This window comes from Copadichromis virginalis, linkage group LG3, assembly GCF_057382275.1.
Source record: "Copadichromis virginalis isolate Kocher_CV1m ecotype Utaka linkage group LG3, C_Virginalis_male_GT1.1, whole genome shotgun sequence".
NCBI lineage: Eukaryota > Metazoa > Chordata > Actinopteri > Cichliformes > Cichlidae > Copadichromis > Copadichromis virginalis.
In genome coordinates this window covers 11,205,147-11,347,347 of record NC_140620.1, presented here as the reverse complement: position 1 = coordinate 11,347,347, position 142,201 = coordinate 11,205,147, and the positions used below count along the sequence as shown (strand labels likewise).

At 40.7% G+C, this 142,201-nt stretch overlaps 10 protein-coding genes, 2 long non-coding RNA genes and 1 pseudogene across 25 annotated transcripts; 5 read left to right on the top strand and 8 right to left on the bottom strand.

Annotated features, from left to right (window-relative positions):
• Window positions 1–7,483: 7,483 nt before the first annotated feature.
• LOC146712760 (uncharacterized) lies at window positions 7,484–8,086 on the top strand. The gene is made up of 3 exons (XR_014917261.1): window positions 7,484–7,660; window positions 7,734–7,823; window positions 7,901–8,086. It is a non-coding gene; the product is annotated as an uncharacterized LOC146712760 (long non-coding RNA).
• Window positions 8,087–12,705: 4,619 nt separating this feature from the next.
• Window positions 12,706–14,350, top strand: LOC146712759 (nuclear factor 7, ovary-like; annotated as a pseudogene). Its single transcript, XR_014916029.1, has 2 exons — window positions 12,706–12,869; window positions 12,971–14,350. The product of XR_014916029.1 is annotated as a nuclear factor 7, ovary-like (transcript).
• A 7,583-nt stretch (window positions 14,351–21,933) lies between these two features.
• Window positions 21,934–24,384, bottom strand: LOC146712758 (uncharacterized). Its single transcript, XM_085444384.1, has 3 exons — window positions 23,487–24,384; window positions 22,621–22,785; window positions 21,934–22,545 (listed from the first exon to the last, which is right to left on the bottom strand). Exons 1-3 carry the CDS (start codon window positions 23,535–23,537, stop codon window positions 22,375–22,377), a joined length of 387 nt encoding a protein of 128 aa, XP_085300510.1. The 5' UTR covers window positions 23,538–24,384; the 3' UTR covers window positions 21,934–22,374.
• A 14,477-nt stretch (window positions 24,385–38,861) lies between these two features.
• On the bottom strand, window positions 38,862–47,197 carry LOC146712757 (uncharacterized). Of its 2 annotated transcripts, XM_085443744.1 has the most exons (22): window positions 47,055–47,191; window positions 45,970–46,138; window positions 44,341–45,633; window positions 44,102–44,241; window positions 43,762–43,966; window positions 43,583–43,684; window positions 43,307–43,497; window positions 43,084–43,225; window positions 42,349–42,999; window positions 42,172–42,249; window positions 41,800–41,963; window positions 41,581–41,700; window positions 41,458–41,505; window positions 41,285–41,368; window positions 41,111–41,176; window positions 40,863–40,954; window positions 39,978–40,038; window positions 39,830–39,880; window positions 39,695–39,739; window positions 39,546–39,610; window positions 39,361–39,469; window positions 38,862–39,241 (listed from the first exon to the last, which is right to left on the bottom strand). In XM_085443744.1, the coding sequence occupies exons 2-22, from the start codon at window positions 46,136–46,138 to the stop codon at window positions 38,972–38,974; spliced, it is 4,146 nt and encodes a 1,381-aa protein (XP_085299870.1). In that variant the 5' UTR covers window positions 47,055–47,191; the 3' UTR covers window positions 38,862–38,971. The 2 variants fall into 2 exon arrangements, with proteins under 2 accessions (XP_085299870.1, XP_085299878.1); XM_085443752.1 differs by lacking the exons at window positions 38,862–39,241; window positions 39,361–39,469; window positions 39,546–39,610; ... (1 more) ...; window positions 39,830–39,880; window positions 40,863–40,954 and having other exon boundaries at window positions 47,055–47,197.
• Window positions 47,198–47,336: 139 nt separating this feature from the next.
• Window positions 47,337–53,205, top strand: LOC146712756 (nuclear factor 7, brain-like). The gene is made up of 2 exons (XM_085444054.1): window positions 47,337–47,491; window positions 47,593–53,205. Exon 2 carries the CDS (start codon window positions 47,610–47,612, stop codon window positions 48,993–48,995), a length of 1,386 nt encoding a protein of 461 aa, XP_085300180.1. The 5' UTR covers window positions 47,337–47,491; window positions 47,593–47,609; the 3' UTR covers window positions 48,996–53,205.
• A 3,120-nt stretch (window positions 53,206–56,325) lies between these two features.
• Window positions 56,326–61,905, bottom strand: LOC146712755 (uncharacterized). Of its 11 annotated transcripts, none has more exons than XR_014917249.1 (6): window positions 61,845–61,905; window positions 60,453–61,726; window positions 57,877–60,387; window positions 57,657–57,792; window positions 57,456–57,554; window positions 56,326–57,232 (listed from the first exon to the last, which is right to left on the bottom strand). It is a non-coding gene; the product is annotated as an uncharacterized LOC146712755 (long non-coding RNA). The 11 variants fall into 11 exon arrangements; XR_014917232.1 differs by having other exon boundaries at window positions 57,456–57,792; window positions 57,877–58,048; window positions 58,141–60,387; XR_014917248.1 differs by having other exon boundaries at window positions 57,456–57,792; window positions 57,877–58,750; window positions 58,856–60,387.
• A 1,514-nt stretch (window positions 61,906–63,419) lies between these two features.
• LOC146712754 (nuclear factor 7, brain-like) lies at window positions 63,420–67,592 on the top strand. The gene is made up of 2 exons (XM_085444138.1): window positions 63,420–63,568; window positions 63,673–67,592. The coding sequence occupies exon 2, from the start codon at window positions 63,690–63,692 to the stop codon at window positions 65,061–65,063; it is 1,374 nt and encodes a 457-aa protein (XP_085300264.1). The 5' UTR covers window positions 63,420–63,568; window positions 63,673–63,689; the 3' UTR covers window positions 65,064–67,592.
• A 3,630-nt stretch (window positions 67,593–71,222) lies between these two features.
• Window positions 71,223–80,298, bottom strand: LOC146712753 (stress-associated endoplasmic reticulum protein 1). Its single transcript, XM_085444418.1, has 3 exons — window positions 80,112–80,298; window positions 77,878–77,953; window positions 71,223–72,918 (listed from the first exon to the last, which is right to left on the bottom strand). The coding sequence occupies exons 1-3, from the start codon at window positions 80,193–80,195 to the stop codon at window positions 72,878–72,880; spliced, it is 201 nt and encodes a 66-aa protein (XP_085300544.1). The 5' UTR covers window positions 80,196–80,298; the 3' UTR covers window positions 71,223–72,877.
• Window positions 80,299–82,861: 2,563 nt separating this feature from the next.
• On the bottom strand, window positions 82,862–83,855 carry LOC146712752 (C-type natriuretic peptide 2-like). Of its 2 annotated transcripts, XM_085444405.1 has the most exons (3): window positions 83,757–83,855; window positions 83,092–83,218; window positions 82,862–83,052 (listed from the first exon to the last, which is right to left on the bottom strand). In XM_085444405.1, the coding sequence occupies exons 1-3, from the start codon at window positions 83,853–83,855 to the stop codon at window positions 82,913–82,915; spliced, it is 366 nt and encodes a 121-aa protein (XP_085300531.1). In that variant the 3' UTR covers window positions 82,862–82,912. The 2 variants fall into 2 exon arrangements, with proteins under 2 accessions (XP_085300531.1, XP_085300521.1); XM_085444395.1 differs by having other exon boundaries at window positions 82,862–83,218.
• A 5,550-nt stretch (window positions 83,856–89,405) lies between these two features.
• eno3 (enolase 3, (beta, muscle)) lies at window positions 89,406–96,985 on the bottom strand. The gene is made up of 14 exons (XM_085444150.1): window positions 96,902–96,985; window positions 94,142–94,231; window positions 93,966–94,061; window positions 93,824–93,882; window positions 93,652–93,721; window positions 92,678–92,811; window positions 92,277–92,393; window positions 92,092–92,197; window positions 91,669–91,866; window positions 90,899–90,975; window positions 90,547–90,671; window positions 90,362–90,470; window positions 89,749–89,807; window positions 89,406–89,661 (listed from the first exon to the last, which is right to left on the bottom strand). The coding sequence occupies exons 2-14, from the start codon at window positions 94,224–94,226 to the stop codon at window positions 89,592–89,594; spliced, it is 1,305 nt and encodes a 434-aa protein (XP_085300276.1). The 5' UTR covers window positions 94,227–94,231; window positions 96,902–96,985; the 3' UTR covers window positions 89,406–89,591.
• Window positions 96,986–101,149: 4,164 nt separating this feature from the next.
• Window positions 101,150–105,464, bottom strand: pfn1 (profilin 1). The gene is made up of 4 exons (XM_085444363.1): window positions 105,384–105,464; window positions 105,127–105,265; window positions 101,684–101,876; window positions 101,150–101,587 (listed from the first exon to the last, which is right to left on the bottom strand). The coding sequence occupies exons 2-4, from the start codon at window positions 105,262–105,264 to the stop codon at window positions 101,490–101,492; spliced, it is 429 nt and encodes a 142-aa protein (XP_085300489.1). The 5' UTR covers window position 105,265; window positions 105,384–105,464; the 3' UTR covers window positions 101,150–101,489.
• Window positions 105,465–119,019: 13,555 nt separating this feature from the next.
• On the top strand, window positions 119,020–121,047 carry LOC146712749 (nuclear factor 7, brain-like). The gene is made up of 2 exons (XM_085444066.1): window positions 119,020–119,150; window positions 119,252–121,047. The coding sequence occupies exon 2, from the start codon at window positions 119,269–119,271 to the stop codon at window positions 120,652–120,654; it is 1,386 nt and encodes a 461-aa protein (XP_085300192.1). The 5' UTR covers window positions 119,020–119,150; window positions 119,252–119,268; the 3' UTR covers window positions 120,655–121,047.
• A 5,252-nt stretch (window positions 121,048–126,299) lies between these two features.
• On the bottom strand, window positions 126,300–140,307 carry LOC146712748 (uncharacterized). Its single transcript, XM_085443993.1, has 3 exons — window positions 139,895–140,307; window positions 136,733–136,912; window positions 126,300–127,943 (listed from the first exon to the last, which is right to left on the bottom strand). The coding sequence occupies exons 1-3, from the start codon at window positions 140,064–140,066 to the stop codon at window positions 126,874–126,876; spliced, it is 1,422 nt and encodes a 473-aa protein (XP_085300119.1). The 5' UTR covers window positions 140,067–140,307; the 3' UTR covers window positions 126,300–126,873.
• Between the last annotated feature and the right edge of the window lie 1,894 nt (window positions 140,308–142,201).

Genomic DNA, 142,201 nt, shown 5'->3' with positions numbered 1-142,201 from the left:
TGTTTTTACTTATAATTCCCAAATAACATGAATTTTGTTTTATTTAAATTTAATGACAATTTGTTTTTATCAAACTATTTCTTTAATATCTTTAACTCCTGTGCCATCACGTCCAAAATCTGTTGGAATTTCACACCTGAACAAAGTATATTGGTATCATCTGCAAAAATTACAAACTTTAGTATCGTAGATACTTTACAAATATCATTTATATACATAATAAAAATTTCTGGACTAGAGGTACTCCACATTCAATATCCATCAATTTAGATTTAAAGTCATTTATTTGTACATACTGCTGTCGATTCATCACATAGCTTTTTATACAATCCAATACCACACCCCTAAACTCATATTTTTCCAGTTTGATTTTTAGAATTTCATGGTCAACAGTATCAAATGCTTTTTTTTTAGATCTAGAAAGACTCCAAGTGCATACTGTACATCTTGTTATCCATACATTCTGTTATTTCTTCCATTAAATCCATTAATGGCAAAACTGTTGATCTATTATTTCAAAACTCATATTGCCGATTTGTCAACAAATCATGTTTATCCACAAAGTTATCAAATCTTTTTCATAAATTGTTTTTCCAGTATCTTAGAAAGCTGGGAGAGTACACTGGTCTATAATTTGTAAAACAATGCTTTTCAACTGATTTGTAAATGGGAATAACATTCGCAACTTTCATTTCTTGTGGAAAAACCCCTTCCTGGAAAGACAAATTAAAAATATATTGTAGCGGTTTTACAATAACACCAATTACTCTCTTTACCATTACCATATCAATATGATGACAGTCAGTACCCATTTTGTTCTTAAGTCCACTGCAATATCATATATCTCCTTCTCTTCCACTGCTCTTAAAACATGGAACTTGCATCCCTTTCAATATTTCCACCCGTCTCCCTTTCTATCATATCAACCTTTATTTCCACTGCCAGATTTGGCCCTATGTTTACAAATAATTAATTAAATCCATCTACTACTTCATTCATTTTACTAATAGTGTTTGTCCCTTCCATAAAATACCCAGGGTAGTCATTGTTCCTTGGTCCATTTTTTATTCAACTATTTAATACCTTCCATATCCCTTTCATGTTATCTTTCTTATCTTCCAACTTTTTGATGAAGTATTCTCTTTTATAAGTTCTCATTATGTTAGTTAATTTATTGTTATACTTTTTATATTTCTTTTCAGATTCTATACTTCTGTTTTTTGTTTTGTTTGTTTGTTTACAGGCATTTTGCAGTCCCTTTGTCATCTATGTCATCCTATTGTTTACATACAATACTCCAATCTTGTTTTATTAACTCACTTTTGAGAGTTAATAATGTCTTTTCTGTTCTAATTCTTTTATATATTCTCTTACGTTCATTTCTATGAGCTTTATAACAACAGTCATAAGTTACAAAAACTGGTAAGTGGTCACTTATATCATTAATCAATATCCCCCCTTTTATATTTTCTTCCATTACAAAAATGGAAATAATATTATCTAGTAGAGTTGCACCACGAGTGGTTATTCTCCTCGGTCTCATTATAAGGGAAAATAATCCCATACAATACATGGGTTCAATAAATCAATATTAAAGTCTTCACAAATAACAATTCTTTTCTGATTCAGATTTGTAAATACGTCCTCCACAATGTCCTTAAAAGTATCAGTCTATACTGATCTGTTCTATATATGCAACTGACAATTATATTTTTCTGTTTTTTCATATTTATTTCCACTGTTATACATTCCATCACTCCATCTACCACCCTCATCATTCTTCTCATTTTTTCAAACCTTAGATTTTCATCAACATAGAGTGCCACCCCACCTCCTTTTTAATTAGTCCGATCTAAGTGGAGGAATTCATATCCCTCTATCTCAAAATCTTCTTTTCCAGTGTTTATCCAAGTCTCTGATATTGATATCACGTCAAATGGTTGATTCAATTGTGCCATATATTCTTTAATAAATTGAAAGTTTGCCTATAGACTTCTACTATTAAAATGAACCATCGTTATATTCTTACCCCGCTCTATGTTCCTATTAAATTGTTCCATTGCATAATAATTACAGTCTTTTAACATTTTGGTAAAAAAACAAAAAAAACATTACAGTCAGGATCTATATTGCTATCATACCTCAGTGTGCCACTTTCAACATCCATTTGATTTGTTATGTTGTGGGATTTCTCTTTAGCGTATTGTCCTTCGATGTATTGTCTTGATGAAATGCTTTCATGTTCCTTAGTTTAGTACGTCTGGTTCACACCTCATTCACGCTGGGAAACAGACGGTGAGAAACTGGTGAATGTCTCCCAGGAGACGGAAGCCAGGAGACGGAAGCTCACCCAGGAGGGCTTGCAGGGCTCTAGAGTGCGACCAATTTGGTCGCAAATGCGACCAAATTTCTCCATGGTGCGACTAATAAAAAATACTTGGTTGCACCGGTACGACCAAGTAAAAAAAATACTTGGTTGCACCGATGCAACCAAGTATTTTCTCGGAAAAAAAGTTTCAGCAACCCTGAAAGTCTCCGTGTGTTCAACAACAGACACACATTATGCCCATGTCGTGTTCTAAACCAATCAGAGATACTCAGAGGCGGGGACCTCTGTGATTGGCCGTGGTCCAGATATTCCTGCAGACCTACTTGTGTTTACGTTTGAAAGTGCGGGCAGATAGAGAAGGGTGAGTAGCCCAGGTCAGAAGTGTATGAAGTTGGTATTGAGAAAATATGAAAAGAACAATTGATAACTTTTTCGTTAAGTTAAGACCTGATCAGTCCAAAATTCTCAGCCAGCGCTCTGACACGGAGCCATCAACCTCTCTGTTTTTGTCAAACACTGGTCCGGAGACGGCATCAGAAAATGAGCCACATACGATCGACTCCCAGCCGGAGTCCACTGAAAGTAAAAGTGAGAAAATGTATAAATTTCGAATCGAGTGGCTTGACCAGTTTCCCTGGCTAAGATACAGCCAAGCTGACAATATGATGCACTGCATTTACTGCGGTGTTAAGTAATGCAGTTAAAAGATTTGGGTACGCCTAACTTTTGTGCTTGTACGCCTAAATTTTGTGCTGGTGCGCCTAAATTTTATTTTTAGGCGCACCAGTGCAACCATGGCAAAAAGTTAGTCTAGAGCCCTGGCTTGACCCCAGAGTGGGGGAGATTCATATTAGTGATAGAGAGTCTTTCTGTTTAGAGCCAAGGCGTGAACTGCAACTGTAAAAGCCTTTTGTTCTACGACTGTGTATAAAAGGGACCTGAATTGTTCATTGTCAGAGATGACTTTCAGTGCCCCCTGACTGACGTCCCTCATTATGCATGAGAGAGCTGAAATAAAGGTGTTGTTACAACTCATCGTGTCTGCAGGCTTTGGTAATTAAAATTTCCACAACAGTTACTTGAAATTCATCAGACATCTGACTTCATTATACATCTTATCCACACACCATCACCTTTAACAATACTTTGTCTTAGTCAAGAACCACCAAGTTGACAGTGCATTGAAAGTGCCATTGACCAATGCCTTTCCTTACATTTTATCAGCCGTATTTTTCTAATTCTGTCAGCTCTTTAATGACTAAGACCTTTGCCTGCTCCGGTATTCCATTTAACTTAATGAACACCTTACAATCTGTTGTCCAGCTTAACTGTATTTTCTTCTGTTTTCTTGATTAGGTGTTCATTAACATACACATCCGTTCCTTTCAACTTTCTTCCTTGCTTCAGTAGCTCTTTCTTCTGCTTCCTATTAACAAATCTTATAATAATGGCAGGTTTTTAATTCTTGTTTTTCCTTGGAAGAGTATGGCATCCCTCAATGTCCTTAATATCCATTTCAATGCCTTTACTATTGTTGAGAATAGATTCCTTAATGTACATGAAAGTTAAAGAGAATATAGTTTGTGATTGCTTGCAACATTATAATATTGCGGTTAATGAGTGTAAGAATACAAAATAGAAAAAAAAGGCCTGGGATGGGAACAAAGAACTGAGGTACAGGGCAGGAGGACAATCAACCCCCACCCCCAGGACAGTAGCAAGAGTTACTGAGGGTGAGGAGCAGACAAAGGGCAAACGGGCACTACAATAAAAGGAGATGGGGGTCAGGGTGTCAGCACCCTTGGCCACTGTACTAGTGTATTTCCATTGCGGGGGTGTTTACTGTAGAGGGGAGGAGACCAGAGGTTATAACTGTAACTGTTGTGTGGAGTTCTTTAGATCAGCCTTTAGCATAGGACTGCATAGGAATGCAGTGTGATGATCTCCAGATGCATCTGTAAGAATAATGGGTAATAAAAGAATTGTGTAAAACATGGAAACATCTCAGCGTGATCTCTACCGGGACCAAAAAAATCGCAGAGACCGGCGTTGTCTCAACTATTGAAAAAGGCCATTACCTGTTCTTCCAGGCAGCGCAACTCTTGCTCAGGTGGCTGCCCTCTCTCTTCTCCTGCTGCCCATGCATATGTCTGGTGCTTGGTTTCCAGACCCGTTTCTATCACATCGGTTATTCTTGAATATTGTTCCAACTCTGCCACTCATCCTTCCAACATAGCAATTTTCTTGTCCTTTTTTTGTTGTTTTGCAATGATTGTTATTTCTTCTGACATGAAGTTCAAAGATTTCTTCCTTTCTCATTGACATTGCTTCTTTTAGGCAGCATCTTCTCAATACTTGTGCCCCTTTTTTACTGCAGCCTCAATCAATCCTTAGGCTTTTTAACTCTGGGCCTGCCTTTTCCTGTAGCTTCACTAGCTCTTGATGGACCCTGGCTGTGGCCTGCTGGCTGATGGCGGAGCCTGGTTGTGGTCTTAACTCTGACTCTCACATATTTAAACAGACTGGGATGCAGCTAACAGTTCAGCATCATCACCTGGTCACAATGAAGGATCACACCTGGGGGTACTTGTCAGCCGTTGCTAAACAATACAGTTTATTGTGAGTACCTTGATTTATAACATACAAATTGTATTTGCCAAAACACACCAGAAAATAACACATGCACACTTTGACAAGATTATTCACATAGCACTATCTTTAACCAAATCATTTACTACCCTGTTCTGCTGTCTGTCCTGCTCCAGAGCACTTACTTGTTCCTTGTTGCATATATATTTTCTGAACCTTGTGATGTGGGTCACCGGTGTGTTCAACCACCTCTTCACAGAACTGTGTGCCCTCTGAATGCTTATCACTGTACTTCTCAGGTCTGTCCTTTTGGCTGCTGTACTCATAGATGCACCCATAAATGTTGGCCTTGAGGACTACGGAGATTCGAGGGAAACTTTCCACACCCCCACCTGCAGCAGAGGGATAGGCCGTTTCAGCCAGCTGCTCAGCCTTAACACCTGACTTTCCTCCGCCTGTGTCACATCTGGGTTTTATTAACAATTTTGATGCTTTCTGGGAGAGGAGGCATCTTTTTGGGGAAGACGGGCTCCACCTCAACGCCTGGGGACGCCGTTTGCTGTCCGCCAATTTGACATTTGGCGTACAGCACTCCCACACACCGCCCTGTCACTACCCCAAACCGACATTACCTGCTGATCTGTCCGCCACTGACTGATGTCCCCCTGGTCCCAGCTCCTATATCTGTTCCACTTTTAACAGTAATACACTAAACTCTGGAATCGGTCCTCTCTCTCCCACAGTCAACACAATACCCGTCATAATCACAAACAGAGAGCAACAGAATTATCATAAATCCAGTAACTCCAAAAACATTAATAACCTCTGGCCTCTTCAAAAATGTCAGCATTCATTGAACTCTGTCAAAAATCCACCAGTCTCAATCAGCATGGCACTTTTAAATGTCCGCTCTCTGTCGAACAAGTCTTTTATTATTAATGATTTAATTTTAGATAATAAACTTGACTGTTTATTTTTAACTGAAACATGGCTGGGTTCGGATGCACCAGTTGTTCTCACTGAGGCCTCCCCACCAAATTTTAATTTCTCTTTTTCTATTAGAAGTGGTGAGAGAGGTGGTGGGACTGCATCTTTAGCCAACAACACACTCACCTCCAAACAAATTTTACTTGATCATTTTACCACTTTTGAATTCCATGCTATTGTTTTTTGCAGCCCTCCAGTTTTATCTGTCACAATTTATAGACCACCTAAAGACAGCGCTGCTTTTATCAAGGAATTCTCAGAATCTTTAACAAACATTCACTCAAAATATAATATGATAATTTTAACCGGTGATTTTAACCTGCACATAAATAATCCTTCTGACCCTGCAACAAAAGAATTCTTAAACATTCTTCACTGTTTGGATTTTACCCAGCACGTCACACAGCCGACTCACAACAGAGGACACACTCTGGATCTCGTCACCCATGGGCTGTCCACCAGCGTGTCCTCTGTTGTTGACTTGGCTGTCTCTGACCACTACTGTGTGTTTTTAACATCACCAGTTTTATTCAGCGGGAGACCTCGGTGCGAACTGTGAGCAGGCGCTATCTAACCTCTGAAGAGGCTGCAAATCTTACCAGGGTTTTAGACGAATGCCCCCCTGTGATTTGATTTTTAATCATTTCAACAGCAAACTGAAGAAAAGCCTTGACTCCGTTGCTCCACTCACCACCAAAAAGATTAATGTAAAACGTGCATCACCCTGGAGAAACGAAGAAGTCAAAACACTCAAAAGAAATTGCAGGGCAGCAGAAAGGAGATGGAGGAAAAATAAAAATGTAATTAACCATCAAATATTTTCCGAGCAACTTAAAATGTACAATAATACATTAAGGAATTCAAGAAATTCATACTTTGCCAAAATAATCAGTAATAACAAAAATAATACCAAGGTCCTCTTTTCCACCATAGATCATTTATTTAACCCTGATTTTAACAGCTCCCAAAGAACCCCCACAGACTCGCTCTGTGAGCAGTTTGCAGACCACTTCAGGGGAAAGATCAGCGCCATCAGATCTGATATTTTATCTTCTTGTGATATGATTTTAAACACATCTGAGGGCTCGATTGTACCTGAGGAGACACTGGACAGCTTTGTCCTGGTTAATGCTGAGAACCTTCAGAAAGTGAGGCCCCTTCTGAAGAAGAGCAATTTGGATTGTAATGATTTTAATAATTACAGACCTGTATCCAACTTACCATTTTTAAGTAAAATCTTAGAAAAACTTGTTTTTACTCAGATTAATGATTTTCTGAATGATAGACAGATCCTGGAGATATTCCAGTCTGGATTTAGGGTGAACCACAGCACAGAGACTGCTCTCCTAAAGGTTTTAAATGATCTTAGATGTAACTGGGACTCCCAAAAGCTCTCAGTCCTGGTGCTACTGGATCTAAGCGCAGCCTTTGATACAGTAGACCACGCTATTCTTTTAAACAGGCTGAAACACATGGTGGGCCTCTCTGGTGCTGTACACAACTGGTTCACTTCATATCTCTCAGACAGAACTTTTATGGTGAGTATGTGTGACAGGTGAGACCTGGAGACTTGGGACCGCCCCTGGTGGGCGGAGCTGGTCTTTGCTCCTTTCATAAGCACAGGTGTGGGCAATTGGGTATTCCTCTGCAAACCTGAAGCTGCGAGTGCTTGGTCCGAGTTGGGCAAGTTGGTGTTTCTTAACTCCTGTCTATGAAAGTCTGATACGGGTCATCCCCTAAACTTCTGTTAGAACGGTAGGTTACACAAAAATGTACCACGTGAGCTCTGGCTGTTGGCAGAGGTTTACAGTTATTTCCACCTTTGTAGGTGGGAAACATTGCTCCCGTGAGAACGGTATAGTGGACTTCATCGCCACTGACCCACATTTATTAGGGTGTGACACGAACGTGTGGACAGGTAACAAAACCAATTCAGTGGAGGAATATTCCTGTGTTTTATTGTCCAGCTAGTGATCTCCTGCCTTTTATTCACAGAGTACCGAGCTGCTGCTTTGCCAGGTGGATTTCTGGCTGCGGCCAAAGGACCCGACACATCAGTGTGTTTTAATTTGTTTTAAACTGGTGTAAGTCGACAGACTGACTGTTGCGGCTGTCGATGGTTTTGTTTTTTGTTTTAATTTTTTTCTGTATCAGTAGGCACCACAGATATTGATCCTTTTAGTATTTATTTATTTATATATATATATATATATATATATATATATATATATATATATATATATATATATATATATATATATATATATATATATATATATATATATATATATATATATATATATAAAATTGCCGAAAGGAAGTTGCCTAATAATTATGCACACCTGATATAGGGTGTTGATGTCATTAGACCACACCCCTTCTCATTACAGAGATGCACATCACCTAATATGCTTAATGGGTAGCAGGCTTTCGAGCCTATACAGCTTGGAGTAAGACAACATGCATGAAGAGGATGATGTGGACAAAATACTCATCTGACTAATAATTCTGCACTCCCTGTACTCCTGGTTCTACCCAGAGCTCTTTTTTAGTTCTCCAATAGAAAAGGGACAACTCATTACATCTTCAGTACTCTCCTTCCTCCCTAAAGCTTCAAAATTGTATCCTTTAGTCCTCTCTCTTCCTCGTTTACTCTCATCTGATAAATTTCTCCCACTATGTATATCAACAAAAGTAATTGCCAATAAATCAGCTTTTCCCCTATCAGTTACAGCTACTTGATTATTCTTATCAACTATTGGATAACTCCATTCTCTTTTGTCTCCCCCCATTTTCCTGATCATCCCCCAAACCTCCCCTATTTGAATATTAGGCCTACTGCCAATTGTATTAAAGAAATCTCTCCAATACGTTCTTTGTTCTTCTTACTGTACTTCTGACTTTTGGCTGTGCTTTTTTGTAGTCAATTAAATGTTGAAAATTATGATCCCGCTTGACCAACTTAAATGCGCCATTTCTTTTTCTAACTACTAGGTTACATTCATCATTCCACCGTGGAACTGATCTCCCCCTAACTTTTCCTGATGTCTTTGAAAAAGCCTCCTCAGCAGAGCTTAAAATACTTTGACTAATTTCTTGATTCATTCTTTCAACACTCAAATGATTACGAACCTCTAAAAGCTTCCTCTCACGCAACCTACTAAATTTCCCCCAATTTGCCTTCCCAAACACCCACTTCCCTCCAAATGCTTCAGGTACCTGTATTTGACCAATCCTTACTACCAGATAATGATCACTACCAAAAAGCTTATTCTTTACTTGCCACTCACATAATGGTGCTAAAGAACTAGAAGCAAAAGTTAAATCTAATATGGAATCCTTGCCAGAGCTAATATAAATTCTTGTCTTCTTCCCGTCGTTTAAATATATAAGATTTTAAACATAAACATATAATAAACATACAAGCAGAAATTCTAACACTTTCATTATTATATCTGGAGACTTTAATCATGCCACACTGCATTCCTACGGTGGCCCTGAGAGGCAAACGGACTGCAACTTCAGAAAACACTTGCAAAAAGAAAAACGCTGCAAAAAGAAAAACACCTGCAAAAAGAAAAACACTTTTTTTTTTTTTTTGCCTGTCCCGTTTGGCTCTTTTGCCATCAGAATTATTGTCTAAAGGCAAAGAAAGATGCCCAACGGATTTTCTTTACCAAATTGACCATCCCAGCCTTGCCATAATGGTCCATTTGATTCACCTTTTATTGTTTATTTTATTTTCACTTGCTGAATACGGGACAGACTTGACTGGGGGAAAGAAAGAGGGAAAGAGAAACAGCTGAGAAGAGGGACGGGGGAGAAGGGCAAAAAACAAAAACCAACAGAATGGGCAGAGAAAAAAAATGCATATATCAATCACCTGGATCACCTGCTGAGAAAGAAAAAAGAAAACAAGCAGAAGAGAACAAGAGTAATAGAATAAACAACATCACAATGATATATGGGAATATGACAGTAAATACTAAATATTAAACATTATTGTGCAGCACATAAGATCAACAGAACACAGTGTGCTTTGAGGTAGGAGCCAAAAAGGGTGTAGTTTGTGGGTGTGATCACCCGTGTGTACACCTGTGAGCATGGACGCGCTTGTTTTTAAAAGGTTCCTTCATGTAATGATCTGCTAGAGGGTGTGTGTGGGTGGGGGGGGGGGCCACAGCCCCGTCCTCCAGGGTATGAAGCAGGTATGGAGGAGATCAAAACTCCAGACATCCAGAGGCCCCCAGAACACAAGAGACCAAGGAAGACCAACAGAGGGGCAGCCGCGCCACTGTCCCAGTAAGAGCTGAGGAGAGTCCCAGATGAGGGCTCACTCAGCAGCCGCGGAGCAGAAGCCAGGGGGAGTTGTAGTGACGCGCCCGTGAGCTCCGCCGGCAGCCAGCTGTGCCTGAGTGACTGAGCCCCAGAAAAAGAAAAACACTTGCAAAAGAAAAACGCTGCAAAAAGGAAAATGCTGCAAAAGCACACAAGACACAATGGAAATGTTTCTGGGGAGAAAATAACCCGACGGACCAGTTGCATGAACCAAAACATGCTAACAAGTGCACTGGGACTGGGAGACACTTCAAAGAAGTGGAAGCGGGGCGGCCAAAGAGTAAACTTTCAAAAGTAAGTACTAGGGATGGGTATTGATAAGATTTTCACAATTCAGATTCCATTTTCGATTCTGTTTAACGATTCGATTCTTTATTGATTCTTTTGAAAAAGGAGAACACTAAGGTTGATTAGCTTAGAACTTTGTTTTATATCTTCTCTTTGAACGAGATAGAAATTTAGGAGTAACATGGCCTTACAAACCCAACAGTGAGATCTTAAGAGATCCACAGCCTACGGCTCTTCAATGGGGTGTCACAGGGTCCCCAGGAAAAAAAATGTATATGTAAAATAATAAAATAAATATTCTTCTGTAGCAATAACAAAGTATAACATAAATTATTCTGTAGCAATTACACAAGAATATCCAGTAATCTCCCTGCCTACAATTAAACACATTCACTTACCGGAAATCGGGGGCATCTGCTGTGGCAACCTTTTACCACAAACTTAGTCACTGCTCGGTGACATCCTGGCCTGAAAGGAGACTCTACCGGTAGACTGCAGCGAAAACTGCCAGCATCTGAGCCAGACTCTGTCTGTCTCTCTCATCATGGTCACCTAAATGCACAGTAATGGCAGGTTGTGTAATAAGGCAGGTCGCGCTAACATAATACTGCCCCTTATTATTATTATTATTAGTATTATTAGCACTATCAGTTGATTATTTATCTGCCGCATTAACGGGAAAGGACGTGCAAACGTTACCGCTGCTGCTGGGTTGAGATTCACGAGTCCGGAGCAGAATTAAAAAGACGGCATTCATTTAAGGTCACTTAATCGCAAATGTTTAATAATGCAAGCTTTCCAGCAGTGCACTAGTCTTTGCCTTGGTGGCACCAGCCATTTTAGCCAACCTGGTTTTCCATTTTAGGATGACACCTCTTCTCACCCACACTCTGTTATTCATCTCCTTTTTTTTATGTTGCGGCTTTTGAGCCGGGTCGTAACAAGAACATTAAAACATTACTGTTGGCCACATGCCGGCAAAGTTATGTGACATTAGCGATGTTTGTACTTTCAGCGTTTACTTTGTTTTAAAGCCTTTACTTTATACGCAGTTCAGTGGTTGCTGGAGTACTTTTCTATGCATTATGAACAATGCTGGGCATCCTCTGCACACGGCCATAAACAACCAGAAGAGTCTGTTCAGTGACAGGTTGCTTCTCCCAAAGATAAGAACTAACAGACTTAAAAACTCCTTTGTCCCACACGCCATCAGACTGTTTAACTCCTCTCTGGAGGGGAGAGGGAGGGGAGACAGGAGGACAAAGGAGGGGGGAACAACTAAGCTGTAGTTCCTCTTCACTTCACTGTGCAATAATTTTTGTGCAATACTTTTGTTAATAATCAACGGTGCAATAGACCTCAATACTTGAAATGTGCAATTCACTTGTATTCTTATTCCTATTTATTCTGTTTATCCTCTTTGTATATTTTATTTATATATGTCTCTGTATTTATATATGTGTATATATATATAATATTCTGCTCACGCTCTGTAACTTCTGTCGGTGCTGTGCTTTTGGAAACCAAATTTCCCAGAGGAACCCAACCGAGGGATTAATAAAGTTTTATCTTATCTTATCTTCCTTTACCATTGTAGTCTGTTTTCTCACTCATCCATAACGAATGGTGTGCATTAAAATGCCCACACCATATAATATTTTCTTTCATGTCTATTTCCTCCAGCTTATATCTTAAAGTCGATAACTTACTGTAAAGATAAAAGAAAAGCGACTTTTCAAACATAGCGGAGGTGCCGTTGTTGTTTTCTGGTGACGCAACTTCCGTCGACAGACGATAGGTAGTCTACAGTTTGCCAGCTCTCCTATTGGTCCACAGTCTGCGGGCGGGGCGAGCCCTTCTAATAATCAGAAGAAAGTTTGAAAGAAAAACTTCAAACAGCTGCAACACTGAGTCATATTTTATTTTCTGAACTTCATAAAAATGTTTACTTTTTGACCTGCGGTGACAGTCTGCGCTCTGCTGTCACACTCACACATTTATAAGAGGAAGTTGAATGAAGCTCCGCCCCCCCACGTGTTTAACACGCAACAAACCAGGAAACTGGCTTTTTTTTTTTCGAGCGTCGTTCCAGACCATACTCCATACCACTTGGTGGCGGTAATGCACCTTTCAATTGTTTGCCAACCGCTAGTACAACTGTAAGAAAGAAGAAGAAGAAACTGGCTGTTTTTCTTCTTCAGTGCAGAGAGACGCACAGACGATCAGACTGAGCTCAGACCAAACTAGCAGCTTCCTCTGAGTGAGTCCAGCTACAGGAGAGAAAAGTGGAAAACTCCAACACTGCTGCTTCAAGCTGCTGACGCTCCACACACTGAATGTGAGTTTGAGCAAAAACACGACTCAAAGGAAGTTTCAGTGAAGGTGGTAGAGGAGGGAGGGGAGCCAGGACTGACTGTACTGCCTGTCTGCTGTTTTCAGCTTCACTCACAGACTCAATGGCTTCCAGATCAGAGGAGGATCTCTGCTGTCCGGTCTGTCAGCAGGTCTTCAGAGATCCTGTTCTTCTGTCATGTAGCCACAGCTTCTGTAAAGACTGTCTGAAGAGATGGTGGAGAGAGAAAGGGGAACGTGAGTGTCCAGTTTGTAAGGAAATATCTTCAAAGAAGCATCCACCTTTAAACCGAGCTTTAAAGAACCTGTGTGAGTCGTTCTTACAGGAGAGAGCTTCAGAGGATCTCTGCAGTCTGCACTCTGAGAAACTCAAACTCTTCTGTCTGGACCATCAGCAGCCAGTGTGTGTCGTCTGCAGAGACTCAGAAAAACACACCAATCACAGATTCAGACCCATCGATGAAGCTGCACAAGAAGGAACTTCAGGAAACTCTGGAGCCCTTAAAGGAGAAGTTAAAGGTTTGCAAACGAGTTCAAGTGAAGTTTGATCAAACAGCAGAACACATTAAGGTCCAGGCCCGACACACAGAGAGGCAGATTAAGGAGCAGTTTAAGAAGCTTCACCAGTTTCTAGCAGAGGAAGAGGAGGCCAGGCTGGCTGCACTGAGGGAGGAAGAGGAGCAGAAGAGTGCGATGATGGAGGCTCTGAGCAGAGAGATAGCAGCTCTTTCAGACACAGTCAGAGCCACAGAGGAGGAGCTGAGAGCTGAAGACGTCTCATTCCTGCACAACTACAAGGCTGCAGTGGAAAGAGTCCAGCGCTGCCCCCTGCTGGATGATCCACAGCTGCCCTCAGGAGCTCTGATAGACCAGGCCAAACACCTGGGCAACCTGACCTTCAACATCTGGAACAAGATGAAGGACATGGTCTCCTACACTCCTCTCATTCTGGACCCAAACACTGCTGATCCAAACCTCATCCTGTCTGAAGATCTGACCAGTGTGAGACGAGGAGGAGAGAGGCAGCAGCTTCCTGATAATCAAGAGAGATTTGATTTGTTCTGCTCTGTCCTGGGCTCTGAGGGCTTTAACTCAGGGACTCACAGCTGGGATGTTGATCTAGGAGACAGTAAAGGGTGGGAACTGGGTGTGTTAGCAGAGTCTGTGCAGAGGAAGGGACGCATACAGTCTGGATTATGGGGAATAGTGTGCAGTTTAGGTATGTACTACACACTCTCACCATCAACTCCTTTCACTGTTCTCTCAGTCCAGAAGAAGCTCCAGAGGATCAGAGTGAATCTGGACTGGAACAGAGGAAAGCTGTCGTTCTCTGATCCTGATACTAACACACACATACACACCTTCACACACACTTTCACTCACAGGATGTTTCCAATCATTAACACTTATAATAAACTGAAGGTGTGTCCGTTGAAGGTGTCAGTGTCAGTGCAGCAGATGAGTTGAGGATGATGATGTTTCTAATGTTGTTTCCTGTCAGTGAGTTGAAGCTGTTAAACTGCAGCTGTCCTCCTGCTGCCTCGTTGTTCCAAAGCTCTTTGTTTCTCTTTTAGTTTCACTCTTTCTTTCTGTTTCTGCTGTCCACCTTTTCACATGGAAAATCATTTCACTGTTTCTCACTGAATGACTCCCCAAACTAGATTTGAAATTCTATCAAGTTTCTAATCATTACAAGTGATTCATGTTTCTATTTGATGTGTAAATGGAGATGATTTAGTTTGCTGGGATATGGACTGACATGTGTTGAATGGGAGGAGCAGTTTGTTGTTGTCTTCTTGTCTGTTTATGACAACAATAAATATGTTGTTGAAACAATGATTCATGTTTAACTCCATATATGAAATGTTTCTGATCTTTGAATTCTGTTTGATTAAAGACTTTCTTCATGACACAAATGAGATTTCAGTGTATTAATAGAACTAAATAAGCTCAGAGTTGAAAGGCTGGAGTATTATGTACGTGCTTCACTGTCAGGATCTTCAGGGGGATTCAAAGGGAAACATCAAACTGCTGTAATGAGATAAACTAGTTGGGCTGAACACACTTATCTGTAGTTTAGAATAGAATAGTCTTTATTGTCATTGTACAGAGTGCAATGAAATTGGAGTGCCACTCCCTTGGTGCAAGTTTCAATAATAAATATAAATGTAAAATATAAAAAGTACAAAAAAACAATCGTAAGTACTCAAACAATAGTATGTACAATATATACAGGATAGCAGCATTAATATAATGACAGTGACAGTATGGAATAGGTTCAATTGTTTTTGTGCTTATTTACTACGGTGGTAGCTCTGGGAAAGAAGCTATCCCTGAATCTGTTTGTCCTGGTTTTATGTGACCTGTACCGTCGGCCTGACGGTAATAGTTCAAACAGTTGGTTACTGGGGTGAGAGTGGTCCTTGATGATATTGCCAGCTCTGCTGAGGTACCGAGAGTTTGCAGTGACCTCCAGGCTGGGCAGAGAGCAGCCAGTGATCTTCTGGGCTGTGTTGATGACCCTCTGCAGTACTTTCCTGTCTGCAGCTGAGCACCCTGCATACCATGTTGTTATGCCGTACGTTAGGATGCTCTCTATGGTGGCTCTGTAAAATGTCACCAGCAGCCTCTCCTCCAGGTTGTTCCTCCTGAGCACTCTCAGAAAGTGGAGACGCTGCTGGGCCTTTTTTACCACCGCCGGGGTATTTGCAGTCCAGGAGAGGTCATCAGAGACTGCCAAAATGAAATAAATAAATATATCATTAAATAATCAATTAAATGTGTCAATAATTAATTAATTGCATGTGTCATAACTACATATTTAATTAATTAATTCCAATTTTAATTAATTATTGACACATTTAATTAATTATTGACACATTTAATTAATTATTTAATGGTATATTTAATTAATTCATTATGGCAGTCCTGGCGTTCCATAAAAATCATCCATGCTTTATTTTGTTTCAAAAGCTGTCTTCCACCTGAAGGAACATCAATTGTTGTACTGAGTGCCAGAAGAAAAGAAGACATTTTTAGAATTTATAGAGTTTAGTTCTTTTATTTTCTTTGTGTAATGTTTAGATTTTCTTTTCTTCTCTTCTGTTTTAAGTCTTCATTTGAGGCTAATTAGTGTGATTTACATCTGGCTCTGCATTTAGATTATGTAATTATTATATATTTTATATTGTGATTTTCATGGTTTTACTGGAAAGCACTTTGGTGTACTTCGGTCTTTAAATGTGCTATATAAATATTTTTGATTTGATTTTGATTTGATCTGTGCTCGAGCTCTTTTGACCTTCAGTTTGTTTGACTGGTGTGTTCACTGCATGTTGGGCCCAGCTACACATCAATAATCACAATCCACACACACAGGTGTAGATCTACAACACTTCCTCACACAGAGCTCTTCCCAGAAAAATCACTGTAAGTCAGACATTACTGTGCAAAAGTCTTGAGTCACCTGGTATTTCTCTCTAATCAGTTTGTTTATTACAGTTTTTATCGATTGTTTAACCAGTGTTGTGAACCGAATTTCGAAACCATAATGCCACTTTCCAAAATGAACACCCATTTCCATGAACTATAAACGCTATGCTCCTGCTTTACCACATGAGTCAGATGTGATGAATTGTTACTGCAAATTTCTACACACAAATATCTAAATTTTTCAGTGCTGACGCCATGTGGTCACTTAGAAAGCACTAGCAGTTAATAATGTTAACTCACATCAGCACAGCTTCAGCTAAATTAGCACAATTAATGAAGTGGAAACACTGGGAGTCAAATCGTATCACACACCAATCTGAAACTTTGATGGAGAGACAAAACAGCCAAAGTCAGCTTTGAAATAATGGTTCCAAAGACATGCAAAGGAAGAGGTGGAGGGAGAGGAAGGAGGTCTAGGACACCAGCGTGGAGGAGGTGGAGGAACATAAATGGACATTGAGGTTTTCTAAATCCAATCCAATTTTATTTATAAAGCCCTTTAAAATACCCAGTACAGGACCAAAGAGCTGTGCAGAAAATAATTTAAAAACAATAGAATAACAGAAAACAGCAAAATAAATAAATAAAACACATAATACATAAAGATTAAAACAGCCCATTATTACAGTTTTTCCCAGTTGTTTACACACAATTACTTGTACTTCAGACACAATGACTACAACATGTAACTGATCCACCGACTCCCTGAACCAATTCTGCTAAACCAGAAGCACAATTCCTGCTTTACACTCAAATTGCAGTTTTAAAACACTATTTTCAAAACACTACACACAATTTTTGGGAAATGTATTCCTACTTTGTATTCCCGCACAGGATTTCTATTCACAGTATTTTACAATATACTATATGTATTGCAGAGCTGAAAGTTTACCAACACGAGGTTGTCGGGAACATCTTTCATATTTCAACATATTTCAAAATATTGATAGGGTCAGCTAATCAACAGTGGATCATTTCTTGTACAGAAATAATCTGAGGATGAAGCAGCTCTAGAGGGCGCCATTAGAATGCAATTCAGAAAGAGTCAAAGAATTACAAAACAACTATGTGCACGTAAGTCCCACACAATCCCACAATTGATGCAAACTCTCAACACTGTATAAATTACAGTACTGTACAGTAATCGTACTCTGATTATGCTTCACAATAGAGACCACTCCAAGTCTGTATTACTTATCATGTGTGTTTCAGAGTCCGTCACTCGTTCACTGTCCAGCCACGCTTTTTAGTTGTTTATCTCCCCCCATATTCTCCATTCCTCAATCCTATTATAAAGAATCTTTTTTTGTCTGGAGATGGAAAGTGTATGACCAAAATCCACACACACATATACCCCTGCCCCAAAATATGGAAGACACATGTGGAGATTTAGCAGTTGATGCTATTCATGGCTGGATTTGTCCTGCTAGGCAACATTTGCCCTGCTGATCAGTTGCTTGTATGCTGTGGCCAGATGGAAACAGAAGAGAGGATGCAGTCTTTTTGTTTTGTTTTGACTGTAACTGTAGTCAGTAAATTCTTTTGTTGTTTGTATATGTAGACCATGGTATGTGCAACTTTGTGTTGGTTGAGATGAACATTGTGTACATTGATTTAGTGGGAAAAATATAGTAAAATATATTTGGTACCGTGTATTTGTCTGTTTTGTATACAAACATTCTGAAATCTTTCACAATGCACTTATGTAGGCCTATGTCCTGTCTTCATAAGTGTAACATTGAACAGAAAAGGTTTCCAGTAACTCATTAGGATGACTGGAGAAGAAGTGGCCACAGTGTTTTACATTACGTTTTTTTTTATTTGTGTGTAGAGTTCTGACAATATGAAGGATGCTTTCAGGAAAATTGTGTAAACAATTGGGGAAAACTGTAAAAAAAAAAAAGAAAAGAAAACAAGATAAAACAGCATAGAAACAACTAAAACAACTGAAATAAAACTAAAAAAAAAATAAAAACCAACATGTCACGTGGTGTCAAAGGTCAGGGTAATGAGGTGAGTTTTCAGGAGTGACTTAAAAACAGGAAGGGAAGAGGCCTGTCTAAATGTCCCTGGTCAGCGTGGAGGGAATGTCACTCTGTGTGCAGCCATCAGCCAACGAGGGATGCTCCACCTCCATGCCATTCTAGGACTCTATAACACTATGCTTCTCCTTGCTTTTATTGATGGTCTGAGACAACATATGATCCAGCGGGACTATAGGGAACCAGCACAGCCAGACAGCCTCACTACGTTGTTGTGTGGGATAACGTCAGCTTCCATCGCGCTGCTGTGGTTCATGACTGGATTACCAATAACCCAAGGTTTTCTAATATCTTTCTGCCTGCATATTCGGCCTTTCTAAACCCGATAGAGGAGTTATTTTTGACTTGGCGGTGGAAGGTGTACGATAGAGAACCTTATGTCCGTGTGCACCTCCTCCAGGTCATGGAAGAAGCCTGCATAGACATATCAGTAGATGCATGTCAGGGGTGGATCAGGCATGCAAGAGGATTTTAACCCCGCTGCCTGGCCAGGACCAATACAGCCTGTGATGTGGATGAGATTCTCTAGCCTGACTCAGATCACAGACGGGATGCTGAGGTGGAATAATGTTTTTGATGTGTGTTGTACTGTATGGTACATGAATAAAAACGTGCCACTGTATGTACATTGGTTACATGATTTGTGTTCATCATGTGAAAAGGTTATTGAAGGGAAGAACCACAAGCAACATAACTTGCCAGTTTTGGGAATATTGTTTAATATTTGTTGCAGCGATGTGTAGGACTATGTTGTAGTGTGTGTGTTTTTGAGGCCTTGTGTGTGATGTCTGTGGGCAAAGTTTGGTTTTTCAGCAAGAGTGAATGGTTTTGAGTGTAGAGCTTCATTTTGACCTAACATGATGTTTGGAAAATTGGGTGACACGTTATGGATTTGTGTTTACTGTTTTGGGAATATGAGGCATAGTTCCAAGAAATGTGTTCAAGCAATCGAGAAAAACTGTAAAATCAAAGATATGTGAGCAGCTCTGTTACACCAAAGGAACATCATCTCTTAGTAAACCTTATTAAACACAAGAATTTGAGGTATACAGAAACAGCAGAGTCTGTGTGTGTGTGTGTGTGTGTGTGTGTGTGTGTGTGTGTGTGTGTGTGTGTGTGTGTGTGTGTGAGAGATATTCAGGTAACATACTGGGTTACTGCACATGCTCACACCTTTTCAGCACAACAGGTGCAGTTTAGTGTATCACTGCCTCCTGCTGGAACAATGATGTCATTGTTAGTGTATCACTAAACTATTACTTAAAATTGCTCCATGTTACTGTTGTCGTGACACCTGGTGTAGAAAGAGATTGCATTCCCTCAGGTGTCCTTTAAATCACAGCTGAAGGTCTTAATATCTCGCCTTCTGTGAGGAAAAATGGCTAAAACAGAGCTTTTCTCTATTTTGTAAAAATCATTTATTATTAATCAAAGATAAATAAAAAAATAAGTAATCAGTGTATTGATGAGACATGTAGTGGTGTGTGTGGTGCAGGATGGGATGTTTGATATATAAAATGTTTAATTTAATAAAAGACATTAAAAAATTCTAAAGTTTCTACATTTTATTTCTAATTTTATTTTTACAACGTTTTCTGGTGACGTTAAACTCCTTGTTAACTCTTTTAATGAACTCAGCCTTCCAATTGTCAATCAAGTCGCTCTGTACAAAACCAGCTTTGCTTTGTCAGCTCCTGCAAACTCTTTATGGTTAAATAATTAAACTTGTGGTCTTTGATGTTCCTGTCAAAAAGCAGAACATCTATGGAAGTCCACGGGTCTGGAAGGGCAAGGCAAACTGAAGTAAACTAACATCAACCTAAACTGGGAGCACTAAATAAACAATGAGGAAAAACCTTGGACATGAAACTTGGAAACAAAGCATGGAAAACGTGGTGTGAAGAACAGACAACCTGACAAGGAATGAACAGAAACACACAGACTAAATACACATAAGGGTGATTAGGGGAAGTGGAAACACATGGGGAAACAGCTGACACTAATCTGACATTACGAGACACAGGAAGCAAAGCTGACTATGCTGAACTAGGACACAGACTTTCACAAGGAAACAGGAAACATGAGGTGCAGACATATAAACTTGATAATACAAACTTGACAAAATAAGACATGCAGCTTGAACACATGAAGGGCAAAGGGAGACTAAAACACAGGGGTAGAAGACGCAAGGGGAATCGAAATAGACAAATGAGCTTAGATAATCTAATGAACTTAAAAATAAACCATGAACATCAAACATAAACTAAAACTTAAAACGCTGGGTCAAAAGACCCAGGATCATGAGTTACTCTCTGATGATGAGTGCGATACATTTCTCAAACTACTTTTACACAAGCTGATTGACTTGAGATCCCAAATCTCCTCCAGTGGCTCCCCTTATGGAGGTGATGACCCTCAGTGTCCTGGGTCATTTACTTTTTCTGGAATTACACTTTCTGCTTTCTGGTTCTGGTGGCTGTAGCTCCAGAGGTGGAGCAGGTCATCTACTGATTGGAAGGTTGCTGGTTTGATCCCTGGCTCCCCCTAGTCTGCATGGGCAAGATTTTAACACCAATTTTCTCTGACTTGTGTGTATGTATGTATCCCCCTCTGCTAGGCGGCAGGATGGGAGTAACATACACGAGCCGCCACACAAAAACTGAGTAAAATAGAAGGTTTTATTGCAACTTTTAAACAGAAAACCGACAGGGCTGCTCAGCAGACTGGGAAACGAATTAACACATGTAAAGCAATAACACAAGCAAACGTAAAAGCTAAGGGATAACTAAGGCAAGGTAGCCTCACAAAATTCTAATCAAAGCAAGCTAGCATCTCAAAACTCTAGTCAGGTTTAAGTTCAAGCATGCATCAAGGTTAACACACAAAGTTCAGCATTATGAACAACTCAACACCGTTCAAAGAGGGAGGCACGAAGGGCAAACTGCATGTTCAGTCCTAACCATTGAGACTGCTCTCTTCAAGGTCTGTAATGATCTTTTAATGGCTTCTAATGCAGGGATTTTTATCTGTAATCATTTTCTGTAATATTGACCATAAAATCCTACTTAATAGACTTCAGGTTTTGGCTGGTGTATCTGGCTCTGTGTTTTAATGGCTTTTACTTATTTCATAGGACTCTGTTAATAGAAACAACACTCAGAAAAATAAAGGTGCCAACTGGAACCAAAAGTGGTTCTTTAGACTGATGCCATAGAAGAACCTTTTTTGGTGCCACAAAGAACCTTTCAAACAATGGTTCTTTGAAGAACCATTTCTTTCAGTGGTTCATTGAAGAACCTTTAAAGGTGGGGCACCTTTAATGGTTTTTCAAAGGACCTGTTTAAAAATGGTTCTTTAAAGAACCATTTTTAAAAAGGTTCTTTAAAATGGTTCTTTAAAAGAACCATTTTAAAGAACCTTTTTTGAGTGGTTCTTTAAAAAACCATTTTAAATCTTTCAAAATAAAATGCATCATAAATTGAATTTGAGTAGGGCAAAATAAATACTAGCACAGCATAGACATATATTAATGGTTTATTGTCATTTTGTAGTTACCAAAAGACAAAAAGGCATTTTAACCCTCAGCACAACATCACTACTAATACATGTCACATATTAGTGTTTTAAACAGTAATAATTAAATATATTTGCTATACTATAAATAAATATATATAAATACTATAGCTACAGATAACACAACAAATAATACATGTATTGTTTAATTAATAAAACATCAGAAAGTGATAAAACACATTAGAAATAGCAATAGCTTCATAACAGACCAATAAATCAACACATTTTCATCAGCAGATGTTTGCATGTTCAGTAAAAATATTTCAACAAGTTTATGATTAAAATGATCAATGAACTTCAGCCTTACGCTATGTAATGTACGTTTCATGTTGTACTCATGGTCCTTTGTTAGTCCAGTTTAGGATAATGTCTCTGACGTATGTATCATATCAAATATGTCATATCAAAACAAGCCCACACCTGCAGTTGTTTCAGTTTTTCACTGGTGTTTCCTGTCAGCTGGTCAACCTCACTCAGGCAGACATCCATATCAGCCAACCAAACGACAAGTTCCTCCCTTTGTGCTTCAAACCCCTCCCACTCTGAGACAAGGAGCTGAAAGAGAGAAAAGAGTCAATTATAAAGAAGAGAGAGAAGTGAAACCCTCCTCAGAAGGTCTGACTCGCATACCTGCAGTTGACCTGTGATGGACTCCTGTTTGGCGTTCACGTCATCCCTCATTGTTGCCAACAGCCGAGTCTGCAGGGTGCCCTGGAAGAGCTGAGTTAATGTTCGACTCGTCCTGGTCAGGCTCTCCAGCTGGATGAGCCGAGGTCTCCCCTCTCGCCGCTGCCTCTGAACACAGAAACACAAATTGCATCTGAAGCAGGAGGTGCAGATTTTTTGTGCTATTCTTTTCTAAATCCAGGCTAGATCACGTGGAGGTATTTGGAAAACTTTTTTGGCCAGTGGACGACTGTTGTCTTGCAGAAAGTCAAATCAAACATATGCGATACACAATTAATTCACAAGAACACATTATAAAAAATAAGTCCAGTTCTTGCCTGATTTCAAGTGAAATCTGCATCAAAACAGGGTGACAGAAGTAAAACGAGTGCACAAAGCCTCACTTTGTACAAGCCTGCTATTACAGTTCTCCTCTATGCAGACGACTTTCCTGTTTTCAAGGTACAACTTGGATCTGCTGTACGAATCTTATGGATACACACTAAATGAAACAATAGTGTGCATGACTCCAGATTCTGATCCCTCATCCTAATATGGTCCCAACATAGCAACAGCAATAATGCAAATGTTGAGGCTTCAAAATACAAAGTCCATAAACCAATGGCTGACGTGGGTTTTATCATAAGGGTGATAAATATACAAATTTCAGTCTGTCTTAGAGATTTGATGTTCATTTACCTGCAGATGCACTATACATACCTGCTCCATGGTTTTTCACAACATTTTGCACATCACTATTTAATACAGGAAGTAGGTGAACTAAAACAAGTCATCTTTCTTTGTGAGAGGACCATATTAATGAAACAAACCTCATCATAGGGATCCCTAAAGATGCTCCTGCTGCTTCTCTTCCTCCTCATCCTAAGCTTCCTTCTCCTTGTCCTCGCCTTCCATCCAATTGTAATTCAACCTAATTGTTAGTGATGGCCCGCTTGAAGCTGACGCTCCGGAGCGTGTGTCGAAAAAAACAACACACTGGTTCAGAAGCACTGTGTCGAGGCTTGCTTCGTTTGGCAAAAGTCACGTGACCAGTGACGTCCGAAGCTTCATTACGCACGTAACTGCTTCGGTACCTGATTCAAACGGATATAAGGAAGTGAATCATCCACGGGATTCGTGGAGTGTGTTGATGGTGACAGAGAGCGAAGAGGTGATCATTCCACTGACAGATATGGAGCCAGCGAGGAAGAGAGGACGTTCTGGCATGTGGAGATATTTTGAGTTGATTTTGCTCAATTCATTTTATCTGCCGAAGTGAAAAACTTGAAATGTCCAAAATCATGTTTTCATAATGTAAATATCATTACAGCATATGACTTTAGGAACACTTCCATGTGAATTAAAGCTAATGAAGACTACAAAAATGTATTTGACACTATACGTACATTACATTGCTACAGTTTAGAAAATCATTTTGTTTATTGTTTTTAGGTGATAGTCTGCAGGACCCAGGAATACCTGCATATCTACCAGCTTGCAGTGTAGTTCCTGCACTCCACAGCCTCTTCTGTTCCATGCAAGTGGATTTTCTCCAGGGCAGGAGAAACTATTTCTAAGAAAAGAAACAGACTCAGCCAGCGCACAGTAACACTAATCCTCTTTTTAACTGTAAATAACAAAAGGGCTACCTGACATAGATCATGTTTTTACTTTGCAAGTTCTTGATTAGGGGTGGGTTTTGATTATCGCTTTTCTGATTACAATCCATGCTAAATTGAATAAAGTAATATTGATTCATTACAATCCCGTGTCGATTTGTAAATTAACGTTATTATGCCTGAAACGCCAGCATATCAGGTTAAACCTCACAACATGTCGTCAAACACCATGCAGCTAAAACAGTACCTGGGAGCAGGTTTACGGATTCTGCATACAAGCGTGAACACAGAGCGCGGACCCGACGCGTCAGAGTCAGATTTTGGTGTGTCGTCAGGTCCGCGCTGTGTTTGCCTCTTTTTTTTCCCGCTGGCTTCTGCAGCTGCAGGTTTCATAACTCTCTGTTTACATCTCTAATTAAGTCTCACATGTGTCAGCTTTCTTTTAATAGATACGAAATTATGGATATATACTGATACATGACCAGAATTGTAATATTTCTGACTGAGGCAAAACTTTCCAGATTCCAATCAAATTGAATCGGATCCTGTATCGAATCAAAATGATTCTACAAATCAGTAACGATGCAGCCGTACTCAGCCCCCTAAGCATTTTCCCTTTCCAGTTCACAATCAATCCCACCCCTAGGTCAAAAATATGTATAGGACAATTGGCCTCATCTAATATTTTGTATGAACCTGTCCAGCTGTCCAGTGATTAAATGACAAGTAGATGGAGGCAGGACTCCACAGCAGGGGCATACTCCATAATGTGCTGTGCATTCTCATATGTATATTATATATATTGCTCACTTATTGTATTTACCAACATCAAGGAGTTATGAGCAAAGAAAGGCCACACCATAGTGCATGTTTAAATAGGGAAAGTTTATTGATCAAAATGTATTACGAAGATACGCATTACATTTTTTCAGCTCCCCAATCGAGAAAACAAAACCAATTACATGTTCAAAGCAACGGAACGGTGGCCCAATATCAGAGAGAACTCCACTCTTGAGTGAGCAGTGATGATTGAGCAGTCCGTTTTATTTTGCAGATTCAAGCTGCTCTTCAAAATATTCGCCACCAGATGTCACCGGAGAGGACTGTGTTGAAAAGCTTCGAGTAATGAACCATTTTTCAATACAAGCTTCAGTGCTTTGGAAAGCTTCATTTGGCCATCACTACTAATTGTGTTTCTCCCCCTCCTCTTCCTCATTTTGTTGGAGCTGTGAACACAATTAATGTGAATCTGGATTAATTTGTGCAAACAAGAAAAATCTACAGCTTTTTGGTCAGAGGTGCTCTTGTGATTTAAGCCGGGTAGAGTAGATTTATCTGTTGATGCTACCTGCTTCAGCTCTGGCTGCTGAGTGATATTTATACCCTGGCTGGATTACAAACTTTAACTATGTGCTGAACTTTGGCCCACCGTTGATACCTCTTGTTAGTATAACGACCTCTTCTTAGCTTGTATGTATGATGTATGATGGTGGATAAATGAAATATACAAAAAAAATTTAACTATATTACAAAAGAACATCTATCTTGGAAACATCAAATGACCGGAGCATAACTTGTCAACTAGTCCGAAACTAAGTTATGCAGGAACAGTCAAAGACACACCTTCTCATGTCACATTTCTATTCATTTCTATATAATTAGATTAGACAATAAAGAGTTATCTAATCTAATTATTCATTCAAAACTCTTATGCATAGCTGCATTTTATACAGCTCATACAGAATTCAAAGTACAGGTTCATGTGAGTATTTAATGTACGGCTCAGATCTACAGAAGTTCAGAGTTTCTAGAGCAGACACAGAGCTCACATCACAACAGGCTTCAGGCGCCATTTTAGTGACTTTAACAATATATTAAATTTTAATTTCGGTCTAGCTGACATTAGGTTATGTACGCAGCACGCAATTGAACCACATATTTTAGAAGCCAAAGGTTCAAATTAGCTGGGAGCAGCTTCACTTAATTATAACAGTGGTTTTGTTAGGAAAACAGTTGGATACTAAATTGCGCTGACCTCAACGGCTAACGTATCTAGCTAATCGCTACTGTTAGCACAACATTAACAGCAAGCTACAATGACGAGTAACAAAAACAAAACCGTAATAAGGTTTTAATGAAAATGTTTTACCTTTTCCAACAGTCCCAGAATCCACAGCTTCAAAGTCCAGCAGGTACTGAAGACTGCTATCCGTTTCGCTGTCACCGTCAGTGAGTTTTTTTTTCCCGAAAGGTCAAGGCCCGCCGCTCGCACACTCTGTCTGCGCATGCGCATCCCAACGACGGACCCCTCCGTCCGCTCCCGGGAGGTTATAGTATGACTTGTTCTGACGTCACTCTCTCTCTCCCTGTCATTTATTTGGCTCGAAACACATATTAACAAATTGCTCAGTGATGAACAACTACTCAGATCATTTACCTAAGCTGTGCGCTTTGTCAAAACGAAGTGTGTTCATTACACTGACATTCTGTTCTGCAATTGTTATTTACTTGTATTTTATAATTTGACTTTACATACTGCTGGGTGGTTTGTAAAGTTTACAATAACTAGTATTATCATTATGCTATATTTTCAAAAATATATAATAATCTCAAAAGCAATGCCTTGGAGTAGAAAATAGTAATGCTTTATTAAAATTTAAAACTAAAGTACAGTATTTGAATGTGTGTATTGTGTCTACTGTTTGCAAATATTTCTAACTTTTATTTGAATATTCAGCTTCCTACCATCTTCTCTTAAAGGGTAATTGCCAGGTATCCCGCCCTCCCCCTTCGCACACACATGCACACAAAGAAAACACACAGTATAATTCACAGCCTCATTATAGTGAATAAATATTTATGCCATTTACACCATCAAACTTAGATTGCTAAGGATGAAGAACCTTTTGTTCTTTAAAGAACCATTTGTAATAGCTGAAGAACCATCCACAAAATAAAAAGGTTCTTTGACGTATGATGGTTCTTTAAAGAACCATGAAGACATCTGAAGAACCATTTAAGAACCATAATTTTTCTGAGTGAAGTTCACCTCTAACATTGCCTCCCTAACCTGCAGGAATCTTCCTGTAAAATGAATCCCATACAAACTTGGTCGGTAAATATATAAACAATTGTCTTTGTTTTCAGACAAGCAGTGTGTGTTTTAATCCTTACTTTAATGTACAAACTTTGTCCCTAATGTGAAAAGTAAACCTAGCTACTAACAAAGGCTGGAGGGTGAACCATGGAGGTTATCATTGGTGAGTGTAATGTGGGGAAGGAAAGCATCCAGCACAGGGTGCCACGAAAAGACTTTAACACACCAGTAGTGTCCTTGTATGTCTGAACAGGGGTGAACAGCCCTCTGTCAGTTAAATTAAATTTAATTTAATTTAATTTAATTAAATTCTTTATTGTCCCACAAGAGGAAATTAGTTTAGTAGACAAAACAATAATATAAAATAATAATGACAATAATAGTAATAGAAAGTCACAGGATGGTTATTTGCCATTAAGAAGACGGGATGCAGTAAGGATAAAAGAAACCTGGAGTCTTTTGGTCTTCCTCACAGGTACGCGGCCGGAAGGCAACAACTTAAACTCACTATGAAGTGGCTCATACAATTAGCATCTGGGCCGATACTGTAAAATATGTGTGTACTCATACTCGTAAAAGTTAACTGATACCAAAAAGCTACAACAGAAATGACAAACCACCCTCTGATTAATGAAGTAAGTTGGTATCGGTTCATGGATTGGCCACTAGGGGGACATCCCACGCTAAACAGGCACAGGGTTAGGTGAGTGAGACTGGCGACTCCAGATAAAAAAGAGAAACTGGAGGCTGCTGTAGCTAGACTAAACAAAATGTCAGCAGTGTGGACCGGAACAGCCAACTTTAACTCAGGTTTTGGAAAAGCGATGAAAAATGTCAAGAGAGAATCCACGGGCAGTTTAAATAACAGAGGCTCTGACTCATTTTATCGCTCTGGATGACCAGCCAATGCCGGTCATGGAAAACATAGGATTGCACCGTCTTCTCAGCATACTCGAGATGCCATATGAAATTCCCAACTGCCCACACATCAGGGAGATAGTGGTGCCAAAACTTTCTGAAGAGGTAAAGACAAGCAGTGTGTGCGCGATGTCAGTCCTCAGTTTAACGGCACAGTGGACTGATGAGGAGTTTGCCAAATACTTTCGTTATTTTGTTTGTTTGTTTACAATATGGACACTCTGCAATAATTTAAAAGTTTATTTTATTCTCAAACCTTATTTGTATTTATTTTATTCCAAACATAAGTGTTTATTTATTATTCTGAAAGCTTGAGACAGTGCCAATAATTCAGTGATATTTTGTAAAATTACAATGTGGAGACTCTGCAATAATTTAACAGAAGTGCTTATTTTTCACTTGAAATTTTTTTGTGGTCATTTTTATTAAGATTTTATTTTTTATCGGCAGGGAATATAATAAAACCTGTCTTCCAATTAATTGTATTTGTGTGTGTGTGTGTGTGTGTGTGTGTGTGTGTGTGGTAGAAGTATCGATTTTTGTACTCTGTATCGGCAAGTATTCAGATCCAAGTATCGGTATCGTATTGGTTTGAAACAATTGGTATCGTTGCATCCTTGATAAACATATAATAAACATATAAGAGGAAATTCCTCTAACACTTTACCATTGTAGTCTGTTTTCTCACTCACCCATAACCAATGGTGTGCATTAGAATGCCCACACCATATAATATTTCCTTTCATGTCTATTTCATCCAGCTTATATCTTAAAGTGGATAACTTACTGTAAAGATAAAAGAAAAGCGACTTTTCAAACATAGCGGAGGTGAAAATACATGCGGGCCGGGAGGGCGCAAGATGGCGTGTTGAGCAGTCGTACAAATTAGGAGCTCGTTGAACTTGTCCCAGAATTTACTTTGTGTTCGTTATTGTTTCCACTCGAAAGTAGTAAAATGACTGCCCCAAGTATAGTTAAACCTGCTAAATTCAAACTCGACCTCAAAAAACAAGAAACAACATCGCCATGTGATGGAAAGGAAGACAGCAGAGAAGGAACGGATCATGACTACGTAGCAATGGACGTAGCAGTGATGAGCAAAAGGGAACGGGGCAACGATTCGGTTCCATCTACACCTTGTAAGAAGCCTGCAGAAAAGAAAGCTAAGTCAGCAGAGATAAGTGAAAGTGACGAAGTCTCCAATGCTACTATATTGAAAGCGATTCTAAACCTTGAAAAAAGAGTGGACGAGCAGCTAGCTGACCTGAGTGTGCAATGCAAGCAAGCTAGTACGATGCTAGCCAGCCTAGCCAAAGCGGTTCAGTTCAACTCGGAGGAGGTGAAAGAATGTAAACAAAAGGTTAAAGAGTTGGAGAGACGAAACGAGCAGTTGACCAAAGATAACTACGATCTCAAGGAGAGAGTGAGAGAGCAAGAAAGGTACAAAATGAGGTGGTGCCTCCGGATTAAAGGATTAGAAGAGAAAAGAGATGAAGATGTCAGATCGCTGGTTATTGGAATTCTTGGCAAGATCGCACCTGATATGATATCAAAGCTTGAAGAATCTGTGGATGTGGTGCATAGAGTTGGGAAGAAGATTGAGAACAAGGTCCGACATATCATCATTCTGTTTGCTCTGAGACACGTGAAAGAGGAGATTTGGCGTCGCACCAAAGATTCGGCTGTCTGTAAGAACGGGGGTTTCCACTTCGCTGAGGTACTGCCGCGGGAGGACTGGGAAGAGAGGAGGCGGCTGTGGCCGCAAATTGAACAAGCCAGACGGGCTGGGAAACGGGCCTTTTTCCGGGGTCCTCATGGATACATCGAAGGACGGAGGATCATCGACGTTGAATGAAAGACTTGATGTAAGACTGTATACAGTGGAATATTATTAATGGGACAAAAGAGTTCTACTTAAAGTTAAAGGTTATTAGTCACTGAGTTGGTGACAAGTGTTACAATTTAAACTCATATTTATATATTTTTCTTTTCTTTTTTAAAAAAAAGTTATTTTCTTAGCATACTCTTATTATGGTTCACTCAAAAATTTCTTTTGGTTCATTAAACGTTCGGGGTTTGAAGGAAATTGTTAAGAGAAAGGCACTTTTTTTATTTTGCAAGGGGCAAAAATGTCACTGTCTGTTTTTACAAGAGACTCACTCTGTGGATGCCGATGTTACCTTTTGGGCTAATCAGTGGGGAGACAAGATTCTTTTCAGTCGTGGATCTAACAGATCTGGAGGTGTGGCGATTTGTTTTAATAAGTTCCCAGGGGAGATTATAACATATAAAGCTGATAGTGAGGGTCATTGGTTAACTGCAGTCTTGAAGAGCAAAGGTATATTTCTAATTGTTACAAATCTTTATGGACATAATAATGAGGGTCAAAATAAAAGTCTATTGGAAAATCTAACAAATGTTATTTCAGAGTTTAAAGTTATGTACCCCACAGATTACATCCTAGTAGGAGGAGACTGGAACATGACACCAGATGAATGGATGGACAGATGGCCTCCTCGCTTAGGAAGGAGGCAACAGAATAACATTATTGAGAACTTTTCTAGTGATAATAATTTTACAGACATTTGGAGAAGTTTGAATCCTGGAGTTAAGAATTATTCTTGGTTTAAACCTAATGGAGAAAGCAGGTCAAGACTTGATTATTGGTTAGTGAGCGATGACATTTTGAGGTGTACTTCACAATCTAAAATCTCCAAAGCACCCCTTTCTGATCACTGTTTCATTGATCTTGTCTTAGAACCAACAAGGACGAAACGTAGTAGCAGAGGATATTGGAAATTTAATGCCAGCCTTTTAAATAAGGACAAGTTTTGTGATAAAATTAGACATATAATTATAGATATAAAAAATGATGACTCAGTAGTGGGTAATATACAGAAATGGGAATTTGTTAAATTCAAAATCAGAGAATTCACTATAAAATTCTGCAAAGAACTGAACAGGGAAAAACGGGAATATGAAAGTAATTTACTTCGTGAAATAACTCAGTGCTGTAGTAAAGAAAAACTAAACGTGCAAGAGAAGAATAAATTGATGGAGTTACAATCTAAATTGGACGATCTTTACCTAGAGAAAGCCCACGGTGCCTTTATAAGATCGAGAGCCAAGTGGATTGAGGCAGGTGAAAAGAACTCTTCATATTTTAGTAAGCTGGAAAAGTGTAGACAGCAGAGAAATCTAATCTCAAGCTTGTTGATAAATGGGACTGAATGTAAAGATTTCAGAAAGATTGAAAAGGAAGTCTTCACTTTTTATTCCAAATTGTACTCCTCAGAATATTCAGCAGCTGATTCTGATAGTTTCTTTGATAAGATTCATAATCTCATCCCATGTATTGACAAGCCTTTCAAAGATCTGTGTGATTCAGAGTTTAAAATTGAGGAACTGGATTTGGTGGTCATGAAAATGGCATTAAACAAGTCCCCAGGGACAGATGGACTCACTACTAATTTTTATCAATTCTTCTGGAAGGACCTAAGAACTTTATTGTTTGATGCATTAAAGGAATCGATAGAGAAAAGAGAACTGATGCCGAGCATGAAACAAGCGCTGATAACCCTGATTCCCAAATCGGGCAAGGATAAAAGAATTTTAGACAATTTAAGACCCATCACCTTACTAAACACTGACTATAAGATCCTGTCTGGAGCTGTAGCTGAGGCTAAAGAAAGGCATCTCAAACATTATCAGTGAAACACAATCAGGTTTTTTGAAAGGAAGACTAATTCATAACAATATTAGGCTGGTCTTGGATCTCCTTGAATACAGTGAATTAATCCAAGAGAGAGGATACATCCTGTTCTTGGATTTTTACAAAGCTTTTGACTCAGTTGAACATACGTTCATATTAAAAACTCTGCAGTCTTTTGGTTTTGGAGAGGAATTTGTCAATGTTATAGAGATGCTATATAATGACATTAACAGCTCTGTTTTGCTAGAACATGGTACATGTTCAAGGTTTGAGGTTAATAGAGGGATAAGGCAGGGATGTAGCAGCTCACCACTTCTGTTCATCATGGTTGCTGAGCTGTTGTCTATTTTGATTAAAAACAGTCACATTGAGGGGTTAACTGTGATGGGTGAACAGATAATAATCAGTCAGCTCGCAGATGATACCACCCTGTTTCTAAAAAATGAAGACCAGATTCCTTTAGCCTTACAGGCGATCAACCATTTCTCCAAAGCTTCTGGCCTACAGCTGAATATTAATAAATGCGAAATTCTAGCTCTGCATGAGTGTACCCTGCAAGCAATAGATAATATACAGATTAAAAAAGAGGTTAAGTATCTGGGCATTGTAATTTGCAAGGATAAGACATCAACTGAAAATAAGAATATCTGTACCAATATAGAAAAGTGTAAGTCTATTTTAAACAGGTGGCTGCAAAGGGACATAACTCTGTTTGGGAGAATTTTGCTAACCAAAATGGACAGTCTATCCAGACTAATCTATCCAGCCTTTTCTCTGCCCATATCTCCAAAACTAATTAAATCTATAAATAATCTTAATTTTAGGTTCATATGGAGGAACAAATGTCATTATATAAAGAAAAATGATATGATTAAGAATTATGAAGAGGGTGGGGCTAATGCCATTGACTTTGATGTTATGAATGGTGTACTAAAATTGAAATGGTTAAGATCTTTCATTAGGAACAAAAATTCCTTTTGGAACATTATTCCCAGTGTGATTTTTGGCAAAATGGGTGGAATAGACTTTTTGTTACGTTGTGACTTTGATTGCAGTTCGTTACCTGTTAAACTCTCAGCTTTCCATCAGCAGGTCCTTCTCTACTGGAAATTAATCTACAAACTAGAGCAGGGCGATATGGCCAAAAATATTTATCACGATATATATTTGAAAATTTGCGATAACGATATAACCGACGATATAATTGATGCGAGACAAAATACAACTCCACAACATTACTAGCGCAAAAAGACAACCTTCCATTTATATTCACTTAAACAAGAAGCTGGTTTTTATGTACATTAAAGCTTTATAAAAATGTAACAGTACAAATGCAAATTCCTTGCTGAAAGTTTAACCAAAAGGCATTTCCAGTAGAAATGGGCTGACATATCCTGAGCATAACCATGTATAATATCCACTGAAGTTAAAAAGAGGTGCTTTGCAACATTAAACTGCAGTGTGCAGTACGCATTTTTCGGACCATAAGGTGCACGGGATTATAAGGCACATTAAGCGAAACAAAGCAGTCAGATAAATCAAACTTTATTAAACTCATTCTTCTTGCTTCCTCCACTTCTGTACCATTGATTCATTAATGTTGAATTCTCTGGCAGCTGCTCTATTCCCATGTTGTTGCAGTATATTAATGACTAACCTCGTATTGTGGATGGATTATCTCAGTTGTTCTCCTGACTGAAGTTTGGTCCGTTTACAGCATCCTGCCATGCGATTGCATTTGTCTCTAACCATGAAGAACCTTCACGTTAACTTTTATAAGTGGAAAAGTGTTAGTGTTCGTCCTCCAGCTTCACTGTTTATGTTATGCTAACATAGCTGTGTCGCTAGCGATCACGTAGCACATCATTATATACCAGCTAGCCCAACTTCAGTAACCCTACAAACGTCACTGCTGTTTAGTTTCCTGTCTTCATTTATGTTGCAAGTGATAGCAGAGCTGTACGTTTGATTTTTTTCAGAAATCTCTCAGTCAGAACATGCAATATCATGCTTAGGTAACTAGCGAAACTAGCGAGCTAACTTCCGCTAGCTTCCTGCTAACTTCTAACTCCGTTAAATGTAATAACTTTTGTTTTCATGGATGCCTGGAAGTTAAACTTTATAGTTACACCTGGTAAAGCAGCAATGCTGATCGTTTTATTAAAGATGAAAGAATTTAGACAGTTTTTAACTCTAAGTGATGCTGCAGTGTTGTTTGACCTGAAACATACGGAGTTTAGGACCCAGATTACTCCCAGATTTAAGAGCATCTTAGTCCGACAAATACGACAATAACAACGGCCGCTTGCATGTTCTGCAAAAAAATGTGCTTTGTTGTGTATCTGATGGACAAACACCAAACCAGTTCCACATCACGGAAGTTGCACCATTTTTACAAACCAATTCTGGTTCATCTGTTTCACTCAACAATCGGCCATGTGCGTATGAAAACAAAGGCACTGCGCATGCGCGTTTTACTCCCATTCTATCGCGATATTTCATTTTCCTATCGTTGCCTAACATTATACCGGTATTACCGTGAACGGTATAATATGGCCCAGCCCTACTACAAACATAACTTTACTCCTCACAATACCCCTATATGGAACAACAGGTATATCCGTTTGTGTAGGAAATCTGTGTACGTGGATGAATGGAGATCTAAAGGGATTTGGGCTGTAGCTCATTTTATGGATGATAATGGGGTCTTATTAAAGCATGAGACGTTTTGTGAGAAATTTGATGTAAGATGTACTGTTAAGAGATATAAATCCCTAGTTGTTAGAGGAAAAATGATTCTATGTAACTTTACCTTCTTTTAAATGTACAAGCTGTGTTTAAGATAAGTAGTTTAGAAGTGTCTTTCAGATTTTCCCAGCAAGGACATATTGTTTTAGATTGTTTTATCTCTCACAGCTTTCTCCCAGCTCTCTGCTGACGAGACTAGCGCCACATATGGAGTTGTTTATTTTATCTGTTTATTATTTTCTTATCCTGTTCTCACTGTCTTTCCTATAAAAAGTGCCAAGCCTCTGTTCACGACGTGAGTTGTTCTCAGCAGCTCACCCGTGTACACGTTTAGCAAAGAAAGTAACTTTGTCTCATTGTGTCTTTATTTCTCCTGGGTTTTTTACAGAGTTTTCCCCCAACACTAGTGAAAGCCATTCCAGTCCCTTTGAGATCAATGATAAAAGAAGATATTGTGCACTCTAAAATTTCTCCTGGACTGAGGCAGCTCTGCATAGCTGGAGTTGAATTTGGTGACAGCAGGTTTACAAACAAAGTGATCAGGAATATTTTGATCAACGACATTTGCCCTAATCCGGTTAAAAGAAATTATATCCTTAAAGAATTTGAGACCATGGAGATTAAGGCGATAAGAAAAAAGTATATTTCACTTCCTCTTTCCCCTAAAGCAAAAGAGGTTCACTTTAAAATCATTAATGAGGTTTATCCAACCAATGAATTCTTAAGACGGAAATTTAATTTAGATGTGAACGCCTGCACATTTTGTGAAAATGATATTGAAAGTCTGGATCACTTGTTTTTCAACTGTGAATCAGTGCACTCCTTCTGGACTGACATGTGGAGCTGGCTACAGTCCAGGAGAATTCAGTTACCACATTTGACGGTGACAGTAATAAAATTTGGAATACTTGCTGAGAATGCAGATTTTGACCTGTTGATTAGGACGATTTTGTTAATGGGAAAATTTTTTATTCACAAATGCAGATACTTTAAAGCTAAACCATGTATAAACAGATGGCTGAATGACTTTAGACTCTGGGCTAAATCGCTGAAACTTGTGAATAACAAGAAAGCCCATAAACTTGTTGTTTTATTTAAAGAGTTTAACCTATGTTAAAAAAAACAAAAAACTCCCTATTTTATAATCACGACTGCCCTTTTTTTGCACGTTAGTTTTTGCCTTTGGTTCGAATCCTTCAATGACTGTTCTTTATTTTTGTGCTAACTCTTTTAACTTTGTGCTTATTGTTGTTGTTTTTGGGTTTTTTTTTTTTTTGTTCATATTGTTTGTTTGTTTGTTTTGCTATAATGCTCAACCGAGGATGTAACATAATCGGATTAATGATGGTGCCTTGTATGTTAAACTGTTGTTTGTAAATAAAGTTTAATTTAAAAAAAACCATAGCGGAGGTGCCATTGTTGTTTTCTGGTGACGCAACTTCCGTCGACAGCCGATTGGTAGTCTACAGTGGGCCAGCTCTCCTATTGGTCCACAGTCTGCGGGCGGGGCGAGCCCTTCTAATAATCAGAAGAAAGTTTGAAAGAAAAACTGCCAAACAGCTGCAACACTGAGTCATGCTTTATTTTCTGAACTTCACAAAATGTTTACTTTTTGACCTGCGGTGACCGTCTGCGCTCTGCTGTCACACTCACACATTTATAAGAGGAAGTTAAATGAAGCTCCGCCCCCGCCCCCACGTGTTTAACACGCAACAAACCAGGAAACTGGCTTTTTTTTTCAAGAGCACCTGGCTGCAGCCACTGTGGAGCTCCACAGTAACCGGAAACACGTGACCTCCACACTAACCGGAAACACGTGACCTCCACACTAACCGGAAACACGTGACCTCCACATTAACCGGAAACACGTGACCTCCACACTAGCCGTAAACACGTAACTTCGGTTAAATCTACTTTGACAGCGAAAACTAAATTGCGTTTTTGTCACTATTGATGCTGCTGAGAAATAAAAATGGTTTTAAGTGGGGGGTTTTAACACTCTGGGTTTGTTCAAAAAAATTCACCATCCCCTAAATTGTTCGTGGCCAAAAGTGACACTTGCTGTTTCGCTGATTTATTTATTTTTTTTACAGTACATCGCGTTGTGCGTTCTGATTGCTGTAGACCATTGTCAATCAATCTAGTCCAGTGTCTCCTGTACAGGAGCGGTCCCTAATAGGCCCACGGACCGGTCCAGGTCCGTGAGTCTTTTGGTACCGTTCCGCGAGAGTTGATCCTCCGGTGTGAAATGTATGGTTGTAGTTGTGTGTCTTATTTTGAAAGAACTATTTACGCGTTACCATAGCGACCAGAGAGCGCTAAGAAGCAGAGAGGAGGATGTCTCTGTCATTGTTGTTGGCGCACAGCTCAAGTCACGTTTATCATTATATTTACAAAATACCACAGTTTCTTTTTTTAATTCTTTTGTTGTATTTCTCCGCGACACCTTAAAGGTCGTTCCCTGAAAATATTGTCTGACATTAAAGTGGTCTGTGGTGCAAAAAGGTTGGGGACTCCTGCTGTACAGTACAGAATGCGTTTAGCTTGTCGAATTTACATAAATCTTCGATCGCTAGCAGTGTAACTCTGAAGTGCTGTACTGTATGTTTGGAAGTTTTCTCCCAAACAAACACAACAATGCCGACGAAACGTTTTGCACCCTCAAATGCACCTTTTGTTTTCATTCCATAATACTGGACTTGTGTTTCTACGAAGGTTTGAACTCTAACAGTGTTTAAACAAAAGAGAAAAGTGTGAAAATGTTCATGCCTGTCTGAGAAAAGTGTATAAAGCATGTAGTGAGTGGTTTTACAGTCTTAACATCTGTAATAATTGTAAAAAATAAAGTTGGCTACTTCATGGATTTCACCTACCGCGGGTTATTTTTAGAACGTAACACCAGCGATAAACGAGGGGCTGCTGTATTATTAATAGTAGAGTCTGGGACATCTAATTGATTAATATCAACATTGATTATTATTCACTATTATTTTTGTTCAAGGAGAACCAAAAATATAAAACTCTTTCAGCTTGTTTGTTGCCAAAAATGGCCACTTTTTGTGTATGTTCACAAAATGCTATAAAATGTAGATTTCTTAAAACATTTATCTACTTTTACCGACGTGACTCTTTAAAATAGCACCAGTCCTTTTCATCAAAATCAAAATTGTATCTAAATTTTTTACTCTTTATAGCCAGTTAGGTTATATATTACCATTAACTTTTCAGATAAAACGGTGATAAAGTCCTAATGTTTTCATGAAACTTCCTTTTTTTCCCCATCTGAGCATCGGGGAAAAGGCTGTCTTGCAATTGTTGAGGTCACTAGTGTGTGCCCCATTTCTTCCAGGATCACTCTCGTTATAGGTTTTAGTGGACTCCTAGTACTGCGAAGTGGTTTCATGGTACAAAGGGATTGCATTCCAAGATCTGTGATTCTGTAGAAATGAGCAGTGATGCCCTTCCTACCATCTTTCCAGAAAAATAAGTGATCTGGAAGCTGTTAGGCTGACTTACAGCAGCAGCACTTTCTGCACCTGCATAAACTCCAGGACACATTTACTAACGATGTTTGTTGCTGTATGTGCTGCAGCTTTGAATTTTTTAATAATATATATTTTGTTAATATTTTGGCTATGGTGTCTTGTTATGAAATGTAAAAGAGTAAAAGTGTTGTTAGCAGGTGCTTCAAAGCTAAGTTTGACTGGGAAACTCAAAGCTCAATAGTCTGTATCAACAGAAATTCACTGCAGCCTATGTAATATTTCATGCGTCATAATTTATTCTACTCTATCTTGCAAATAGATATTTGTGTGGCAATGTCATGCACAACACACACAACTATTAGATCCTTAAGATCAAACCCGTGTCATTCCACTGCAGTGCAGTAGTCAAAAAAAAGAATAAGTGAAGTGTCCACAAATGGCCAGGATAGAGCCCAGAGTGTTAATTTTTAAAATGTATGAAAATATTATTGTTTACAATTATTTACTGTTAATATCAACAATAAGCTTTTTATTTTGAAATTACAAGTTTAAAAAAAATGCTTTTACATTTAATGCTGTTACACTGTAATCCTTTATTATAAGTATGGACACAGAATCAAGTGAACAACATTTTGAAATAAGTTTAATAGGAATTTTGTACTACGCAAAAACAACAACAACAACAACATATTAAACAAACAAACAAACAAACACAGCCAGTGCCTTCATTTGTCCATCACATGTCAAACATAGCACTGACCCTTAGCCCCTGCTCATCAGCACATGCATTCAAAAAGAGCTCCATGTCCTCTGCAAACTGAAAAACAAAGAGGAACAAGTCCCTTGCTCCAGTGTCTTCTTCCTCTGACATGTCTCTTAAGACCCTCTGCTGGTCTCCTTGATTTAAGGACACATATTTGGGCATTGTTACGTGTCCACGGAAAAGTGCCTTATTTTGGACAACCCACTGCACAGCAGGACGCAGATCTGCAACAACTGCTGGCTCCTGTGTCAGGCAAATGGGGATAAAAACATAGTTATTTCTCTGCTGCAGAACAGTTTTTTAACAGTTATTCAAATGTCACTAAACATGTAATTACACTACTGTTTAAAGTGATTACTGACCTGACTGACTTCCTGTAACTTGCGCTTTTTCACTCTGAAAATGGGCACGTGTTGTCCTTCAAGCACAGCTTTGGCTTCCTCTCTCCAGTGTGCAAATAGCTTGCCAGAGCTTAACAGAAAATGTTGATATTGTTAAGGTGTGTAAACTTTGACACAACATAGAACAGAAGTCAAAGTATAAATACCTCCTGAGATCAAAGTTCTCCATCAACAGCAAGCACCACCATTTACGCAAGTAGGGCATGTCTGACTGTAAAATATTAATATGAAACATATTTAACAACTTTCAAAAGATTCAAGACTCCATTGCTGTGAAAGTAAATAGAATACTTACTATAGTATAGTCAAATGAAGCATCCAGTGCCACGTACAGAGCAGACTATTTGTAAGAAAAAATAAAAATGTCATTTTTCTTTAGAAGCTTAAATTAGCTTCTGTATGAATCTCAAGAAGAGAAGAGACAAATTACCATCAGCATGAAGATCCCACAGTCAACTCCATAGTCTTGGCTTGGAAAACCCTGTATTACATTGAAAATAAAGGCTCTTTAATAAAATCCCTTAAAAGAAGACTAGTGTAATTCATATTATTCACCATACACTTAAACTAGCACATACCTTCAAGTCACAGCTCTTTTTTTCTGACCACTGCCCGGGAATGATCTTCACTGCAAGATTCCTTTTTTTTTTAAAAAAAACAGTTACATTCACAAGTTAACAGATGATGATCATGATGGGTGTGAAATGTTTATTGCTAATAGCACCAACTGTAACTACAGGCCTTAGGAACACGACCTCAAAAAAACAGCATAACAAAATGAAAAAGTACAGTCACATGCTCACAGTTGGTCAAAATAAAGCATTTACAGCTTTAAGTTAATGTTGGCATATTTTATAAAATAATTTTTAATGGTGTTTTATGTTAAAATAGAACACTGGAAGACCCAATTTATGTCTGAAACTCATCTACAGACAGTATCACTGACTTGATCATAATTTGAAGATGAGAATAAAATGTTGAAGCATCATGCTGATATATCCATCCATCCATCCATCCATCCATTCGCTTCCGCTTATCCTTTTCAGGGTCACGGGGGGCGCTGGAGCCTATCCCAGCTGTCATAGGGCGACAGACTGGACAGGTCGCCAGTCTGTCGCAGGGCTAACACACAGGGACAGACAACCATTCACACTCACATTCACTCCCACATTCACACCTAGTGGCAATTTGGATTATCCAATTAACCTATCCCCACAAGCTGCATGTCTTTAGACGGTGGGAGGAAGCCGGAGTACCCGGAGGGAACTCACGCAAACATGGGGAGAACATGCAAACTCCACACAGAAACTTGCTGATATAGTTTATAGAAAAAGCATGTGAGTGTACTGTATGTGTGAACACTCAAGATCAGCAGAACATGATCTGGGATGCACTTAACCTGGAACACTGAACAGGTTCCTGAAAACTCCGGAACAAACCAAAAATGCTTATAAAAATGTGACCTCAAAAGTGAAACATATTGTTGGCCACCAAATCCTGCCTTGGTGTATAATGGGTCAAGAAAGAGGATTTCTCTTTTAGGTGGCTTCAGTACCTAAAAGACAGTTAGCCATGACTTCAAACCTGAAAACAATGTCATTGCAAGCGATCACAGTCAAAGACTTTTGAAACTGCGTCATAAAAGCTTGAATACATCTCAGACACATAGCAAAATTCTAACAGTTTGTACGTGTCAAAAAACAAGACTTACACACAACTGGAAATGACCAGGTGTCCAGAGAGGGAGAACTATGATGTCCATCCTCTGAGCATCAGTCTGAAACAGAATTGTATTTTTAAGTATCCTGTATATGAACTCGCACCAAAGTTATAAAAAAAATCATTTGGATTACTTGCTTGTTTCTTTAAAGGACGGTACACTTACAGGAAAGGACCGCAATGGATCACAGCCATAGGGTGCAAGCCAAGTCCGGGTGACATACAGATTTTCGATGTAAATGCTTATCCCCTAGAATGTAAAAAAAAAAACAAAAAAACATTTAAAACAACAGCTCTTTAAATTAAAGCTTGACAATCATCATATACAACATACAGTACCTTTGACTGAACAATTTTAGTGATAAGCTCAAAACAGCCATTTCCAATCTGAAACAGAAAAAAATCATGATAACAATGAATGTACACTTTATTTTTTCATATTCGTAGAAAAAAAATACTTACAGTCGATTCCATTTCTTTGTTTAAACCCAGTGTCCAAAAATCTGACCGCGTGAGGCATCCAGAAGACGTTTCAACAATCAGCTCATCTTTGGGTCTGCTGATGTCCAGAACATAGTTGAGCTAAAAAAAAAAAAACAGATAGGTGTCATAGACTGTGGATGACAAAATCAGATAAGCACTAAAAGTTGCACTTTGCGACATCTGAAAACTTTAACATACAAGCTGTTGTTGGCCAGGGTGCGGTACAAAACACCATGATGAACGGCTGGCCAAAATGTTCTCAGGCTTTGTCAGAGCTTCGCACGGTGGTCCACACGGGTCAGGAAAAGTTGCATCTGTTGACCTTCGATTGGCTTTCTTGTTGTCAACTCTTTTCTGAGGTTCTATAGGGATTTTAACAGGTTTCAGACAAAACACTACATAGAATGCATATTAAATGCAAGAAAAATAAGCACTATCTATAGAAGGAAATTCATTTTAAACAGCATGTAACAAATTCTTTTATGAGCCATCAACTACAACAAGATAATGAATGCAAGATTATTATTTCACGTACATATGTCAATCACTATTCAAAATAAGAAATTTTACCAGTGTCACCAGACGTTGAAGGTGCTGGGTTCAACACCGTTTCTGTGATTTCTCTGGGTTTATTGCACACCTGTGGGGCTAGGTACACAAAGAAAAGAATATACACACACAGATAGGAACAAATATAACATGTAAACAATGGTAGCGTTCTGGTCATGACACAATGCATGTACTTACCTACGACAGCTTGACCCAGTGCCGACAATGAGATATTGATCTTTCCAAGTCGACCATGTCTTAGCTGCCTCTCCAGAAGTTTCTTGTTGGTGACAGTGTTATAATGATGATTTATATTTCTCATCAGAAACACATGTGTGGATGGACTCATATTACTTAAAAAGTAATTGCTTTTCCTCATGTTTGCAAAGAACTGTTCAACAACTTGACTGTTCAGCCAGCCTTTCAGCTCCGGGACAAGTTGAATTCTGCGTAATATGTCCTTGGGATCTTTTGTATTTCCCTCATGAAATCTGTCATACAGGACATAATGGTCAGATGATCCAGTGACAGGATGAGGATTTTCATTTACACTATCCATCCTTTCATGTAGCCATGGAAGATTCACTTTCAGGCTTCCATCCTGTGCAGCCTTGACATTTTCCTCAGTGGGCTCAGCAAGTCGACCTTCATGTGGATGAAATGGCAGTTTATCAGGAACCCGCAAATTGGTGTGTGCTGCCAAACCCCTCGCAAAATCGTAAACACAGACGTTTGGCATGTGCTTCCAGGACAGGAGAAGGTCAGCAAAATCCCGGGGACTTTCAGCACGAAGATTAAATTTAACACTGTATACAATGCCATGTGGACATAGTATTACAGACCATCCTCCTGCAAGCAAAGATTTAAAAAGTTGTTTGTAATTGTAATTACATTTTTTAATGCTACTTCTAATAATCGCTAAGTGATGCTTACCAGAGGCACCCCATATGCTTTGAAAGACCTTATCATATGTCTGCCTGCTCTTCATCTTCTCCCTCAGTCTGGTGATGAGATCAAAGCGGGAGCCTTTGGAGTCGATGTTGCATGCTTTACACAATTTTCTTACCACTCCAACCTGACAGCAATTAGGGAAAACTGTAAATGGAACAACCCCAGAACTTTATGTCATATTCTGAAAACTTCAAAGCAATGTTACCTTTTGTTTGGCAAGTTCATCCAACAGACGGTCTTCTGTGACACTGCTAAGCTTTGCTTCATGTGAAGAGCTTGTTCCTACTTTTTTAAACTCTGTGTTAAGCACAATGTCACTTGTTCGAGTTTCACTCCCGATCCATGGTGCCCAGTGCGTGTAACTTGGTGGAACGGAAAATGGATTCTTCACACCGCCTACAGAAAATGGCATGTTTTTAATTACAATCTAAATTACTTTAAAACACTGAATGACTTTCAAAAAGTTTTTGCCATCACTCACTTGGAAAAAAACCACGGCTTATCATTTCCAGGTGAATAGAGTTCCAAAAACCTTCAATGTCATGTTCACCATTGAAGTCTTCCGGGGCTTTGAGGTCACTCACTATAATAAATTGACTCATGAAAACATGCACATAATGTACACAATGAAATATATACACAAATGTACATTAAACTTACCTGCTAACTTGAACACCCCTTTTCTGTGTAAGTCCATAACTACCACAGGGGGGTGAAACCCACAGTTTATGCAGGAGTACATGTATTCTGCGTCAGTCAAAGCCTCAAAATGGCAATAAGCATGAAAAATGGTATCCCGAGAAGGAAACTTCACTCTTCTTAAGCCCTCCAATGAGTCAATGACCCTTGAAGCAGATACATGGTTCTGTAATATGACAAAAGGGTGAAGAAGACTATGATTACACAGATATTTAAATTTGGTCACCAAAATATCATAATGACACAAACACATTTTTAAAGCAATCTTCAGATGAGTATATTTTATTTTTGTGATCCTCACCTGCAGATTTTCTCTCAAAAAAAGGCAAAGTTCAAGAGACAAAACAACATGGTTGTCAAAGTTGTGAAGCCCATCTGTCCACTCCTGGTACCTGTAGACCATGTGGCACCGAGGACACGATCTATGGTGTGTTGAAACATCTGTTAAAGACAAATCACATTAATGTCAAAACATTAGTATAGGAACAATTATAACTAATTATTTCACACTGATGTTTAATCTTATTCATTAAAACTTACTCTCAATCACTCCCATCATGCTGACAATCCTCGCTTTATTGGTAACTAGAACAGCCTCATCAAGTTTTGGGTGCTCTGGGCACACCTGGCACAACGTTTCACATGGAAAGAGCTGTTTCTGATGATCCATTTTCTGTGAGATGACATTTTCTGGAAGAGATCCAGGTATTTTTTTCTCTTTAAAAATATAGCGTATACTCCTTTCGACGGCAGCATTGTCCTCAAAGGAAGAACTCTCCTGAGTCATCTGTGATGGGGTGCCTGATGATAGTGGTACAGTTGATTTGAAGATGTCTCTCTGTGTCTGGAAGAGATGCCATTTAGCTATGTTTTTATGAGGACATGATATTCGAGGCTTTGCACAAGCACAATGCCAGGTGTTCCTCAGAGCATTGTAAGTCACAAATATTCTGCCAAGACGGCAGAAACTGTGTATTTCCGGCTCAAATACAGACAAACAGATCTGTGTTGAGGATCCACCAAAATCCACCCTCACACAAAGTGGAGCATGTGCCATCTGGGCAGCTTTCTGTCTCTTTATGCATGTAGCAGCTTTGGCCTCTCCAAAAAATTTAAGGTCCACCATTTCCATCACGATGTGCTCTTGAAGAAAAACCTCCTTTACAGTTTCTCGGCAGTAATCTAGTGAGCGAAGGTGCTCACATAAACTGAAGCCTAGTCCGCTCCGCTGGGCCAGCAACTGGTATTGCTGACATTCCTCCAGCTCACATCTGATATTGTGAGACACCCCCCATGTTTTCCTCTGAACGTGAACTGGCACAGAAAACCCATGGCCAGTTCTCTGCACAGCAAATAACCCTGTAGTTTCATCTACACAAACACACTGCAGATGACTGGCCAGGCAAACATCTATTGATTGGTTGGAGTGCTTCCTCATCATGTGAGCCTTGTAGTTTTTGGTACGAAGAGTAAGGCCACAGTGAGGGCATGTCAAATTCATGGACTTTCCATCAGCTGCAGTTTTATTGAACGCAGAGGGTAGAGCATATGAATGTTCTAACAAAGAGTCAGAAAATGGTTCCGATCCCAAAGACAAAACCTTGGGGGGGAGACGGGGCTCCTCGAAGAGTACTGCCGGAGGAATACGGGGCTCCTCGGAGAGTTCAGCGGGGAGCAGTCCTGATAGTGGTGGCTGACTTGGTATTGAAGAATGCTGACAAGACAATAAATGCCTTGCCATATCCCCACGCCGTATGATTGTAAGATTACAGACAGGGCAGTGAAAGTGTCCTGTTGTCCTACAAGGCAGCCTGCACCGGCATATCATTTTATCTGTAAGAGAAAAAAACAAACAAACAAACAGATGTAATTTAAATGTAGTTGTATAGAATGCAATCAATTTGTCTAACAATCAGATTGTACATGTTAACAAAAACATCCAAGCCAACCTCAATAATGAAAGTTAAATGGTATGGATCACAAATGTTATGTCAAGAAAAGTGGTGAAAAGTAAATAAAAATATATTTTATAAAAACACTATTTTTGTTGCAGATGAATGCACTGAACTGTACAATATCAACAGCAACTTTTAAGTCAACAAAGATACTGCAGAAGTGCTTAAAAAAGTGCATATTTATAACTATAAAGTATATTTAATACAAACATACCTTTGAAAGGCAAAGCATTTTTTATATGCACACTGAGATGCTCCTCAATCTTTGCCCTGACAGCAGGGCTGAAAGTGGGGCACAGAGGGCAGTGAAAAAGTCCTCTGCAACACGTGTTGCATTCCTGCAATTCCGGCTTCAAGCCCGAATTCCAGATTGATAAGTGCATCTAAAACAGAGAGAGAAACAGATAAACACCATATACACATTTAAGTTAAGGTTTTAGCAGAAATAACAATTTACAGTTGGCATGTAATAGATTTGGGAAGAAAATCCTTGAAAAAAACCCCACAAATATATTACAAGACACTTTAACTTGTGAGACATGTTTCTATTGACATGTAACAGTCAATTGAACAGGGGCTAACTAAAATCTGGCCAATAAAAAAGCTGTACAGAAAAGAATGACAAATAGAAGTATTGATAAATATATAAATCTGTTTGTAACGAAATTTACAGTGTTGACGCTAACCAAAGGTGTCACAAGTACACACGTTCCTTACTACAGTTTAGATACCTCTGTTTAAAAAGCACTGACTCAACTTTTTAGTTAAGTCGAAGTAAGAAGTACAGGGTCTAAAATATAATTTATGTACAAAATTTTGAAGTAATCTTGCGTCCAAAGCACGCGTGCAGGGGGCTGATTTACAAATGTACGCATTACAAAGTACAGATACGCGTGCTAAAATGTGAGAAGTAGAAGTATAAAGAAGTATACAGTAGGCACAAAAAAGTACAGCAGTAAAGTAAAGATACCAGAAAATTCTACTTAAGTACAGTATTGAAGTATTCATTATTTCGCATCTCTGACGCCAACAATAAATCATACTCTAATGCAAAATGTGGTTTTTGCTTCTTCTCGCCCACAGAAGAAGTTAATCCAGCTCTCTTACTGAAACCAGGCCCAGGAAAAAGCATATCTGTGCGTTTCTCTGCCATGGAGCACGATGAAAAAACATTAAAATAAGGAGGAATGTTGTTGTAACGCAAAAAAAGTGGCAACATGATCATTGTAAGAAAACTAGACGATTCCTAGAATTATGAAATCACTAACGGCAAACTTATTTAAGAAAGACTTAACCAACCTTTGCGATCAACTTGCAAAACTTCCACGGTTTCCATGCGTGTTTACGGCTACTGTGGAGGTCACGTGTTTCCGGCTACTGTGTAGGTCACGTGTTTCCGGTTAGTGTGGAGGTCACGTGTATCCGGTTACTGTGGAGCTCCACAGTGGCTGCAGCCAGACCCTTCTCTTTTTTTTCGAGCGTCGTTCCAGACCATACTCCATACCACTTGGTGGCGGTAATGCACCTTTCAATTGTTTGCCAACCGCTAGTACAACTGTAAGAAAGAAGAAGAAGAAACTGGCTGTTCTTCGTCCTCAGTGCAGAGAGACGCACAGACGATCAGACTGAGCTCAGACCAAACTAGCAGCTTCCTCTGAGTGAGTCCAGCTACAGGAGAGAAAAGTGGAAAACTCCAACACTGCTGCTTCAAGCTGCTGACGCTCCACACACTGAATGTGAGTTTGAGCAAAAACACGACTCAAAGCAAGTTTCAGTGAAGGTGGTAGAGGAGGGAGGGGAGCCAGGACTGACTGTACTTCCTGTCTGCTGTTTTCAGCTTCACTCACAGACTCAATGGCTTCCAGCTCAGAGGAGGCTCTCTGCTGTCCGGTCTGTCAGCAGGTCTTCAGAGATCCTGTTCTTCTGTCATGTAGCCACAGCTTCTGTAAAGACTGTCTGAAGAGATGGTGGAGAGAGAAAGGGGAACGTGAGTGTCCAGTTTGTAAGGAAATATCTTCAAAGAAGCATCCACCTTTAAACCGAGCTTTAAAGAACCTGTGTGAGTCGTTCTTACAGGAGAGAGCTTCAGAGGATCTCTGCAGTCTGCACTCTGAGAAACTCAAACTCTTCTGTCTGGACCATCAGCAGCCAGTGTGTGTCGTCTGCAGAGACTCAGAAAAACACACCAATCACAGATTCAGACCCATCGATGAAGCTGCACAACAACACAAGAAGGAACTTCAGGAAACTCTGGAGCCCTTAAAGAAGAAGTTAAAGGTTTGTGAAGAAGTTCAAGTGAAGTTTGATCAAACAGCAGAACACATTAAGGTCCAGGCCCGACACACAGAGAGGCAGATTAAGGAGCAGTTTAAGAAGCTTCACCAGTTTCTAGCAGAGGAAGAGGAGGCCAGGCTGGCTGCACTGAGGGAGGAAGAGGAGCAGAAGAGTGGGATGATGAAGGAGAAGATGGAGGCTCTGAGCAGAGAGATAGCAGCTCTTTCAGACACAGTCAGAGCCACAGAGGAGGAGCTGAGAGCTGAAGACATCTCATTCCTGCACAACTACAAGGCTGCAGTGGAAAGAGTCCAGCGCTGCCCCCTGCTGGATGATCCACAGCTGCCCTCAGGAGCTCTGATAGACCAGGCCAAACACCTGGGCAACCTGACCTTCAACATCTGGAACAAGATGAAGGACATGGTCTCCTACACTCCTCTCATTCTGGACCCAAACACTGCTCATCCAAAACTCATCCTGTCTGAAGATCTGACCAGTGTGAGACGAGGAGGAGAGAAGCAGCAGCTTCCTGATAATCCAGAGAGGTTTGATTATTACATCTCTGTCCTGGGCTCTGAGGGCTTTAACTCAGGGAGTCACAGCTGGGATGTTGATGTTGGAGACAGTATACGGTGGGCACTGGGTGTATTTGCAGAGTCTATGCAGAGGAAGGGAAGCATACTGTCTGGATTTTGGGGAATAGTGTTCAATACAAGTAAATATTTTGCATTCTCACCATCCGCTAAAACTGTTCTCTCAGTCCAGAAGAAGCTCCAGAGGATCAGAGTGAATCTGGACTGGAACAGAGGAAAGCTGTCGTTCTCTGATCCTGATACTAACACACACATACACACCTTCACACACACTTTCACTCACAGGATGTTTCCATACATTAGCACTTTTGATGGTGGTAAAGTGAAGGTGTGTCCGTTGAAGGTGTCAGTGTCAGTGCAGCAGATGAGTTGAGGATGATGATGTTTCTAATGTTGTTTCCTGTCAGTGAGTTGAAGCTGTTAAACTGCAGCTGTCCTCCTGCTGCCTCGTTGTTCCAAAGCTCTTTGTTTCTCTTTTAGTTTCACTGTTTCTTTCTGTTTCTGCTGTCCACCTTTTCACATGGAAAATCATTTCACTGTTTCTCACTGAATGACTCCCCAAACTAGATTTGAAATTCTATCAAGTTTCTAATCATTACAAGTGATTCATGTTTTTTATCTGTCTGTCTATTGAGATATATGGAGCTTAATTAAAACATATGAGCTCCAAGCTTGTGTGTTAATAAATGTTTTATATACTCTTCTTTATATATTCTTTATACTAATTTTATATCTTTTTTTAATTCATTGTTTTCGACAGTTAGAAGTTATTAAGTACATAAACTGTTTTTATATTAATTAAAATAAAAGTAGCTCATGACTCAAAAAAGTCTCACATATCTTCACTAAATGTCACAAAGCACAAAGAGATGCAAAACATTCAAATATTCTTTTGCCAGATTGAAACAAAGCCCACCTGAGGTTTGCAGGAGCAGAGTCTGAGTTTGTAGGAGGAGTTTAAGAGCGAAAGATGCACTGAGCCTCAGGATAGCCCAGCTTAAAGATAAAATATGAATAATGTTATAACGAAACAATATTTCACAAATAAGTGTAAACACCATGAACAAATGATCCATCGTGGCATTTGATTGACTTTGTCTGATTATAATGAATTTGAGATCCTCCTACTGTGGAAGTAATGAGTCAGCAAAATGAAAATGAAATCATGTTTAGGCAAAACCTGTTTAAAAAACAAAAAGATCATGGTCTCAAAAGTTGAAGGAAAAACAAATGAAAAAACATTTTGTAAATTATCATGGATTTGAGACCAATACTGGCGAATATCTTTACAGTCCCAAAAGATGTGGAAATGGTTAGCTCCATCTCCCCCACATCTCCAACATTTATCACCTATTCCTCGATATCTTTGTTGAGCAGGGGTAATGAAAAATCTCATAATGCTTTTCCAGCAAAATTCACGTCAAACGTTAGACCCAGTGGTAGCCCACTGTATCTTGCATGCGTGAGCCCAACACTTCTCTGTAATTGTCAAATTACCCTCCTTTTCCCACTTCGCTTTAATATACAGAGTGCTGTCGTTTTTACACCGCCGGATGCTGTTATATAATTTAGAAATAATTTTGCTTTGCACTTCAGATTTGGTTAGTAATAAGAATGTTTCTACAAATTGTAATTCGTTTAGGTTCACTTTTAAGTTTTGATTAAAATAATTTCTGATCTGTAGATATCTAAAAAAATCATCAGATCCCAAGTCATGTTTACTCCTTAAAGATTCAAAGCTTTGAAATGCACCCTTATGGACAAATGAATAATAATTGGTTATACCTTTTGAAATCCAGTTTTTGAATCTATTATCATATTGATTTGGAGTAAAATCTGAATAATATGCACACCATCTTAAAACCTTAGAGGCATTTTCCAAACCACCAATTTTTATTACTTCTTTCCAAGCTGATATCATTATTTGTAGTATAGGTTTATCTGCCATATGTATTTTATTCTGCAATTTTATGTCCGATATTAAAGCTGAAACTGGTATTTCTTTTACTATTGTTCCTTCAACATCTTTCCATCCGGCGGTGTAGTTTGGACAACAGAGACAAATCAGCGGTCTTAACTGAGCTGCACAATAATATTCTCGTAGACAGGGAAGCCCACGACCTCCCTTTTCTTTCTTTAATTGAAGCATTTTATATTTAACTCTAGCTTTTTTCCCATTCCAGATATATTTTGACAATGTTCTATCCCATACCACAAACTGTTTTTGTGGTATGGTAATCTGTAGAGACTGAAACAAATACAGCAGTCGGGGAAGAATATTTAATCTGATTGATTCAATCCTGGAGTGTAGGTCCAGAAATGGAATAGTGTTCCATCTTTGTATATCTGATTTTATGGATTCATTTTGAGGGGCATAGTTGGCATTGAACATTTTGGTGAAGTCACGATGTATTACCACCCCTAAATACCTAATGCTATCTGCATCCCATTTCCATTCATAACGATTCTTAATTTCGACTGGTGGTTCATAATTTAAAGTTAATACCTGCGTTTTATTTATATTGACCTTATATCCCGATAAAGAACCATACTTTGATAGTGCTTCCATGAGATGGGGGAGTGCCTGTGAGGGACAGGTTAATGTTAAAAGTAAGTCGTCAGCAAATAATGCTAATTTCTGTTCCCCTCCTGGCGTTTGTACTCCTGTTATATCCTGTCTCTGCCTGATCCACTGACTAAGTGGTTCTATAAACAAAGCAAAAAGCAGCGGTGAAATGCAGCAACCCTGTCGTGTCCCTCCTTCCAGTATAAATGATTCGGTGAGGTCCCCATTGATTTTGATTTTAGCTGTTGGTTTGTTGTATAGCTCTGAGATAATATCAATTATAGATTTATCAAAATTAAACTTCTCAAGCACTTTGTATAAAAAGGACCATCTCACTGAGTCAAACGCCTTCTCGGCATCTAAGCTTAACACTAAGGTCTCTAATTTTTGTTTGTCAACTTGCCGCAATATGTGCAAAACCTTTCTGATGTTGTCCTGGGCCTGTCTATGTTTAATAAAACCCGTTTGGTCATTATGTATTAACCTAGGTAATATCATTTCTAGTCTCTTACAGATAATAGATGTGAACAACTTGTAGTCAATATTCAATACACTGATTGGGCGATAGTTGCTACATTCTAATTTATCTTTTCCTTCTTTTGGTATAATGGAAATTATTGCTTCCCTCCATGAAGGAGGGATAATTTTCTTTTCCATTACCCAATTAAATGTCTTTATCATGGTGGGGATCAAATGATCCTGCATTATTTTATACCATTCAGGGCCGAACCCATCTGGCCCCGCCATTTTCCCTCCCTTTAATCTTTTAATTGCCAAGTAAATTTCTTCTTTAGTTATTGTGGACAACAGCATTTTATTTTGTTCCTCTGTCACACCTTGCAACTTTAGACCTGACAAGAAAATATTGACACTAGAGTTGTTATCTACAGGAGATTGGGAGTAAAGTTTTCTGTAGTAATTCTGGAAGCATAGTTTAATTTTCCCCAGTTCAGTTTCTATTTGTCCATTAAAAGGATTCTTTATTCTATGTATAGTCCTCTCTGCTTGTTGCTTCCTAAGTTTAAGAGACAGAAGTCTTAGTGATTTCCTCCCTACGTCGCATTGCTGTTGTTTAATAAAAACGATTTTCTTTTGTATATCCATCATATTTAAATCATCTATTTTTTTCTTAAGTTTTATTATGTCAGATTTGATATCATCATCCAGCGTCACAGAATGTAGATGTTGTAGCTCTAACAATTTGTCTTCTAATTGACAACGGTTTTCCCACCTAGATTTTTTCAGGTAAGAGGATATACTAATTATTTTTCCTCTAATTACTGCCTTCAATGCATCCCATAATATTCCTGGAGATACCTCCTCATTTTCATTATACTCTAAATAAGTTTCTATTTCCTCTTTCAAACTCTCTTTAATATTTGGATAATTTAAAATGTTTGTATTCAGCCTCCATAAGGTTGATCTATTTTTGCTATTCGGGCAGATCTCAAGATAAACCGGGTTATGATCTGAGATGGTACAAGCGCCTATTTCACAGCTTTTAATTCTAAATAGGTCATTCTTAAACATGACAATATAATCTAGCCTAGAATATACGTTGTGTGGAATTGAGAAGTGGGTATACTTTCTGTCATTTGGGTGTAAATCTCTCCACACATCTAGTAGTCCAAAATCGTCCATAAAATGCACCATTCTTCTTCCAATACTCCTCTGATCGTTTTTTGTGCAATGCACCAGTGGATAAACTGAATTCCAACGACAGAAGACTCCTGTATATCCTTCTGGTCGCAAGTAAAAAGCCTCTTACGAGAAGATGGCTTAAGCCTGAACCACCAACGATAGAAGACTGGATACATTCTGTACAAGGGATCTATACAATGGAAAAAGTGTAATTTTCTCTTAAACTTCAGAGGGATACCTTCTACGGAATATGGTCTAAATGGACAGACTATGTTAAGCATATGAGGTGTGATTTTGTGTATGATGTTACAACCCTGAGTACTACGTAAACCTACCTGCCCTGCTGCCTCCTAACCCTAGTTTTTTTTTTTGTTTGTTTGTTTGTTGTTGTGTTTTTTTTTTGGGGGGGGGGGGGGGGGGATTGTTTTTGTTCTTTTCTTCTTTTCTTTTCTCTTCTTTTTCTGTCTTCTTTATTTTTCAATTATAAGTTAAAATCTGACAGCAAAGAAAATGTAAAAAGGCAAACTACTGTTATGTTCAACAGCTGTCCCAATAAAAGAGATAATAATAAAAAAATTTAAAAAATCAAGTGCTTTTTTTGAACCTTCAGGCGTTTTCTTTTTTGTCCTCTATATTAGAAGTGTTAACATTACAACAATATGAATTGGGACCAATTTAAGAACGCATACATACAGAAACCCATGAAAGTTTAACAGTGTTTAAGAGAGCTCACGAACACTTGATGGACTGACAGTACAAGCTCTTATGAACTTAATAGGAAGACTTCAAAGTGTAAGAAGCAGTGTGTAGATCACTGGTGCTTACACACTTATCTGTAGTTTGTCACTCATCAAGGATTACGAGAGTTACCAATTCTGAGAGAACTGGGTGAGGCAAGGAGAGGGAAGTGACGGGAAATGCCGTAGGTCACATTAGATGCTGGAGAGTTGACAAGAAAAAAAACTCTAAATGTTAGCTCACAAAGCTTCAGTTATAGTATACAATCAATTGACAAATAATAAACCAAATTTGTATAATCATCTCCATCAGCCTGGAGCACAGGGAGGAGAAATTAGACGCTCTCCAAGAATACAACGACTTTACTGACATCCTGGAATCAGTTGATAGGCGATGGTCCAGCTTGGATGCGATGTTGTCCCTGCTGAAGATTTTACACCAGGAATTTAAATCCCCGCGGGAATCTCTGGAATTCAGCCAGAATAAGGTGGAAATGGTCACTGCTAAAAAGTCCTCGCTACAAGACTGAGTTAAGTCTGTAAATGAGAATGTGACCCATCATAATACAGAAAATAAATGCAGGCCTGTAGTATGAGAGAAAACTATGTGTTTTCTGGTATCTCGAGGTCTACTGAAGAGGATGCAGAAGCAACTAATTAAAAGCTGCGCTCGAGTCCATCGTCTCAGACCTAAGAGGGTGCCGGGAGACAGCATCCTGTTGTGGAAAGACCAGCGAAAAGTTGCATCAAGGAGGTGAAAGGATTGGACTTCAGCATAAACCACCATTTCCCTAAAGAGATCCTGGAGCAACGCAATGTCCTGTTCCTAAGTCTTCATTAATAAGGGCTCTACGTGGACGGACAGCTCTATCGTGACCCTGCATCACTCCCTGGTTATATTAACATCACTGCAGATAAGAATCTGAGATGTTGCTTCAGACACCAACTACACTTAAAGAAAATAGTTCTGTAAAAATGAATTCTTGCTGTAGAAAAAGTTGAAAAATATTCAATATTCACAGCTTCACTAAAAGGATATTTGATTAAATATGAAGATTTTGTAACGCTGTTGTACTTTGTATAAAATCAAAGTGAAAAACATGGACGTATTATTATTATTTATAGGTAATTATTAGAGGTGGGAATCACCATACGTCCCACGATACGATATTATCACGATACTTACGCACGTTACGATATTATTGCAATTTTTAAAAATATTTTGCGATATTCAGATTCTGTACATAAAGGTAAACTTTATCAAAATTCATTTATCTAATATCAAAGTCTCACACTCAGTCTTTCTCTCATTTCAGTCAGTTTTATTGTTGACAAACTGAACGGTTTGTATTACAGTCTAGTCCAACTTTACTGAATGCAACCATCTGGTACAATTATAGCTATTCTGAACTATGCAATTTATGAAAACTATGCAGCCCATTCAGCAACTGAAGAATTTGAAAGTAAATTAAAACAAAATATAATTTTACATTAAATAAATTTTTTTTAAACGTAATTAAAATAAAACGTGTCTTAAATTAAAATAAGTAAACTGTGACATTTGGACAGTGAAGGAATGTCAGGATCCTTGCTCAGAAAAAGGATCAACACGCTCTGAAGTCAGAGCACAAAAACCTTTTTTGTAACAAAATATCGATTTCTGCTGTCCCTGTATCGATACATTATTAGCAAACAAAATATCACAATACTACACAGTATCGATTTTTCCCCCCACATAGCATAACATAGTAATTATGTTATGATTGTACTGCTTTGGCCCACTTTACATCTAATTAGGCTGCATGTTGCCCCGTAAACTAAAACGACTTTGACACCCCTGATATACACTATAATAACCTGACTGGAAGATCAGCATCTGTCCTCTGGGAAGCAGGGAAAGCTGCGATGAGGTAAAATTATTTCTTTCTTCTTTTTTTAATGAAAAAAAGAACAAAAACATTCCTGAATTGGGAAAAAAAAAAAAAAAATCACCAGTGGTGTTAGTTACGTTCATAGGAGGAGATCGAGATAGAGAAGGATCCAGGGGCAACAACAAGAGACAACATCGACACATTAGAAAGGTATAATAAAGAAAATAAGTGACACCAAGAAAAGAAGCAAAATCTGAAACCACTTCAATTTTATTGACAATACAAAGGCAGAGTGTAGAGTGTGCCAGAAAAGGATATCACATAGAGTCAAAGGAGCTTGCAAAGAAAAGCGTCTGGACTTCTTTAAGTTACTTGAAGAAGTTTCATCCGAGAAGCTTCTTCAGTTCTAAGGTCAAATGGTGGAGAGTCCCAGATATAAACCTAGTGGGAGTATCCCCCCACAGAGGGACAAAAGGACCCCCTGATGATCCTCTAATCGCCTGAGCCAAGGTGTGAAACTGGGTGTGGGTCCCAATCAGAGTTTCGGGTGAGTTCATTGTGAAACTTGGCCCCACGTTATCATGCGAATTCCTGAGATCAGATGGCCCAGGATGTGAGTGGGCGTTAAGGCGTCTGGGAAGGGATCTCAAAACTGGATTATAGATGGCAGAGAGTTGGTGTCGTAAACCCCCGCCTCTGTTCAAAGATGGTCGCTCACAGTGGACATAGATGGCTTCTTTCACTCCTCTTTCAAACCATCTGTCCTCTCTGTCCAAAATGTGAACATTGGCATCCTCGAAAGAGTGTCCTTTATCCTTCTGACCTTAGAACTGAAGAAGCTTCTCGGATGAGAGGTGAAACGTCTTCAAGTAACTTAAAGAAGTCCAGATGCTTTTCTTTGCAAGCTCCTTTGACTACGATGACTGAGAACCTTCACAGAGATATCACAGAACTCAAACAACCTGCACAGAGACCTGAGAACAGTCCACCCATCAGTGCACTGGGAAGATAAAACACAGTCAAATGAGAGTGATATTAATGAAGGTGCCAGTGTGTCTACTGCAACTGTAGCTGCTGCAGTATCTACAGCATCATGCAGTATACCACCACAACCACCTAAACCAACCCAGAGCTCTATAAGAAAGTTTTTGCAGAGGTCTGTGACCCCAGCAAGACAGAACTTAATTGATAAAGACCTGTCCAAAATGATTGCACTTGATTTCCAACCATTTTAGCTGTGGATGATAAAGGATTCAGGAACTTATTCATGCACTGAATCCTATGTATGTTTTCTTGCATGCAGATTGAGGATAGTTTCTTGCTGATGGTTGAAGTCCCGCATAGTCTTGATGTTTATTTTAGAAAGAACCGCATCTTCCACCAGAACACGATGCTGGATTCGCTCACAGGCCTTTAAAATAGAGACTTTCTCTGGACTGTTGTGAGTACCCTGAGGTGAGCATAACCACAAGTGTTTAGTTTAACTGTTGCTCCGAGTGCTGATGTCACGTTGTGCGGGTCCCTAGCACTTGGTCATCTTTACTCTCTGTATAAGAGCAGCATCAACGAGGTCATCCCTGTCAGTGTGGCAGTAGAGGGTGTTGTCCCAGTGGGTCTTGTACAGCTGGTTAAACTATTGTGGCTGCTTGTCATGCCCCTCCACACTGAAGGACCTTGTTCCTCTGCTCAGCGGTAAGTGATAATTTGTCCTCTATCAGGCTAATCTCCACAAACACAGAGCAGAACATTTCCAGCTTTTCAAATCCAGGATGGCTTTTGTACTGCAGGCATCTTCCTGTAAAATGAATCCCATACAAACTTGGTCGGTAAATATATAAACAATTGTCTTTGTTTTCAGACAAGCAGTGTGTGTTTTAATCCTTGCTTTAATGTAAAAATGTTGTCCCTCATATAAAAAGTAAACCTAGCTACTCACACAGACTGGAGGGTGAACAGTGGAGGTTATAATTGGTGAGTGTAATGTGGGGAAGGACAGCATGCAGCACAGTGTCACATACCTCCTCGTCACTCTGCAATGTTTCACCGGGATCATCTGGCTCGGGTTGCTCAGGCTGAACCACCTCCTCCTCAGAACCAGGTCCATCACTGACGATGTCCTACAGAGAGAAAATTACAGAGTCTCCTCTGCTCTGGCTGAACAAGTACTCCAGTCTGAGTAATTCAGTGGATGTGAGATCAGCTGGGCCACAGATGTTTACTTCTACAGGTTCTCCAAACAGCTGCTGACAGCAAGTGTTGAGGCAATTGATCAGTGCTGCAGAGTAAATCCTTTACCACCAAATACAGCATCTGAGCTCCTCCTTCCACCTTGCAAAGCCACTTATCAGTGAGGACCTGAAAACAACAATAATAATGGAAATGTCAATGACATGACTACAAGTGTAATTTGTCACAAGTATACAGATTACAGCCGTGTACCTGAAATCATGTTAGGAAGTTATTCGTGAAAACCTTCCAGGCTGTTGCTTCCACGCAGACATTTTTAATCCACGTTGTTTTTTCTTGTGGTACCCACCCTGTACATGTTTGTGTCTGCTGGGTCCTGAATGCACTCCAGGTGTCACTGCTGTGCTGCCCTCAACAATGACACCTGGAAATAAACAGACAAACTTTATGTGATCTTCAGTTTGTCACAATTTAAATTCTTGTTTTAATAACCTTCTGGAATGAGGACTTTCCTACCAGGTGTTTTGAACAGACTCACTCCACCCTCATCCAGCCCAGCTGGAACTTTCAGCTCCTCAATAACCAAATGGATGATCCGAAATGTTTCCTCGGGCGTCAGTGTGACCCTCCGCACATGCTGTTTTACCTGTCCCTGGAAATGTACAGGCAGACAACTGCAGACACAGACTGCATTGTTACTGGGTCCTTTGCTCTGGCGACCCTTATAAGCAGCTCGAGGTCTTCGCGGTTTTAAGGCAGCAGCGCCCCAGCTAGTGCAGACTTAAATGCTGAGTACTTTGCATGAGACTCTGTACGGATGGCTGCGTCAAACCAGGGGATCCAGTGAAAGATGTCCAGACACACAACCATCCCACAGTCCACCCGAGGCTGAAACAAGGCCTCTACTACTGATGGTCCCTTTGCACAACAACAAGCATCCAAAATGTTGGGAACAGGCTGATTGGCCAAGTGAAACCTCTCAATGACTCCACATCACATTGGTTCCAGCTTGTCAAAGGACTCCTCACAGGTTAGCACAAAGTGCGATTCATGTGATTCTCTTTATCTGCCGGTTCTGTCTCTCAGAAGGCGTGCAACATTCTTATCCACACCACGCCTGCAAGGACTCTCACAATTAAGATCTTGATGTTAAATTGAGTGAGCGATTGAAAAATTAAAAAAAACTTAAAGCTTTTAAAATACACATGAACATGATGGTCATTTTACTCACTTGCTAGTCAAGATGGCAGGGAACATGGCTTGATGTCCCTCACTGAGCTGTGATTAAATTCCTGAACTCCAGGCGAGCCACCAACCCTCCTCTGCCACTTCTGCCTTTGTCCATGGCCCGCAGCACAGGACCTCAGTAAGCATCATGCACCAGTTGGACACATCACAGGTGTGACGTACCTTAAGTATATAAGGAAGAAGAGGGAAAATGTAAATATGAATCCAGGATAGGGGTTTTACTGTTTACATTGGAGTAAAATATTAATGTGAAATTACACGGTGGTGATAGCCAGACTTATATAGGTGAACCTCCTCACACTCATCAGCTTGAGGATACTTCTAGGAGCACGTTCACACTCCAACAGAGTGCCACAAAAAATATGCGGCTGTGAAAAAAAGAGCTGTACACTGATCACAGCACCTCAGGATAGGGATGCAACGATACCAATTTTTTCAAACCGATACGATACTTGGATCTGAGTACTTGCCGATACAGAGTACAAAAATCGATACTTCTACCACACACACACACAAATACAATTAATTGGAAGACAGGTTTTATTATATTCCCTGCCGATAAAAAATAAAATCTTAATAAAAATGACCACAAAAAATTTCAAGTGAAAAATAAGCACTTCTGTTAAATTATTGCAGAGTCTCCACATTGTAATTTTACAAAATATCACTGAATTATTGGCACTGTCTCGAGCTTTCAGAATAATAAATAAACACTTCTGTTTGGAATAAAATAAATACAAATAAGGTTTGAGAGTAAAATAAACTTTTAAATTGTTGCAGAGTGTCCATATTGTAAACAAACAAACAAAATAACGAAAGTATTTGGCGTCCGTTGTGCCGTCGCGCACACATTGCTTGTCTTTACCTCTTCAGAAAGTTTTGGCACCACTATCTCCCTGATGTATGGGCGGTTGGGAATTTCATATCGCAGCTCGAGTATGCTGAGAAGATGGTGCAATCCTATGTTTTCAGCGATAAAATGAGTCAGAGCCTCTGTTATTTAAGCTGCCCGTGGATTCTCTCTTGACATTTTTCATCGCTTTTCCAAACCTGAGTTAAAGTTGGCTGTTCCGGTCCACACTGCTGACATTTTGTTTAGTCTAGCTACAGCAGCCTCCAGTTTCTCTTTTTTATCTGGAGCCGTCAGTCTCACTCCCCTAACCCTGTGCCTGTTTAGCGCGGGATGTCCCCCTAGTGGCCAATCTAAAAAACGACAACAAAAATGACAAGCCACCCTCTGATTAATGAAATAAGTTGGTATCTGTTAACTTTTACGAGTATGAGTACACACACATTTTACAGTATCGGTGCATCCCTACCTCAGGAGGTTCTGGTGGGTAAAAACAAATGTGATGTGATTTCATCACCCGTCGCCTCTTTAACACAACAGTAGTGTCCTTGTATGTCTGAACAGGGGTGAACAGCCCTCTGTCAGTGTCCTTTTTAAGCCAGGAAAAGTCACCAGATGGGATATATCAGGATTTTCCCAGAGACATGCCCATCCCTCTGTCTCCACTTGAAACACACACATACAAATGCTCTAACTGAAATTGTTTGGATTTCAAATAAACAGCACTTACAGGTGAGTGACTCAAAGGTAATTGTATGGCATGATCATGACCCTGGGATGCAGGTGACTCACTCAGTCAAACTGTGTCATGTTTTTGGACCGTACAGCAGCCTCTGTGGACTCAAAATTATTTTGATGTGACTGTACAGTGGTCTCAAACTCCTTGGACAGGAAAGCTGAGGTCTGCCCAGTTCCCCGCTTGTCAGACTTCACTCCAGGACGAGGAGTGTTGGGACTTTAGTACATCTATAAATGGGATGAACAAGTAGTTTTGTAATTACGATTACTTTGTAGAAAAAGGTGGTTCCCCATCTCTCCGTTTCTTTGTGGGTTTGTCAGTAGTGATGGGACGTTCTGTATCGAGGCTTCGGAGCGTGTGTCGAGTAATGGAGGGGGCGTTTCCGCGAAGCGCGTATCGAGGCTTGCTTCATTTATGGGAGGAGCTGAAAATGATGACGTCCGAAGCCTCGCTGCCCGGCTGTACCACGTGACTGGTTCAGGAAGCAGTTCGAACTTTGCCGCAAATGATCATTTTCCATACTGCCAGCATAAATATACACAGTATACTGCCATCACTACAATATAGGTGTTTTACACACTCCTTTTGTTGTTGACATTTACAGGCTGTGTACAAAATGCCACACTCTTCAAATTCATGCCAACTAATATTTTTACGTCCAGTAGGTGTCCTGCTAGAGCAAATGAAGCTTCAAGAAGCTTCGCGTTGGGGTGAACCAATTGGATGAAAAGCTTCAGTGCTTCATGAGGCTTCATCTGCCCATCACTATTTGTCAGCTCCGTTCTGCGCCTGTCAAGTATGCTGGAATCATGCATACCGTCAGCAATATCATCGTGAATGTTACACACTTAAAGAAAGTTTACAACGAGCAACATATGCTGACAATAGCCATTCTCGGGTAAATGAGTATTAATGGTTTAGTAATCCTGCCTAGTATGATATTAAATATATGATACACTTACTACTTCATATATCCGACATCGTTTGTAACGAGCCACCGAAGCGGTGCCTTTTCATATTGTCCTAATGGCACCACCAGCTCTCCCAGACACTGCTGACGTGAAGGCGCGTGGATACAATCTGCTCGGAGAAGCTTCTCTGCGTGAGTCAACGCAGTGATTTGGCTGAGCAGCTCCAGTGGAGGTTTGGAGAAGACCATACTTCCTTCCCACAGTAACGTGCCTCTTTGGTTGTCTTAAGTAGGGCCGAGTGACGACGTGCATCGGGATTAACAACGCGAATTGCTGGTGTCGCCACTGAAAAGACTAGAAATGGCAGTAATAGGTTAGATATTGGCCATGACGTAAAGGGTTGAATGAGCTTTTCATCCTGGTGTCATTTCAGCTAAATCCAGATCCAAATATCTTAAAGTGGATAACTTACTGTAAAGATAAACGAAAAGCGACTTTCCAAACATAGCGGAGGTGCCGTTGTTGTTTTCTGGTGACGCAACTTCCGTCGACAGACGATTGGTAGTCTACAGTGGGCCAGCTCTCCTATTGGTCCACAGTCTGCGGGCGGGGCGAGCCCTTCTAATAATCAGAAGAAAGTTTGAAATAAAAACTGCCAAACAGCTGCAACACTGAGTCATGCTTTATTTTCTGAACTTCACAAAATGTTTAATTTTTGACCTGCGGTGACAGTCTGCGCTCTGCTGTCACACTCACACATTTATAAGAGGAAGTTGAATGAAGCTCCGCCCCCCCCACGTGTTTAACACGCAACAAACCAGGAAACTGGCTTTTTTTTTTTTTTTTAATTTAACAAACAATGAGTATACAACATACGAACAGATGAAGTATACAAAACAACAGAACATTAACACAAAAAGCCAAGGGTAAAAGAAAAAGGTAACAGTTATAAGAATACACGCAAAAATTCACATACATATATTGTTTTGAGAGCCTTTTTGTTGGTGGAGTCTGATATTGATTGTATGTACATTTCCACATCCTTAAAATAATGACAGAAATATGGTGTTTTGTTAGTAAACTTAAATTTATGGATAAAAAATTTAGCTAAAAGTATTAACAAATTTATCATATAAAAACATTTATCATACTTCTTGGGGAACTTAAAGAAACAGAATAAAACATTTTCCCATCGTAAAGAAAACTCCCTTAAAATATGGACAATAACAAACCTGCTAAATTCCTTCCAGAATCTCTGTGTAAAATAACAGTACCAAAAAAGATGTGTCACAGTTTCTGGATGATCCCCACAGAAAGTACAATTAGTATTAATGTCCCTTTTAAATTTTACCATGTAGTGACTGGCTGGATAACATTTATGTAGAATTTTACATGAGACTTCTTTTACCTTATTTACAATCAAATATTTATGGGGACCATCCAGACTGTCTTCCACTTGATATCTGGAACATATCGGTTCCAATAAGATATTATATATGGGAGAGAGACGATATCTTCTTGGAATAAACTACGTATTCTCTTATTGCTGTTACCAAGTTCCTGTGAAAAGCAGATTTTTCCTATTGGTGACTCAGCTGGATCAGGGAGAGTGACTGAGGCAGATATTGAGCTGTCAGTGTTTTTATATAATATTAAAGTCAATGAGGGTATGGCACCAAGCACCATTGAGAATTCCTGAACACTCATTGGAAAATTATATAGTGCAATAAAGTCGTTGTAAGTAAGTAGTTGTCCCTCTTTATTAACCAGCTGAGCCACCAATAGGATCCCATTTTGGACCCAAGTTTCCAGGAAAAGTGATTAATTTTTATATCTCTTTTGTTCCAGATGAGGTATTTGTGAGGTGAGAAGTTGTGTTTATAAATGAGGGTCCACGCTAAGAGGACCTGCTTATATAAAGTTTTTTTTTTTTTTCGAGCGTCGTTCCAGACCATACTCCGTACCACTTGGTGGCGGTAATGCACCTTTCAATTGTTTGCCAACAGCCAGTACAACTGTAAGAAAGAAGAAGAAGAAACTGGCCGTTCTTTGTCCTCAGTAAAGAGAGACGCACAGACGATCAGACTGAGCTCAGACCAAACTAGCAGCTTCCTCTGAGTGAGTCCAGCTACAGGAGAGAAAAGTGGAAAACTCCAACACTGCTGCTTCAAGCTGCTGACGCTCCACACACTGAATGTGAGTTTGAGCAAAAACACGACTCAAAGCAAGTTTCAGTGAAGGTGGTAGAGGAGGGAGGGGAGGAGCCAGGACTGACTGTACTTCCTGTCTGCTGTTTTCAGCTTCACTCACAGACTCAATGGCTTCCAGCTCAGAGGAGGCTCTCTGCTGTCCGGTCTGTCAGGAGGTCTTCAGAGATCCTGTTCTTCTGTCATGTAGCCACAGCTTCTGTAAAGACTGTCTGAAGAGATGGTGGAGAGAGAAAGGGGAACGTGAGTGTCCAGTTTGTAAGGAAATATCTTCAAAGAAGCATCCACCTTTAAACCGAGCTTTAAAGAACCTGTGTGAGTCGTTCTTACAGGAGAGAGCTTCAGAGGATCTCTGCAGTCTGCACTCTGAGAAACTCAAACTCTTCTGTCTGGACCATCAGCAGCCAGTGTGTGTCGTCTGCAGAGACTCAGAAAAACACACCAATCACAGATTCAGACCCATCGATGAAGCTGCACAACAACACAAGAAGGAACTTCAGGAAACTCTGGAGCCCTTAAAGAAGAAGTTAAAGGTTTGTGAAGAAGTTCAAGTGAAGTTTGTTCAAACAGCAGAACACATTAAGGTCCAGGCCCGACACACAGAGAGGCAGATTAAGGAGCAGTTTAAGAAGCTTCACCAGTTTCTAGCAGAGGAAGAGGAGGCCAGGCTGGCTGCACTGAGGGAGGAAGAGGAGCAGAAGAGTGGGATGATGAAGGAGAAGATGGAGGCTCTGAGCAGAGAGATAGCAGCTCTTTCAGACACAGTCAGAGCCACAGAGGAGGAGCTGAGAGCTGAAGACGTCTCATTCCTGCACAACTACAAGGCTGCAGTGGAAAGAGTCCAGCGCTGCCCCCTGCTGGATGATCCACAGCTGCCCTCAGGAGCTCTGATAGACCAGGCCAAACACCTGGGCAACCTGACCTTCAACATCTGGAACAACATGAAGGACGTGGTCTCCTACACTCCTCTCATTCTGGACCCAAACACTGCAAATCCAAACCTCATCCTGTCTGAAGATCTGACCAGTGTGAGACGAGGAGGAGAGAAGCAGCAGCTTCCTGATAATCCAGAGAGGTTTGATCATTCCTGCTGTGTCCTGGGCTCTGAGGGCTTTAACTCAGGGAGTCACAGCTGGGATGTTGAGGTTGGAGACAGTATACAGTGGGCACTGGGTGTATTTGCAGAGTCTGGGCAGAGGAAGGGAGTCATAGGGTCTGTTTTATGGAGAATAGGGTGCAGTGCAAGTAAATACTACACACTTTCACCATCAGCTATCACTGATCTCTCAGTCCAGAAGAAGCTCCAGAGGATCAGAGTGAATCTGGACTGGAACAGAGGACAGCTGACGTTCTCTGATCCTGATACTAACACACACATACACACCTTCACACACACTTTCACTCACAGGATGTTTCCATACATTAACACTTACGATAAAGCTAAAGTGTTGCCTTTGAAGGTTCAGTGTGAGTGGGGCAGATGAGTTGAGGATGATTATATTTCTAATGTTGTTCCCTGTCACTGTTAGACCTCTGCCTCACCACTACATATTTCAAATACAACGAAGGCTTTTACAGACAAAAACATGGCTGTGCCATGGGCTCCCCCGTGTCACCTATTGTAGCCAACCTTTACATGGAGGAAGTGGAAAGAAAGGCTCTTGGCTCTTTCAAAGGAAGAGTACCCAGCCACTGGTACAGATATGTGGACGACACCTGGGTCAAAAATCAAAACACGAGAAGTGGAATCCTTCACTGCGCACATTAACGCTGTGGATAAAAACATCAAGTTCACCAGGGAAGACACAAAGGATAACTGTTTGCCTTTCCTGGACTGCGCCGTGCACATTGAAGAGAACGGCAACCTCAACATCGAAGTTTACCGGAAGCCCACACATACGGACCAGTACCTCCTGTTTGACTCCCATCACCCTCTGGAACACAAACTTGGAGTAATTAGGACCCTACACCACCGGGCAGAACATGTTCCCTCTCAACCTGAAGGAAAAAAGAAGGAACACACACATGTAAAGGAAGCACTTAAAACATGTGGTTATCCTAACTGGGCATTTATAAAGTCAGCATAGATGCACAGGAAAGAAGACCAGACACCAGCGAGGGAGGATAAGAAGGACAGACGCAACAACATTGTCATCCCCTATGTAGCCGGTGTATCAGAGAAACTCAGGAGAGTTTTCTCCAAGCACGACATCCCAGCAACACACTCAGACAAAAACTGGTTCACCCGAAAGATAAAACGCCAAAACACAGACTTAACAATGTGGTGTATGCTGTACAGTGCAGTGAGGAATGCTCAGACCTCTACATTGGAGAGACCAAGCAGCCACTTCACAAGCGCATGACACAACACAGAAGAGCCACCTCCACAGGACAAGACTCAGCAGTCCATCTGCATCTTAAGGATAAAGGACACTCTTTCAAGGATGCCAATGTTCACATTTTGGACAGAGAGGACAGATGGTTTGAAAGAGTGAAAGAAGCATCTATGTCCACTGTGAGCGACCATCTTTGAACAGAGGCGGGGGTTTACGACACCAACTCTCTGCCATCTATAATCCAGTTTTGAGATCCCTTCCCAGATGCCTTAACGCCCACTCACATCCTGGGCCATCTGATCTCAGGAATTCGCATGATAGGCTGGGGCCAGGTTTCACAATGAGCTCACCCGAAACCCTGGCTGATTGTGACCCACACCCGCTTTCATACCTTGGCTCATGTGATTAGGTAGAGGATCATCAGAAGGTCCTTTGTCCCTCTTAGTGGGTGGGACACTCCCACAGGGCTTTAATCTGGGACTCTCCACCATTTGGCCTTAGAACTGAAGAAGCTTCTTGGATGAGAGGTGAAACGTCTTCAAGCAACTCAAAGAAGTCCAGACGCTTTTTTTCTTTCCAACAGCTTCAATTCCTGTCAGTGAGTTGAAGCTGTTAAACTGCAGCTGTCCTCCTGCTGCCTCGTTGTTCCAAAGCTCTTTGTTTCTCTTTTAGTTCTCACTGTTTCTTTCTGTTTCTGCTGTCCACCTTTTCACATGGAAAATCATTTCACTGTTTCTCACTGAATGACTCCCCAAACTAGATTTGAAATTCTATCAAGTTTCTAATCATTACAAGTGATTCATGTTTCTATTTGATGTGTGAACTATTAAGCTTTAGTAAGCTATTATTAAGTTCTTATTTCATCATTTATAAAGCATTAATTCTCCTTACTGTTCATTTCTAAATGTTTATTCTTGATTAATACAGCCCCATATAACATGTTCATTGTATCATTTTTAAATAAGTGATAAAGTATTTAGATGCACATCTAGCTCATGTCTGTGTGTTAATAAATGTGTTATAAATGCTTATTTTAAAATATAATTTTGTAATTCATTGTTTGCCACAGTTACAAGTTATTAAGCATTTTTTTGTGACCTCATCTAAAGTGAAGTGTAATTTTGCCTTAAACTGTTTTTATAGTTGACTCAAAAAGTCTCACATGTCTTCACAACAGAAAAATGTCACAAAGCACAAAGAGATGCAAAACATTCAAATATTCTTTTGCCAGATTGAAACAAAGCCCACCTGAGGTTTGCAGGAGAAGAGACTTAAACTCCTCCTACAAACTCAGTCTGAGTTTGTAGGAGGAGTTTAAGAGCGAAAGATGCACTGAGCCTCAGGATAGCCCAGCTTAAAGATAAAATATAAATAATGTTAATACAAAACAATATTTCACAAATAAGTGTAAACACCATAAACAAATTGTCCATCATGGCTGATAATGCAGGAGTTTGTAATAGATCCCACTTTCCTCTGGATTGTAGTCTGTTAGCTTTAGTCAGACAAGACAGCATCCAGTCAGGTTCAGTTTCAAAATGCTCCTGAAGTTAAAGAAATACATGGAGACGATTTAGTTTGCTGGGATATGGATGGACATGTGTTTAGTGAGAGCAGCAGTTTGTTGTTGCCCAGTTTATTCTTTATGACAACAATAAATATATTTTTAAACAATGATTCATGTTCAACTCCATATATGAAATGTTTCTGATATTTCAATTGTGGTTGTTTGCATTTGATTGACTTTGTCTGATTATAATTAAAGTGAGATCCTTCTATTGTGGAAGTAATGAGTCACTTCCCTCTCCTTACCTCACCCAGGTAAGGAGAGGGAAGTGACGGAAAATGCCATAGGTCACATCAGATGCTGGAGAGTTGACAAGAAAAAAAACCTCTAAATGTTAGCTCACAAAGCTTCAGTTATAGTATACAATCAATTGACAAATAATTAACCAAATTTGTATAATCATCTCCAACAGCCTGGAGCACAGGGAGGAGAAATTAGACGCTCTCCAAGAATACAACGACTTTATCGAACTCCTGGAGTCAGTTGATAGGCGATGGTCCAGCTTGGATGCGATGTTGTCCCTGCTGAAGATTTTACACCAGCAATTTAAATCCCTGCAAAAATCTCTGGATTTCAGCCAGAATAAGGTGGAAACGGTCGCTGCTAAAAAGTCCTCGCTACGGGACTGAGTTAAGTCTGTAAATGAGAATGTGACCCATCATAATACAGAAAATAAATGCAGGCCTGTAGTATGAGAGAGAACTATGTGTTTTCTGGTATCTCGGGTTCTGCTGAAGAGGATGCAGAAGCAACTAATTAAAAGCTGCGATCGAGTCCATCGTCTCAGACCTAAGAGGGTGCCGGGAGACAGCATCCTGTTGTGGCCAAATTCGGACATTTCAAATAGAAAGACCAGCGAAGAGTTGCGTCAACTTGGACTTCAGCATAAACCACCATTTCCCTAAAGAGATCCTGGAGCAACGCAATGTCCTGTTCCTAAGTCTTCATTAATAAGGGCTCTACGTGGACGGACACCTCTATCGTGACCCTGCATCACTCCCTGGTTATATTAACATCACTGCAGATAAGAATCTGAGATGTTGCTTCAGACGCCAACTAAAGTAAACAGTTCTGTGAAAATGAATTCTTGCTGTAGAAAAAGTTCAAAAATATAAAATTTAATGTAAGTCAACAGCTTTACTACAAATTAGTTTGGTTTGGTGGCATCCTATTGTTCGTGCAATGCCATAAATGTTAAAGTGCAATACTATGTTGTCAGTTGTTTGTATTTGTGCAACACTTGAATTAAGAAAGCAAAAGTTGTTATATGTTTTGAAAAGGGATATCTGATTAAATATGAAGATTTTCTAATGGAATTGTACTTCTTTGCATGAAACAAGTGAAAAAAACATGGACTTATTATAATTATTAATATTAATAGGTAATTATGTTATGATTGTACTGCTTTGGCCCACTTGACATCTAATAAGGCTGTATGTGGCCCCATGAACCAAAATGAGTTTGACACCCCTGATCTACACTATAAAAATCTGCCTGGAACATCAACATCTGTTCTCTGGGAAGCAGGGAAAGCTGTGATGAGGTAAAATAATTTCATTTCATTTTAAAAAGAAAAAACAAAACAAAATATTCAGGGATTAGAAAAAAAACATGAAATCCTTCGAAGAAGCCTTCGTGTCCCAACAGGAACAGGAAATACTGAACAAACTATGTAAAACTCGAATTAAATGAAGTTATTGATAAGACAGTCAAGCAATAACGCTGGATTCACCGCTGACAACTGGTGAACTCCAGCAGGAATTAGACAGGCTATAGTGATTGAGGGCTTAAGATGCAAGAATGTGGAACATAAAAACACTCTTTATGATGTTTACTTTTTCTCCAAAACTCACAAACCACTCTCTCTGAGGTAATTATATTAATAAACTTTTTTTCAAGATTTTCAGATTATTCAGTATCTATACTTCTTCTGATTAATTGCTCGTTTCATAATTCTTCTTCTACACCACTGCAGTCTGAAAATGTAAACCCCTGCGTGTTATCTTAAAAAGCTATAAAGGACCGAGGACAAAGAAGGACTAGATCTGCCTAACTTCTTAGCCAACAGGCTTAGGATGGTTAAAACATACCCTTTCAGATGGGCTCTGGCTAGACGTAGAACAGGCTCTAACAATAACAGAGAGATTTTGGAACTACCATTTATCAGCTCAAACATCAAATGGCATCAATATCAGCTTCTTCCTGATAGCATGGTGGGAGTTTCTAAAAATGATGAGTCTTCATTAATCCCTGCAAACGTTCACCTATCTGGAACAAACCTGACATATTACAAAACAATAATATGATCAACTTCCCAGATTGCAGTTGTAAAAGAATTAAATACTTGGAACATATATTCTAAGGAACAGACTTTATTCCATCTGACAGACTAGCTATACAGTGTGGGATTAACAAGAATAGATTTTTAGAATATCAACAAATTAAATCTATAGTAAAAAAAAAAACAAACAAAAAGGAATTTAAGGCTAATGAAGTTAAATAACAAACACCATCACAATTCCTTAATCTTAAAACCCCCAAAGTACTGTCTAAAATATACAGGACAGTCTCCATAATAGATGAATCTTCCTATTGCAAAATGGGAAGCAGATTTATCAGTCAGTTTAGGCCAAAAGTTCTGGTCTCAGATATGCGTAAAAAGCTTTAAATTGATTAGAAATCCCAGTCTACAACCAATACTGTACAAAACACTACATAGAGTGCAATATACAGGTCAGTGGATGTTCAGGATAGTTTTTAACAACTGCTCACACTGTCACGGGAATACACCTAGCAACAAGGTGTATTAGGAGGATACAGATAATTGTCAGGCAAAATGTCCTCAGTTTGATGAAATAATCCCCTCCCATAATACACCTACCGTAGCACAACACTGGCTTCATAGACATTTATCCTTTCTTACTTGAACAAATTGATCTGTTGGAGGCTGGATGAGTCACTTTGGTAATACAACTGATAAACAGATGTCTTGCCCAGAGGTGTGTTATAAAACTGAGTTTTGAACCCCCCCTTAATGAAGTACCAGCTGATCTATTTGTTAAGGCTAGTGTTTATTTACGGGATGTTTGTGTATATATATACATATACATGTACTTTGACATTGGAGTTGTGTCATTTATTTTTATTGACTATTGCTTCTAATTATTTTGTATTTTGAATACTACAATTGCAGTTTTTCCTCTTTATGTTTTACGTTATTGTGCTAGTGATGTTAATGATGGTAACTCTGTTTTCTTCTGGGCTCACTGGTGGCAGTCAGTGTGCAGAGTCAGGGTAACAGGCTTCATGTTAGCACCCGGTTTGGTAGTGGAGTTATGGACAATTGAGTGCGATCACTGAGGGGCTCCATACTGTTCTGCATCCTCCATCTGTCCCCTTGTTTCCCAACTTAATCTTTAGCAGGACAGGTTGATTTGTTTTTCATATAATTAATAAAACCGTGGATAACAGTACAAATTCAATAGTGCTAACCCTTCTTCTTCAGAACAGCTGTTAGTAAAGCAAGTTTACAATGATGATTAACTTCAGCCACAAGATGGCAGCAGCTGGTCTGAGATCCTTTATCGGAAAGAACAATTCAACTCTCAGGTGTCATCAGAGACAGTCTTCACTTTCAGAGATGAATTCATGCCTGCACTGCCTTGTTGGTCGTAAACATGGCATTATGAGGTTCTTTTTCTTACAGAGAAAGCAAAGACAAAGAGGAGCCGGGAGGCGTGTAGAGAAAAATATTGGAGCTTTATTTAGTATCAAAGCGGAGCGTGTCGTCCAGCTGAAGGAACGTCTCCGACTGCTTCACATGGAAACGTCAGCAGGACGTTTGTAATGACGGAGCTCGTTTCATCAGCTTGTTTTACTTCATTTACAGCAGAAGAACTGAAAGTGTGTGGAGGGGAAGGGATTTAAAGGAGCAAAGCGCTGTTTTTAGAGCCTTAAAGAGAAATCACATTTCCAGTCTGAATCCTGTAAACTTCACACGATGATCCAGCATGAACCTGCATTCACAATCACTTCCTGTGTGCTTTAATTCAACGTCTTTTCACCCCGCTGACAGTCTGTTCGTCGCTTCATCTGCACGTCATTAAAGCCCAGATTCATTTACTTTAAATGACTTTGGACCTCTGAAAATCTGAGAGCTAAAAGAAGAATTTACGAGGCCCCGTGAGACATTTGTAACTACTGCTCACAGAAGATGAAGCTCTGACTTCTTCTTCATGTGATTCATATATTTCCTGTTTCACACACACTCACAAAAAAGTGTTTTGGATGAGAGACGTGCTGCTGATAGACGCAATCTGCAGATTTCAACCCTGAGTTCAAAATAAACATTTTATCTGTAACTTAACTATTTCATTAATTCATCACAAATATAACCAATCACAGCTCAAGCAGGGTTTATTGTGAAGAAGACGCACTAAATGTAAGTGACAGTTACCAGAGGAGAGATTAGAGTAACAGCTGTGGTTGAAACTAAAGAGCTCCAGCAGAAAAGCTAAAATTGCTTCTTTAAAGTAAATGTTTGTCTTTAAACCGTTTCTAATATTAACACTTATGATATGTGACTGAATAATCAGCGGAATGAATTAAACGGCTCCTCAGAAATAAATAGATTTGTTCTTTTTGTTTGTTTCACATTTGAAACACTAAGTAATAAGCAGTCATTAAACAGCGGTTAGCAACAGCACTCGAAATCACATAAATCACTGAACTATTATTGACAAAAATACAAAATTCACAACAAATACACTCAATATGAACTGAAACTAGAACAGGTGTGTTAGACTTTTAATTTGGAAGACATTCTTTTTTTTCACATTAAAAGTCTTCCAGGCTGGGCTGCTCTTCTCAGGCTTCAATGTACAAAAGTTTAAAATCTGAGGCGTGCTGCATGTAAACATCTGTCTGAACCGTAACTTTGTCCTGTTATTACAATGATTCACAGTATGATGGCTGAGTCTTTCTGAGTAAATGAGCTCAGACTCACGAGGGTCCTAAAGACTGAGCGACGGTCTGAGAAAGGAGGCGCGTTCGCAGGATTTATGATTAATGAGCCGACAGCAGGAAGAACAGCGCTTTGTCCCTTTAAACCGGGGACTGAGAAAAGCAGCAGAGACGAGAGACAGCAGCTGGACGACCGACAGGAAGAGGATTTAAGACTTCATCTGATAGGAACCAATTATCAATATGTGATGGATCAGCTTCATCGACAGAGACGGGAGTAAACAAACAGGCGATGTGCTGCAGAGAGAGAGGGAAGAGTCCAGACTCCACAGGTACAAGTGTGTGTGTGAGAGAGTGTGTTGGGGGTGTGTTTTGAAGGCGATGTGCCCCTCCCTCCCTCCATCGGGCTCAGCATCTCTGGGGTCAAAGATCATCACATGCCCTGCCTGATGCTCTGGATGATCTGGAAGATGGCTGCAACAAACACAAAGGAGGCATTAGCAGCAGGTCACATGACACAAAACTAGCTCATCTGTAGACACATCAGAGACGCTGACACCTGTTTTTTTAAACACTCTTAAACTGTATTATTGCTCAGTGAATCAAACCTGGAAATTGTGGCACAAACGTTCAAAAAACAACCACAAACGACGCAAAGCAACGAGCCACGATCGCTTCCTGAGTTTTACTCCGAGGGCTGGAGGCCTGCCAGCCGCCTGTGTTTGTCACGTAACACTAGCTACTGTATTTTAAAGAAGATAAATGTTATGAAACGGAGGTACCAAACAACCGTGTGCAGCAGAGATAAGATCACATGAATCATGTGACGTGTGAACGCGCTTGAAATGATGGCGAGGTGATGTGCTCTGTTGTTGGCTGCAAATGCAGAAGTCTCTGCGTTATCACTCTGCAGCTGCTCGTGTGGTTTCACACGTGTTCCTCAACAGCGAGCCTCCTCACCAGCTCGCAGTGGAGTCTTAAACAAGAACACTAACCGTCCAAAGACTCTGAGCGCACGCAGTCACGACGGACGTGTTTATAGCAACGTTTCTGTAAATGTAAATAAAAGCACAGTTTGTGTTTCATAAGCTCCTCGAGTCTGTGAGGACTAACTATGAAGCAAAGACGCAGGGACACAGTGTGGTTTAGAAACCTGTCAGTGAAATAAGCACAGGTTTCCACCTTAAATGAGCCCGGGCTCATTTAAGGTGGAAACCTGTGCTTATTTCACCGTCAGTGTTTCTTCAGGTGTGGATGTTCCTGAGCACATGCAGGATCAGGTCGGTTTCTAATGCAGCGCTGACACCAACATTCACACTGTGCAGCCAAATCCATCAAGTCATGAAATCTCAATGATGTTATGAACCACATATGATGGAATCCACAAACATCTGTAAGAAAGTTGTTACTAGGGCTGCTCGATTATGGCAAAAATGATAATCACGATTATTTTCACTGAAATTGAGATCACGATTATTTGACGATATTTATTTAACCCTTTAAGACCTACTATAGAACCAAGTCCACCAGAGCTTATATTATTTTTTTTACATGCTGTAGTGCCATTTGTGGGAGCATTTCAAGTTGCTATACATCAATACAACTGTTATAGCCCATATTTTAATAATATGTATGCATTAAGTGCATAGTAATTACATAAATTACAAAAAAGTGCAATAAACTACAAAAAAAATTGAAAATCGCTTTTGTTTTGTTTACATATATTTCTACTTGGAGAAATTTAAGAGGTTTATCCCTCAAAACTTTAAATACAATAAAGTTGCAAAAAAATAGTTTCCCACCACAGGAAATTTATTTTGAGTGTCTTCATAGTTTTATTTTGGAGATACAGCAATTTTTATATACTGCAGGAAAAACAAAAAACAATCCTATGATGCAAATTTGCAAAGAAAACAGCATGTGCATCATTTCACTGTGGGAAGTGTTACGAACAGCTGATAGGAACGGCAAAGCGTGTTTCTGGAATATTATGTTTTTGTTCCCGCAAGCGCTTTTTATGCAATTTTTGCAAAGCTATATGTGGAACGAAACCGTGACCGAGGACAAGCTGATGGCATCAGATGTAAGTACAACTCCTCCGGTTTCATATGCAAAACAAATTATTGCGCTAGCTTACACGGTTCAGGTTCTACAGGGATTTAACAATAGTTACGCAAAACGGAGCATGCAGCTCTGACCGGCTTTAAAGGGTTAACAATGACTTTAAAAAAATAATATAAAATAGTGTGCAACACCACTGAAGTTTTTTTTTTTTTAAACTCTCTTTTCAACCAACGGCAGTCACTCTCCAAATAACTTCTGCTTAGCTTTCCGAGCTTCCCTCGGGTCCTCTTAATCAGCGGTCTCCAACCTTTTTTGCGCCACGGACGGTTTATGCCCGACAATATTTTCACGGACCGGCCTTTAAGGTGTCGCGGATAAATGAGGGAGGGGCTAATAATCGGCTCAGTCATTTTTAATGATCGTTGAAAGCCCAGATCGTAATCGTGATTAAAATTCGATTAATTGAGCAGCCCTAGTTGTTACTGTTCAACTAACGCAGCCACCAAAGATTCAGCTTTTTTCAGCAACACGATGCCAAAGCACATTGTTGTAAAAGAGCCCAGCTGCTACTGACCAGCATGTAGACTTGAACGGTCGCCCACTGAACTTTATAAAACCCAACATATGAGCAAAGAGCTGCTTGAATCCTAGATAAAGTGAAAAAATGAAACATTATGGTTTCAAACCACAAGCTTACAACCTAAGATTATGAACACGTAAAGAGTTACGTTAGAAGAACAACGGCCACAGCTCAGTGGGAAACATGCTCCTCTATGTCTCCATCTACCTACACGGTTACCTTCCAAGATATGTGCAGATCCACCTACTGACAAACCTGCTGCATCCATCTACCAAACTATGTTCCCACCTACTTATCTACCTATATACCAACCCATATCTAACTACCATCATACCCTCTACCTGCCTAAAATCTACCTACATAGACACCTATAGGTGTCTCTGTACCTAAAGCCTCTCTATCTATGCACCTACCTGCCACTTCTACTTTGGCTCTCGGAGGAGGCGGACGCACTTTTCTCCTCTCCCTTATCTTCCCTGCTAGTTCTTATGTCCTTGTCTATTCTCGTATCTTTTTTGTATTACTTTCCCTGGAACACTCTCTCACAGTCTGTGTCTAAAACCTAAAAGAGAATTATGGATTTGATCAACTGGTCTCTGAGTGCTATTGACACCCTTTAACGAGAAGTCTGGGCTCGGGAGAACCCGAGTGCCCTGGAGGGACTTTCCCTGCCGGATACACGATGGACGGGTGGCAGAGGATCGTGTGCCTGGCGGGACTGTCGATCGAGGACGCTGAAGATATCTACCTATTCGGAACCATGATAACAGGGTTCTTGCTGATCGGAGCTGGCTTGGCCCTGGCTTATCAGAGAAATAAGAAAGCGGAACAGGCTGTTCAAACCCCCACAAGGCTGCCCGCTGGGATTGGAACGACAGGCGCGACTTCTCAGAAAGGGCTCACTGAAGGCAGCATGGTTAAGAGCTTGGAAGCGCTTACGACTGCAGTGAATGCTCAGAATAACACCTTTGAGCGTATGTATGTTGGATTACATCAGGAAAGAATCAACTCAGAACAACATCTCTGGGCGGAGCTGGATTACACCTCGGATCAGTTGGCTGCGGTCGTGAGGTCTCAGAATCTGCTATGTGAGCAAAAAGAGTGACAAGACCACAGAATCGACGGCTAATAACATCACAGAGAAGCTCGCAGCTATTAACGGGAGACTGAGAGACCAGTGTCGGAGTGTTAAAAAACAGCTTGAAATTCTCAATTACCATCATAACCCGGCTACCCCTTCGGCGCCAGCTCAAGGCTGGAGCCGAACAACAACTCCCTGATAACGACTGTGTTGAGTCTGTTCCTTCCCATTCCCTACAAGGCCACCTGGGTTGGCTGGTAGACTGTTTACTTAGCCTGATAGGGTGAAGGACACTGTCTCAGCTGAACTATGGACACGCACACACATACATATACTGATACTGATAAGCACTCACTGACGCATCACCCTCCCTACCCCGGACCCAACGCCACCTCCAACGCTTACCTCCCCTCTGATGTGGACATCGGGTCAGCTGGAGGCGCAGTCGAAGATTGTAGCGGCCCCAGATCAGATGTACACACTGGGACTCTTTCCCATGTTGCTTGTCTGTGTTTATTGTGTTATGGTGTGTTGATACCTGTGCATTCCTGTATTATCCTTTTGTGTTGCACATTTCAATGTTTTTTTTCCTCGCTACCTAGCCTGACTTGTCTCCCCAATGTGATGTTTGTATTGTATGTACGGCCGGCAAGGTCTGTCATCTCGGTTGTGGGCAAAAGACCTGCAACTGACAAATAAAGGCTATCTCATCATCTCTCTCATCTCATTATACCCACCCACCCATTTACCTACCTACTTAACTACCTGTGTAATGATCCATATACCTACCTACTGATATATGACTTAATCTACTTTACCAACTGTCCTGTTTATCTTATCCATAGGCATGTATTCATATACTTACCTATGGATAAGGATGGATGTGCCCGCCTATCTACTGAGGTATTACAACTAGAGACACCCCATTAAATTTGATGATCAGTGCTTTAATAGAGGACTCTTAATAGCTTTTTATCTTCAGAGGCTTTGATTGTGATTGCAGTAATAGTAACGATCGCAGTTAATCCAAAAAGTAAAGCAAACATGTTTTTCTCTCTCCAGGTTTATTGTCATGTTAACGAAGAGTGTTGAGCCTTGTAATACTTTTTATTCACACACATGCTCCTAAATAAATGTAGCAATCTGCACATGTATTTTTAGTCGCAAATGTGAAACTTTCAAAATGTCCAGCACCGCCAGCATCAACTTCCTGTCCTTATTCCAGTAACTCTAATACTTCTTTTAGTATGAAACAGTCAAGTCTTCTGCTGCTGGCAGAAGCAACATTAATCTGCTTAATGAGCAGGAACATCACGGGAAACCCAAACCGGCTCTATGCCTCAAAGCCACGGCACAAACAGAGATTCTATTGTGACCTACAATTAAAAAACAGGCTGAGAAAAGCAGGAGAGCCAACTCCCATCTATTTAAAGCGACTGTTTTTTGACATGTGTTACCAAACGCTAATTAGAGATGGCAAGTCCTGACTGGCAGCGATAAAAGTGCAATCTGTCACAGGAAGACCTTCTGACTCCGTATCCTGCAGGCTGAAGACAAAACTTCTGGGGAAAAATGTGACTCAGAGTTTCGAGAGCTGATAGAGTTCTGCAGAAACGCCACAGAGATAGGATCAGCTGAGCGGGAAGCAGAGCCCGTCTGCATCAGCAGCTGTATCAACATCTGTATCACCTGCAGGGGAGAAACTCACCTGATCCACAAACCACAAAGACGAACAGAGCGAGCAGCCACGGGCCCACCGGAGACTTCTCATCGTTTACTGGCCGCTGGAAAACACACAGAGAAACCACGCACCGTCAAAAGCGTCCCGTGGAAGCCTTTTGAGTTTTACTTCTACATAGAACTTGGTTCTTTTTATTCTGATGGTAATGATAACACCTCGTGGTGAAAACAGGCGTCTTTGGTGTTTTCACAACACTTCTCTTATGATACCTTTACACTGTTTACATTATATGCGACTTTGTTTCACACATTTCACTTGCTTAATCCTGAGATTTAAGCTTGTGCTTCATGAAGCCTCGTTTATGCAGCAGGGTGAGTAAAGTAGAGAAACACGAGGTGAGACAGTTCTAACTGGTTTGTCTACTGCAAGGACAGACGAGCTGAAAAAAATGACATTTTGTGACAGGTGAGATGGGAGTGTTGGCAGGTCAACGCTAAGAGAAAACCGAAAGTCTCCAACAAACCAAAGACAACCTGAGAAACCGAACTGTAGACAGGACGGGCAAACAGAACGTGCGACAGCCGCTGAATATTTCAGCTAACATCCCTGCTGTAATCGTCCCGTTTCAAAGACTTCTGCTAGCAAATGAAAAGATTTCCGTGGACAGTCAGTGTTTACTGTGTTCACCTTAACGTCTGGAGGTCATCATTACAGGGCCAAACCCTGACTGATGAGATCCATTCATGCCTCAGAGCTCCAAGCTCTGACCTTTGATTTATTTTAAACACTAGAACTTTAAAAATGTTTAAATTATGTAACCCTGTTAAAATAAAACCCGTCATGTTACCATTTGCAATATGTGGTACAACGGGAAGGCCACTTATACCTCAAACCGCTGAAGACGTCACGTTAATATAATAATGAACGCAGCGCTGGACATTAATGGCACACGTAGTTGCCTAGTAACGCACACTGTTTACATACATTTTGGCTGCTGTAACATAAGCTAAAGTTAGCTCGATGTGACTGAGCAGCAGGGACCATGTAAAGATGCCAGTATAGCCTCAGCATTGGTTGATTCACGTGGTGCTGCTTCAATGAAATATTCGTTGTGCCAAAGCAGTGCAAATATCACTAGAACTGTAATAAATGTATATTTAAACCATATTTTATGAGGGGTTTTACAGGTATTCAAACATCAAATACTTCTTTGTTCATCAAACAGAAAACACAAGTAGTTCTGTTGTACGGTGTGACACCACCAACTGAATCAAGGCAAACTGTGGTTTTGTCACAGTCGCCCACCACACACTGTAAATATCCTGAGCTAGCGTGCCTGCTGATGGCACGCAAGCTAAATGTCTCTGAATTTAAGCTTCAAAAGTACAAAGCTGGGTGTTTACAGATGTTTACTAAATCACATCTGTGGCTTCGAGTTCCTTGAGAATCGCCTCACAGTAAAAAATGTTAGGCTGACTCTGTGTGTGTCACACTCATAACTGCTCACACACACACAGCTTTGTGTGCGCTCAATGTTGTTACACCTGCCAAACCAGCCACTCTGCACCAGACTCCATTTAGAAAACAGCTCATTTAACGCTGCTCTCTGTCTGCACGGACAGAATCGAGCATCTGATCTTCATTTAAACGGTCCGAAGCCCTTTGTTAAATTCGGCCTGCGTGTGATTCCCTAACATCACCTTCTTTGACACAAATTCTGTTTTAAATGTGCGCACTGAGCTGCACGCCTCCGCCCACTCCATCTGTTTACACCTCATCACACAGAGGGGATGGACGATTAAAGCCCCCCAAAAGCTCACAAACAGCCGACAGCTTTATATGTTTGTGCCGATTGAACACCACAAAATAAAACTTTAATATATTAGAATAAAATCGTATTTCTATAAATTACAATCGAGCGGCGCGCTAAAACTCCAGCTTTCCTGAAGGACTCTGGCTCTCTTTAAGATGACACACTAAACAGCCACTCACAGTGCGCCAGCAGCGGGACCTCTGTTACTATCCCACCATTTCACTGGTTTTTAACAACAATTACATGCAGCATGATGGCGACTGTGATGGTAACAGAGCTCCGTGGCTAACTTAGCGAGCTAGCTGTTTCCTGGATTCGACTCTAAATAAATCAAATAAACGTATTTAAATGCTCACTTCTACACGAACATCACATCTACAGACCACACGCCGGCCACAGCCCACGGGCTCTAAGTTAACGGGTCAGCCGTTAGCCCTGGTTTCCCTACCGACGTTTTCTGGACGTGTCCCCGCTGTGTGATCGTCTTGCTGTGTCGCTCGTTTGCCACTTTCATCCGCTGCACTGCCGACATGCTTCAGGCTTATTGACCGGTGCGGACCAGGAGGACGGAGGAAGAGGCGGGAACAGCCGGGATCCAGAGGCAGGAGGCTCGCTGGTAGCGGAGGAGAGGACAGTCAGCTCGTTCTGTTTCCGTGTTACCGTCAACGGTTTGGTTGATGTTAGCTGAGCGAGCCCTGACCCCGGAACTACTGACCTCGTCACGTGACAGGGAACAGCCAAATGTCTGCATGCTGCCCCCGAGAGGCGGGAACAACCTGTGCATGTCAGAAATTTCACCAGAAATACAAAAATAATTATATATTCTTAAAAAACGTAGAAATATTCAAAATAAATGTAATATTATTAAACAATTACTGAAACTGGTTCGACATGAGGAAGTCTTATGAATGTTTGCAGATGATGTTTTGATCTGTTGGGAGAGAAGGGAGCAGGAGGAGGAGAGAGAAGAGGAAATAAGACAGATAACATGTGTGAGGATGAGGCAAGTGGATAAAATGAACGTGCGAGGAGTAAAAGGAGTGACGTAGATGAGGTTCCTGGGGTCAACCATCCAACTGACAGTGTACAAGAGAGGTGAAGAAGAAAGTGCAGGCAGGCTGGGGAGGATGGAAACGAGTGTCAAGGGTGATTTGTTACAGAAGCAGCAAGAGTGAAACAGAAGGTTTATAAGATGTTAGTGAGACGTGCTGTGATGTTTGGTTTGAAGACGGTGGCACTGATGAACAGACAGAAGGCCGAGCTGAATGTGTTAAGAACGTCATTGGGAGTGATCGGGATGGAGAGGATAAGAAATTAGGAAGAGCAGTTTGGAGACAAAGTTATAGAAGCAAGGCCGAGATGGTGTGGACATGTGCATAGGATGTTAAAAATGGCCGAGCAGATAAGATGCACTGTGGCAACTCCTAAAAGGAGGACCCAAAAGAAGAAGAAGAAGAAGGAAATCACTTTGAAATGAGTGGTGATTAAATTCAAGTTTTAGGCAACCTGTCTAAAAATGTATTTCTTCTTCTCAAGTTTCAACTTAGACCACCTTAATAATAATAATAATAATAAGAAGAAGATTATCTTTTATTATTTCCAGTCTTTTTCAGTGTGAATGAATGACATTTTCTCTAACAATGTAATGATATGATCATTTTTGTATTTTAACCTTTAACCGGTAAAATTATTAACGCGTCACACATTTTATGATGTGTTCCATACACCACCAACACCATGAACCATCCACTGATGTAAATGGCACTCTGTTCAGAAAATCCTGACCAAAGAAGAATTATAATTAAGAAAACTTGGTATTTGCACAAGATATTAATATCTATCCAAAAGAACTTCATGATCAACTTTTAATAGAGCTGGTCATATCACTGACTTCAACTAGAAGCTTCAAATTATGAGATAAAAGAGAAAAACTGATAAATGAAAAGTGGCAGTGGACTTATCATAAGAAAGCTTTAGGAAATATGTAAAAGGAAGTCAAGTGATGTCTTCACTGTCTGTTTCAAAATAACACTCCAAGAACAGTGACACAACTCCAGTGAACTGTTGCTTTCATTATATGTTTCATAATCTTTAGTTTAATAGTTATCAGGTTTATCGTATATTTGATAGTCATATGTAAAAAACCAAACAAACAGACAAACAAACAAAATGTTTCCGATGTGAAAGTGCAGCACCAACCTGCTACATTTGACTGTAGCTTGAAGAGATATTTTGAAACTCATATGTCAAAACTTGGGAGCGATGTCACTCTTGAGTTAGCGAGTTCTTAAAAAGTAGGTTTTCTTTTGGTTCTCAGAAAGGTAGAGCGGTCCTGCGCAGTATCTTAGCTGTTCCTAGGACCGCGCTCTTCTGGACAGAGATCTCCGATGTTGTTCTTCTCAAGCTCTTCCCTGAGCCCTTGGTATTTCTCAAGTCTTTAACCTCAAAATGTTTTCCTGGTTAAACAACAGATAAATACATTCCTGCTGTTACAGAGCCATAATATGCATTCCTATTTAGGATTCTTCTTCCTTGTTGGAAGCACCATAATGTCCGTTCAGTGTCACCATAAACAGGAAGTTCACACAGTAAAAACTGAAACTTTCATTAATATTAATGTTGTAATAAATATCTGTGTGATGTTATTTACCTGTTGAATCAAAGCAACATAAGCCCAGTGAGGTTTTCTCTGTAGTTTATTGTTGCCTGCAGTCCGTCCACACAAACACACACATACCTGCATGTTTAACACATGGTCGTCTATTAAGCTGCTTTCACACATGCCCCACTGTGATCAGCTTTCCAGTACATCACCCGACAGAGACACATGTAAAAGCGCAAAAATGTGCAACACTATCAGATTGGACATTCATCTGTCTTTAACCTGCCATGTCCTGCACACATTATCCAGACTCCGCCCCTCACTGGAGCAACACAGAGTACTTCCTGTAATGAAAAGGCGTGTGAAGCGGATCATTTCCTGCTGTGAGCTAAATGCCTAATGTTCTTACACACACAAATATATCTACATGTTTAAAACATGTTCGTCTTTCACACACACAGAGTCCTGCTGGCTGCACTGGAGCCAGGCGTCAAGGGTCATTAGTACGTTTCCTTTAGTCCTTTATTAGTAAAGATCCAACATGAAGTCTTTGCCCAGTGGAAAAATTCATCCTTCTGGAGGTCAGAGGTCATGCAACGTCAGGCGGAGCTTAGGTCGTAGTGTAGTTACCATGGTGACACATATGTCTAACAGCCCAGACCACTCATGGACCCAATACGGTCCATCTTCATCCCAAAGCATCCTCTCCCTCCCATCATCGACTTGCGGCTCCACCTCCTCATCTTGGTCTGTTGCCGCAGGAAGTTGAGAAAGAACTGAGGGACTGCTTCAGTTCTGCTGTTCACTCGCTTTGCAAGGGTGTGGCTCACAGGCAGTACTGCAGAAGGAGTTGTGGAGGTGAGCTGTCCAGCTGATCCCTCTGTGATGTCATCAAAAGTGGGAGTGGCCAAGATGAGAGTTGAAAGACGAGAGCCAAACAGAGAGTGTAAAACCTGAAATACAGTCAGTAATCATCTGTGTGATTCACTGCCTTTTCTAGTGAATGTTGATAACTGTACCTCAAGTACACAGAGTAGTCAACTAATCAGATTACTCAGATTACACACTGGTCCCACATAACAGAACTTAGAGTAAGCCATATTATATATTTGTTAGTACTCTTGTAACGATGGGTCCATTAACCTTTGCCCCATATTTGAGTCTTTAAAACAAGTCTTTAAAACATCAAACAGATGACATTTTTTAAGTGTCACATTAATCTTCCTATTATGTGTCACTGATCGGTGGAGCACTGAAAAATCTTGCACAGACTCACTTATGCTGATGACACCATGCTGTTAATCTAAGATCATCTCTGACTATGAGATCTGTTTCATTGTATCTCTTTATTAAAGCTGACATAATCAATAAAAAGAGCAGAAACTATCGATGAAGACGATGAATGAAGATAATGAGGACAAAGATAATGATTAAAATAAAGGGTGTAAAAAGAGAATGAAGGTAATGATGAAAAGGAAGTTCTCCACTGACCTGTTTGTTGTCTCGTTGAGGTGACGGTTTTAACTCCGCAGCAACAGCGAGGAAGAGGAGGAAGATGAGGGAAATGAAAGGAGATGAAGCAGCAGCCATCTTTGTTTGTACAAAAAACATTTAGTTAAAAAAACACACCACCATGACTGTTTTTAACCTATAAGCTTTAAGAAGAACATGAAATAGCTGAGTTACGTGTAGCTCTGACTGAAGGTTATTAAAGCCTACAGCGCCATCTATCGGTCAGAGGATTGCTGTGACTTGATAAAAGTGAATATTGTGGTGAAATAACCTGATCAGGAGATAAAAACTGATTGGGTCAAATTTTGTTGTGGTATTAAAAAAGAAGCAAAAATATATTTTTAACATAAATTTGAATTTATTTGTGCATCTTAACAAATTTGTAGCTTTATTCACGTTTGTACAATTCTGTTTTTTTACAATGTGGTCATGAATAGTTTTTTTAAATTGATTATTACAGTCTCAGATTACAGATGTAGATTAGAGTCTACCAAACTGAAGGTGTTTAGATTTTTATTATTGAATTCAATTCAATACAATAGAGTTAAAAAACATTTTAAGTAAAAGAAGGCTAGAAAATTTAGACTTAAAATAAATTTTGATTTTTGTTATTTTATTATTAGATATGAATAAATCTTCATTGGGTTATGGGAGTTATTAAACTGGATTATTTAGTAAATTTCAATTTAGATTTTCTTTAATTTGATGAAATATTTTTGAAGTTTAAATGTCATTTTCTGATGTTTATGTATTAGTAAATTTGATGATTAGGACAATAAAGAAGCAGAACTTACTGACAAACAGTTTCTCAAAAATATTCCAACAAAAATCAAAGTCAAATAAAAGATTCTGCTGGTCGTCCGATCAATCCAACTGTTTTTCTCCAATCACAGTAATTGATTATCAGTCTCAGAACAAGTCGTATAAGCTTTTTTTTTTCTTTTTTTAACTATCACTGGTGTCTGTCCTGTCTCATCTCAGGACCAGTCAGTATCTGTGTGCCGGCGGCGGGCTGACACTTTTATACGACTCGGCGCTATGATGTCACACATTCTTACTGCTGTCACCCCAGACAACGGGTTCACACACTCACAACGACGCACACACAGATGAATGTGGACTCAATGGATGCATGTGTTACAAAAAACACTCAAAAAAACAAAATAGATAAAAATATTCAATCGACAAAGTTTAATCATGAAGTTCTGGAGGAAGTTCAAGGAATCCTTGAAGAGGCTTCTTTGGTTTGAAATAGTTTCCTTTGGTGTTTTAAAAGCATCTTGAAGTCCTTGTGGTGTTTCAAAGACCATAGGAGTGTTCACAAGTTTCATGAGGGTCTCAGATTGTCCTCATTGTAGCTCCAGGGTCTTTCCTAGGTCAGTTTGAGGTGTCTTTACAACATTCAATGACTGAAAGGGTTGTGGGCCTCCAGATGTCATCTAGTGACCTGTAATAGAGCTAAAAATGTCTTGGCTTTGAAAACTTTCCAGGTGAGACAAACCCTCAAAACTACTCTCAAACATCTAGATGTTCTTGAAGAAGGCGAATTCTTCCATGAGTAATTAAGAACACAATAAATGGAAAGGAACAGGCTCATACAGTCCTGGAAATGGTTCAGGGTTCTTGAAAAGTTTCCAGGAGTCACAAATAGGTGCAAGTGGTATTTGAACATGTTGTAAAAGTCATGACAGGAGACAGAATGGGCCTCCTTCTACTGTAGTTTCAAGTGTCTATTGTTGTCATTGAGGAAGTTCCAGGAGCACTTTCAGAGTTTCTGGAAACAGATGTTGTTAAAGACGCGATTGCAGTAGGGTAAGTTGGAAATAGTTTATCTGATTTAGTCACTAAAGTACTAAAAGTATAGTAAAGAAGTATAGTCTTTGAAATGTTTCAGGGCTCTTGAAGATTCTGAAGGTAAAAAACAAAACAGAAAACTTTCTAGTTCAGGGGAGTCAAACATAATTTATTTTGTGAATTAACAAATAGTTTTTATAACTATAATTATATAATTAAAGGTCAGTCTGGACAATGACATACCAGAACTTTATTTTTCCAAACACATTTATTTCTAACAATTTAAGCTCAAAGAGTTGTACTGAGAAATTTCCTTCTTTACTCTGAAGAACTTCTAGGAGATTCTAAAGAGCTTTCAGAAGAGAAATGATCCTGCAGGAGGTTTAGGTATTCTTTGTAGGCTAGTTCCACATATACTTGACAAAATTCATTGAGTTAAATGGTTTATTGGTTCAAGGTTTCCAGGAAAAGTTTAGTAAGTTACTGAAGGTGTTGTAGATGTTCTTGAGAGAAAGCCAAAGGATGTGATTGTCCTTAAAGAAGGAGTTCTAGACTTTCTTGAGAACTAAAAGTCAGTAAAGATGTTCATGCAGACTAAAATATGTTCCACAAGTCAGCAACTTGTGGAACATTTTAAGGTACATCGAGATTCTCCAGCAGTTGAAAATAGAGAATCGAGCATGGGGAGAATCAAATAGATCCTGCACGGTCCTCAGGGTCCTTAAGGGAAAATTTGATTTCACTTCCAGGATTCTTCCAGATAGAATGAATGACTCAATCAGTCTTTCAGGGGCTTCCGGGATTCCTGGAATGACTTGGGTCTTTTAAGTGAGATACTTAAAATCTTCCAGGGGAATATGAAGATAATCCTGGAGTCCCAGATTAAGTTCCAGATGTTGAGTTGAATCCTAGAATATTCGGGAGCCGCCATTATAACCGCACCCAAAAGAAAGGATAGCTTCGCCTTTCCCTCCGTCTCCTTGTGACCCCTGACCCCAGTCGTCCCGTCAGCTCGTAAAGCATCACCGTGGAGACTGAGTCGTGGTTTGCAACTATTTCCTGTGGAACGGGGCGGGGCCACAGAGGTTCACATGCTCCGAAGGATAGGTGTGTATGTATGGGTGTGTGTGTCTGTGTGTGTTTAATGACCCCCTGCTGTCTTTGTCCTCATCAGACAAAATCCCGCCCCCCATTCAACCTCACACGTCATCAGCCACGCATAACACACACACGCACACAAGGGCGGAATAACAGATCATCAATCACCTCATTAGAGAGGAGGATGGGTTATTATGTGTGTGTGTGTGTGTGTGTCAGCATGACAAGCAGGAAACAACAGCGCCTTTACTTCCAAAGAAGGCCAATCACAGGTCAGAGAGCAGCTTGTTCTTAATACAATAACACAATATTTACCTTTGTGTCACTTTCGGTGCATTTCAGCCCGACCAGTGCTGTAGGGCTGCAACACTGCACTGTAACACACACAGCTGCAGTTTTGCTGTTCTTACACAGCGATTGTAAAGTAACAAGTAATTATTTCTAAATGAGTTTTGATCGTTTTCAGAGTGAACTTCGGCACGGCTGCTGCTCATATCCAGGCAACAGGCTGCCTTCAGCCTAAACTCCTCCACCAATCAGCATTGACGTCACACCAGAGTGTGTGTGTGGACATGAATAGTGGACTCCAGTTGAGTGTGAGAAATCTGCCCTTCGTTCACAAGACTGAACACATAAATGTTTCACCTCTTTCTCACCACAGGATTTTATTTAAAGCTTATTTTCATATTAAAGATATTTATTGCTAAAACCTATTTAAAAACCTTCCAGAATAACCGGAAGCTATCAGCAGACCTAAGAGACCTGATCGTGGGCCAAAATAGGCCCTACAATGATGCTTGGAAGGGGAGGAAGAGGAAATGCAGATGGAGAGAGGTATTCTAATGAAGGCCGAAGACCCTAGAAAGCACCAAATGCTGCAGGAAAGAAAACTCATCTTTAAAGAAAGAAATTTCAAGGAGGAAACGAGTTGCTTTCCACCACTGGAGACTACCCTTAGAGAATAAGTGACACTGAACTGGCATAATGTCCTTTTAACTTTCATGATCAAAGCAGAGGCTGTTTGTAGCTGTGGGCAGAGCTGAGCCAAGTGCACTGAAAGAGTTCAAAGATTTTTAATGTTAAATGTTCAACTAGGAAGAAAAACACACTTTAGCTGCTCATAAATAAACAGGGATCCATACACTGGCATATACAAACTGCTTTGAATCAGTTGGTTATTCTTCATTGTGAAGCGTAGGAGTTTATCTGATGTAGTAAAACAGTCGTGCCTCCTGTTACACTCGTCGCACACGTCTCATTTGCATCTTTTCTGACTGCTGCAGGAAGCTGAGAGGGAACCTGCAGCTCTGCAGCTCATCCACTTCCCCTTTAGATGCATTGCTCAATCCTTATGTACTTTCATGGTATAACAACACTGAATGTGCAGCCTAATGGCATGAAAACCAGCCCCTTATCTAACACTCAAAGCTTATCTGTAGAGATCACGCAAGCTAAGATATTCACTGATGCTTATATGGCTAACTATTTTGACAAACACAAGGGTTTTAAATGTTTGTCTTAATCTTATAGATAAGACCGAGAAACGTTTTCTTTTCAAATCCTCTTTTAGTTTGTAGCACAATAAAAATCACATGTGTAACAAGACAGAACTTTAATTCATTACAAACATTATGTAGGAATATTATTTCTAAATAACTGGACACGGATAATGACATGATATAATATACTACACTATTTCTAACCAGGAAGCTTAGTCTCATGTTTTAGGCTGAACGCGAAAGGTAGATATGAAACCTAAGAGGTCAGCTCATGTGTGACATATTTGAATGGCCCTACATCAGTCCCCGTGTCGTCAGGAAGAAACTCTGTAGCATTATCAACTTAACCTTTCGGGTTGATCAGAGCTTGCAGGAGGTGTCAAATTACACTTTATTTATAAAGTACTTCATGTTGATAACACTCGTTTTATTTTTAAACCACTGTAGTTGTCTAGTTATAAAGCATTTGTCAGTTTGACATCACCAAGTAGTCTTTGAAGACCTTGTTGGATGATAGCCCCATCTTCAAATTGTCAAAATGATCGTACAGACCAGAGGAAAAAAAAACCAAAACACTCAGACAGGAAGTAGATTCATAGATGTTGATTCCTAAACGAGTTCTTCAGCCTTTTGGATCCATTTGTGTCAGATCTCATTAAACAGATGCTGATCAATCACCTAGCCAAGCCCAGAGATTGTCTGGTCCATGTTGGTCACTATGAGAACGCCTCACGGCTGGAATCAGCTTTGATAAAACCCATTACTGACTGCTGTGTTATCCAGGCTGCCTTTTTACTGATGCAGTTCAGATAATTGTTGGGTGGCTAAAAATGCTGATATACATTAACCAAATAGAAATGTCAATGGGAGGGAGAAAACTAAAGAACCCAGCCAACAAGGGGACATGAACCCAGAACCTTTGTCCAACCAAAAGTTTATTTTGTTTGTTGGTGTTTGGCTTGATAACTTCCATTTGATTTGTAGGAGTTACAGAAACACATTTGAAGCACACCTGAGGATTTTGAGGTGGAAAGCTGAAGGAAAACTTCAGAATATCAGTCTTTCCTATTAGGAAGCGATTAGTTGTTCACGTCAAGCAGAAGCTTGTTCTGAATGAGTTTTGTTCACCATTGCTGGTGAGGATCTGTACATGCATGATGCATTGAAGAGCTCAGCTCTTTAAGAAGTTTGAATGTAAAAAGACTATAAGCAGCCTAAATGAATTAAACTCGGAGAGGTTTCCTTTTCACTCTTTAATGTTTGTCTTTTGTATAGAAAACATCATTAATGGAATTACATCTAGAGAGACAGTCAAGCCCACTATGACCTCTAACCCCTCACCCCCAGTGGAAAGGGGCAAGAGCCTTCTGGGGTCATCAGGTGTCAGTCAGTTGCCACAGCGACAGGAAGGCAGCATGGTGCTTTAGTTGATCTTTGGGTGGCGGAAGTCTTTGCCAGCGAACTTGGCCTTGCCTCCAAGCTCCTCCTCAATCCTGCAAGTCAGAGGTCATGATTAGCTGTGCTTTGTTTTTCTTAAACGTCTACTAGCCTGAGAATGACAAAAATCCTAAAGTTCTTACCTCATCAGCTGGTTGTATTTGGCCAGACGTTCTGACCTGCAGGGGGCACCGGTTTTAATCTGAAAGAAACAGTAGAATGAGATCAGCACTGGAGTTGTAGTGACCCAGTTTCCTACCCAGCACATTTAATCAGAAATAGGACCAGACAGTTCAATAGTGGTTTCCCTGCTTTTATGCAACCACTTATTTAAAAAAGGCACAAGTCACATTTATTCTTCTGCCTGCAACTGACCAGTGATTTTCCCACAAGACTCAAAACTTTGGGTCTTATAAGTACTGATGCACTTTAATTTTCATTTTGAGTCAGACCTCTGTAGATAATCAGTGTTCATATCAGTCCTTGATTATCAAGGCATTTTGCACACACCCAGCAGTTAAGATTCAAGTGATTTTCTTACAATTTTGCTTCAAAATGATCTTAAATCTTTCATTCAAGCTCAAATACATGAAGCAGTACATTGACCAGCCATGTGTGAGCAGTCTGGCTTTTTCAAATGACTTTAAGGGGAATAGTTTATAATCTCAGCATTTTTTGTTTTTAATGAACAAAAACTTCAATTATTCTTTGTGAACACATTAATCTCACTGAGACTGTCTGATGAAGTTTAAATACCTGTCCAGTGCAAAGTCCAACCACCAGGTCAGCGATGAAGGTGTCTTCAGTCTCTCCGGAGCGATGGCTAACCATCACACCCCAGCCGCTGCTCTGAGCCAGCTTACATCTGACAGGCAGATACATTTAATTAACTTTACGCAGAAAATGTTAATGTGGACTAAAACGACTGATTGGTGTCTTACGCCTGGATGGACTCGGTGACAGAGCCAATCTGGTTGACTTTCAGCAGCAGACAGTTGCAGGCCTTCTTGTCCACTGCCTGCTGGATCCTCTTTGGGTTGGTGACAGTCAAGTCGTCGCCTACGATCTGATTAGAGCAGAAAAACCGACGTGTTACTATAGTAACACTATATTCCCGTTACTGAAGGTTTTCCTTGAGTTCTTCCAGGAAGAACCAGCTTGTATACTTGAGATTCCACAAGGCTAACAAACGTCTAGGGATGCCAATGATTGTGGCAAAGAGGAAAAAAAAAAAGAAGAAATCGAATGACAGTGAGGTTGTGTCACATGTCTGCATGCCTGTGTGCACCTCACCTGGATGTCTACAGAAGAAGTGAATTTAGCCCACTGCTCCCAGTCATCCTGGTCAAATGGGTCCTCAATGGACTGGACTGGAGAAAGAGAGACACTGAGGAGAAAGTTTCCACAGTAGAAATGCCACAGACACCCAACAGGCGCAATGATGCTACGGTGCTTAACAGTTACATGAATTCAATTGGAAATGTGCACACTGCACAAATCTTTGTGGTTCTCCAAATTATCAGTTGAACATCACACATTTTTAAATGGAAAAAAGAAATTTAGAACCTCTCTAGAGAGATTTTAGAGCATTTTTCCTGCAATGAACAAGAAGGCAGCCTGACCACTTCCTGAACTCAAAAGGCTTATTTCACTCCCTCAAGAGCTCAAGTGAACTAAACCAAGTAAACATTTTGAATACTTCTGATCCAAGTATTCAAAAAGGAATTTGAGTTTCATACTTGGCAGCCTTGTTTGAAATTTAAATGCTTTAAGAGACCAATATATTCCCTTCCAAAGACATTCGGTTAAACCACAGACTCAAAGCTACAGAATTAGTTTTGTTTCCTAGGTTTGTGAAAGACATTTGAAGACCATAAATCAAAGTCAAATCTCAAGCTCAATTTGACACATCAGTGCAACATTGGTTTAGTTGTCCAAATTCACTGCAGTTTCTCAAAGGTCATGGCTAAACACATCTTGTCTACATTCAGGATGCGAACAGATCATCACTGTATGTTCTGAAGTCATTCAGTGGTCATAGCAGCAGCTCTAGTCAATCTTACCAGGGTAGTTCTTGATAAAGCTGCGGTAGAGGTCACCCAGCTTTTCACCAGAAATGTGTCTAGAGGGGTCATCGGGGGACTTGAAGTCCAGGTCGTACTTTCCATTGCGGAAGAACTCTGAGGCGGCCACGTCCATGCCAATGATGATTTTGTCAGGGTAACCGGCCTTCTCGATGGCACTCTTCAACAGCTCCAGAGCTGTGAACACAAACTCTCATTGTTAGAAGTCATAATAACTTCAACCTTGAGTTGTGTATTATTAGTTTTCTAGTAATCAGCTCAACCACTGGTTAATTTAACTGTCTGACTAACTGAAGCAGCAGCAATACACACAAGTCTGCTTTAAATTCTATTGCATTAGCAGTCACATCAGTCCCAAGATAAACTACATAACGTCACTGCGTGGTCACGTGCAGCTCTCACCCTCATTATTCTCCAGGATGTTTGGAGCGAAGCCTCCCTCATCTCCCACGTTGGTGGCATCTTTTCCATATTTAGCTTTGATGACATTCTTCAGGTTGTGGTAGACCTGAAAACAAAGTATTTAAACAGTTAGACATCGGTTTTACCGTTCATAGCAGAAACATTGCAAGAGGGCAGGGTTTAACCTCAGCTCCAATCCTCATGGCCTCATGGAAGTTGGAGGCTCCAACTGGCAGGATCATGAACTCCTGCATGGCCAGTTTGTTTCCAGCATGGCTACCACCATTAATCACATTAAAGGCCTGCAGAAAGAGAAAGATTCTAAAAATACCATCCATATGCAAACTACCCAAACATAAGTTACAAAACACCTCTGGAGCTTAAATGAAACCACTGAATTGAAAATAAAAATCTGGTGCACAATAAAAATTGTCCAGAGGCTCACTACAAATTTCCCATAGGCTTGCACGTTAATAGCAAACTAAATAAAAAAATTAAATAAAAATATAAGTAAAGTTGAGTCAAGAAGTTTGGGTCTTTAAAGCCAGTTTTCCACTTCACTTAAGCACAAGCCCCTCCCACTCACAGGCACAGGTAGGATGACATCTTTGTGACCAGCAAGGTCAGCAATGTGGCGGTAGAGGGGAACTCCTTTCTCTGCTGCTCCAGCTTTACAGACAGCCAGCGACACACCCAGGATGGCATTGGCACCAAACTTGGCTGCAAACAAAGAATCAGACATCCTTGCTTCAAAACAATCTGCATACAGTTGCACAGTACGGCCAAACTACCAGGTAAAGAGGGTCAAGAAATCCTCCAAGTTGTTTGAACTCATCTGTGTTTCCCCAAAAGTTAAGTATAAATATAACATTTGAATACATTCAGTACATGAATGAAGCATGAAGAGTGTTAAACCACGACTCGAGGGATGTCAATTGACTTTCCTTTACACGATTTGAGGGTTTCTCAAATATAATTGTGGGTTGAAATATTCTTCTTGCTAGTGAAGAGCTGATTTTAACCTGCCACTAGAAAGGTTAAACAGATTGTTGAGTCCATGGACTCAGGTTGAAGTTATTACAGTCATTTATTAAAGTCCCATCCTTCAGTACACAAACTTGGCAGACACAACTTTAAGTGCAGTGGAATTTCTTAATTTCCTCATGCCCAGCAAGTTAACATGAATGGTGATCCTCAGAGTCCATACCAGGTGTTCACCTGAATCAGTTACAATGTCAGAGGATCACAAATCTTAATGAAATATTAAGAAATCTGTCAGATGGCACATTTATTTCAGGCTATATAGACGGGTGCACCAGTATACCTGTATAAATGCCAAAGAAAGCAGTGCTTCCAGCTTTGTTTTCACTCTTCTACAATTCACTTCAGCAGTTCATTTCCTGTTAAATATTTTGTTTACCCAGTTCTTATAACCTAATATTGTTTGGACTGGTTTTAAAAGAATTTGCCATTTTACGTCGCCACCCTTTTATGTAAAAACATGGAAGAAACAAATCTTAAATTCAACTACTTTTATGAGGCGAGTTTCTAAGTCCTTACATTTGTTTTCAGTGCCATCCAACTCCAGCATGAACTTGTCGATCTTCTCCTGCTCGACGACGCTGAGTTTCTGTACAGATGGGATGAAGTACCATTAGCCTGCAGTGAATCCCTGCAGTAGTTAAAGTGTATTAGCATCAAGCTAACATCAGCAATCCAACTTAACGGATACCTTCTCAATCAGCTTGGGGGCAATCTCCTTGTTGACATGCTCCACAGCCTTGACGGTACCTGCAGGGAAACACAGGTGTTAGCAGCTACGCTAAAAGTAGCATTAATGCTATCCCCAGCCCCACACACTTGAATCCTCCCACCTTTGCCCAGGTAGCGGCTCTTGTCTCCGTCACGAAGCTCCAGAGCCTCATGGACTCCGGTTGAAGCGCCGCTGGGAACAGCAGCCCTGAACAGACCTGAGGTGAAGTTTGACCGTCAGGTTACTGAACTCGCTGCAAACAGGAAGTGCGTCATGGTCAAAGTGACAGCTGCTCACCTTTGGCTGTCCACAGGTCCACCTCCACTGTGGGGTTTCCCCTGGAGTCCAGAATCTCACGAGCGTGGATCTTGGTGATAGACATCCTGACTGAAGGGGGAAGAGAACCAGGTGATTAGTTCAAATACAAAGACTCTTTTATAGAAGTGTCATCCGCACTGGGTCAAACATTTGTTTAATCTGAAATTTGACATGTTACTAAAAAAAAAAAAAAAAATCCCCGTGAAGAGGTCAGATTGAGTGAGAGACCTGCTGCAGAAATCCTGTTTAATGCCATGATGCCTCCATGATGACCTTTCTTATCAGACTCCACCCACACAACCAATCACAGCCCTGCACTCCTGACTGACAGCTACAGGGCTCAACAGAAGAATGGGAGAGACCATTCTGCAGGCACGAGGGGGGTATCATAGTCTGGCTGGGTTATTTATACCAACACCAGCCGTGTGGGAGCCTTTGACTTTTCCCCTGACCTTTCTGCAGAGGTCATGACTTCCTCCCTGCTGTTCTTGAGTTACACAGACTCTTATTAATGCTTGTGACATTTGAAGAGGCATTTCTGACTGAGCTGATATTAGCCTCCACCGTGCATGACCCACTTCACCTCACAGCTGAAGGACTGGGCTTTATCTGGTTGCTAGGTCTCATACAGCAAGCTCTTCTGATTCTGTGCACACTGAGAAAAGCTGCTGTAGTAAAAGTGTTCTGGTCCAACTGTGTGAGCAGGTTCAGAGCGTCCGTCACATCTGCTGCGTGTTATGTAAGAGTGTGTCTGGGCAGATGCCATTTGAACAGCTGAGCTCTTACAGTACACTCCAAACCCCTGATGGCTTTTACAAACACTGTACACCTGCTTAGAGTTGAACTTGGCTGCAGATGAGTGTGGGTCAGCCAGCCTCTTTCAGATCTGCTTTCAGAATGAATAAACTGACTATAACAGCGGCAGTCTGACAAAGTCTGTTAAACACGAGGCACAGCAGCTCCAACCAAATTCTGAAGTCGCTGATCCTTCGAAGAATTAAAGTGTTTTTCCTGTACACAGGTTGGGTACATCTGAGCACCTAGATGTTGTTTTGATCCTATGTCAAGTCCAAGCAGATGAGTCACTGAAGTCTTTAAACTTTTAGGGGAAATCTGTTAAAACCCCGTTTTGTTATCATGAGCTACCGTTAAACGTCTCAGGCAGATGGAACGAGGCCTGTTCATGCTGGGTGTGCTGAAAACTGAGCGAATTAAAGCTGACTGAGGACACTTAAATGCACACCAACTACTCATTTCACAGTCTTCTCACGTTTCTTTAAAAGGCATCACAATAACGCTGACCACTAAAAACAGTTTTTAGGTAGCTTTGTTCATCAGGACTTTCAGCCGTCAAACCCAAGACACTCACCTCTGCAGCTTCTGGCCTTAACAGCATACAAGAGGCTATAACTAACTCTCACAATGCAAAGCCAATCATATTATTAAGTTACTCAAGCATAAGTATGTTTATCGGTTTATGGTTAGAAATAAAATGATGAGAAAGGCACCTTCATTGGTTTTTACTACATGCAGGCCCAGCAAGTGGCCAACATGCTTTCTGGAGTCAGCTGTGAATACATTCAAGTCTAGTGAGTAACAGAACAGCTCACATGAGATCAAGCATGTGGCACCACGGGTCTGTGAGCTGCTCCTGCTCACTGTTGGTCAGCCGTGGAGAAGCATGAGTTTTAACATACAGACTGGGTCACCAGTATGTAATATCTCAAACATCAGACCACTGAAGGACGATGGGGAGGGGGCTTTACATCGATAATTAGCACAATAGCTTTAAGTCCATGAGCGCTCACATTAGTTATATTTACAGTGATGCATTCAGGGGGAGAGACTAGTCCACACATGGCTGCTTTGATACAGAAACATCATTTTGAAGGATTAGTGCCCCCCTTAAACCACACCCCTGTCTCCCAGACCCCTGAGGGGAGGCTACGCCTCATTTTAAGGTGCAGAGTGGCCATTTAGACACCCAGCAGGTCACATTTAAACCACCTGTGATCATTAGCTTTGAGTGAAGTCTGCTGCTAGACCATGTGGGACGAATGAAAACCTCTTTTATTGGCTGAATGAGCCTTAGCAGCCTAGCAGCGGGGCAGGTTTAGGGACACTTTGTTTCAGCCTGCTAAACAAACAAGAAATGAACCAATAACACAATAAAATGTCTCCAAGTGTAAAACTTATCACACAGAAAGACGAGCGTTACACTACAGATGAATCAAAGTCACTCAGCAAGTAGAAAGTCAACAGAACAGAAGTCTTTTCAAAATGTAATAAAACCTTTTCCTTTAAGGTGAAAAGTCAGATTCAGGAAGTGTTGCTTGGAGTTTATATAACCTGCTTAAATGTGTGCAGATCTGAGCTCAGGAGGACTTAAATGCTAAAGAGTCACATTTAAAGCTCCCTGTGAGCACATGGAGGGTGTCCGTCCGTCCACGGACTTTGAGCCTCTCACGTCTGTCTGTCAGCTCTGTGACCTTCAGCCCACTCAAAGTCAAACCTTTCAAACTTTGTTCCCCTTCCTGCCATAAACAGGAACAAAATAAGTCTCCAGAACAGGAACTTATTTAAGTTAGCACCTTAGGAGAACTTCTGCAAACTGAGCTTTCAGAGTAAAAGTCTAAAACGCATGCCACCAAACCTGAAGCAGTCTGAGCCGGACACAAACAGGAAGTTACTTAAAAGAGCTCCAAGCAGAGCCCTCAGCTGTCTGCCGTCCCAGCTTACCTGTTCAGAGGCAGTGAGCACGAAGAAGGGGTCGTCTGTCTGACTGTCCGACTGACGTGGAAAGTGTCTGTCTGTCCCCCAGCAGGGTTTTTATAGCCTCTCCCTGCAGCTGCAGCAGAAGGAGGAGGAGGAGGACGGAGGGAGTGTGTGCATGTGACAGGACGGAGGCAAACAGAAAAACCTCCCGGCTGTAGTTAATCATCAGATCCTCACTGCTGTTTGCCGTCTCCAAACATAATTATAAGAGCCTTAATCTGAGGCTGTGTAAGTTTGGACTGCAGTCCTAGTGTAACATGCTCAGATATGTAAATACTTCCTGAACACACACATTTCTAGTGCTTCCCAAAGAGTCAAAAGGAAAATCACCAGCAGCGTAACACAATCCAGGAAGTCTTTAAACTCGGGTACAATGAATGTTTCTGTCCGTCAGTTGCTCTGAAATAAGAGCTTAAAGACTTCAGGGGACATGGATGCACTGGACCAACAGTGTGATATAATCTTTATTTAACCCAAAAGTCATTAAGTGCCCGTGTTACTGCAGCCAAAACATTAAACACAGCCTGCAACACCACAAAGCAAAGGCAGGAGAGCTCAGGTAGATAACAAAATACATACATAATAATAATGAAAATGAAATGGAAAAGTCTGAAAATAATGTAAGAAATGTATAAAACCACCTCTTTAACAGTAATAATAAATAATAATCAGGACCGGCTGTGCTGCTTTAAAAGGAACTGCTCTTTGATTTTATATCTGCAGAGACGATTTGAATCCAGGAAGTGCTGCGACTCGAACACTCGAGTGCTATCATCACTGTTTAATTTAATGCTTTCAAACACAAGAATCGTTAAACAAATGTGGCTCTGTGTGCATGATCTAATCTAAAACTTTAAAATCACTGTGGCGCTCACAGAACCCCAGAGCTCCGGCTCATCTGAGGGAAAACATCACATGTTAATTTGTCAAATAAGCAGTTTGTTAAGGTTTAATATTTATTCAGAGGAAAACCTAAAGAAACGAAATCCCTGATGACAGAGAGGACGGCCTTTACTCTGAGGAAGCCGTCAGTGTGCTGAGCATGTGGAGGCTAAATAAAAAGAGGCGTTTATTTCGTCTCAGAGGGCACTCCAACTGTTTAGACCGATTACTTTTAAGTAAAAGTTACCCAGTTTAACTCTGTTTTATGTCCCTCATCTTTAAAGGGCAACGAGGTTTTTCTTATTCTGACTTTCATTAAAAAATACACATAATAAAAAAAACCTGAAACCTCTTAAATTCCCATTTGATTTCTGCTTTTTTTATGTGTCTTTTTTGTGTGTACCTGATTTAATTGTGCTTAAATGCAAAGATGTTAAAGGTGTTTACACCTCAGTGGTTTCCTGGTTTAGTGTTTCAGTCCCATCTGTGATTAGAAAACATGTCTCTTTGGTTGACAGCAGCGGAAACCTGCAGTCGTTTCAGGTACACAAGCTCAGACTGGTGAGGTTTAACGACTGTATCTGCATATTTAAATTGCATTAAAGCTTAAAGTTTGCATTTTTACAGGCGTGGCCTCTTTGACTCACAGGTGCATGGCGACACGGGCAGCTGCAGCAGCTGATCACTGAACACAGGTACGAGTTCAGAAAGGTTTCAAAATACAGCCCAACTGTTGAAATCCAGCAGACTGATTAAATGAAACGATTTCGTTCATCATTTGTGCGAACTGGTGTGACATGAACTTTCACAGAGGACTTTCCTCTTAAACAAAAGCCACAAAGGAAACAAAAGTTTACATTTCTACCATAATCCAGTGAAAAAAGGCACAAATTAGTTCAAAACATCACAAGAATGAAGGGGAAAAAGTCTTTTTGTGGGGCCCAGTTTTACTCTCAGTGTGCTGAATGACTGTTATGCTGTGGGGTGAACAAGAGTGATGGTCCCTAACGCTCACAGAGAAGGTTAAAGTTCATCTAAAGGGGAAATGTGAGACCAGCTCAGCAGTCACTGCAAAGGGCAGTAACCCCAGCACACACACACACACACCTTACCCTTTACGCTCACCTTTAACTGTACTTCACACACACCGAGTGGCTACACGGCGGCCTGTCCAGCGTCCCCGGTGCCTTTACTAAATATAACTGCACTTTACTGGAGTGGTGGGGGAGGGGCACACTCTGTATATGACACATAGTGTAAGTTCTCCTGCAGCATTTGATCGTACTGTCTGTGTCAGTAAAGTGGAAGTTTGTCGCTTAACTTCACCGTGACGTGTAACTGTAGTTCTGCAGCAGTACGAGGGGGCTGCAGTACTATAGCAACAAAATCACATGTTGCACTAGAAGTTCACAATTTTATATTTCAATAACACCACTTTTAGTTGTACTACTCTTAGCAGTAATAATTTATGTTGCCTTTTAACCACATACACAGATGTTTGTTTTTATACACCTGTGGGGACTCGTGTTTACAAAGGTCTCCAACTAAAAGGTGAACAGCAGAGTGTTTGTAAGGGTTTTTGGCTGGTGCCATGTTGATCTTTTTAGAGTCAGGCGTGGCCATGTTTGGATGAGAGTTTGGAGTGCTAAGTTATGACCTTATGCCATCTTGCAGGGTTATAAAGTCGCGTCCATGGACTGAATGAGTGCACCACACGGGCACAGAGATCAGCCTTTTTGGGCATCTTGTACAAACATGTTTACTTCAGTTCTACGTTTGGACATTTTAACTTGGGAGATCATGGGGACTGAATTACTGTTGGAGGCCCGAGTGGACATTACAGGAACTGCAGTTTTTAGCATTTCAGCTCTTGTCTACAGGTCAGAGGTCAGCCGATCGGTCCCTATAAAGCACATTCAGTACTAGTGTGTTTGGTCTGTGTTTTCAAACATTTTATAAGCTAAGGTATGTTTTCCCGTTTCTTCAATTAGATGATATTCTCAGCTGCCTTAAAATAAAAATTTATTTGAAAGAGTGCATCATACAAAGCTCTAAAGTTAGCCACACCTCTTCACTGAGGTAAGACTTTTATTCCTCTTCTGCTTAGTTTTCCTCTACATTACTTTTAAGCTGTCTGTGCTGATATGCTAACAAGGTTTCTGGGAGAACTATAAGGATCTTTATGCATATGGGATCATATTTAAAGGGTGAGTTCAAGAAGAAAAAGTCATTTGTGGGCGGCTATGCTTGGTATATTTTTACTATGTTACTTTTAAATCAAAATAAGAGCACATTTTTACATTATAGGGATATTTCAGAGAGTCCTCATGCCTTTGAAAGACTAAAGAGCCATGATAACCCTCTAGGTTAACATGTGCCCACACATGTGTAGGATGACACATGTCTGGGCTTGTACAGTTTTCATTGTGAGAGCCATTTTTAGCTTGACTCCAAAATAATGCGAATGTTTCTACATTATGAGAATCTTTTTCAGTCATTGTCATGTTCACACCCACAGTTAACCCAACACACGTGTTTTTGGACTGTGGGTGAAGCTGTAGTTCCCCTAGAGAACCCAAACAAGCACAGGGAAAACAAACAAATTCAGTCTGGCCTGGTTTTGAGGTGGAGGGCATTTTTTCATCCTTTTTTATAAAGCCACAAAAGCCTTTTCTGCTTCATAGTAGAGTGTGAAGGGAAGGGAGGCGGGAGGTGTGAGGGCTCATATCTGGTTTTGGAGTCAATTAGTTTTGGACTTGACAAGCCAGTATGTTAATGTGTAGAAAAAGCAATTTGGATGTGTGCACACATACCTGTGCAGGTTTTAAACCAGAATAATGAAGACATTCAGCATGTGATGATATTTATGTATGAAGAGGAAGTTTTGTATTTTATGGAAAAGTTGGCCTTTTCTCCTTCAGAGCACTCTTTGAACACACAAACATGGCTTTGAGGTTCAGGTTTAGATCAGGAGACTTGATAAGGCAGTGAGTCAATATGGGCCCCACTTATACAGAAAGACAAAAGTGCGTGTATTGTTTAAACACTATATAAGCTCTAACAAGGAGTTGTACGTAATACTAATACTACAACTTGTTGTGGCATATTTAATCAAATATTAGGTGTGATGCGCGTATATGAGTGCACTAGACTGTCTTATTTTTTAGCTGTGTGTCGCACAGTAAATCAGCCCCTGAAGAAGAGGTGTTTGTAGAAAACATTTGAAGCACACACACACACACACACACACACACACACACACACACACACACACACACACACACACACACACACACACACACACACATAAAGACACCCTCACAATGTAAGTATAACCATGTTTGTTTTTATTTCATTCAAGTGTGCAATCAGTTTTCACAGAGCTCTGATTGGACGCTGGTCAATCGCCACTGTAGAAAAATAATGGTAACACTATGTTCCTGCGTTAAACATGAGGTGTACTCTCAGGTTAAAAGCTACCACACGGTAACTTAGACCAGAGAAAACACTGATTCATCTCTACAGCAGGAAACACACCTGAAGATTGAAAATGACTTAAAAAAAAAAAAAAAAACTAAAGAAGCTCAGATGTAGAAACACAGGGAGGAGGGTAGGGGAAGGGAGGCGGGAGGTGGCATCCATCTCATGTGGTGAAGGTGACTGTCTTGTCCTAATAACCAGCCTTCCTCAGGTACTCAACGATTTTGAACACCTTGCTGGATAGCTGACCACCAGAGGCGTCTTTCGTGCCCTTGGCTATGACTATCGCTGTAGAGACAGACAGAAAGCAGGAGCGTGTCAGCCTCAGAGATTTGGAGTGAATTCAAAGGATAAAAATGTGCTGAGTCAACGGGAACATCTTACCTGTTTTTGCCTTTCCGACACATACGCTGAATGTGTTTCCTTCGGCGTCTGCTGAGGTCTTCAGGTCCAGCGCAAAGACTGGGTCAACGTCCATCTGGTCTCGGATCAGCCGGCACCTTACTCCACCGATGTGAACGCCATTCTGAGCGAAGCTCGACCGGTCGTTAGCACCCAGCTTCTTGATCTCATCGACCTAAAAAAGGGAAACAGAGCGAGAGATAGAGATTACCATACCATCTTCATCCGCTTTATCTGAGGCTGGGTCGCGGGGGCAGCAGCCTAAGCAAAGAGGCCCAGACCTCCCTCTCCCCAGCCACCTCCTCCAGCTTATCCGGGGGAACACCAAGGCGTTCCCAGGCCAGCCGAGAGATATAATCTCTCCAGCGTGTCCTGGGTCTGCCCCGGGGCCTCCTCCCGGTGGGACATGCCTGGAACACCTCACCCAGGAGGCGCCCAGGGGGCATCCTTGTCAGATGCCCGAACCACCTCAGCTGGCTCCTTTCGATGTGGAGCAGCAGCTGCTCTACTCTGAGCCCCTCCCGGATGGCCGAACTTCTCACCCTATCTCTAAGGGAGAGGCCAGATAGAGATTAGTGGATCTATTTAACTGAGTCCTCCAAATTCCCAGCCACCTTGAAGTACCCACCATGACCAGCATGGGCTCTTCTCCTTTTACAGCCTGAGTTTATTTAAATCTCACAATAAAAAAGCAGCCGCTGTGTGCGGAGGATCATAAACAAGCGTGGGAATAGGAAGCTAAAGTCATTGAAACATGATTTAATGTGGTGTGACCATTGTGAGCATGCAGAGTAGGAAGTGAGAGAGAGAGAAAAACGACATTCTTGCTCATTGGTTTGTGTGTTTCCAGCTGGAATCGGAACAAATAATAACTTTGTTGCGCCGCCTGTTGATACTGGTTTTACTGGTTTGTCTGAGCTTTGTTAGTGTGTCACACTGACACAGCTGACTCACTGGCCTAGTTCAGACACCATCCACTAATCAGAGTGTTTTTACCAGCTCTGAGGTCACAGAAATGTTTTAATTTAATGCATTTATCACAATTAAAGTCATTTTTTCATGATTATGCATCTGTGAGATATATATATATATATATATATATATATATATATATATATATATATATATATATATATATATATATATATATATATATATATATATATATATATATATATATATATATATATATATATATATATATACTTTTAACTTGAAAATTAAAAATGATCTAATGTGGTTTTAGGACTGCATCACATTTATAGCTTCAGGTATTGATTTATCTATTAAATAATCCTGTGTTTCAGTTACCTATTAACTGCATCATTAATACTGCTAATTAGATTATTTTAAATCAGAAAAATAAAAAAATACAGTATAATCAATAATTCTAATAAAAAGAAAAGCTTTACTTTACGTTTTTATATTAAAAATAAAAGATTATTATCATAGTATATAATAATATACACTGTTATGGGACTGCATTGGATTTCTGGGGATTTCAGTCTGGTTTTATTATTGAAATTAAATTATTAATCAAATGTATTTGTTGAAAGTTGAGATGCGGTTGAAGAAGTTGAAGTGTTGACTTGCAGAAATAAAACGTGATCGCTGCTGTCAAAGAAACTGTCGCTGCACTTTGCTCTGAAGCAGCAGAGCTGAATCACATGAACTGTGATGACAGCTAGTTTCACATCTGTCATGTACGTGGACAGATTTGACCTTTTGAAGTGTTTCTTCTCAGAAGGAAAAGTTTTCACTGCACTTCATTTCTCAGAAAACATGTTTTATGAGTGAGGCTCAGAGAGGAAGGAGGCCTCGAGTGCCTTCAAACTCACCAGGAAGTACATGCATTGTAGCTTTAAACGCAGTCTGCGTTAGATCTCCATTTACACATATGAACCTGACATGCTTAGATTTAGCATGACTTCCTCTTTCTGAGGCCTTCTTTAATTAACAAACCTGCACAGCGTCTGATTCAAAGCTGATCACCGCCAACTGTTTTTGATTTAAACTCAGATGTGCTCGGGCTTCAGCCTCACGTGTAACTGAATTCACACTTCCTGCTTTCTGTCAGCTTTCCTCCGCAGGTTTCTGAGCTCACACGTGAGATTTAACCATCGCTCTGTTTTTGTGGAGACTTTTCTGAGAAGTGAAGGGAGCTGCAGGAAGATCGAGGAGGAAAGAATGTGAGGACGACAAGTCAAGACATGAACACACACACACCAAAATGCACACGCTGCTGCCTGCACAGGCAAAACCACTTCCCAAAAAACATCAGCCAATCAGAGAGGAGCCCACTAGTGAGTGTAACAAACCCACGCAAATGCACACAGAGTGTTTTTAAAAGCAGGAACGAACTTCTTTAATTTTATAATTTAAAGTTTACAAACTGTAAAAAAGACAAATCCTGCAGACGTGTGTGTCCATGTGTGTGTGTTTGAGACATTGTGCAACACTCCACTCCGTACCTCAGTGTGTGTGTGTGTGTGTGTGTCTCAGAAACAAGAAGTGATCGTCTCGTCTTCCTGTATTCGCTGTTTTTCGACATTGTCTCCTTATAAGGTAGTTAAAGCAAACGCACAGCACAAACACCCGGAAACTACCGGAAGCTCACAACCGTTACGCAGCCTGCTCTGAGACATTAGCATTCATCTTTTTCCATTTCCATTTTCCAAAATGTGTAGAAAAACGAGCACCTCAGGTGAAACGTTTTTTGTCACACTGAAAGATTATTTTATGGAAATTAAATAAAACCTAAAAACCTTTAATAGCACGTGTTTTATTTCCAGTTATAATTACCACCATTTCCAGAAAACTACATGTACTGTAGCATGTTTGTGCTTTCTGGCAAAAGTTAAAACGAGGGAGTTTAAACACATCTCCTGAACTCCTGAAAAGTTGTTTCTACACCTGAACTAAGATCAAAACTAAAAAAAAAAACATAAAAAAACATTTCTCTTTGTACTTTTAAAAATTAAAAGCTAAGGGAAGAAGCCAATGAGCTGAGAATTGTCATCTTGTTGCTCAGTGACTTTCCCCTTTGAAGCCAAGCTTTAAATTTCTGACTTTTTTAAAAAAAACCTGTATGGCACACGTGTTTTCCTGCAGCACCTGAACACAGCACTGAGAGCGGGAAGTGAGCTAGACAGGCAACAAACTGAACACACCCAAAGCTCAAGAAGAAGACACGGACATGCAAAATAAGAAGCTATTTCCAAGAAATTTTCTCATAGCAACAGAAAATGAGCCGAAGGAGTGGCAGTTTGTGCAGGTTGATGTCACCAGTCTGAGCAAGTTTTTAAGTGTGAGGTTGTTTGAAAACTCTTGGCAGAAGCTTTAAAGGAGGAAGTGGACTTTTTTTTTTTACATATATTTAGCAGTTTGTAGAGGCAGGAAGAGGAACAGTGTGTGTTTGTGTGTACCGTGACTTGGATGCCGGGTGAGCTGGCCCAAACGCTCTCCTGCCCAGCTGTGATTCCACAGATGGCTGCCTCTGACACCGGGCACGTCCCGCTCTGGTCGGGCGTCTTCAAGTTATCAATATAACCTTGCCACGACATCCTGATCAATAACACACACACTGATCAATAACCTCGATTCACAAGCACCAAATCAATATTACCTTTAGCTATGTGTGAAAGAGAGAGAGAGAGAGAGGTGGGACAGCTCGCTAGCTTACCTGTGCAGGTAGAGTCTTGGGTGTGAGGAAGAGGGGAGAGAGCAGTCGAATGCAGAAAGAAGGAAGAAGAGTTGTCTTTTATACACCCAACCACTCCCAGCCTGCTGGCAGCTTCCTCTCTCACTGTCACTGTTGAGTGAGAGAGTCGCCCTCCCCCTCCCCCTCTCTGTCACTCTCTCTCACTCACCTGGGAAGTAAAAAAAAAAACAAGGAAGTGATTTGATCAGCACACAAACATCCACTCATTTAAACCTCTAAAACATCAGTCCTGTAACCCGCTGAGCTGTAATCGGTCAGTCGGCGTCTCTGTGGAGAGACCTGCATTATTAAATTGAACTGTTAACCAAGCATTAACCTCCAGTGCTGAAAAAGGCACGTGCAGTTCCTCTAACATCCACTTGAAGCAGTGAGTCAGTCAGCATAGACTCACGTTATACTGTCCAACTTTACTGCAGATATAAACCCATTTACAGCCTGATTTGATGTAGTTTTCTGACAGGTTGTGGAGTTCCACACGGCTCTATTATCGGTCCTCTGCTTTTTATTCAACTTTGTATTATAGTCTTGTTTTTAAAAGCACATATTAGGGAGGTTAATATTTAACATATTGAAATTGTATTAATACTTAAAGTTACATTAGGGTGTTGCCTCTTTGATGGACAGGTGGGCATAGATGCTAGATTGTAACTCCATCTCAGCTAACTGGACTCCCTGAACTGGACCTCTGGACTGTGTATATGCTGTTGGAGCTGTTTTAACATTTTTTATGCAATTATCAAAACAATAATATGGCTGCTGTGTCAATAATTGTACTGAGAGTCCATGAAGCTCCAGTTTTGGTAACATAAACGCTACTGAGCACTAATTAACAGCTGTCATCGTGTGACATGATTGTGTGTGTGCTCCCATACAGTCTGTGGATGTAGCTTTTTAACCAAGCTTGTTAGCATTAGCTAATAGCTGAGTGCACCACTCACCTCTTTTCTAAATTTGGTCACTTCTGGCTCAAAAAATCCCCAACTACCTACAATATAGCAGCAGTTTTGATCAGTAAGATTGAACACAGTGAATTGCGCTTTAACTTGAAATGAGAATTACAATATTTGACAGTGACTGTTGTGTTTTACTCGCTGTAATTTGTGAACTTTTAGTTCTTGTTCTCTGATCAGACATAATATTAAATACTTATAAGAGTGAACAAATCTCAAAATACACGCCATAAACATGCTTGTTTCAGCTGTAAAATTGGACATCTTAACATGGGAGTCTGTGTGGTCGATATCTTCGAGTGGACATCTGAGGCACTGCAGGATTTTCTGCTAACCTCAGGTCTGGGACTGGGGTTAATGGTCAGATTGCACTGTTAGTAACTAACCTAGTTATCCTTAATCTCTTAGTGAGTGAGTGCAGCGGAAGGTTTGTGAGGTGTGAGCAGCTCAGTTAAAACCGTCAGCGAGCAAGAAGCTGCTGAGAAACTTGTCGTCCCACACAAACCACTTCCTCCTGACGCGTTTCACTTCACATCCACTCCCATGGCTGAGATGTAGCTCACATTCAGAGACATTAAAACACGCGACCGTTGTATTAAAGTAAACCTATATTGATCCCCAACTGTTAACCTTAGACATCAGCAGCCTCACCCACAGTTGCAGTGCATTGTGGGAGCTGCAGTTCAGCAGAGGTGACCTAGAAGGCAGATTCAGTGAAAGCCATGGCGTCTCTATCTGCTCCCACATGCTGCATACCTCAGGTTAACACAAACACAGACCACACACACATACCTGAGCTAGTTCAGGCCTGTGTGTGTCAGCGGCGTGTTTAAACACGACGGTCATGCTATCACTATCTAGTACTCCCACCCAGTCACAGTGTGTACTTTTACGACAAACCAACATGAATGAAGTGGTTTTCATGAAATCAGTAACACGAACTGGAGGAGTAACTTCAGGGTTTTGCATCTCTTGGAGGACCGGCTCCTCAGCAGCATGCAAAGAAAGGGAAACAAGTCTAACGGGTACAGGGTCTCTACCTCTGACTCCAGGCAAAAGGGTTTGTGAAGAATGAAAAACATGCTGAAGCATCAGTCAGGTCCAAAGGGAAAAGAAATGTGAGGTGAATTGGGAGGGACAGGTTGATACAGGCCGGCATGTAGAATATGCATACCCTGAGGAAATGCTCTCTTTCTGCCTTTCTGCGGCAGGAAACAGGAACCAAACCTCATTGACATTTTGTTCGATTTTACCTTAGACTGCAGTTTGACAAGACTCTGATCTTCTCTCATTCTTGTTCCCACTCATGTGCTACTAAACTTCATGTCATGATGCTGCCTATGCAGTATCATATCCATCACACCTTGATGCAAAGCAAAGTGAACGAGTCACGCTGACATGAAGATGAAATGCTCACAGATCACAGAGGAGGGAAGGCTGAAGGATCCGCACTGTCAGAAAGTTCATTTAAAAATCTGTAAAAGAAACAAGTTTGGACACTACAGAGTGACAGAAAGCTGTGCAATATGCTGTGGTTGTTAGCAGAGCTTAAAGTGAGATATGGCGGGTGTGGCAACCCTTAGATTGCCTGCAGAGTGGTGAAAATGATCACTTCACAGAGTAATTTGCACTGTGAGCTCCTGTAGATTCCTCTTTGTGTGCAGGCTGTGGTCAGCTGACTTGCTGCTGCTGCTGCTGCTGAGGTTTCCTGTCCTTTGTGGACAGTTTTTAACCAGCTGAATTCAATAAGTTAAAAATAGATGTTATATGAGCTTCAACAGCCGATTTCCAGCACTGTATGAAGGTGGTATACAAATCAGAATTCAGTGAGCCACTCTAATCAGCATCGTCATCTTAAATTTAGACTGATGTCTGCCACTTGATGTAACCTTCAAGTAACCTTGACCATGAACACCGCAGTCTGCGAACGTCACCACAATACTGCAAACTAATCAGTTCAGTCTGCAGTAAACGCCAAACGGTCTCTGTGTTCACGCAACATTCCACATGACAGGTAAGAACACAAACTGAGAAACACATCATATCTGATATCTGATTTAACTCCTTTTAAAGTGTTGTTTTATGGTAGTGACCGCCAAGTCTTCAGCTAAAGCTAACCGCATGCTATTTGGAGACTAAACTTGACAAGTCAGTAGTTTTAAATATGCAAGACAACGTGCAAAACATATTCTGCATCGCAGGCCTCCAAAGATAAGGATCAGAGACTGTTATTTCTGAGAGACCATAGGTCACCATGTGCTGGTGGCAGGGCGCCATTATGTGTCACTGATTTGCGTTGACAACCAAGAGTCATCCACACTGAGTGAACAGAAAACTGGATTCTTGACTAGTTTTCAGCTCTCCTGTGGAACGAGGACTTTCCATCGGTTATATTGAGAGCAGGAATCTGGCGTGATGCTCATCTAGAGAATCATGAGCTGATTAAATCAAATTGAAACTCATTCTTTAGGCTGTGTGCCGTGCTCTGACGCAAGAGAGAAGCAAGCTGAAGTGAGAAAGCTTTCAGTAGAGACGAGTCTTCGCTCGGATTGATCAGCCCTGATCAATCAGTCAAATCAAAGAGAAGCCGGAGGCCTCCAGTCTGCAGCTCAGGCACCATTTATGGAGGTTAAAGCAGAACGTACAACACACACACACACACACACACACACACACACACACACTTCCTCAGTAACTGAACTCTTGCTTTCTGACTCAAGTTGAAAGAAGTCGAAGCGAGTGAGAGAAGAGGAAGTGGTGTTCTCCTCAGTCTCACACACACTTTACTGCACTTTAAGTACTATCAAGTGTGTGTGTGTCCTTATATGGAGAAGCACAGTGAAGTGAAGTGTGTGTCTGTGTGCTTGTGTGTGCACGTGTGTGATGGCACGCTTAGAGCATGTAAATTGACTTTTTATAGACGACACTTGTCGAGTTTAATGGGAAACAGAAAATTTAAACTGTGCTCAGTGTCTTCTTTAAAGGCCACACCCACTTCCTACCACTAGATCGTTCTTCCTGTGACACACAAACACACATGCACACCTCCTCCACCCTTCCACCTCTGCAGAGTTGAACAGATGCTCTCACCTCATTTAGAGGAGGAGGAGGAGGAGGGGCATCACACTAAGGAAGATGCTTCAAATATGGTGTTTTTTTAGTCTCTTTGTAGTTGCTTGCTGCCTTTTTACTAAACTGTGACTTTCTAACAGGAAGTAAAGACGCGTTCATGCAGGGACTCAGAGCGATAGGCATTGATGCAGACTTTGTACAAGCAGTGAGTGCTTTGTGGTAAAAACAATAAAACACGGGGGAAAAACCCCTGACTTTAAATGTGTGTGAGGATTGAGAGCTACATGATGGCAGAGGTTCAACTCTCAATCTGAAGCAAAGCTGCAGTTTTAAGGCCTCTGTGAGCATTGAAATGAATTCAGGATCTGTTTCAAAATATCTGCCCGTAGGTGTTGTTTCTAGAAGGACTTGGATTACATTCAGGGTGAAGACACGGCCTGCCTGAACACGACTGCCCCCCCTCACACGCCCGTGATGATCCAACACAACAGCACATCAGTGTTGAAACGACCGCTTGTTTTGTAATTTTGTGTCTTAATTGCAGAAACCATTTCACACCATCCTATCACTGCACAGAAGTCTTGAGCCATCCCTTGAAAATTAAAAATGAGTACAGTGATTTATTGAAACACCAGCAAACAAGCACGAAATATGGAATATGGGGCAGAAACAGAGTTTTTACAGTTCTGACCAGCCTTCTGAGCAGTTCACATAATTTATTTTAAAACTTTCGATTCTAAGTTATAATAGTTTTCAATTTGAAACCTATTCTAAACATATCTGTCCGTCTTCTATAGCTTATAGTCGGATTCATTTAATCTCCTTAGCTATTGCAACATGTTTATCAACACATTAAATCACATTTCCTTTTAATTAGAAAAGGTGTTATTACAACATGTTCCCTTTTTGGGGGGTTTAATTTGACGTGTCGTAGCCACAGTACTGAGGGCTTCCCTTTATTTTTATATAATAAACATTTGGTCTGAGTCACAGCAGCCTTTCAGCCTGAACTCTCTGAGGAGCTTCCTGTAATGTCTTTAAGTATCTTCAGGAATAGTTCTCCGGGTTTTTGAAGAACATTTAAAGCTCTTTTTTGGATGTTTCTTCCTTTTGTTATATTCTGTCAAGCTACGCTGACGTCCGGGCTCTGATAGTGTTCACCGCACTGGCTTTGTGTTTGGCATCATTGTCTGAAAATAAAGCTGCTGCCAATCAGATGCTTTCCAGGTGGTATTAAAAGATGGATTAAAACATGATGGTACTTTTCTGTTTTCATCATTCATCACTTCAACACACCTGTTCCAATCATTTCCACTCCCCTCCTTTCCCCTCCTACTGAACTGCCCTCCTGGATTTTTTTCTTAAGGTCATGACTTTCAGATACTGTTCATCTGCTGGAGATTTTCAGGCCTCACATTTCTTCTTTATCCTCCACTGGGCCAGTTTTAGATTCAGCTAAACAAATTGTACTGAGGGTTGTTTTTGTGACAGGCTGCTGGTAACAAATGACCCAAAGATACAGTTTAAAACTGGTTCTTTGCTAAGTTGCCTGTAGGCACAACGCTGGTCCATTCACTGTGTTGGGAGCCTTGGTTACAGTTGAATGATTCGCAAGTCAGAATTAAACATTCCTGTGAAAATGTTTAGGTACAAGGACTGGACTGAAAATTAGTGAAAAAGCAGCCAGTGTCCAAAGAAGTCATTGACTCCCAGAAAGCTTCAGAATCTCTGCTTAAAACCACTTTAAAAATCAGAAGAAAGTTAAATCCTTGGAGGCAAAATGTAGAGAAATACCAGGTGACTCAAGACTTTTGCACAGTAATGTCTGACTTGCAGTGATTTTTCTGGAAAGAGCTGTATGTGAGGAAGTGTTGTAGATCTACACCTATGTGTGGATTGTGATCACCGAAGCGTAGCTGGGCCCAGCACGCAACACACCAGTCAAACAAAGTGTAGGTCAAAAGAGCTCGAGCACAGATCACCCAACAAAGATGGAGGAGAAGTGAAGAGTGATCCTTAAGGTTTGAGCTTAGTGAAAGGGTCATGCTGAGCAGGGATGATGGAGGGTTGAGCTCATGTGACACTGAATTGAGGGCTAACAGGTCATCATATAAAAACAAAGGTTTTTAAACATGACAGAAACATTTAATCTTTACTAGGACCTTCTATAGGTTTAGGTGATCAGTGTGGTGTTGTCTAACAGAGATGTCATGAAAATTAAAACACTTGACCGATTTTTATCCTGATCCTCTGTCCAACCTCGTTTAGATGACTATCACAGCAGGTGTAAAACACCTTTCCTGAAGCTTTTAATCTGAAACTTTTCTTAGAGCCATTAAACTGTATTTCCCTTTTCATGGCGTCTTAGAAACTTCTTAGGAACCTCCTACTTATTTCTTCTTTCCAATGTGTTTTTCTGGGGATTTTCATTGTTTTAAAACTGTTGATTTTCTAATGAACCCTTTTCCAGCACATTTTTACTTTGCTTTAAATGCTGAGCTTTAAATTTGAAAGTTGACTTAGAGCTATAACATCATCTTTTCTTCTTCTGTGGTTTTAAATTGTTGTTTTTTATTTTTGTATATTACATCATATTTATTAACATATTAAATCAAGTTTCCCTTTAATATAAAACATTTCTGGTGTCACTGTCACATGTTCCTTTTTCTGGAGCTTTTAATGTGACATGTTGCAGCTCTGGTACTCTGTGCTTCCCTTTTCTTTTAATATTAAACCTTTGGCTTGAGCCACTGCAGCTTTTCCAGACCACATTAAATGATCACACTGCAGACTCTGACATATTTGGGTTTAATGTCAGGGGATGTTTGTCGATGAAAGTTATGATAGATGAAAGTTTTGGTAGGACACATGATGTGGACAGTCTGGCAATCACAGAATATTCTAGTCTAAAACTCCAGACAGCTCTAGAGAAAGTTTCAGATTAAAAGCCCTGGAGTGTTTTACATGTTATTCTGTTGGATTAAATCTGATGGAGCTGATTTATAAACACTTCACTGCAGGTATCAGGTGACCTGCAGAGACTGATCCTACAAACAATCCACATCTCAGAAACAGAGTAAACCAAACTGCACCACAGTGATCAGACTAAACCTTCCTGACATGAACACAGTTTCACAGTAAAAACCATGAACCAGCAGAGAGACTACACCCAGCAGCATACACCACCTCTCTGACACAGTACACCCTCGGGCAGGTGGTGTCCCCATAAACAGTCTGAGAAGCTCTGATTATTTACTATGTTCAAACAAACTGAGTGTCCACAAACGTCTGAGCTCACAGTGAGAGCTGCTGGCACAGGTTGGAGATGTTCTGCCCCCTGCTGGACACACAGAGCTACAACATGAAGATCAGAGGAGGCTGGTGCTGCTTCACCTTTGGAAACAAGAAGGAGGTCAAAATATTTAAAAACAGAGATTGTTTTTAAACCTGTAAAGGGGGAAATCCTGACGAACCAATCCACAGCCAGAAAAGAAGACTAACTCTGTAATGGTCCAATCAGGTGTCAGCTCTGTCAGTGTAGAGGTCCCAGATAGCAAGACGACATAGAATTGACGTTGATTTTTCATCCGATCCGTTGTTATGGTCAGGGTTGAAATGCCACTGTTGTAACAACATTGAAATACTGTGGTAAACCGACTGTGGTAAATCTTACTATAGGGACGTTGTAATGATGTTGATTTACCGTTGTTTTTTTGTCATTGATATTTGATCTATTTGTAGTCGACCAGGTGACAACAACAATGTCGAGAAAAGGTCTATTTATAGTTGACCTTCATTCCGCGCCGGCCACCATCAAAAAGCAATTGATTTGTAGTTGAGCGTTAAACTGCTCTGGTCTGACAGCATCGTTAACACCTTTTGTGAGGTCGCATCTGTTTCAAAGAACAATTCTAGAAAGATTAATGGCTTAAGCAGTGAGAGGCGAAAAACTAATATATCCATAAGTGATGGTGTAACATTCTGCATTCAAGTATAAGTTGTTCTAACTGCTAAAAGTGTTTGCTAGTTTTTGCCTGTCACATATATTTGATATTTGTATATGTAGCTTGCCATCACCAGTGTGAATAGGTGGATGACTGGTTGTGTAAAGCGCTTTGAGGTCCTTAGGGACTAAAGCGCTATACAAATACAGGCCATTTACCACTGTTATCATCTTCAATGCCCTGTACCAACACAGAGCAGAGCAGCTATCTGAACGCTACCCCAACAGATGTCGATTATCTTTTTAATAATTTTACCTCCTCACTGCGTACGACTCTGGATACTGTAGCTCCTGTGAAAACTAAGGTCTCTAATCAGAAGTACCTGACTCCGTGGTATAATTCTCAAACACGTAGCCTAAAGCAGATGACTCATAAGCTGGAGCGGAAATGGCGTGTCACAAATTTAGAGGATCATCATTTTGCCTGGAGAAACAATTTGCTGCTTTATAAGAAGCCCTCCGCAAAGCCAGAACATCTTACTATTCATCACTGATTGAAGAAAATCAGAAAAACCCCAGGTTTCTCTTCAGCACTGTAGCCAGGCTGACAAAAAGTCAGAGCTCTGTTGAGCCAACCATCCCTTTAACGTTAACTAGTAATGACTTCATGAACTTCTTCACAAATAAAATTTTTATCATTAGAGAAAAAATTACCAGTAATCATCCCACAGATGTAATATTATCTACAGCTACTCTTAGTACCATTGATGTTAAGTTAGACTCTTTTTCTCCAATTGATCTTTCTGAGTTAACTTCAATAATTACTTCCTCCAAACCATCAACGGGTCTTTTAGACCCCATTCCTACAAAACTGCTCAAAGAAGTCCTGCCATTAATTAATTCTTCGATCTTAAATATGATCAACCTATCTCTAATAATCGGCTATGTACCACAGGCCTTCAAGCTGGCTGTACTGTACTGGCTTTACTCAAAAAGCCATCTCTAGACCCAGCAGTCTTAGCTAATTATAGGCCAATCTCCAACCTTCCTTTCATATCAAAAATCCTTGAAAGAGTAGTTGTCAAACAGCTAACAGATCATCTGCAGAGGAATGGTTTATTTGAAGAGTTTCAGTCAGGTTTCAGAGCTCATCACAGCACAGGAACAGCTTTAGTGAAGGTTACAAATGATCTTCTTATGGCCTCTGACAGTGGACTCATCTCTGTGCTTGTCCTGCTAGACCTTGGTGCAGCATTCGATACTGTCGACCATAATATCCTATTAGAGCGATTAGAACATGCTGTAGGTATTACAGGTACTGCACTGCAGTGGTTTGTATCATATCTATCTAATAGACTCCAGTTTGTGCATGTAAATGGAGAGTCCTCTTCACACACTGAGGTTAATTATGGAGTTCCACAGGGTTCAGTGCTAGGACCAATTCTTTTTACATTATACATGCTTCCCTTAGGCAGTATCATTAGAAGACATAGCATACACTTTCACTGCTATGCAGATGACACCCAGCTCTATCTGTCCATGAAGCCAGGTAACACACACCAATTAGTTAAACTGCAGGAATGTCTTAAAGACATAAAGACCTGGATGGCCGCTAACTTTCTGCTTCTTAATTCAGATCAAACTGAGGTTATTGTACTCGGCCCTGAAAATCTTAGAAATATGGTATCTAAGCAGATTCTTACCCTGGATGGCATTACCTTGGCCTCCAGTAACACTGTGAGGAACCTTGGAGTCATTTTTGACCAGGACGTGTCCTTCAACGCACATATTAAACAGATATGTAAAACTGCTTTCTTCCATTTGCGCAACATCTCTAAAGTAAGTTTTTTTTCTTTTGCCACCGGCAGGGGAAGTGGTGGGGGGGAGATAGGCCTCCATACCTTGGAGGGCCTGAGATATCCCCAGAGAGGTGCCGTCTGACACCCAACCTGACATATAGACACAGACATACAGGCACACACAGATACAAACATCCATTCCCACCCTCATGCTCTCATATGCAATTACTCAACACTCAACCAATGTGGAGACAGACATAGAGACACTGTACACACGATCACACTCCCCAAGCGTACTCTACCAACCGGGTCTAGGTACCTTTGCCCCTGGAGGGGGAAACTGCACCCAGACCCAGGTGGTGTTACCCTTTTTCATTGCGGTGGGGAGAAGCAGACCGCCCCGACTCCACAGCAGCAGGGAGGCCCCACACTCCAGACCGCAGTCGGACGGCCAAGTCCTCCTCCTAGCCCTCCCGCTTCAGCAGGTCGCAGAGAACGGAGGTGTGTGAAGACTCCAAAACCTCCCTCCGCCCGCTCATATGTAGTGGTGATGCATGTGTGTTCTAAGGTGCATTTAAAACCCAGGAGGGCATGGAGCTACCTGCCAGAGAGCAGCAGGTAAGCACATAGTCCCTCCTGCTAGCCCTCAATGTCTACGTGTATTTAAAATTGAGAGGTGGGCAACGACACCAGGGGTGAGGTGTACACCCTGATGGTCTTTTGGAGTCCGTGTTGCGTGCCCACCCCCAAGATCCTATATGTATGTGTTATGAGAGTGTGAGTAATGTGAATGTCTAAGTTGTGAGATAAAATTGAGGCACAAGAAGCCAGAAGGGGACAGAGGGGGGGGGGTAGCCTCCCCTGCACCCTGGTGACACACCTTTACCCCAAGGCCCTGCATGTGTGGGTGATTGTGGTGGAGTGGGAAGAGGGAGGCAGCGGGAGATGGGGAGGGAAGGAAGGGAGGGGCAAGTGACCCCTCCCTGGGGCCAGCTCCCCCGCTGACCCCAGTAGGCACCCCCATACTCTGCAACCCGCCAGGGAAAGGGGACCCAGGCCCATCTGGACAGGGGGCCCAGAAAAGCAGCGCCGCACGGCCCCACAGAGCCTGGGACAGCCCACCCGACCCCACCACAGAGAAAACTGCACCCACCCCATCATCCACTCATCTTCCAGATTACATGAGACAATAGACACCCAGGCTGAGCTCTTCCTCCACCTCTCCTGTATCTGCCCCTCCTGCAGAGAGAGTTCCTGAAGAGAGGAAAGCTCCTGCAAGGTGTTACAACCTTCCCCCTCCAGTTGAAGAGCCCCCAGGTGGCTCGATGCGCTGGCGGCACTCTGCGCCAGGGCCGGGCCCCCATACACCCACCCGCCCACAACCCCAGCAACATACCAACCAGGACCCAAGTCCCCGAGGCCCAGCCAGGGCCCCAGCCCGGAGACGGAGCTCCCCCAGAACCTCACGCCCGTCCCGGACCCACTCAGGGGCAGCCAGGCTACCAGGTCAATAACCCACGTCCATCAGCACAGACTCTCCCCTAGCCCCGCTGCACGCAGCCACGAGGAAACCGTCACCTAAGAGCCAACAGAGCCCCTAATAGGCCATGACCGCTACCCCGGGTTCAGTCCCCCAAGGAAGATGCTCCTGGGGAACCCCCCGACGCCCTAAGCCTGTCCCTACCCCCACACCAATCACAACAGTGAAGGCGGGACCAAACTATGACCCCCCACCCCCACTAGGTGATGGAGCTGATCAAAGGAGCCCAGAGCAATTGATCTGATGTGGTGGCAGAGGCCGTATCAAGACTAATGTAATCTAATAGATAATTTCTATATTGGTCAGAATTAAGACTATTTTTATTTTTCCAGTTCATGAGGACTGTTTTCTTGGCTATGCATAGGGCAGTGAAAACCATATGGGCTATATTCTTTTCTGAAGTGACATTATCTAAGCTGCCCAACAAACACACTAAGGGGGAAGTTGGAATGTTACATTTCAGACACTTTGATAAGTCTTCACATATCTCGCGCCAAAACTTCTGAACTGGTGGACAGAACCAAAGAGCGTGGATATAATTGTCCGGTGAATTGGTTTGGCAGTGTGAGCAGTTGTTGGTAGACGTAAAGCCCATCTTGAACATCCGATGACCTGTATAGTGCACTCTATGTAATATTTTGTAATGAATTAATTGAAGACTGGGATTTCTAATTAGATGAAAGGTTTTTAAGCAAATCTGAGACCAGAAGTTTAGGTCTAAGTTAACTGATAAATCCGCTTCCCATTTTGCAATAGGAAGTGATATTGATTCATCTGTTTTAGAAAGCATTCTGTATATTTTGGATAGTAATTTGGGGGGTTTAAGAGTAAGAAATTGAACCACGCTTGGTGGTGTTTGTAGTTCAACTTGACCCGGTTTAAATTTCTTTTTTTACAATGGATTTAATTTGTTGATATTCTAAAAATCTTTTCTTGTTGATCCCATATTGTGTAACTAGTCCGTCAAATGAAATAAATTCTGTTCCTTCTAGTATATGTTCTACATAGTTGATTCCTTTACCACTCCAATCTGAAAAGTTTGTCATATTATTGTTTTGTAATATGTCAGGGTTGTTCCAGATAGGTGTACATTTGCATGGGTGTTGGGTCTGTCTAGCACAGGCATTTTTAGATAAATAGCTGTATATGTTTACAAAATGTACAATTAGATTACATTTGCATTTCAAGTTATAAAAGTTTACTCAACGTGTCTTTGGGGTTTTTTTGTACAGTAAAGAAATACTACTAGGATTTTAAGTTCTTTGTGTGATTTCAGATCACTAATACTAATGCAGTATGTCAGTGAAAAAAACAACTAAATTCAGTTGAGCTGAAAAGATACCAAACAAGGCAAGGGGAAAAAAATAAAATGAAACAATCTGAGGGTGAAATACAAACGTAAACTAAAAAGGAGTCAAAAATGGCCGGTTGTATTTTGGAGGGTTAATCCAACAAATCACGAAAAATAAGGTTTAAATTTTTTTTCATGACAGTGCAGATTTCTGACATTTTGTGTAATTTAAGCTGTAACAATGTGATTGTTTTCTAACAAAAAACAGTGAAACTTAAGTTAGACTTGTGTTTGTAAATGAACCGCCCCATGTTGTGTAGCTTTCTGGATTTTATACTTATTGGGCTACATATTTATTTATCATACATGCTATACAGTACATAGCATCAAAACTCATATGTTTTATGTAACTAAAGTGTTTAATTATGTGGGCTACAGAAAATAATTAAGTTGTAGACTATATTTATATGAAAAACGTGTATACTTACTGCATTTGAATCATTTTAACCATATGTAACCACCTGCATATGTGTTTGGGGGGAAAAAAGGGCTTCGATTTTGCCACCCTCATGCCACCCTAAGAAAATTTCTCTAGATCCGCCCCTGGGTGGAACGAATGACCAGCACGCACAGGGTGTGCAGGAACACTATGGCGCGGAGCACACACATGGGAGTCTAGAGAGCAAAGGGGATTTTGTGTGCATCTGTTATTTACCTCACTGTAAACAAACGTACTGTTTTCACTAAAGAGTCTTTCGGGTCCTCCTTCCCCACATCCCATGGTTTGCTCTGGCAAACCGTGACATTAGCAGCATATTAGTCAGCTTAGAACACAGGGATTTAATAATAGATACACAAAACGGAGCATGCCCGTTCCGGCCGGCTTTAAAGGGTTAAAGTGAAACAGCAACATTTTACTCCTCCCCTCACGTCACTCAAATGCAACAAAGCAGGAAACATGATGTTTTTCCTCCTTAGCAGAGAGGAAGAAAAACGCCCAGAGAGATGCACAGACGATCAGACTGAGCTCAGACCAAACTAGCAGCTTCCTCTGAGTGAGTCCAGCTACAGGAGAGAAAAGTGGAAAACTCCAACACTGCTGCTTCAAGCTGCTGACGCTCCACACACTGAATGTGAGTTTGAGCAAAAACACGACTCAAAGCAAGTTTCAGTGAAGGTGGTAGAGGAGGGAGGGGAGCCAGGACTGACTGTACTTCCTGTCTGCTGTTTTCAGCTTCACTCACAGACTCAATGGCTTCCAGATCAGAGGAGGATCTCTGCTGTACGGTCTGTATGGAGGTCTTCAGAGATCCTGTTATTCTGTCATGTAGCCACAGCTTCTGTGAACACTGTCTGAAGAGATGGTGGAGAGAGAGACCAACACACGAGTGTCCACTTTGTAAGAGAAGATCTTCAAAGAAGCATCCACCTTCAAACAAGGCTTTAAAGAACTTGTGTGATTCGTTCTTACAGGAGAGATATCAGAGAGCTTCAGAGGCTCTCTGCAGTCTGCACTCTGAGAAACTCAAACTCTTCTGTCTGGACCATCAGCAGCCAGTGTGTGTCGTCTGCAGAGACTCAGGAAAACACACCAATCACAGATTCAGACCCATCGATGAAGTTGCACGACAACACAAGAAACTTCAGGAAACTCTGGAGCCCTTAAAGAAGAAGTTAAAGGTTTGTGAAGAAGTTCAAGTGAAGTTTGATCAAACAGCAGAACACATTAAGGTCCAGGCCCGACACACAGAGAGGCAGATTAAGGAGCAGTTTAAGAAGCTTCACCAGTTTCTAGCAGAGGAAGAGGAGGCCAGGCTGGCTGCACTGAGGGAGGAAGAGGAGCAGAAGAGTGGGATGATGAAGGAGAAGATGGAGGCTCTGAGCAGAGAGATAGCAGCTCTTTCAGACACAGTCAGAGCCACAGAGGAGGAGCTGAGAGCTGAAGATATCACATTCCTGCACAACTACAAGGCTGCAGTGGAAAGAGTCCAGCGCTGCCCCCTGCTGGATGATCCACAGCTGCCCTCAGGAGCTCTGATAGACCAGGCCAAACACCTGGGCAACCTGACCTTCAACATCTGGAACAACATGAAGGACATGGTCTCCTACACTCCTCTCATTCTGGACCCAAACACTGCTGATCCAGACCTCATCCTGTCTGAAGATCTGACCAGTGTGAGAGGAGGAGAGAAGCAGCAGCTTCCTGATAATCCAGAGAGGTTTGATCATTCCTGCTCAGTCCTGGGCTCTGAGGGCTTTAACTCAGGGACTCACAGCTGGGATGTTGATGTAGGAGACAGTACACCGTGGGGACTGGGTGTGTTAGCAGAGTCTGTGCAGAGGAAGGGAGACATATGGTCTGGATTATGGATAATATGGTTTGATGAAGGTGAATACTCAGCATGGTCACCACCAGGTCCTCTCACTGATCTCTCATTCCAGAAGAAGCTCCAGAGGATCAGAGTGAATCTGGACTGGAACAGAGGAAAGCTGTCGTTCTCTGATCCTGATACTAACACACACATACACACCTTCACACACACTTTCACTCACAGGATGTTTCCATACATCAGCACTGTTGATAAATTGAACGTGTGTCCGTTGAAGGTGTCAGTGTCAGTGCAGCAGATGAGTTGAGGATGATGATGTTTCTAATGTTGTTTCCTGTCAGTGAGTTGAAGCTGTTAAACTGCAGCTGTCCTCCTGCTGCCTCGTTGTTCCAAAGCTCTTTGTTTCTCTTTTAGTTTCACTGTTTCTTTCTGTTTCTGCTGTCCACCTTTTCACATGGAAAATCATTTCACTGTTTCTCACTGAATGACTCCCCAAACTAGATTTGAAATTCTATCAAGTTTCTAATCATTACAAGTGATTCATGTTTCTATTTGATGTGTAAATGGAGATGATTTAGTTTGCTGGGATATGGACTGACATGTGTTGAATGGGAGGAGCAGTTTGTTGTTGTCTTCTTGTCTGTTTATGACAACAATAAATATGTTGTTGAAACAATGATTCATGTTTAACTCCATATATGAAATGTTTCTGATCTTTGAATTCTGTTTGATTAAAGACTTTCTTCATGACACAAATGAGATTTCAGTGTATTAATAGAACTAAATAAGCTCAGAGTTGAAAGGCTGGAGTATTATGTACGTGCTTCACTGTCAGGATCTTCAGGGGGATTCAAAGGGAAACATCAAACTGCTGTAATGAGATAAACTAGTTGGGCTGAACACACTTATCTGTAGTTTGTCTCCATCCAGGATCATCAGAATATAATGAACATGTGTGAAGAGCAGTGTCGTGTAAGTTACTTTACATTAGTAACTTAGTTACATTACTAGTTCTATCAAAAGTAACTCAATTCAGTTCAATTAAATTTTATTTATATAGTGCAAGGCACTTTATGTTGTACAGTAGATCCAGAGAAAATCTAAACAATCATATGACCTCCTATGAGCAAGCACTTTGGCGACAGTGGGAAGGAAAAACTCCCTTTTAACAGGAAGAAACCTCCAGCAGAACCAGGCTCAGGGAGGGGCGGCCATCTGCTGCGACCGGTTGGGGTGAGAGAAGGAAGACAGGATAAAGACATGCTGTGGAAGAGAGACAGAGGTTAATAACAGATATGATTCAATGCAGAGAGGTCTATTAACACATAGTGAGTGAGAAAGGTGACTGGAAAGGAAAAACTCAATGCATCATGGGAATCCCCCGGCAGCCTACGTCTATTGCAGCATAACTAAGGGAGGATTCAGGGTCACCTGGTCCAGCCCTAACTATATGCTTTAGCAAAAAGGAAAGTTTTAAGCTAATCTTGAAAGTAGAGATAGTGTCTGTCTCCTGAATCCAAACTGGAAGCTGGTTCCACAGAAGAGGGGCCTGAAAACTGAAGGCTCTGCCTCCCATTCTACTTTTAAATACTCTAGGAACAACAAGTAGGCCTGCAGAGCGAGAGCGAAGTGCTCTAATAGGGTGATATGGTACTACAAGGTCATTAAGATAAGATGGGGCCTGATTATTTAAGACCTTGTATGTGAGGAGCAGGATTTTGAATTCAATTCTGGAGGCGACCGTGGTTCAGGGGGGTTGGGAAGCACATCTGTAACCGGAAGGTCGCCGCTTCGATCCCCGGGCTCTCTGTCCTGGTCGTTGTGTCCTTGGGCAAGACACTTTACCCTATTGCCCACTGGTGATGGCCAGAGGGGCCGATGGCGCGATATGGCAGCCTCGCTTCTGTCAGTCTGCCCCGGGGCAGCTGTGGCTTCAACTGCAGCTTACCTCCACCAGTGTATGAATGCGAGAGTGAATGAATATAAATGATATGATATAATGATATAAATGAATATATGAATGAAAATAAATAGTGGCATTGTAAAGCGCTTTGGGTGCCTTGAAAAGCGCTATATAAATCCATTATTATTATTAAACATTTTAGGGAGGTTTTTAAAAAATTGTGTCTATTGTCTTGTGTAGTCTGGAAGATGAGTGGATGATGGGGTGGGTGCAGTTTTCTCTGTGGTGGGGTCGGGTGGGCTGTCCCGGGCTCTGTGGGGCCGTGCGGCGCTGCTGAACTGGGCCCCGGTCCGGATGGGCCTGGGCCCCCTTTCCTTGGTGGGTTGCAGAGTCTGGGAGTGCCTACTGGGGTCAGCAGGGAAGCTGTCCCCAGGGAGGAGGCCTATCTCGGGCACGTCACATCACGGGACAGTGGCACGGTTGCCCCTCCGTTGGTCTTCCTTGGTCTTCTTTGCTCTTGGTGCCTCTGGATGTCTGGAGCCAGTGGCGGAGCGGGGGGGTGGCTTACTGGGCTTAAGCCCGGGTTGTTTTTTCAGAAGCCTGGGGTCTTTTGGAGTGTAATTTTTTCATAATTAGATGCCTGGATGACAACTGTATTAAGCAAAAAACTACACACAATATTTAAAGCACATAGCGCACACTGTGGGAATTTACGACTGTGCGTAAATCCCCCCTAGTATTGGTATGTTCCGAGCTCAGGCACTAAGCGGGGCGGGGCAGCTGCTGCATGAGAGTGTGCTGTTAGAGAAACGGAGCCAGGCAGACAGAGGAGAACTGAAGTTCGACCAGGTACCAAAGCAAATCATTCGTACTGTACAAATAATGTAAATATGTATCGCGAAAGATTGATATCAAACAGATCACTTGACCCATATGACGTTACTTACTCTTCGAGTAAATCAACAAATGGCGAAATGAAAAGCCGAACAACAACAATGCTGTTTCTTTAGAGAGTCTTAGCTTACATGTGTGTTTATTTCATATTTTCAGTTGTTTCCCTCCACGGCTAAATAAATCGGTTTCAGTAATGCACTGATATACAAGAATGGACATAAGGGGCTTCTTTCAAAGAAAAAACTCTGGTAGTATTTTATATATTATGCTTTGTATATTGTTCAGTATATTTCTATGCAAAACAAGAGGAACTTCAGTACACAGCAGTATATTCACAGTTGAAACCAGATATTTACATACACTTTATGGAAAACACAAGAACATTTTTTTACTGTACAACATCAATTTAGAGTAAACTTGTTTTGTTTTGGATAAATAAACATTGAAATATCTTTTGAATTAGTTAAATGTCAGAATAAAGAGAGACAGAGCTTCTATTTTTATCACTTAATTAATAAGAAAACTCCAGACGATTCCATTCTGAGCTGAAGAAGCTTCTGATGGGTTAGTAGAGTCCATGTGAGTAAATTGGTGGCACACCTGTGGATGCATATAAGGCAAAACACAGAGCCTGTTTCTGTGACATGGGAAAATCAAGAGATGTCAACATGTCTGTGAAGGTTCTCAGTCATCCTGGGGCCCGTTCTTCGTACGTCGCTTACTACATCCAAGATCAAATGACACATCCAAGATCAAATCATCGCGCTAACCGTGAGCTCGCTAATCCGGTTCCCCGAACACACCTGCTGTTGACGATTACTACAGCTGGACGCAGGAATGTGACATCACTGGGTGTCGTAAAAGGGGCTACGCATCGATAGTAGAAACATTGATCGGCAACCCGCTGATTGGTCGGCGAAAATGTCGAAGGGGCGTGCTCGGTATTTTCCGGCAGCAGAGCAAGAACTCATGAGTGAGGGATTTCAGGAGTTTCAGAGTTTAATTAAAACGCAAGAGAACACTGCAAAGGCTGCAAAAGCAAGGAGAGAGGGCTGGCAGAAAGTTGCTGACAAATCAAACTCGTAGGTAATTTAATAATAATAATAATAATGGATTGGATTTATATAGCGCTTTCCAAGGCACCCAAAGCGCTTTACGATACCACTATTCATTCACTCCCACATTCACACACTGGTGGAGGCAGCTACGGTTGTAGCCAGGCTGCCATATCGCGCCATCGGCCCCTCTGGCCAACACCAGTAGGCGGTAGGGTAGATCTATCATATGACACTATATTGTCCAATATCATATGGCATTATATTATATTATAATATGTTATATTATATCCCCTTTCACATTAGAGCCACAACAGGACCCACAAGAACATGGGAACAAGTAAAAGTGGAATACAGGAGTATTCTACAGAATGGTAATATTTATCTCTTAGATTGCTTTGCGTCTCTTGGCAAGGTAATACTGGCCTGTAGTACTCTGTTAGTTTGTTCATAACAGCAACCAAGAAAAGGGCAGAGGAAAAAAAGACAGGTAGTGGTCCTGCACCCCCTCGTCAACAAGTTGGTTACGTAAATAATACCCTCACGGGAATATCGATATCTCTCTATGAGCACACTGTCGCGCTGAGGTAAAGGATCCTGTCTGTCCCGCAATATACGCTGAATTCTGAGGACTCTCCTTATCAATCTTGCACCTTCCGCAATGGGTTGGTCGCGTATACGGACAGGACATGGCTGCGACAGGCTTCCCAAATCCACCTTCACTTTTATAGCCGTGGTCTCTCATCTTGATTACACGAAGTAATTTACAATTACTACTCTGAAATATGAATTACATCTGTAATAATCACATACATGTAATAGAATGTTAATAGTACATTTCCCTTTTTTAGGAAATGACCTGTATGTATCTGTGTGACATCAATAAAAGGATCAAGTGCTGCATTATCTTTAGTTACATTGATAATATTTATTTATGGTGAAACAGTGGAAAAATATCGCTGTTGCTTTCGTATAAATGAAGCGGACATACCTGCGTGGCCGCGATCTAATCCTGTTTACATAAAGTAAACCTGCTCCCGAGCAGGTTTACGCTTACGGCTCTGTTGCTATGACAGCAAGTCCCGGATGAGCTTCGGGGAACCGACTGATCCAGGATCACGAGAAATTGTCAACAATCTAATCCGGCTAACCTACTTAGCGAGGTACGAAGAACGGGCCCCAGGTCATCGTAGTCAAAGAGATGTCAACCAAAACACCAGGAAAAGAATTGTGGACCTCTATAAGTGTGGCTCAATTTTGAATACAATTTGGTGCCATTTATAATTAAGAAATACAGATAGTTTCTCTCTTTACTCTTAAAGTTAACAAATATGTTTTTTATATTTATCAATCTAAAAAAATAAACATTTAGTCTAATTTGATGTTAAAATTAAAAAAGTGTTTGTTTTTTGATCTGAAGAGTAAATATCTGGTTTCAACTGTATATTTGATGATTGTCAGCAAAAAGAGGGAGAGAGAGGGAGATGGAGAGAGAGGGAGATGGAGAATGAGGATAGAACAGAGATGAACAAGAGGAGGTGAGACACACATGTTAGTCAAACGACAAAAGAGTGACTGTGTCCAGTCTGTTCCAAATTTGTTAGAGGGCTATCAGCCATATCATCCTGAAATGCTTGACTGCAAATCTGAAGAAGACTTCCTACAGATCCTCAGTGCTGATGAGGTGAGGAAACGGTCTTCCTGTGACATGCACGTTGCAAATTATCTATGACATTCCCATTCTATGTAACTTGGTCTTAAGTTTGGAGATGGTACTTTGTCTCACTCCAAATAATGCTGAATCTTGGTTATGTGGAATACCAAGTTGAAACAGCCCTATAGCATGGACCCTATCTAAATCTTTTAAATATGGCATGCTTAGAGCAGATACCCACGGACTGCTGTATCAGGGTCATGCTAATCACGAGCCAATCAGCCACCTGATTTTCAGCACCTGGTTTACTGGAAGCTCACATCAAGAAACAATAGCAGAACAAGTGGTTTGCCATGGATGCAATCTACATACTCAACTCTGCTGCTCAACCAATGAATAAAAATTTCATTATAAATGTGGCTCCATTTAAAGGGAAAGAAACAGGCTTTGCAGTAGTATAGGATTTATTATCAAAAAGCATTGTTACAACACACAAATAAAGCAACACTAATTGAATCACTTTTGTGCTGCATGTTCTCTAAATGTTAAAAAAAATAAAACAACAACATCTGTTTGTACATCTCTTTAAAAAACAACAAAACAAAGAAAAACTCTGAAATGAGACAGAACTGTCTTTTATGCTGCTTACATATGTTAGCGATTGCCCTTCAAAAATAATTTGATTTAATGAATTAAATATTTATTTAAAATTTAACACACGTTGATAAACAAAAGAACTAAATAATGATCTGGAAGAAAAGGAGCACACTGAACTTTAACCATCATTAAATGTAACATCAGGGTTTCTCTGATACAATTAGAAGAATAATGTAATGAACTGAATTAAGAATGCTGAGAGTTTTTACTGCTCTGGACAGAAAATACTGATTTGAATATCGGTCATCTTTTCACTCAGGTGTTGCAGTGATTTGACTCCTGGTCAGTGCGAGCTCTACCACCTACACACTGCTATGACTCTGTCCCACATTTTCTAAACATAACACTTTTAAGCAATATCAATTATCGTATCTCATTAACAAAATCCTTTTCCACAGATTCTACAGCCTTCATTCCCTTGTGTGAATTTGTGTGAGCTTTCAATCCTGATTGATGAGGGAATCTTTTCCCACAAGTGCTGCAACTATATGGCTTCTCACCTGTGTGACACCTCATGTGACGCTTCATGTTAATCCATTGACTAAATTCTTTCCCACAGGTGCTACAAGGGTAAGGTTTCTCACCTGTGTGAAGTTTGACATGTGTTTTCAGGTTGCTTGTACTCTTAAAAGTTTTTCCGCATGTCATACAAGGATATGGTTTCTCACTTGTATGAACCCTTCTGTGAGCATTCATTTTTGAGTTGGAAGCGAACACTTTCCCACAGGTGCTACAGGAATATGGCTTCTCACCTGTGTGAACTCTAAAATGTGTAGTCAGAAGGGATCTAAGGAGAAACGTTTTACCACAGATGCTACAAGAATATGGTTTCTCACCTGTGTGAACCCTTGTGTGAACAACCAATTTTGACTTGTAATTGAATACTTTCCCACAGGTGCTACACAAATAAGGCTTCTCACCTGTGTGAACTCTAACATGTGCAATCAGGCGTGATTTAAACTGAAAAGCTTTTCCACATATGTCACATTGTTCAGTCTTTTTTCTTGTCCCACTTTGACCCTGACTCTCTGACACAGCAGCCATTTTTACTCTCTTACTGTCACTTTTCTTTCTGCAAAGTCTCCTCTTCTTCAACTCTGCATTTTCAAGTAACCCCAAGTCCACATGGTGACTTTCTTCCTGATCTTGGCTCTCAGCAGAGCTGTGAGAGATTTGTTCACTGTTTGGTTCTGCTTCACTGTGGTCACTTTCCTCATAAGCAGGAGTCACCATGAAGATATCAGGCTCCAGCTTCACTCCCAGCTGCTCTCCCTTCTGACTGCTGCAGAGATCCTCCTGTTCCTCATTAATCTGTGGAGAGTCTGGGTCCTCCTGGTCTACACTGGAGCTCCTCACCTCGCTATAGATTGGCTGGTTTGCGAGTGGCTCCTCCTCCTCCGCCGCCTCCTCACAGACATGTAGTTGTTGGACGTCTAAAAAAAAGAAATGGAAATTTTTTTTTTCTCTAAAACAACAATCACCAGAGAAAATATATTTTGATCTGAACCATAAACAGGTCTCTACATAGTGAGAATTTGGCCCACTGAACTTTGCAGAACTGTTGTAATTCATTAATTAGAGGGTTTTCGAAAAACCGTCTTTTTACGGTCACGCCACAGCGAAATCTTCATTTTGTTTTTCTTAAGGTGAACTTGCTGGTATGTTTTGGATTATTATTCTGCTGCAGAATCCTAGTGCCCTTCAGTCTCTAATAAATGGTCGGATATAGGGCCGGGCCATATTATACCGTTCACGGTAATACCGGTACAATGTTAAGCAACGATAAGAAAACGCGATACAATATGGGTGAAACGCACATGCGCAGTGCCTTTGTTTTCATATGCACATGGCCGAAAAAGCATGGAGGCAACAGAGAATGAGAAGAGAAAAAGCGGATTGTTGAGTGAAATGGATGAACCAGAATTAGTTTGTAAAAATGGTGCCACTTCAGTGATGTGGAACTGGTTTGGTGTCCATCAGATACACAACAAAGCACTTTTTTCCCCCTGTAGAACATGCAAGCAGGCCGTCGTTATTGCCGTATAAGGCACCCGTAAATCTGGGTCTTAAACTCCGTCCACTTCAAGTCCCAAAGTCAAACGAACACTGCAGCATCCCTGAGAGTTAAAAACTGTCTAAATTCTTTCATCTTTAATAAAATCATCAGCATTGCTGCTTTACCAGGTGTAACTATGAAGTTTAACATCCAGGCATCCATGAAAACAGAATTTATTACACTTAACGGAGTTAGAAGCTAGCAGGAAGTTAGCGGAAGTTAGCTCGCTAGTTACCCAAGCATGATATACCGTGTTCTGACTGAGAGATTTCTGAAAAAATTCAAACGTACAGCTCTGCTATCACTTCCAACATAAATGAAGACAGGAAACTAAACAGCAGTGACGTTTGTAAGGTTACTGAAGTTGGGCTAGCTGGTATATAATGATGTGCTAAGTGATCGCTAGCGACACAGCTATGTTAGCATAACAAAACAATGAAGCTGGAGGATGAACGCTAACACTTTTCCACTCAACAAAAGTTAATGTGAAGGTTCCTGATGGTTAGAGACAAATACAATCACATGGCAGGATGCTGTAAACGGACCAAACTTCAGTCAGGAGAACAACTGAGATAATCCATCCACAATACGAGGTTAGTCATTAATATACTGCAGCAACATGGGAATAGAGCAGCTGTGATAGAATACAGCATTAATGAATCAATGGTATAGAAGTGGAGGAAGTAAGAAGAATGAGTTGAATAAAGTTTTATTTATCCGACTGCTTTATTTCGCTTAATGTGCCTTATAACCCCATGCACCTTATGGTCCAAAAAATACATATTTGACTTTTTTTATTTGGTACACTGCAGTTTAATGTAGCAAAACACCTCTTTTTAACTTCAGTGGATATTATACATGGTTATGCTCAGGATATGTCAGCCCATTTCTACTGGAAATGCCTTTTGGTTAAACTTTCAGCACTAGTAAAGTTGTGAAGTTGTATTTTGTGTCGCAGAAATTATATCGTCAGTTATATCGTTATCGCAAATTTTCAAATATATATTCTGATAAATATTTTTGGCCATATCGCCCTGCTCTAGTCGGATATTCTCCTTCAGGATGTTTTTGTAGACAGCAGAATTCATGATTCAATTTACCACAACAAGCCTTGCAGGTGTGAGGCAGCAAAAGCAAAAGCCCCAGACCACCAACACTGCCCTCGCCATATTTTACTGTGAAAATGATGTTCCTGTTCAGAATTGTTGTTACTTTTACACCAAATGTAAAGAGACACATGCCTCCAAAAAGTTTCCCTTTTGCCTCGTCAGTCCACGGAATATTTTCCCAATGTCTTGGAGATCATGGAGACTTTCCTTTGGCAAAACTGAGACAAGATTTTATGTTACTACATAGCAGTGGTTTTCACCTCGTAACTCTGCCATGGATGCCATTTTTGCCCAGTCTCTTATAGTGGAGTCATGAACTTTGACCTTAATTGAGGCAAGTGAGGCCTGGAGTTCTTTGGATGTTCTAGAGTATTTTGTGACCTCCTGGATGTGACCTCGGGAGTAATTTTGGTCATTCGGTCACTCCTGGGAAGGTTCACCATTGTTCCAAGTTTTCTCCATTTGTGCATCATTTGGCTCTCACTGTGTTTCAGTGGAGTCCCAAAGCCTTAGATGTGGCTTTGTAACCCTTTCAAGACTGATAGATGTCAATGACTTTGTTCTCATGTTTTTCTTTATATTGTGGAATGATGTGTTGGTTTTTGGGATCTCTTAGCCGGCTTCACTTTGTCAGAAAGGTTCTATTAAAGTGATTTCCTGACTCAGCCTGCAAAAAGGTGTGATTAATCAGTTAATTCGTTATTTAACAAGGGGGCAATTCCTTTTTCACACAGCACCAGGCAGGCTTGGATAACTTTTCTCCCTTGATAAATGAACTCATCGTTTACGAACTGCATTTTGCATTTACTCAGGTTATCTTTGTCTAATATTTAAATATGTTTGATGATCTGAAACATTTAAGTGCGACAAAATGTGCGACGAAAAGTCAATAATCTTTTGACTTTAGACTTGAAAAAATGTTCTACGACTTGCAACTTTGTTAAGTCTAATTGTTGAATGTTGTAATCGTAGTTCTTAAATTTGTAAAGTCTTAGTTCAAACTATAGGATCAAGACATTCCTTTGTCCCCCTCCCCAGCCTCTCGAGGTTCTGGGAGGAGGCTGTAGTGTTTTATCACAGACACATCCCTTGTAAAGACTCTGTTTGATGTTGCTTCCTGCTTTTATGATCCTTTTGGTGAGCAGGAGATCACACAAACGCACTCGCATCACTCACACACTCACACACAGTGCCTTGTCTTTGTAACCAAGGGGGGTTTTACATCAATACTAGAGACGGCATGATGCCACTTTTTTATGTCCGATGCCAATATCATAAATTTGGATATCTAACAATACCGATAGTTTATTTCACAATCAAACTGTTTGTTTTTTTTATACCTTGCTACATTTTGTATAAGTTATACTCAAGTTTAAAAAATAAACACTAAAGCTAATCTGTTATACATATATGCAAAAAATACCCTGCACCCAAAATATTTCATAGTTCAGCAATACTAATCAAGCTAATAAACTTAAAGGGAACCCCGACTATTGTGACAAGTTACTCTAAATATGTTACAAATTATCTCCAATAATTAAAAACATACTTGAGAATAACTACAATTTTTTTGTTATTCATTAAATCTTTGTTGTTTAAAACTATTTTGGAGCCGTGGGAGTGGCCATGTTTTTTTAGCACACAATGCATTCTGGGATGATGACGTGTATTGGTTGTCGGCGGTGTAGGTGCTTTCGTTCAGCTAACCTGTTTTGTTAAGTGTAGCACCGGTATTAATTAACTTGCCTATTAGTGACCTTGTTACGGCTTGGTAGACCAGCACTTCCGGTCTTTAAGACTACGTTCACACTGCAGGCGAAACCGCATCAAATCCGATTTTTTTGACCCTATGCGACCCATATCCGATCATGCTATGACAGTGTGAACGGCGCAAATCCGATATTTTCAAATCCGATCTGGGTCACTTTCGTATGTGGTACTGAATCCGATACATATCCAATGTTTTAGAAAGCGACTGCTGTTTGAACAGTCAAGTCGCATTAAATCCGCCTTTTACGTCACCGACACAAGACTGAAGCCAATTATCAGCGCCAGAGAAGCGCCCGAGAAGACATCGCGAACGCTTCCTGGCCATCCAGTGTAGATGTCAGTGAAACTGTTGGGAAGACAACGTAAACATTTTATTTGTACTGTATAATCTGCAGATTCTGACAGAAATCTACAGCTATCCTTTGAAGCACCGCTCCTCTCTTAAACGACAATAAGGATCATTATTAGGTTATCTACATTATTATGTAAATAACAAAATAACTTAAAGCAAAAATTGGGAAACGTGAAGTCCGAAGTCTTTATATTAAGGGCCATCAGTCAAACAATACTGTTTGCTCTGGGTCTAAACAGAGCGCGTTGTGTGTGACATCTTCTTTTGCGCATGCGGGCCGCTTTGAGCGTTCACACTAGAGAGCGTTTGCTGTCGCATTTTATATGTAGTGTGAACAAGCAGACAAAAAAATCGGATTTGATCAAAAAATCGGAATTGAGCATTAAGACCTGCAGTGTGAACGTAGCCTAAGTCTGACGTTATTAGCCATTTCTGAGTGGAAACTCCGCTGCAAAAATCAAATGATCACTGCAGCATTACTGAGAGTTGAAAAACTGTCTAAATTTGTTCATCTGTAATAAAATGATCAGTGTGACTGCTCTGCCAGGTTTAACAATTAAGTTTAACATCCAGGCATCCATGAAAACAGAATTTATGACATTTAACTGAGTTAGAAGGTAGCAGGGAGCTAGCTCACAAACTTCCATCTAAATATAATATACCATGTTCTGACTGAGAGATTTATGAAACAAATTAAAACGTACAGTTCTGCTATCACTTCCAACATAAATGATGACAGGAAAGTAAACAGCAGCGACATTTGTAGGGTTACTGAAGATTGGCTAGCTGGTATATAATGATGTGATACGTGATCGCTAGCGCGACAAGCTATGTTAGCATAACATGGTAAATGGCCTGTATTTGTATAGCGCTTTACTAGTCCCTAAGGACCCCAAAGCGCTTTACACATCCAGTCATCGACCCATCCACACACATTCACATACTGGTGATGGCAAGCTACATTGTAGCCACAGCCACCCTGGGGTGCACTGGAGGGTGAACACTAACAAATGGACTTTTTTTTCCCCATTCGATAAAAATTAATTTGAGGGTTCCCAATGGTTATAGGGACAAGTGCAATTGCATGACAGGATGCTATAAACAGACCAAACGTCAGTCAGGAGAACAGCAGAGATAATCCATCCACAATATGAGGTTAGTCATCAATATACTGCTGCATGGGTTTGGCTGCATCGTAAGTGTTTAAAAACACTTTAAAATGATTAGCGGTGATAAAAACCGAGAAGCCGACAGTGATCACTGACTGTTTTTAGGGGCTTGTTGAGATTAAACAGAACAAGATACAAAGCATTAAAACATGCTAAAAACACAACAGTCTTATTAAATGCAGAATACTTTGGGCCCGGAAGCACGATTCATCACGTTATTACTTAAAGACCGAATACACGGAGGCTATCAAGGGCTGCCCAAAGAACATCTGGATTAACATACGGCTTCAAAAAGTTTAGGTGCTTTACAACAAATGCTCAGTCGCCGTTGCCATTGAAAAGCAGTAGCCGCATACACACCAGTAGTTTTCCCTCACTCTCTCGTCCTCGTGTGATGGATTGTTTTCATCTTCATCAAAACTAAGTGCTGGTTAACTATTTTCTTCCTCTCTCTCGGTTGCTCTGGTCCAAACTGGAAAGGTTGAACAGAAGCCATTTCCAATGCGCCGCTAACTGTGAACTCGATGTGGTGCAACCGTATGACGTCACTACCCAGAGTGCATTGAGAAAAAAAATAACAATGGTGGGCTATTGGTAGAGCTGGGCGATAGAACGATAACGATATGTATCGCGATATAACTTTTTCTCGATAGAAAAATTACACTATTGCGATAGACCTCGCCGCTCTTGTCCTCTTAAAAAAAAGAAAAAAAAAAAAGAACAGCCAATCCAAATTAAGTAGCGCAGAGCCGAACCAATCACAGCCTCAGCGTCACGTCACGTGACTTGTTACGTACAGCACAAGTGCCAAGCCGCACATGTGTATTTGTTTGGGAAGCAGCCAGCCACCGTACCGCCCGGGTAATGGAGGAAATGAGTGTGCCGACTAGAGAAACATCAACCGAGCGTGACCGAAGGTTACCGAAGAGAAAACAGATGATGGTTCCAACGCCGGAGAGATTGTCGAACGGAAGAGCCATAGAAGTTCCGTAGTGTGAAGGTATTTCGGCTATTTCAAGTCTGACAAAAAACAGAGTAGCGTGCACTGTAAATTGTGCCGAAAGCAAGTCTGGAAATACAATAAACTGGTGCATGCTCAGGCTACGTCCACACGTACCCGGGTATTTTTGAAATTCACTGAAAACAAAGATTTTTAAAAACTCCGGCCAGGGTGGATATTTTTGAAAACTCAGTTTTTGCATTTACGTGTGGACAGAAAAACGGAGAAAACGCATTTTTTGACGTCACACTGTGCGCCACGTTATTGTGTCGGTGAAATGAATTTCTACAATACTGTTACTGTTAATTCTACTCTCTGCAGTGTTTAAATGCTTACATATACACACAGTTACTGTCCCTCCACACATACGACTCTGTTCTGCTTCTATGCCCCAGCTTTGTTTACTTTTTCCCACGAGGCTTCTAGACTTCTGATTGGCCAACATTTCTGCACGGTTAGGAATCTAGCGCCACCTGCTGCTTTGGCATGTTCATAGCAGCGTTTTCCTTCATTTCTGCCTTTATGTGTGGACGGGATTATTTTTTAAAACGAAAACGGAAAATCTCCGTTTTCAAAAATACCCGTGTACGTGTGGACGTAGCCTCAGTCTCTGACTGGAAGCGCTAATTCGTCATTCGGCTTTTGTCAGACTAAAGTAACTGTTAAAACTGTTTGAAAAGCTCAGCTATACAACAAGGAGAGATTGAGAATTTCCTTTTAGTTCTCAGTTTATTTGATATTGACAAAAGTTAGTCAGTTTTGTCTGTTCTTCTGTAAAACAAACTAAGATTTATTTTTAGAATTAATATTTTGTTTCTAAGTGGAATTGACAATTTAGTCTGTTTCGTTTGTTCTATTTTGAAACTTAAACGCTTTAGCGGCTGCCTTTTGTGTAGTTTGCAATATTTGCCTTTATTTATCTGAAAAAGTCTCATGTTCCTTAAGTACATCTACCCTGTTGAACTTATTATGGGAAATAAATATTTAAATAAAAACAAGCTGCTGATTATTTCACATTTTACTTGTGAGCAACGGCACATTTAAATCTTACAAATATAGTTATTTGGCTGATATCGTGATAGATATCGTTATCGGCTGAAACAAAAAAAACATATCGTGATATGAAAAAAATCTTATATCGCCCAGCTCTATCTATTGGTAAATCGGTTTGATATAAAACGTGCTTAAAAAGAAATCATATGTGGTATTAAAAAACGGCAAATGTGTTATTGAAAGCACAGTACATATTTTAGTGCAATCACGTCTTAAAAGATCTCTAAAACCCTTTTAAACCTACACCATCCTTTCTATTCTGGTATTTTAAAGAGTACTTAGCGGAAATATTAAACGACCTAAGTAATGTCTGTGAAGGTTCTCAGTCATCCAGGTCATCGTAGTCAAAGGAGCTTGCAAAGAAAAGCGTCTGGACTTCTTTTAAGTTGCTTGAAGACGTTTCACCTCTCATCCGAGAAGCTTCTTCAGTTCTAAGGTCAAATGGTGGGGAGTCCCAGATTTAAACCCAGTGGGAGTAACCCCCCACAGAGGGACAAAAGGACCCCCTGATGATCCTTTAATCGCCTGAGCCAAGGTGGGAAACTGGGCGTGGGACCCAATCAGCCAGAGTTTCGGGTGAGGTCAGATGGCCCAGGATGTGAGTGGGCGTTAAGGCGTCTGGGGAGGGAACTCAAAACTGGATTATAGATGGCAGAGAGCTGGTGTCGTAAACCCCCGCCTCTGTTCAAAGATGGTCGCTCACAGTGGACATAGATGGCTTCTTTCACTCCTCTTTCAAACCATCTGTCCTCTCTGTCCAAAATGTGAACATTGGCATCCTCGAAAGAGTGTCCTTTATCCTTAAGATGCAGATGGACTGCTGAGTCTTGCCCTGTGGAGGTGGCTCTTCTGTGTAAACCCTAAGTAATAGGGTTGCCAACTCCCAGCCCCCCCCCCAAAGAAAAAGGGGAACCACCCTCCTCCTCATGATGCTTAAACGACGTAATCGACTTTAATTTAATGCATGTGTAAAGCAAAAGGGAGTTTTCAGCTATGATCATCATTCATTGTGCACAAATGACTAACAGAGTTTTGGCCAGTTTGGTCTTTTGCAAATGCAGAATAATTAACTGAAATAACTTAAAGTGCACATTTCTGTTCATTGTTCAGTTTATATATTTTTGTTTTTCAATCTTTATAACTTGCACATTGACACATAAAAAAATGTACTGCAATGAATCTTTGTTTTGTACTTCACGAATGTCTACACTGTTTGTCTGCTTTTGAAAATTTTCATTGAATGTTTATTCTGTGAATTTATAGTTTAAAGAAGGACTGTTATTGCAGCCAAGTTTAATTGAGCTGTATAACGGAGGTGATATTTTATCATTACTCTGTGTATACTTTGTAAGTTCAGTTACACTTGTTTCATCGTGTGTCAAGATAAATACAGATTTTTAAAAGAACATATGGTCTGTTATTTACATTTAACATATATTTGCAACACTGTTTAAAAAAAGACTAAATAGGTCTTGAAATTCAAAGTTTCAGAGTTGAGGATAAAGATTTGAGACTTGCAAAATAATGACTTGTTCCCATCTCTGTTCCAAAGAAATATCATATCCTTCAATGATTTTGAAGGACAATGAACATCTCAATCAACTCTGTTACTGAAGCATCTTAATTGGTTTTAACAGAAACGTGATGCATTCTTGCTGCTTATTAAAGTTCTGACCTTTATTTCTTCCTGTGAATCATCCCAGTTTTACAAACCTATTCTGTGCAGCTTTATATCGGGTTTCCAGGTGGTCGCCAGCAGTTTGAGCCACTCATCATCAGTTCTGACACCGTCCGCCTCCAGCTTCACTGCCAGCTGCTCTCCATCCGGACTGCTGCAGGGTTCCTCCTCCTGTCTCTCTTTCATCTGTGGAGGCTCTGGATCCTCCTGGAATTCTGAAGAGAGAAACAGAGGTGAAATTCTGAAACCACCAAGGTTAGTTTACCACCAAGCCTCAGTTATTTTGTTTTTTTGATGCATGCAGGCAGCAAGCCGAGGAGATACCACAACACCCTCCCTATCTTGTTGTGACGCCTGATAAGCGGTAAATGGGCTGATTCTTATATAGCGCTACTCTCCAGGATCACTCAAAGAGCTGTATAAAATGTGCAAGATTTAAAGATTTTTGCCTTCTAGCTAACATTCACACACATTCATACTCTGATGGATGCATCGAAGATCAACTTGGTGTTAGTATCTTGCCCAAGAATATTTGGCAGACTGGGGGAGGCAAAAACCAACCTTCAGATCAGTAGATTTAAGTCATAGATCATCAAATTCAAATAATAATAAATAAATGCTGAACTATGAAATATTTTAGGTGCAGGCTATTTTTTGCATACAGAATAGCTTTAGTGTTTTGGTTTTTAAAACTTGACTATGAACTTATAGAAAATGCAGCAAGATATTTATAAAAAAGCTTTGAGTATAAAATACACTATATCAGATTCATATCAGTATCTGACATAAAAACGTGGTATCGTGCCATCTCTACTAAACAGTTTCCAACCACAGGAAATTTTAGTGTCTTTTTTTTTTATGTTTGAGATGCAATTTTTATATACACTGTAGGAAAATATATTATAATGCAAATTTGCACAAATTTTGCATCAAAATAAACTATTTCCAACAATGTAATTTAAATTCTAATCATCCCAGAAACTATACAGAAAGACATAAACTCAAACATGAACTTTAAGAACATCAGCAGATCTTTGTAAATGCCCTATAGGAAAAAAATAAATTTTCTGTGAAAGTCTAAGGAGCTTGCAAAGAAAAGCGTCTGGACTTCTTTAGGTTGCTTGAAGACATTTCACCTCTCATCTGAGAAGCTTCTTCAGTTCTAGTGTTAAATGGTGGAGAGTCCCAGATTTCCGAGAGGAACAAAGGACCCCCTGATGATCCTCCACCTAATCACATGAGTCAAGGCATGAAACTGGGTGTGGGTCACAATCAGCCAGAGTTTCGGGTGAGCTCATTGTGAAACCTGGCCCCACCTTATCATGCGAATTCCTGAGGTCAGATGGCCCAGGATGTGAGTGGGCGTTAAGGCATCTGGGAAGGGATCTCAAAACTGGACTATAGATGGCAGACAGCTGGTGTTGTAAACCACCGCCTCTGTTCAAAGATGGTCGCTCACAGTGGACGTAAATGTTCATGTAGAAATTCATGCCCTCTCAATTAGCTCAAGATTTAAAAAAAAAGGCTAAGTTTGGACACATCTTCTTGTTTAGTCTAAGGAGCTCGGAAAGAAAAGCGTCTGGACTTCTTTAAGTTGTTTGAAGAGGTTTCACCTCTCATCCGAGAAGCTTCTTCAGTTCTAGTGTCAAATAGTGGGGAGTCTCAGATTTAAACAAACAGGGACAAAGGACCCCCTGGTGATCCTCTACCTAATCACATGAGTCAAGGTGTGAAAATGTGTGTGTGGGTCACAATCAGCCATGGGCTGTATCCCAATTCAGGGTCTGCAGCCTTAAAGTACGCAGCCTCAACGATCCTCAAGGGCAGCGTACTCAAAGACCGCTAAGGCCAGAAGTGCGAGGCTTGTAAAATGGGACGGTCTAGCCTCCGTTGCGCTGCCCAGGTTGCCTAGCAACCATGATACTAACAGCTGGAAACGTTTCATATAGCTTTGTTTAACAGAAATGAAGGAGAAAATCTTTTGTTCATTTGTTTTTGTTTCTACATGAGCTTTGATCATTCTCTGTAAGATTAAGCTCAGCTATTGAACGGCGTATATTTTAAAGTACAGGCTTTAAAACCAAGTTAGTACAAATGTCACTAATGTCACATAACTTTGCCGACATGTGGCCAACAGTAATGTTTAATGTTCTTCGTTATTAAACATTTGCACATAAATAAGTGACATAATATTCAGTATTTACTTAAAGTTTACTCTTCTTTTTTTTTGGCAAAATTATCCACACCCACCGCCGCGCTATGCATTGTGGGATATGTTGGGCCACGAAGTCTACACCGCCACGTCCTTAAAATTCAGGGAAATGAAGGACGCATTTCAAGCAGCCTTTGAATTGGGACAGCCTTCGTCGCGTCGCTGTGACGTAATCGCCCTTAAAATGCGGCCTTTAAGGCTGCAGACCCTGAATACAGCCAAGGTTTTGTGTGTGTTCATTGTCAAACCTGGCCCCACCGTATCATATGATTTCCTGAGATCAGATGGCCTAGGATGTGAGTGGGCGTTAAGGCATCTGGGAAGGGATCTCAAAACAGGATTATAGATGGCAGAGAGTTGGTGTCGTAAACCCCCGCCTCTGTTCAAAGATGGTCGCTCACAGTGGACATAGATGCTTCTTTCACTCCTCTTTCAAACCATCTGTCCTCTCTGTCCAAAATGTAAACATTGGCATCCTTGAAAGGGTGACCTTTATCCTTTAGATGCAGATGGACTGCTGAGTCTTGTCCTGTGGAGGTGGCTCTTCTTCTTCACGGGACTAGACTCTATGTTTTGCTTTTTATACTATACTTACTATGTTTACCAAAATATGAGGAAATCAGGGGCAGCTCAAGACTTAAAAACCTGAACTACATGCTGGCCTTAAACTCGCTGCTTTATCAGCATCAAGGCGTTTATTTCTTTTCAGGGTTTTACTCCTGCTAAACAATAATCTCACAGATGAACTCAAACTGCACTGATTGTTTCAGTACGACTGTGAAAGACAGCCAAACACACCTGACTGCAGTCTTTAGCTGATGCCCAGTGTCTGATATTTTACACAAATTAGAGTCCGAAATAAAATTAATCACCAAGGTAACAGCTTTCTGCTCCCAGCTAACATCAGAGAAATCCCGGAGACGCTGACGAGCTTTCATGTCTTCATCAACAGAGAGGAACCTGAGCTCAGCACACGTGTCCGTACCTGAGCCGTGTGAGTGTGTGTCGGGTCTCCGGCTGATATCCAGCAGTCTGCGCTGACGCTGGATCTCCTCCTCATACTGGACGATGGTTTTCTGAACCTCGCAGAAGATTTGTTGGCAAACAGCAGTCAGCCTCTCCTGTATGAACTCTCTCAGAGACTCAGCTGAACACATGGCTGCTTCAGCTGCTGCGGGTCGATAGAAGCGACAGCGACGCTGTGTTATTGGTGTTTGATCGACAGGAACAGGAGCGATACTTTACTGTGTCTCTGAGCTCAGCCCGCTTAATCAAACCGGGACCAATGTCTGCGCAAGCGCAGCTCCTATCCCTGCTCTGCTGTGGTTTGCCGTGCGCGGTCACGTGACTCCCTGCAAACCGCCCCAGATCTTACGGAGTCCTGAGAGGGACAAAAGAGAAAAACGGATTCTCAAACTGATACACACACGCTACCGTGACAATGACACGCTGTCACATCTTATAATTCTCCTCTAATGCCTGTGTTATTTGTGATGTTACTGAAACCATCGTCTTAAAAAAGGTGATTGTCACAAGAAGTTTATAACATTGTGGAAAATGTTGTTATTGCGATATTGTTGTGTACAGCTGGGTATTAAAAGTTTAACCAGACTTCAATAATAGTACTGTAAGTGCTAAAAACCTGTATGTTGGGCATTTTTGTGACATTGACTTTCAGGGGTTTTAATAGTGAGCTTCATAGGAAACTGCTCCCTGAGGCTACACCTGCATACTCCTGCCGGCTGTCCCTTACACTATAAAATAAATTAATCTCACTTTGTTATTTAAACAAACCCACTTGTACCTGCAATGAATCAACCTGTGTTTGAAAAAGGAGGTAAAGACTTTCTTCTAAAAATAAAGTAGAAGGTCTAACACGCTCAATCAGAGAACTACATTTCAATATGTTCTTATTGTTGACACCATCAGACTCTTCTTAGCTGTAAAAACGTCTTTACATGAAGTCTAATACAGTATGGATGGTCAAATATGAGGCTGCTGTGATGGGGCACAGTTTGCAACACAGCAGCCCAGCCTCATCACAGCAGAAATCCAGATGCCTTATAGGCACAGCTTTAATATGACAGGATAGAAACTGCTAACAAACCATCTGTAATTCTGAACAAATGAAAATGCTGTGAGGTTCAATTGTGGGGCCTTTTCCAGTTTTAAACCACTCAGGCCAAGGACACCTAGTTAGTAGACAGAGTGCACACTAGAAACTGTCTCTTCTTCTGACAGTAATTATTGAAGTTAACTCAGAAAGATCAATCAGAGAGAAAGAGACTAAATGAATATCATTAAAAGTAGCTGTACGTAACTGCTCCTGACCCTGAATCCTCCTTTAGTTACGCTGCAATAGGCGTCATGGGAATCCCCCAGCAGGCTGCTATAGATGATTTTCTCAGTATTTTTTAGGGTCTTTGCCTTATGAGCACGTCCTTCATTTCTTCTGTTGGGTTCCAACTTAATGTTTGAATTATTTAATTTCTTTAAACTCTTATATAATTTCTCTATATTTTGTATAAGAGGGGCCAGACTTGGACCTAGTTTTTCTTTTTTAAGTGTCCTGCAGGCTTGATGAAGGTGTTTCAAAGACATTCTTTGGATGTTGCTTTTTAAGTCCTGTCCTCGTACCTTATAGGGAAGTGTATTCCTACTTAAATTCCTACAATTTAGTTTTTCTTGTTTCTGCTGAAAACTTCAATTTGCTTCAAGGAGGAGAGTTCATGCTCTCTCAATTAGCTCAAGATTAGAAAAAGGCAAATGTTCTGATGTTGGAGTTTCATGAATGCAGCTCTGGGAGCAATCTAAATAAACTAAACAGTCATCTTCTCTCAGCTCATTCCACCAGGTAGAAACTACTTCTGCATATTTTTAGGTTGCACTATGTTGTACACTCCACATGATGTCACATTAACAACAGTTTTAGTAACAACACTCTGGACTGCATACTTAAAAAAAATGTGATTTTAATGATTTCAGTTCTTTCCTGTAAATTTTACTGGTTTATTCCCTATACACTTATTTGCTGGACATGTACCAGTTGATGGATTTGGAGTGTCCCTTTCACAGCGCAATATTTTTGAACCAGGGTGTTAAAATAAATCTCAAAGGTACCACTATGACTGTTAATTTATTTGGAGAGGAGAAAGCCTAAGAATTACCCACAGTTTTAAGCAGAGTACCAGAGAATCCTGCTTGTTGTGTTCATGTTCAGAAACACAAGTAAGTAATAATCATATATTGCAAGCATCACTTTCTGTCTGGCTTGTTTGGTTTGCATAACCTG

Bases quoted from the DNA above. Each gene is read 5' to 3' on its own strand.
- LOC146712758 (XM_085444384.1), bottom strand. From the start codon at position 23,537: ATGAGGAGGAAGAGAAGCAGCAGGAGCATCTTTAGGGATCCCTATGAT. The intron at 22,786-23,486 runs GTTTGTTTCATT...TTCTGTGTTCAG, and splicing joins TTAGGGATCCCTATGATGAG to AGGCAGCGGCGAGAGGGGAG. The intron at 22,546-22,620 runs GTATGCGAGTCA...TCTCTCTTTCAG, and splicing joins CCATCACAGGTCAACTGCAG to CTCCTTGTCTCAGAGTGGGA.
- LOC146712753 (XM_085444418.1), bottom strand. From the start codon at position 80,195: ATGTCGGCAGTGCAGCGGATGAAAGTGGCAAACGAGCGACACAGCAAG. The intron at 77,954-80,111 runs GTAGGGAAACCA...TGTGTTTTCCAG, and splicing joins GACACGTCCAGAAAACGTCG to CGGCCAGTAAACGATGAGAA. The intron at 72,919-77,877 runs GTGAGTTTCTCC...TGTTTGTTGCAG, and splicing joins CTTTGTGGTTTGTGGATCAG to CCATCTTCCAGATCATCCAG.
- LOC146712757 (XM_085443744.1), bottom strand. From the start codon at position 46,138: ATGCACTTATCAATCTGGAATTCGGGCTTGAAGCCGGAATTGCAGGAA. The intron at 43,498-43,582 runs GTGAGTGATGGC...CATTTTCTGTAG, and splicing joins AAGCCGTGGTTTTTTTCCAA to GCGGTGTGAAGAATCCATTT. The intron at 40,955-41,110 runs GTAAGTCTTGTT...ACTGTCTTTTAG, and splicing joins CTGGTCATTTCCAGTTGTGT to GTACTGAAGCCACCTAAAAG.
- LOC146712749 (XM_085444066.1), top strand. From the start codon at position 119,269: ATGGCTTCCAGATCAGAGGAGGATCTCTGCTGTACGGTCTGTATGGAG.
- LOC146712756 (XM_085444054.1), top strand. From the start codon at position 47,610: ATGGCTTCCAGCTCAGAGGAGGCTCTCTGCTGTCCGGTCTGTCAGCAG.
- eno3 (XM_085444150.1), bottom strand. From the start codon at position 94,226: ATGTCTATCACCAAGATCCACGCTCGTGAGATTCTGGACTCCAGGGGA. The intron at 90,672-90,898 runs GTGAGGTGCACA...TGCTCTAATCAG, and splicing joins CTTCTTCTGTAGACATCCAG to ATCGTAGGCGACGACTTGAC. The intron at 89,808-90,361 runs GTATTTAAACTT...TGTTTCTTTCAG, and splicing joins TTGGACTTTGCACTGGACAG to ATTAAAACCGGTGCCCCCTG.
- pfn1 (XM_085444363.1), bottom strand. From the start codon at position 105,264: ATGTCGTGGCAAGGTTATATTGATAACTTGAAGACGCCCGACCAGAGC. The intron at 101,877-105,126 runs GTACACACAAAC...TCCCTTTTTTAG, and splicing joins CACCCGGCATCCAAGTCACG to GTCGATGAGATCAAGAAGCT. The intron at 101,588-101,683 runs GTAAGATGTTCC...CTGTCTCTACAG, and splicing joins TGTCGGAAAGGCAAAAACAG to CGATAGTCATAGCCAAGGGC.
- LOC146712752 (XM_085444395.1), bottom strand. From the start codon at position 83,855: ATGGCTGCTGCTTCATCTCCTTTCATTTCCCTCATCTTCCTCCTCTTC. The intron at 83,219-83,756 runs GTCAGTGGAGAA...ACTGTATTTCAG, and splicing joins CTCAACGAGACAACAAACAG to GTTTTACACTCTCTGTTTGG.
- LOC146712748 (XM_085443993.1), bottom strand. From the start codon at position 140,066: ATGTGTTCAGCTGAGTCTCTGAGAGAGTTCATACAGGAGAGGCTGACT. The intron at 136,913-139,894 runs GTACGGACACGT...TTCTCTCTTCAG, and splicing joins CACACACTCACACGGCTCAG to AATTCCAGGAGGATCCAGAG. The intron at 127,944-136,732 runs GTTTGTAAAACT...TCTTTTTTTTAG, and splicing joins TATAAAGCTGCACAGAATAG to ACGTCCAACAACTACATGTC.
- LOC146712754 (XM_085444138.1), top strand. From the start codon at position 63,690: ATGGCTTCCAGCTCAGAGGAGGCTCTCTGCTGTCCGGTCTGTCAGGAG.